The 144,179-nt window shown below is 42.7% G+C and overlaps 1 protein-coding gene across 1 annotated transcript; it reads left to right on the forward strand.

The window, feature by feature from the left end:
* The first annotated feature begins 58,303 nt into the window (after window positions 1-58,303).
* Window positions 58,304-116,541, forward strand: LOC139380129 (uro-adherence factor A-like). The gene is made up of 5 exons (XM_071122575.1): window positions 58,304-58,478; window positions 114,264-115,058; window positions 115,150-115,555; window positions 115,664-115,914; window positions 115,997-116,541. Exons 1-5 carry the CDS (start codon window positions 58,304-58,306, stop codon window positions 116,539-116,541), a joined length of 2,172 nt encoding a protein of 723 aa, XP_070978676.1.
* Window positions 116,542-144,179: the final 27,638 nt, after the last annotated feature.

Raw genomic sequence — 144,179 nt, forward strand, 5'->3', positions numbered from 1 at the left:
TCAGGTTGACGGGTACTCTACCTATCCCCGTCTCCCATAAACAGTTTGGGTTCAATCGGTGATATATTTCTATCTAAAAGGTTTGTGGTCATACTGAGTGATCCCATCCCCAAATACTGTACAGAAAATTATTTTAATCCTTAATGCCAACATGTACCTCTCCGATTATTGAAAATGCGTAAAAGTTATTTTTGAATACCCATGTTCTGTATTGTATCTACACCCACAATGCATCTTGCACCTACTGAACATGTTGGTGGAAATGTACAGTTGAAGTCGGAAGTTTACATACACCTTAGCGAAATATATTTAAACTCAGTTTTTCACAACTCCTGACATTCAATCTGAGTACAAATTCCCTGTCTTAGGTCAGTTAGGATAACCACTTTATTTTAAGAATGTGAAATGTCAGAATAATAGTAAAGAGAATTATTTATTTCAGCTTTTACAGTTGAAGTCGGATGTTTACATATACCTGAGCCAAATACAGTGGGGCAAAAAAGTATTTAGTCAGCCACCAATTGTGCAAGTTCTCCCACTTAAAAAGATGAGAGAGGCCTGTAATTTTCATCATAGGTACACTTCAACTATGACAGACAAAATGAGAAAAAAAGAATCCAGAAAATCACATTGTAGGATTTTTAATGAATTTATTTGCAAATAATGGTGGAAAATAAGTATTTGGTCACCTACAAACACCCCTTGGCCACCCCCCAGTCCTCTTCTGGCACAGCCAGAAGAGGACTGGCCACCCCTCAGAGCCTGGTTCCTCACTAGGTTTCTTCCTCGGTTCTGGCCTTTCTAGGGAGTTTTTCCTAGCCACTGTGCTTCTACATCTGCATTGCTTGCTGTTTGGGGTTTAGGCTTGGTTTCTGTACAGCACTTTGTGACATCTGTGATGTAAAAAGGACTTTATAAATACATTTGATTGATTGATTGATTGACTCTGTGTGTAATAGTAGTGTTTAACATTATTTTTTTATGACTACCTCACCTCTAAGGTCCCTCAGACACAGATTCAACCACAAAGACCAGGGAGGTCTTCCAATGCCTCCCAAAAAAGGGCACCTATTGATAGATGGGTAAACAAATGTAAAAGCAGACATTGATTATCCCTTTGAGCAGTTTTTAATCTTTTTTTTACTTGAAAATCCATGGCAAGACTTGAAAATGGCTGTCTAGCAATGATCAACAACCAATTTGACAGAGCTTGGAGATTTTTAAAAATAATTATCTGCAAATATTGTACAATCTAGTTGTGCAAAGCTCTTAGAGACTTACCCAGAAATTCTTACAGATGCACTGCCAAACGTGATGCTAACATGTGTTGACTCAGGTGTGTGAATAGTTATGTAAATTAGATATTTCTGGATATGAATTTTGAATTCAGCCTGTAATAATGCAAGGGGTATGAATACTTTCTGAAGGCACTGTATACACTCAGTGGCCAGTTTATTAGGTACATTCATCTAGTACTGGGTTGGACCCCCTTTTGACTCCAGAACATGGAAACTTTGCTCAATTGATATCAAGGGACCTAATGTGTGCCAGGAAAACATTCCCCACACCATCATACCACCGCATTGACTCATGCTGCTTATGCCAAATCCTGAATCTGCCATCAGCATGACGCAACAGGATTGGGATTCGTTGGACCAGTCAATGTTTTTCCACTCCTCGATTGTCCAGTGATGGTGATCGCGTGCCCACTGGAGACTCTTCTTGTTTTTAAATGACAGGAACCTGTTGCGGATGTCTACTGCAATAGCCCATCCGTGACGAGGACCGATGAGTTTTGTGTTCCGAGATGCCGTTCTGCACACCACTGTTGTACAGCGACATTATTTGCCTGTTAGCTTGGACAATTCTTGCCATTCTCCTTTGACCTCTCATCAATGAGCTGTTTTCGTCCACAGGACTGCCGATGGCTGGATGTTTTTGGTTTCTCGCAGCATTCTCGGTAAACCTTAGTCACTGTCGTGTGTGAAAAGCCCAGGAGGCCGGACGTTTTTGAGGGACTGGAACCGGCACGCCTGAGGTCACTCGTTTTGCACATTCAAACATTCAATCGAACAGTAACCAAATACATCGATGCCCATCTGCCTGTCTTATATAGTAAGCCACGGCCACGTTTTCACGAACGAGGTTGTGTAACTAATAAACTGTCCGCTGAGTGTATATTTGGGGATGGGATCACTCAGTTTGCTTGACCTGACGAAGATCTGTGTTGGATGGAAACGTTGTCAATAAAGGTGGCAATTGGGAGCAAATTCTGTCTGGATATTTCTGTCTGAAGTAATGGCTCCTGAGCTGTAAAAGCCTGCATAGATAAAGCATGTTATAAACCAGCATGGATAAAGCATGTTATAAACCAGCATGGATAAAGCATGTTATAAACCAGCATGGATAAAGCATGTTATAAACCAACATGGGTAAAGCATGTTATAAATCAACATGGGTAAAGCATGTTATAAACCAACATGGGTAAAGCATGTTATAAACCAGCATGGATAAAGCATGTTATAAACCAGCATGGATAAAGCATGTTATAAACCAGCATGGATAAAGCATGTTATAAACCAACATGGGTAAAGCATGTTATAAACCAACATGGGTAAAGCATGTAATAAACCAGCATGGGTAAAGCATGTTATAAACCAGCATGGATAAAGCATGTTATAAACCAGCATAGATAAAGCATGTTATAAACCAGCATGGATAAAGCATGTTATAAACCAGCATGGATAAAGCATGTTATAAACCAGCATGGATAAAGCATGTAATAAACCAGCATGGATAAAGCAGCATGTTATAAACCAGCATGGATAAAGCATGTTATAAACCAACATGGGTAAAGCATGTAATAAACCAGCATGGGTAAAGCATGTAATAAACCAGCATGGATAAAGCATGTTATAAACCAACATGGGTAAAGCATGTAATAAACCAGCATGGGTAAAGCATGTTATAAACCAGCATGGATAAAGCATGTTATAAACCAGCATGGATAAAGCATGTTATAAACCAGCATGGATAAAGCATGTTATAAACCAGCATGGATAAAGCATGTAATAAACCAGCATGGATAAAGCAGCATGTTATAAACCAGCATGGATAAAGCATGTTATAAACCAGCATGGATAAAGCATGTTATAAACCAGCATGGATAAAGCATGTTATAAACCAGCATGGATAAAGCATGTTATAAACCAGCATGGGTAAAGCATGTTATAAACCAGCATGGATAAAGCATGTTATAAACCAGCATGGGTAAAGCATGTTATAAACCAGCATGTATAAAGCATGTTATAAACCAGCATGGATAAAGCATGTTATAAACCAGCATAGATAAAGCATGTTATAAACCAGCATGGATAAAGCATGTTATAAACCAGCATGGGTAAAGCATGTTATAAACCAGCATGGATAAAGCATGTTATAAACCAGCATGGATAAAGCATGTTATAAACCAGCATGGATAAAGCATGTTATAAACCAGCATGGATAAAGCATGTTATAAACCAGCATGGATAAAGCATGTTATAAACCAGCATGGATAAAGCATGTTATAAACCAGCATGGATAAAGCATGTTATAAACCAGCATGGATAAAGCATGTTATAAACCAGCATGGATAAAGCATGTTATAAACCAGCATGATAAAACAGCATGTTATAAAGCATGTTATAAACCAGCATACATAAAGCATGTTATAAACCAGCATAAACCAGGATAAAGCATGTTATAAACCAGCATGGATAAAGCATGTTATAAACCAGCATGGATAAAGCATGTTATAAACCAGCATGGATAAAGCATGTTATAAACCAGCATGTTATAAACCAGCATGGATAAAGCAGCATGGATAAAGCATGTTATAAACCAGTTATAAACCAGCATGGATAAAGCAGCATGGATGGATAAAGCATGTTATAAACCAGCATGTTATAAACCAGCATGGATAAAGCAGCATGGATAAAGCAGCATGTTATAAAGCATGTTATAAACCAGCATGGGTAAAGCATGTGATAAACCAGCATGGATAAAGCAGCATGTTATAAACCAGCATGTTATAAACCAGCATGGATAAAGCATGTTATAAACCAGCATGGATAAAGCAGCATGTTATAAACCAGCATGTTATAAACCAGCATGGATAAAGCAGCATGGATAAACCAGCATAGATAAAGCAGCATGTTATAAACCAGCATGGATAAACCAGCATAGATAAAGCATGTTATAAACCAGCATGGATAAACCAGCATAGATAAAGCATGTTATAAACCAGCATGGATAAAGCAGCATGTTATAAACCAGCATGGATAAACCAGCATGGATGAAGCAGCATGTTATAAACCAGCATGGATAAAGCAGCATGTTATAAACCAGCATGGATAAACCAGCATGGATAAAGCAGCATGTTATAAACCAGCATAGATAAAGCAGCATGTTATAAACCAGCATGGATAAACCAGCATAGATAAAGCAGCATGTTATAAACCAGCATGGATAAAGCAGCATGGGTAAAGCAGCATGTTATAAACCAGCATGGATAAAGCAGCATGTTATAAACCAGCATGGATAAACCAGCATAGATAAAGCAGCATGTTATAAACCAGCATGGATAAAGCAGCATGTTATAAACCAGCATGGATAAAGCAGCATGTTATAAACCAGCATGGATAAAGCAGCATGTTATAAACCAGCATGGATAAACCAGCATAGATAAAGCAGCATGTTATAAACCAGCATGGATAAACCAGCATGTTATAAACCAGCATGGATAAAGCAGCATGGGTAAAGCAGCATGTTATAAACCAGCATGGATAAAGCAGCATGTTATAAACCAGCATGGATAAACCAGCATGTTATAAACCAGCATGGATAAACCAGCATAGATAAAACAGCATGTTATAAACCAGCATGGATAAACCAGCATAGATAAAGCAGCATGTTATAAACCAGCATGGATAAAGCAGCATGGGTAAAGCAGCATGTTATAAACCAGCATGGATAAAGCAGCATGGGTAAAGCAGCATGTTATAAACCAGCATGGATAAACCAGCATAGATAAAGCAGCATGTTATAAACCAGCATGGATAAAGCAGTATGTTATAAACCAGCATGGATAAACCAGCATGGATAAAGCAGCATGGATAAAGCAGCATGGATAAAGCAGCATGTTATAAACCAGCATGGATAAACCAGCATGTTATAAACCAGCATGGATAAAGCAGCATGTTATAAACCAGCATGTTATAAACCAGCATGGATAAAGCAGCATGGATAAAGCAGCATGTTATAAACCAGCATGGATAAAGCAGCATGTTATAAACCAGCATGTTATAAACCAGCATGGATAAAGCAGCATGGATAAAGCAGCATGTTATAAACCAGCATGTTATAAACCAGCATGGATAAAGCAGCATGTTATAAACCAGCATGGATAAAGCAGCATGGATAAAGCAGCATGTTATAAACCAGCATAGATAAAGCAGCATGTTATAAACCAGCATGGATAAAGCAGCATGGATAAAGCAGCATGGATAAAGCAGCATGGATAAAGCAGCATGTTATAAACCAGCATAGATAAAACAGCATGTTATAAACCAGCATGGATAAACCAGCATGGATAAAGCAGCATGTTATAAACCAGCATGGATAAACCAGCATGTTATAAACCAGCATGGATAAAGCAGCATGTTATAAACCAGCATGGATAAAGCAGCATGGATAAAGCAGCATGTTATAAACCAGCATGGATAAACCAGCATGTTATAAACCAGCATGGATAAAGCAGCATGGATAAAGCAGCATGTTATAAACCAGCATAGATAAAGCAGCATGTTATAAACCAGCATGTTATAAACCAGCATGGATAAAGCAGCATGGATAAACCAGCATGTTATAAACCAGCATAGATAAAGCAGCATGTTATAAAGCAGCATGGATAAACCAGCATGGATAAACCAGCATGGATAAAGCAGCATGTTATAAACCAGCATGGATAAAGCAGCATGTTATAAACCAGCATGGATAAAGCAGCATGTTATAAACCAGCATGGATAAACCAGCATGGATAAAGCAGCATGTTATAAACCAGCATGGATAAAGCAGCATGGATAAAGCAGCATGTTATAAACCAGCATGGATAAAGCAGCATGGATGAAGCAGCATGTTATAAACCAGCATGGATAAAGCATGTTATAAACCAGCATGGATAAAGCAGCATGTTATAAACCAGCATGGATAAAGCATGTTATAAACCAGCATGGATAAAGCAGCATGTTATAAACCAGCATGGATAAAGCATGTTATAAACCAGCATGGATAAAGCATCATGTTATAAACCAGCAAGGTATAAACCAGCATGGATAAAGCAGCATGTTATAAACCAGCATGTTATAAACCAGCATGGATAAACCACCATGTTATAAACCAGCATGGATAAACCAGCATGTTATAAACCAGCATGGATAAAGCAGCATGTTATAAACCAGCATGGATAAAGCAGCATGTTATAAACCAGCATGGATAAAGCAGCATGTTATAAACCAGCATGGATAAACCAGCATGTTATAAACCAGCATGGATAAAGCAGCATGTTATAAACCAGCATGTTATAAACCAGCATGGATAAAGCAGCATGTTATAAACCAGCATGGATAAACCAGCATGGATAAAGCAGCATGTTATAAACCAGCATAGATAAAGCAGCATGTTATAAACCAGCATGGATAAAGCAGCATGTTATAAACCAGCATGGATAAAGCAGCATGTTATAAACCAGCATAGATAAAGCAGCATGTTATAAACCAGCATGGATAAAGCAGCATGGATAAAGCAGCATGTTATAAACCAGCATAGATAAAGCAGCATGTTATAAACCAGCATGGATAAACCAGCATAGATAAAGCAGCATGTTATAAACCAGCATGTTATAAACCAGCATGGATAAAGCAGCATGTTATAAACCAGCAGGGATAAACCAGCATGTTATAAACCAGCATGGATAAACCAGCATGGATAAAGCAGCATGTTATAAACCAGCATAGATAAAGCAGCATGTTATAAACCAGCATAGATAAAGCAGCATGTTATAAACCAGCATGGATAAACCAGCATAGATAAAGCAGCATGTTATAAACCAGCATGTTATAAACCAGCATGGATAAAGCAGCATGTTATAAACCAGCATGGATAAACCAGCATGGATAAACCAGCATGGATAAAGCAGCATGTTATAAAGCAGCATGTTATAAACCAGCATGGATAAACCAGCATAGATAAAGCAGCATGTTATAAACCAGCATGTTATAAACCAGCATGGATAAAGCAGCATGTTATAAAGCAGCATGGATGAAGCAGCATGTTATAAACCAGCATGGATGAAGCAGCATGTTATAAACCAGCATGTTATAAACCAGCATGGATAAAGCAGCATGTTATAAACCAGCATAGATAATGCAGCATGTTATAAACCAGCATGGATAAAGCATGTTATAAACCAGCATGGATAAACCAGCATAGATAAAGCAGCATGTTATAAACCAGCATGTTATAAACCAGCATGGATAAAGCAGCATGTTATAAACCAGCATGGATAAACCAGCATGGATAAAGCAGCATGTTATAAACCAGCATAGATAAAGCAGCATGTTATAAACCAGCATAGATAAAGCAGCATGTTATAAACCAGCATAGATAAAGCAGCATGTTATAAACCAGCATAGATAAAGCAGCATGTTATAAACCAGCATTATAAACCAGCATAGATAAAGCAGCATGTTATAAACCAGCATGGATAAACCAGCATAGATAAAGCAGCATGGATAAAGCAGCATGGATAAAGCAGCATGGATAAAGCAGCATGTTATAAACCAGCATGGATAAAGCAGCATGTTATAAACCAGCATGGATAAAGCAGCATGTTATAAACCAGCATGGATAAACCAGCATAGATAAAGCAGCATGGATAAAGCAGCATGTTATAAACCAGCATGGATAAAGCAGCATGGATAAAGCAGCATGGATAAAGCAGCATGTTATAAACCAGCATGGATAAAGCAGCATGTTATAAACCAGCATAGATAAAGCAGCATAGATAAAGCAGCATGGATAAAGCAGCATGTTATAAACCAGCATGTTATAAACCAGCATAGATAAAGCAGCATGTTATAAACCAGCATGGATAAACCAGCATAGATAAAGCAGCATGTTATAAACCAGCATGTTATAAACCAGCATGGATAAAGCAGCATGTTATAAAGCAGCATGGATGAAGCAGCATGTTATAAACCAGCATGGATGAAGCAGCATGTTATAAACCAGCATGTTATAAACCAGCATGGATAAAGCAGCATGTTATAAACCAGCATAGATAAAGCAGCATGTTATAAACCAGCATGGATAAAGCATGTTATAAACCAGCATGGATAAACCAGCATAGATAAAGCAGCATGTTATAAACCAGCATGGATAAAGCAGCATGGATAAAGCAGCATGTTATAAACCAGCATAGATAAAGCAGCATGTTATAAACCAGCATGGATAAACCAGCATAGATAAAGCAGCATGGATAAAGCAGCATGTTATAAACCAGCATGTTATAAACCAGCATAGATAAAGCAGCATGTTATAAACCAGCATAGATAAACCAGCATGTTATAAACCAGCATAGATAAACCAGCATGTTATAAACCAGCATAGATAAACCAGCATGTTATAAACCAGCATAGATAAAGCAGCATGTTATAAACCAGCATAGATAAACCAGCATGTTATAAACCAGCATAGATAAAGCAGCATGTTATAAACCAGCATGGATAAAGCAGCATGGATAAAGCAGCATGTTATAAACCAGCATAGATAAAGCAGCATGTTATAAACCAGCATGTTATAAACCAGCATAGATAAACCAGCATAGATAAACCAGCATGTTATAAACCAGCATAGATAAAGCAGCATGTTATAAACCAGCATGGATAAAGCAGCATAGATAAAGCAGCATGTTATAAACCAGCATGGATAAACCAGCATGGATAAAGCAGCATGTTATAAACCAGCATGTTATAAACCAGCATGGATAAAGCAGCATGTTATAAACCAGCATGTTATAAACCAGCATGGATAAACCAGCATGTTATAAACCAGCATAGATAAAGCAGCATGGATAAAGCAGCATGTTATAAACCAGCATAGATAAAGCAGCATGTTATAAACCAGCATGGATAAAGCAGCATGTTATAAACCAGCATGGATAAAGCAGCATGTTATAAACCAGCATGGATAAACCAGCATAGATAAAGCAGCATGTTATAAACCAGCATAGATAAAGCAGCATGTTATAAACCAGCATGTTATAAACCAGCATGGATAAAGCAGCATGTTATAAACCAGCATAGATAAAGCAGCATGTTATAAACCAGCATGGATAAACCAGCATGGATGAAGCAGCATGTTATAAACCAGCATGGATAAAGCAGCATGTTATAAACCAGCATGGATAAAGCAGCATGTTATAAACCAGCATGGATAAAGCAGCATGTTATAAACCAGCATGGATAAACCAGCATGGATAAACCAGCATGGATAAAGCAGCATGTTATAAACCAGCATGGATAAACCAGCATGGATAAACCAGCATGGATAAAGCAGCATGGATAAAGCAGCATGTTATAAACCAGCATGGATAAAGCAGCATGTTATAAACCAGCATGGATAAACCAGCATAGATAAAGCAGCATGTTATAAACCAGCATGGATAAAGCAGCATGTTATAAACCAGCATGGATAAAGCAGCATGGATAAAGCAGCATGGATAAAGCAGCATGTTATAAACCAGCATGGATAAAGCAGCATGTTATAAACCAGCATGGATAAAGCAGCATGTTATAAACCAGCATGGATAAACCAGCATGTTATAAACCAGCATGGATAAAGCAGCATGTTATAAACCAGCATGGATAAACCAGCATGGATAAACCAGCATGGATAAACCAGCATGGATAAACCAGCATGGATAAACCAGCATGGATAAAGCAGCATGTTATAAACCAGCATGGATAAACCAGCATGGATAAACCAGCATAGATAAAGCAGCATGTTATAAACCAGCATAGATAAAGCAGCATGTTATAAACCAGCATGGATAAAGCAGCATGTTATAAACCAGCATAGATAAAGCAGCATGTTATAAACCAGCATAGATAAAGCAGCATGTTATAAACCAGCATGGATAAAGCAGCATGTTATAAACCAGCATAGATAAAGCAGCATGTTATAAACCAGCATAGATAAAGCAGCATGTTATAAACCAGCATGGATAAAGCAGCATGTTATAAACCAGCATGGATAAAGCAGCATGGATAAAGCAGCATGGATAAAGCAGCATGTTATAAACCAGCATGGATAAAGCAGCATGTTATAAACCAGCATGGATAAAGCAGCATGTTATAAACCAGCATGGATAAACCAGCATAGATAAAGCAGCATGTTATAAACCAGCATGGATAAAGCAGCATGTTATAAACCAGCATGGATAAAGCAGCATGGATAAACCAGCATGGATAAAGCAGCATGTTATAAACCAGCATGGATAAACCAGCATAGATAAAGCAGCATGTTATAAACCAGCATGGATAAAGCAGCATGGATAAACCAGCATGGATAAAGCAGCATGTTATAAACCAGCATGTTATAAACCAGCATGGATAAAGCAGCATGTTATAAACCAGCATGGATAAAGCAGCATGTTATAAACCAGCATGGATAAAGCAGCATGTTATAAACCAGCATGGATAAACCAGCATGGATAAAGCATGTTATAAACCAGCATGTATCTGTAATACCAAGGCCGATGGCTCCAATTACATTCCAGAGGAGAAAAAGGTGTCAAAATGGATGGCCTTGTCACTCACCTAGAATATGTGTTATTTTCGGAAAGCTTTGATATATAGACGGAGAAAGAGAAAATCCCTTTCAATGTCGGCCAGGTGTGTACAATGTCTTCACATTATGTTAACTGCTTGTTGTTAGCTACTTGCAGTGCACGGAAAAAGAGTTGTGTGTAGCTGTCTAACTTGAAAGTCACACAATGAGAAAGGAGAGGTCTTCTATCCTAATTCTTTGAGACACATTGACATTTCGGGTAATTGAGTAAATGGACGCTAGCTGGGATCTTAGCCGTCTAACCATGTTGACCAATTTAATGATAAACTCGGGACCTTCCTCCCTAATTCGTCCAAAGTGGCGCGTCCCACCACGAGGTCAACCCCTGAACCATGTTGCCCTGTGCCATGTGACAGTAAGAGCACTCATCAGCGATCAGCCATTAGGCTTACTGACAATGTCACTTGGAATGGCCAGCGAGAGAGTCGGCGTGGGAGGGTGGGGAGAGGAGAGGAGGGGAGATGGGGGGGCGTAGAGAGAGAAAGAGATTATGGAAGAAGGGAGAAGATAAGGAAGAGACACAGAGAGGATGAGTTAGGGGGAGATGGAGGGGGAGAGAGAACGTGAGGGAGTAAAAGGAGGACTTAGAGAGGCAGTATATTCAGAGATAAAGACAGGGAGGTATAGAAACTGAACATGGGATACATTAAGATACATTAAGAGGCCCAGAAAGCTGTTTCTCTGTCTCCACCACAGGAGGTTGGTGGCACATAAATTGGGGAGGAACAAGTGGAAGGCTATCAAATACATCAAACACATGGTTTCAAACTACATGGCATAACATGAAGCACATTTTTTTTTAATCCATAGACTTCTTGATAACATAACTACTATAGGTTTGGTCACTGCAGTGCCGTCCATCAGGTTCTAGTGGGGTCTATGGAGGTGTTGCGGTTGATTGTCATTGATCCAGTTTACCGACTAGACTTGACGATGCCTTGACACCAGTTCAACTCCCTGACAGTTTATCAATCTGGAGCACACTATTGTGCCAAACGTGTCATCATGTGTAACTGTCAACACACTCGCATTCAAATGAGACCAACTGTCTGTGAGTGATAACAAGGTGTTAACATTGCTCATTTGTTTAAGTGCTTGTTTAATGTTTACACGTGTGCTCTGAAGTACAAAACCTGCATTGTACTTAAGATGGTACAATATATGAAGAAAGGAAAATGAATCAAACAGAAACATCTACTAGTTGTTTTAACGGGAAGAGATATCCTGGAGATTATTTACATTCAATATACGTGAACAGTACAGTTTCATTACAGTTCTAGCTGTGCTGTGTTGACAGACCCAACCACAGGACCAGTGATCTCTACTGTATGTGGTGTGGTGCGGAGCATCCTCGCGTGTGGTTCTGCAGCTGTGCACTCACTCACATCTCACTCCCCTGCACATTATTGCATCACGTTTCTCCAACAGCCTTACATGCAGTTTTAACCATGTGCCTAAAAGCTCTTTAGTTTTCCTTGAAACATTGCCATTATTTCGGCCCATTCATTCAGACCTGACTGACTACAACACTGCTTCCTCTTTGGCACGATTTCCAGGCTCCGAGCTTCTCAATCCTGACTGCCACTTATCTTTACCCTGGTGTAATTAACCATCCACGTGACGTCTTTTCCTCTCCTCCACAGAGCCTGCCCCAGCTCTTGTCCAATGGTAGCCCTTCTACCCATGTAGTGTGCTCCTGTTCAATCCGCTTGTAGTTCCATTCGCCACACATTTCTGTGTCCCAGTGATCTGATTGGGGCCCGGGCGCAGGATCTTCTCTCTGTGCTACCGGGAGGATTAACTGTGCTGTTTCCATGTGGGAGCGTGCTGATGCGTGTCCCCAGACTCCCCTGCCATGTTAACCAGCGCGTGCCTGGGGGAGAGATGCAGCCCAGGCCCAGCTGATTCTGTGCTGTGCGTGAGCAAACACCCCCGCATTCTCCCTCTCTCACTCTCCTAAAGCTGGTCACGCTACTCCATTGAGACCAACCAGCCTCCTCGCCCTTTAAATCCTACCATATGACCTCCCATCCCCCACAGAAGCTGCAGCACACACAGTCCCGCTGCATGTCAATGTTCTCAGGGTTCAAAATACAAAAGGCACTCGCACATCTGAGCTATCTTTTTTTGCAGGTGCATGGTAACAGTTGAATAAAATATGAAAAAAGAAGAAACCCGCACACTGCTCTTGATAGTATCACTGTTCTTGACAGTATCGCTGCTCTTGATAGTATCACTGCTCTTGATAGTATCACTGCTCTTGACAGTATCGCTGTTCTTGATAGTATCACTGCTCTTGACAGTATCGCTGCTCTTGATAGTATCACTGCTCTTGATAGTGTCACTGCTCTTGACAGTATCACTGCTCTTGATAGTATCACTGCTCTTGATAGTGTCACTGCTCTTGACAGTATTGCTGCTCTTGATAGTGTCACTGCTCTTGATAGTATCACTGCTCTTGATAGTGTCACTGCTCTTGATAGTATCACTGCTCTTGATAGTATCACTGCTCTTGATAGTGTCACTGCTCTTGATAGTATCACTGCTCTTGATAGTGTCACTGCTCTACACTGCTCTACACTGCTCTATCACTGCTCTTGATAATATCACTGCTCTTGACAGTATCGCTGCTCTTGATAGTATCACTGCTCTTGATAGTATCACTGCTCTTAACAGTATCACTGCTCTTGATAATATCACTGCTCTTGACAGTATCGCTGCTCTTGATAGTATCACTGCTCTTGACAGTATCGCTGCTCTTGATAGTATCACTGCTCTTGACAGTATCGCTGCTCTTGATAGTGTCTCTGCCCTTTAATAAGCTTTACGTATCGGCCTCAAGGCCTTCTGGATATAGCTGCATGTCACACCAGGGCCGAGGTGGAGGACCAACCTGGCTTTTAGCCCTGTGTTGCCTTGCCATCTGATTAAACAGGCCGAGAGGAGATTAACAGGAAACAGATTAAATGGGACAGGTCATGGATAGTGTGTAGAGTGAGAGGGGAAAAAGATACACAAAAGCACAGTGGACTTCCTTTGAGTGGTGTAGTCACACCTACAACTGATGTTGGATCTGTGGGTAATATTTCTGGTATCATAAAGTCCTGGATAATGGCTTTTTGTCTTGTGTTCTAGAATAACAATACTGCCAGTTCAGCAAGCAAAGGGGCTGATGCGCACAAACAGTGAGTGACTGGGTGTGAGAGGCTGTCCTCTGTGCCAGCAGAGGGTAGCATTAATGTCAGGGCAGATGGTGCAATCCTCCACAGCTGAAACAGCAGTCCCCACACGGCCCCACGGTGGCCTAACCCCCGGACCACATACCCATGGTCGATGTGTGTGACCTAGAAGCGCCACAACTGTCCCTCACACATGTCCTCCGTAAAATGAGTGTGCACACTCATTTACAAAAATAGCACCAACGAACACATGCTCTCAAACTTGGGGCACTCTAATCCCTTGACCCGGCATTCACCAAAAAGTATGTGCAAACAAGCCCTATTTCCAATTTAGAATCATTACATTTTCACAGTTTAGAAATAGATACAATGCTGAGACCAATTTAAATAGTCGGCAGCTGATACTGTAAACAGCTCACATCCTCTCTATATTCACAAGTTTAAATACAAGTACAAGCCCTCAATGTCTATTGAGATAACATTTAGGTAGCAAATAAAGTTTGTCAGACGATCCTAGATGAATGAGTAAAACACTATTTGAATTGTACAGCGGAACACTGTAAATGTGGATTGAGTTGGTTTGCAGGTATAGAGGAGTGAAGTATTTAATGTTGGGATGAGAGGTTATTTGTGCCCCCCAGCTGAATGTCAGATACCTTTAAGAGAGTGAAAGGGGATACTAGAAAGGTAACGTCCAGCAGGGAGATGTGATGTACAGTACTGCCCCCAGTACATCTAGATCTAAAAGACATGAAAGGTAGGTTTAAAACGGGAAGGGATGCAAATGTTTCTTCCACCCACCAATCCCCAGAAAGGAACACTATATCAATAGAGACACGAGTTACCTCCCAACCCCTGAACGTTCCTGGGAAACAGGGAAACAATCTGCTGCTATAACGGAATCAGTAAGGGACAGTTTTCCGGACACAGATAAAGCCAATGATCCTGCACTACAAAGCAGAGAATCTTCTTTGAAATACTTTTTTTAGTCCAAGACTAGGCTCAATCATTGTCCAGGAAACGGTCCCTAACTTAATAAAGAGGGGACTGAAAATTTGACGCTGATATGAAAATAATGATGTCATGTAACCAACCATATGAAACAGTTTTACAGTAATAAACTCCTGATATAGATTTTGTATGAATCGCGAGAATAAACTAGAACCCAATTACAGAACACAAATTCTCTTGAAAAGGACTCTTGTTCTCCAAATATTTCCCAGCCCGTCTACTAATAGATTGTAGGTCTTGCATATGGTTGCATCATGCATTACACCAAGGTTTGGGCTGCAGCAATAGAGAACTACTTTCGCAAAAACGTGTGTTTTTGTGTGAAGCAGAGACCACTGAGACCTCCCTACTTTTAGTTCTGCTGGTATGTTATTAACTGCTGCCCTCTATTGGTCAGTTGGAAACACATGTACACTCTTAGAAAAAAAGGTGCTATCTAGAACCTTAAAGGGTTCTTTGGCTGTCCCCATAGGAGAACCTTTTGAAAAACCCTTTTTGGTTCCATGAAGAACCCTTTCTACAGTCGAAAGTCGATGAACACTTTTGGAACCCTTTTTTCTAAGAGTGTACTGTAAGAACAAGCTACATACTCGTCCCCAAACCCAGTGGCTCCAGGTCATCTATAAGTCTCTGCTAGGTAAAGCTCCACCTTATCTCAGCTCACTGGTCACCATAACAACACCCACCCATAGCACGCGCTCCAGCAGGTATATCTCACTGGCCATCGCCAAAGCTAACACGCACTTTGGACGCCTTTCCTTACAGTTCTCTGCTGCCAATGACTGGAACGAATTGCAAAAATCGCTGAAGTTGGGGACTTATATCTCCCTCACTAACTTTAAGCTTCAGCTATTTGAGCAGCTTTACCGATCGCTGCAGCTGTACATAGCCCATCTATAAATAGCCCACCCAACTACCTACCTCATCCCCATATTATTTGTATTATCTTTTTTGCTCTTTTGCACACCAGTATTTCTACTTGCACATCATCATCTGCACATCTATCACTTCAGTGTTAATTTGCTAAATTGTAATTACCTCGCTACTATGACCAATTTATTGCCTTACCTCCTTACTACATTTGCACACACGGTATATATATTTTTCTAATGTGACTAATGACTGTACTTTTGTTTATCCTATGGGTAACTCTGTGTTGTTTTTTGTTGCACTGCTTTGCTTTATCTTGGCCAGGTCGCAGTTGTAAATGAGAAGTTGTTCTCAACTGGCCAACCTGGTTAAATAAAGGTTAAATAAATAAATAATTAAAAATAAAAAAAAACGCATGGAAAAACCATACCTCTGTAAGTAATGACTGCAATATCATCTTGAAGGAATTGGGGAGACGCCTCTACAATTTAGTTTATTTTCTAATGTAACAACCTTAACAACCTGAACTATTAGCAGGATAGATAGAACACTAATAATTAGTATTGGCAGATTGATTGCTGCTTCACATTGATAATACATATTATAAAGTGACAATTGTCTATCATCAGGGGGATCCTTTGTTCAGCAAGTTGGACAAAGTAAGACAAAATCATAGTTTATAATGGTGTAAAATCTGTGAATTACTTGCTTAGATTAAGATGAATTCTCCCCCAGTAAGTGCTTCTTAACTTGATTTTCCTCTTGCAGGCCCATACATTTCTGGAGAATGGAGTGTTTACACACTTTAATTGTATAAGACGCAGCAGTAGCAAGACATTTACAAAGCATTATGTGCTGTTGAATGGTGACATTGACCGCCATTATCTGCTAATGGTTCCATTTATTATGTTTGACCTCTCTTTATTATATTTGACCTCCGGTTGAATAACAACAAGTGACATCAGTCAAGGATGAAGTCAAAGGATGAGATTTTGGGATTTAAATAGCCTACAGATTGGTGTTGTACATCGGTGTTTGACAGTTGCGTTTAGTGTGACATAAAAAGGAATTGACTTACAGTCTTAGTAAAAAAAAGTTTAAAAAAAAGTTTAGGTGATTACCACAGTATCAGCGAAGGCTATTTAGCTATGTAGAACCTGTACCCTATCAAGACAAAACAACAGTACACATCTACAGTACATTATTTAAGTATCACACTAGAGGGAGCTATACCATTGTAGCACATTTTTCTAGAGTTATATTTCCAAACAAATATAACTCCAGACTTTCATAACACTTATGAAAGTCACATTAACAAACACCTGTTGCCTGATGACAATACTGCAGAAAACCTTATAACCTGTAGTAGAAAGACATAACCTGTAGTAGAACGCCTTATAACCTGTAGTAGAAAGACATAACCTGTAGTAGAAAGACATAACCTGTAGTAGAATGCCTTATAACCTGTAGTAGAACGCCTTATAACCTGTAGTAGAACGCCTTATAACCTGTAGTAGAAAGACATAACCTGTAGTAGAAAGACACAACCTGAGGTAGAAAGACATAATCTGTAGTAGAACGCCATATAACCATTTAGTAGAATGCCTTATAACCTGTAGTAGAAAGCCTTATAACCGCCAACATCAGTCCTCAGTCTGAATGAAAGAATGTTTGTGATTTTAGCTAAAATGCCTCCTCTCAGTAAGACTATATGCCTACGAAGACATGTGTTTAGGAAAATGTTAACTGTGTTGTAAGTATAGTCTCAAAAACCCGACCCTAAGCAACAGTGTAGAACCACTGCAAAGTTTTTGCCTGCAAACTTTGATTTTGAATCATGACGTTCTGGCATGACTGCCTGATGATTTGTTGGGAAAGTTGTCCGTCTGATGAGGAACCGCCCCGTAAATGTTTTTTTCTCCCCTTATCGATGTTGCCAAAAGAGTCCATAATTGAAACCATACCCTAATCACTGTTGCCTAGTCACTGTTGCCTAGTTACTGTTGCCTAGACACTGTTGCCTAGTCACTATTGCCTAGTCACTGTTGCCTAGTCACTGTTGCCTAGTCACTGTTGCCTAGGGTTGGGTTTTTGAGACTATACTAAGTAAGTGTAGGCTAAAGAAGAGGATGGGTCTCAAAAAATGATCTATTGTGCTCAAGTGAGTAAGAGTTCCAATTTATTAAAGGCCCAGTGCAGTCCAAATTATGTTTTCCTGTTTTGTATCATATTGTACAACAACTGATTAAACTAACACTGTAAAAGTGTGAACATTTGATCAGTACTATTACCTGATAGTTGCTGGTTGAAACAGGACTTTCAAATCAGCAAGTTTTAAATTAGTTAATAGACCAATAACAGAGTTCCAAACCTCTCTGCCAATAACGGTAGTCTTCAGTTTTCCTCTCCCTGCTCAGGACACTACCACAAAGTCCTGGCAAAATTCTTTGCTTGAGAAATAGTTTTTGCTTATTTTTGACAATTAGTATTAGAGTAAGGTACTTCATGTTATATTAAGGTATTATAGTATTATAGTAAGGTACTTAATTTTTACCCAGAAATGATTTAATATTGATACAAAAATGACTACATTGGGCCTTTAATTACACATGCCAAATAAACTTGGAAACTGGTGAGAAGTAAAGGTAGAGAATGGTTAATGGCCTCCTTTCCTCTTTCTTTATGGTATGAAAAAGAGTCAGATATTCTTGTCTCCATTTGCGCTTGCCAGTCTTACAATGTGTGAGTAGTGTCAGGGGATTTACACACCCACTTCCACACACCCACACCTATACACACTGAGAAAAAGGCTGTAGGTGTCTGGCCATATTGTAGTTCCACATGACTTCTTGACATGTGAAGTAACGTATGATCAGCGCTCAGGATGCCAGCTTATCATTACACCATCTCTTGTCTATATAAAGACAGCAATTCTCAGGAAACAAAGAATAATAGAAACGAGAACACTTCTCAGGAAATTATTATGAACGACATCACTTCTCAGGAAATTATTATGAACGACATCACTTCTCAGGAAATGATGAATAATATGAGCATCCAATTTGAATCCAATTGAGATTGACTAAGTCTGGAGGAATTCATAAACGTACTGTGAACCAAAACATGTAAGTTGACCAATACATCTCCTCTAATGGCTAAAAGCTGATAATTAGGCTATTACTTTATTCTGATTGTTGCGGGTGTGGTTCAAGACAAATGACCAGAGGGTTTGGCAAGTTGTATAATTTGAAGGCTAAGTGGTCTGTAATTGAGGCAGATGTTCTGCATTCCAAAATGGCTTCAATAGCTTGTTTATTCTCCAAATGTATTTCTGTCAGAGAGGGTCAGTTCCCTTCTAATAGAGATCAGCACATCATCAGTGTGTTGTTATGTAAAATATTATGTCCAGTGAAAACTGTACTTCTTGCTTTTAGCTCCTAAATGAGCAAAGGGCCTTAATAAGGATCCACCCTTTAAAGAAAATGTTTTGCCTAAAATTACATACTCAAATCTGTAGCTCAGGACCTGAAGCAAGGATATGAATATTCTTGATACCATTTGAAAGGAAACACTTTGAAGTTTGTGGAAATGTTAAATTAATGTAGGAGAATATAACACATTAGATCTAGTAAACGATAATACAAAGAAAAAAACAGTTTTTTTTGTATTTTTTTGTACCATCATCTTTGAAATACAAGAGAAAGGCCATAATGTATTATTCCAGCCCAGGCACAATTTAGATTTGGGCCACTAGATGGCAGCATTGAATGTGCAACGTTTTAGACTGATCCAATGAACCACTGCATTTCTGTTCAAAATTTTGTATCAAGACTGCCCAAATGTGCCTATTTGGTTTATTAATACATTTTCAAGTTCATACGTAACTGTGCACTCTCCTCAAACAATAGCATGGTATTCTTTCACTGCAATAGCTATTGTAAATTGGATAGTGCAGTTAGATTAACAAGAATTTAAGCTTTCTGCCAGTATCAGATATGTCTATGTCCTGGGAAATGTTCTTGTTACTTACAACTTCATGTTAATCACATTAGTCTGCGTTAGCGCAACCGACCTGCGGGGGACCCACCAATCCTGTAGAGGGTATTACAGTCCTTTTCCATCTGACACTGTTCTGAGCAGTTTTATGGACATCATTACAGGCGGTCAGGGGGTCCCATCGGATGTGTTGGGGTCTGAAACTCTGTGATCTAGAATGTCTGTCAGTTCTGGGACACCACAAGGTGCCACACGGTCAGAGCGCATTGTTCCCTTCTCGCCAACTCTTATCCAGTCCCAGGAATAGGGCATGCTCTAGTCTGTGACAGACGATAATCAATTTTCAATTTTCAGCGAATTTTCAGTTAGCTAATGCCTGATCTCCAGTGCATAGTGGCTTTTTAGACAAGCATAACAAGATACGATTTAAACGTAAGGCTAATTTTAGTTGCAATAACTAGATAAAGTTGGTCAAAATCATTGTTTTGCTTTGAAAAATAAACATGTTGGAATTGGGGATCAGTGTATTATACAAAAATAATACATATTTGAAAAGATACAGTATATGATATGCATTCACGTCACACATTTTCCAACACAGCTAACAGATATTGAGAGGCTATACTTATCAAAAATCCTTATTAAAATCAACCTGAACTCAGGGGTAGACATAACATAGTAAATAAAATCGGACACTCCAATTAGTATGATATTTTAGTATGGTGTGAATTAATTTGTGGATGTCTATAATAAATAATGTATGATATGTTACGAATTACAATACGTACAATATGTTACGAATTAAAATATGTATAATTTTACGAATTACAATACATATGATATGTTACGAATTACAATATGTATGATATGTTACGAATTACAACAAGTATGATGTTGTATGAAGTACAATACGTATGATATGTTACGAATTACAATACGCAGAACATGTTACGAATTACAATAGGTATAATATGTTACGAATTACAATACATACAATATGTTACGAATTACAATACGCATAACATGTTACGAATTACAATACGTATGATATGTTACAAATTACAATACATATTGTATGTTACGAATTACAATACATACAATATGTTACGAATTACAATACGCATAACATGTTACGAATTACAATACGTATGATATGTTACAAATTACAATACATATTGTATGTTACGAATTACAACAAGTACAATATGTTACGAAATACAATACGTATGATATGTTCAGAATTACAATACGTATGATATGTTCAGAATTACAATACGTATGATATGTTACGAAATACAATACGTATATGTTCAGAATTACAATACGTATGATATGTTACGAATTACAATACGTATGATATGTTCAGAATTACAATACGTATGATATGTTACGAATTACAATACGTATGATATGTTCAGAATTACAATACGTATGATATGTTACGAATTACAATATGTATGATATTTTACGAATTACAATACGTATGATGTTACAAATTACAATACATATGATATGTTACGAATTACAATACGTATAATATGTTACGAATTACAACAAGTATGACATGTTATAAATTACAATATGTATGATACGTTACGATTTACAATACGTATGATGTGTTATGAATTACAATACTTATGACGTGTTTCGAATTGCATTTTGTACAATACAGTGCACTCGGAAAGTATTCAGACCCCTTGACTTTTTCCACATTTTGTTATGTTACTGCCTTATTCTAAAATGTATTCAATTGTTTTTTCCCCATTGTCAATCAACACACAATACCACCTAAATAACAAAGAAAGGTTTTTATTGTTTATGCTAATTTACATTTAAAAAAGTGGTGACATTTACGTAAGTATTCAGACCCTTTAATCAGCACTTTGTTGGAGCACCAATGGCAGTGATTACAGCCTAGAGTCTTCTTTGGTATGACGTTACAAGCTTGGTACACCTGTATTTGGGGAGTTTCTCTCATTCTTCTCTGCAGATCCTCTCAAGCTCTGTCAGGTTGGATGGGGAGCATTGCTGTACAGCTATTTTCAGGTCTCTCCAGAGATGTTCGTCCGCGTTCAAGTCTGGGCTCTGGCTGGGCCACTCAAGGACATTCAGAGACCTGTTCCGAAGCCACTCCTGCATTGTCTTGGCTGTGCTCTTAGGGTCATTGTCCTATTGGAAGGTGAACCTTTGCCCCAGTCTAAGGTCCTGAGCGCTCTGGAGCTGTTTTTCATAGAGGATCTCCCTGTACCTTTGCTCCATTCATGTTTTCCTAGATCCTGACTAGTCTCCCAGTCCCTGCCACTGAAAAACATCCCCACAGCATGATGCTACCACCACCATGCTTCACCGTAGGGATGGTCCCAGGTTTCCTCCAGAAGTGACGCTTGGCATTCAGGCCAAAGAGTTCAATCTTGGTTTCATCACATAAAAGAATCTTGTTTCTCATGGTCTCAGAGTCTTTAGGTGCCTTTTGGCAAACTCCAAGCAGGCTGTCATGTGCCTTTTTCTGATGAGTGGCTTCTGTCTGGCCCCTCTACCATAAAGACCTAATTGGTGTAGTGCTATAGAGATGCTTCTCCCATCTCCACAGAGGAACTCTTGAGCTCTGTCAGAGTGAACATCGGGTTCTTGGTCACCTCCCTTACCAAGGCCATTCTCCCCCAATTGCTCAGTTTGGCCGGGGAGCCAGCTCTAGGAAGAATCTTGGTGGTTCCAAACTTCTTCCATTTAAGAATGATGTAGGCCACTGTGTTCTTGGATACATTCAATGCTGCAGAATTTGTTGGTACCCTTCCCCAGCTCTGTGCCTTGACACAATTCTAGAAAAAGAAAAGGGGAGCCTGTCACGGATTCCCCCCGGTGCTGCGGCTCATTCCGTGCACCAGTTCCGGAGGTCTACATCACCGGCCTCTAGGTGTCACTGAACTGTCTCATTACGCACACCTGATTACAAATCCCCTGATTAGTAATTGTATATACCTGTATGTGCCCTCTGTTCACCATTGTCTTGACATGTTCCCATGTCCGTTGGTCTGTGAGTACCTGTGCCTTGTTATTTCGGCATTCGTGCTGCGTGTATTGTGCATTTGTTATTTTGGGTCTTGCCCCGTGTAGTGCATTGCGGGTCTCGTCCCGTTTAAAAAAAATATATATTTATTTTTTTATTTTTGGAATTTTTACCCCTTTTTCTCCCCAATTTCGTGATATCCAATTGTTGTAGTAGCTACTATCTTGTCTCATCGCTACAACTCCCGTACGGGCTCGGGAGAGACGAAGGTTGAATGTCATGCGTCCTCCGATACACAACCCAAACCAGCCGCACTGCTTCTTAACACAGCGTGCATCCAACCCGGAAGCCAGCCGCACCAATGTGTCGGAGGCTACACCGTGCACCCGGCAACCTTGGTTAGCGCGCACTGCGCCCGGCCCGCCACAGGAGTGACAAGGACATCCCTACCGACCAAGCCCTCCCTAACCCGGACGACGCTAGGCCAATTGTGCTTCGCCCCACGGACCTCCCGGTCGCGGCCGGTTACGACAGAGCCTGGGCGCGAACCCAGGGACTCTGATGGCACAGCTGGCGCTGCAGTACAGCGCCCTGTAACCACTGCGCCACCCGGGAGGCCCTCGTCCCGTTTATTTATTAGAGGTTTTACCTCGCTCTTTTGTTTGGGTTACATCCCTGTGTTTTTTATATGTGTTTGTTTAGGGCTTTGTGCCTGTGCCTTTTCATGGCATGTTCTATATTTTGGGTGGAGCATTAAAACCCCCTATTACGTATTCCTACGCCTGTCTCCAATCATTTATACAACGTTACAGAGCCGCACACTCTTGGAGCTCAGATGCAATAATTGAATAACCTAATATCCAACGTTTCGACAGACAAGCTGTCTTCAATCCTGTCTTGGAGCTCTACGGATTATTCAAATCATGTCCAATCAATTTCATTTACCACATGTGGACTCCAATAAAGTTGTAGAAACATCTCAAGGATGATCAATGGAAACAGGATGCACCTTAGCTCAATTTCTAGTCTCATATCAAAGTGTCTTAATACTTATGTAAATAAGGTGTTCATGTTATTTCTTCTTAATAACTTTTTTTTTTCAACTTTTTTTTCGCTTTGTCATTATGGATTATTGTGTGCATGATTTTTTTTATTTAATCCATTTCAGAATAAGGCTGTAACGTAACAAAATGTGGAAAAAGTAAAAGGGTCTGAATGTGAAAATATGATATGTTACGAATTCCAATTTGTCGCGGCTAATGTTAGCTAGGTGGCTAATGCTAACATTAGCTAGGTGGCTAATGTTGGGTAGGCTAAGGGTTAGGGTTAAGGTTAGGAGTTAGGTTCAAGGTTCAAGTTTAAAGGGAAGGGTTAGCTAACATGCTAAGTAGTTTCAAAGTATCTAAAAAGTAATAAGTAGTTGCTAAAATGCTAAAGTTGCCAATCATGAGATTTGAACACTCATTTGAACACCTTTGGGTTTCTAGACGTTTGTTTTATATGCCTACCCATCCACCCGCCCTACTTAAGTACCCGTACCAAATGTAACTTATCATACTAGTTTGAGTGTCCTGGATTTTGTTTACTATGTTACGTCTACTCTATGAGACCAGGCTGTTAAAACTGACATGTAAAGATACTAAAGTGTCTGAAATATTGGTGCACTTAGAAAACACAACCCAGATTTGTATTCCAACAATGTTCCATAGACCAATACACCTTTCCTTTCAATTACCACCAACTGAATGGGACTGAGAGCTGTCAAAGTAAAGAGGTGAGCTGAAAACATAAGAGGGCAGAGAGAGTACATTAGAGTCCATTTGTCTTTTCACAGGAGACTGCAGTTGATAGCAGATCAGGGCCCTGTAATGAAAGGTTGTCACAGCATGCTACGGAGGAGCCCTGCTGGCTAAAAACACTCGGTCCCACCCACATTGAGGACAGGCTGGCAACTGGTAATTCCTTCACATGGTTCCTGCCCGCCCAAGCCTGGGTTAAACAGCTCTTGGCAGGGAGGGACTGAGGAAATTGGCAAATGATAGAGTTCCCTTTACATGCAATAGACTTAAGTCAAAGCATTTGGCTTGTTCATTTTAACTCAAGGAAGGCGCCCACACGATTTTCAATTTGTGTAGCTGATTGCAGAATTGGGTATACATAAAATTGTATGTTAGGCAATCATGAGATTGTACTTTCGTGTCTGGTTTTTCAGTTTTGTCAAGAGCTGTCAAAGTTTTGTAGTGCCATGAAGTCCATTTCAGAGCATACAATTTATTAAATGATATTTTGGTATTTGGTATTTTATTATGATCCCCATTAGCTGTTGCAAAAGCAGCAGCTACTCTTCCTGGGTTCCACACAAAACATGAAACATAATACAGAATGAAATAATACAGAACATCATTAGACAAGAACAGCTCAAGGACAGAACTACATATATTGATTAGAATACATTTTGATTCTGTATGATGTAACAGCAAACGTGTAGATGGAAAACATATTTTAAAACGTTCTCTCTCTCCTCTCATACTTGTATTTGCAAGCGATCACTTTATCACCACAGCCTCTGAAAATCAGATTGTAAACAGAGGTGTTCTCTAACTTCTCTGAGATATTGTAAATTGAGATGAAGCCATTGTATCAGCAAATTAATTTAGAACCCTTGGGGAAATTTCAGAAAAACCTGCACAGCTGCAGAAAACTCCTGAAGACATATATTAAACGTCACCTTCTCTACATAATCTAACAGAGCGCCAGCGAGAGGCTTGGCAGTGAGGCAGTGATAGTCATTGTAGCACACTGAGGACACCACAGGGGAGAAACTATGGGATATTTGTCAAGCAGCAGGAGAATTGGATTTTAGACATGGAAACATATGGGGAGATATGAGTGCATCCCATGGCACATATTACAGGGAAAATCCCACTCTTACCACAGTTGAAGGGGTCATCTTCATTTCAGCTATAGAACGAGACATCAAATGGAAAACCATGTAGCTATGTTACTGTAGCAAATTGTGTAAGCATTTCCTCTGGCAAAAAAAAGAGCTCAATATTGAACAATTGAGTCCATTAGAGTGGGAAAGAACTGCAATTATTTTTTACACGTAGAAAGTTAGTAAAAACAGTATGAGCAGGGACAGTGGAGTTAGTCACAGGACTGGAGAGAGGAGTTGTGATCCTGGTACATTTGGACAGGAATCCCCCTGAAGTAGGCTTTTGTTTTGAAGGCTCCTGTAATTCACCAAGACGATTAGTGGAGGAAGAGATGCTTGAGTGGTGGCAGAGCAGAGGAGGAATCACAAGTCCACCGAGAGAGAACTCTGATCTGTTCTGAGGTTCTCTTGAAAGCAGCTATAAGCTTTAATGCCTCCTCAGCCTCAGTAAAAGGAGAGTTGTCATTTGTCTTGGAACACACCACAGTTTACCCAACACTCTTTAAACAAACCTCAGTGAGGAGGACTTAGTAAAATGTCTGGCTATTTGTTGGGTAATTTGTTCAACTGTTTGTTTCTTGGTCTTCAGCAAGGGAAACAAAAAACAGACTATTGCGGGATAATTCTGAACTGATTTTTAATTTGATGTTCAGCCCCCCCCTTTTGTACTGTGTTTAATATCACCTATATATATATATATATATTACAATACTATATCTGGTTTCAATCTATCTAGCTATATTCAGATGTCACAGGCCTGAACTAGGTCTATAATGTCAACATCTCAATATCATACCGTAAGAAGGGGGTTTAAATCCGGTGGAATTTACCACTTCCATTCTGAAACCCATAAATAGGACATGTGGTCTATATAAAGCTTTCTGAATATCCCACCAGTGCAGCAATGACCTCACTTTCAAATAAAACATGAGGTAGGAATGAGGTTTACAGGGAACAATGCATTGTTATTGCTAAGGCTAAACAGTAGTCCAAACCCGCAGAAATATAGGGTCATTGCCAAGAAAAACTCATGTGAGTTTCTCGGACGGTACAATGCAATCGCTACCAAACACAAGGGTGCACGACTCCTTTCGGAATAAACAGTAGCCAGACATCCAGGCATCTGTTACTGTTAATTTGCTCACTTCGCGCTATATAGTTGAACTTTGAACTTCAAACAGTACTCCTTGACCTCCCTTTGTTCAAGTGCCCTCTCCTCACGATCCCTGCAACAAATACAATAGACATTTACTGTTTAAAGGGGCAATCTGCAGTTGCCACATCCATTTTTAAAAACTTTTATTGATATATATACCCATTGGTTCTTGAAGAATATAACGTATAGATAATGTGTGTAAGCATCGACACCCCACACCCCCATGTGTGTAAGCATCGACACCCCATCAGAACCCCAAATATAAGCTTGTTACTCCTTAGTTTGTAAACAATGTAAACAAACACTGTATAGCCTCAAAACATTGTTAAAATTCAAATTTTTTACGTAATGGACAGTCCTTGTATCCATAGATCTGCTATACTTTTTACATCATGAACGGTCCTTGTATCCATAGATCTGCTATACTTTTTACATCATGAACGGTCCTTGTATCCATAGATCTGCTATACTTTTTACATCATGCGACGGTCAGTCCTTGTATCCATAGATCTGTCCATTAGTTTGAGAATCGTTCCATTTTTCCACCCCTCAGCTGTTTAATCAGTGGCCACTTTATTGTTTGAACTGCAGATTTCCCGTTGAAGTATATTAAAACTACATCAAATTGTTTACACCTAACTCATGCTGAAAGGCTACTTTATCAGCTATTTGTAGCCAAACGCTAATTGACCAGAGAATGCCTTGATGTGGACAGGAGTCACAGGATGTGCTCCTTGGTTAGTGGGTCACTGATTCCCCTGTATCAGATGAAAGCAGGTCTGTCTTGTAATCTTGTAATGTGGTTAGTCTACATCTAACCAAAACATTTGTGTATCGACTTCAAGCACAATGAGACCGGAAAGGAATCACCATATCTGGACCAAAATCAGTCTAGTTACTCATGTTTTTATTGTTTGATTTCCTCATGATCCGTATTTTCTGAGCTGAAATCCACTATTCCAACCCCATTGATACCGTATAATAAACATAGTTCATTTATTCATTACAGTTGAACATCAATAGAAGCTTCCCTCCTTTACAATAGCCAGATGTCTCAGTAAGCTTCATGAAGACCAGAAGACCTCGGGAGAGAGGAAGAAACTCTGAAACGACATAAAACAGCTCCTCTGTTTCAGGCCGATGTCTGTTAAATCAAGTCTGAATAATTGGTAGTCCATTAAACACAGCGAGAGAGGAGGGTAGGAGGGAAGAGATGCTGCTGATTAAGGATGTTTCTTCATCTGGACATTCAACCTTCTCTCTCTCTCTCTCTCTCTCTCTCTCTCTCTCTTCTTTCTCTCTCTCTCTCTCTCTCTCTCTCTCTCTCTCTCTCTCTCTCCAAAAAAAAACATTTTGATTAATTTTCTGTCCTTTATTTTTAGCATACCACAGTTCTTCTCACTCCTCAAGGAGTTGCTCGTCAATATTTGCCTAACGCCCCAGCAGGAAAAAAAAACCTTGACGCCAACTTTGCAAGAAATGTGCCATCCAGCTCTAAGATTCCTAGTAGTCAGTCATAAGTAAGTGAGGGTCAGGCCAAGAGCAGCTGGGTAGGGTATGGGAGAAAAACATTTAGTGCTGCGCCAATTATATCATTTCCTGTTCTGTTCCCTGTCAAAGTAAAACAAAAACAACAAAGTAAATCACCAGAAATCCAGGAGAGACTAAAGGAATTTGTGGCAGAATAGAACATGAAAAGGACTTGATAGCCAACACTGCTATCAACAAGTTTTGTTCCAAATATGTTCAGAAGTTTTCCCTCGGTTAAAGTTTTTTTTCTCTCAGTGTTGCGTTCAGATTAGAACGACATGGACAGACCATTATCCACTAAGAGCCAGCCTGTCATATTAAAAACAGAGCTATTCAATTTCAGTTCTGAAAATACTCACATTTGATGAATTATTTTGACTCCCGTCATGCCTCTAATTGATTACCTGTGTAATGAATCGGCACTTTGGCATTGTGTGAATGATAGGGTTTTCTGTTTCACATGAAAGGAAGTTACACAGATAACAAAATGTGTAACTTTGAAGCGGAAAAACTTTGAGGAGAAAAATACACATTCAAGTAATTGAATTCAAGTAATTGAATGAATAAATGACAGGCTAATCTTAACGGTTAAAATGCCCTATTCATACATTTAATTGTCTATATTTACGTGCAGTGTAGGGATGTATGCCCAAGTGTGTATATCTGAATAAATATTTCATTAAAGCCATAGCCTCCCACTACAACAGCAGGTTAGTAACTCTGTGTAGCATGCCTTACCTGTTCCTCCAGCCATTTTACATAATCGTTTGTCAAAATCCATAATTACTAAACAGATATTTTCTACAGAGAGATTCTACTACCTGACTGAGGCTTCACGAAGCCTCCATTCAATAACCTGACGCGAGATCAGATATTAAACGAGCAGGTATATACTCCTCCAAGTGTTTGGTCGAATCAACCAATCACTCTAATCTTAACTGCAACCCTCAGATGTCCACAAACTAAACCCATCTTTCCCAGTACACTACCATTTCACCATTTCCTTTTTCAATAGTGGTTGTCCGTTACCTAATTCTAAACATGTGTATAACGAACAATGATTCAACGTAGCCATGACAACATTTTGACACAGTTTATTTAGCTAACACCATCGTCCACAATATCAAATATTTTGCTTGATTACTTTTTGGCTTGACCATATAGATCCTTTTCCTTTAATCAAACGCGGAGTGACATGTTTGCTTTGAGTTTCTGCTCAAGTCAAGGTTTTGTTCAACATCTGAGGTGTTTCCTCTGTCCTTTCATGTTTCCACCACACCAGAGAGAAACAAGTGCAGTCATCTGGCCACCCAGATATGGGAGCTGAAAAATAAACAGAGTGCAAATCAAGCTTGGCTCATCACAAGATTAATAATATGAAACACCTTGAGCACAATGATCACACATTTGTGTTGGTTGGTCCACTGCCATATTGACGTGTGCAGTCTTTCATCTTCCGGAATATTCTGGGAATATATTTATTACATAAGCATTCTGTGCTGGCAGTTTGAACGTCCAGGTATATGGCAGGACACAGTGCAAGGCCATTAGCTTGTAACTAAGATGCCTTTTAAATTAAAACTCACATTTGGGAAAATTTGGCACAACTCTGATTGAAAGACATTTCCCTCCTTTCATTCTAGTTTCCTGCGCTCCTTATCCTACAGAGAATCTCTGAAATTAATTATCTATGAGGAGTATGATATCCATTTCAGTGGAGCAAATGCAAGATTCTGATTCTCTGTTTCGATTAGAGAGGACTTAAGAGGGTTCCGCCAGGAGATTCCAAGAATTCCTGTAACATCTCTGCCAGAGAGTGTCCCCTAACATCTCTGCCAGCGAGTGTCCCCTAACATCTCTGCCAGAGAGTGTCCCCTAACATCTCTGCCAGAGAGTGTCCCCTAACATCTCTACCAGAGAGTGTCCCCTAACATCTCTGCCAGAGTGTCCCCTAACATCTCTGCCAGAGAGTGTCCCCTAACATCTCTGCCAGTGAGTGTCCCACTAACATCTCTGCCAGAGAGTGTTCCCCTAACATCTCTGCCAGAGAGTGTCCACTAACATCTCTGCCAGTGAGTGTTCCCCTAACATCTTTGCCAGAGAGTGTCCACTAACATCTCTACCAGTGAGTGTTCCCCTAACATCTCTGCCAGAGAGTGTCCACTAACATCTCTGCCAGTGAGTGTCCCACTAACATCTCTGCCAGAGAGTGTTCCCCTAACATCTCTGCCAGAGAGTGTCCACTAACATGTCTACCAGAGAGTGTTCCCCTAACATCTCTGCCAGAGAGTGGTCCACTAACATCTCTGCCAGAGAGTGTTCCCCTAACATCTCTGCCAGAGAGTGTTCCCCTAACATCTCTGCCAGAGAGTGTCCACTAATATCTCTGCCAGTGAGTGTTCCCCTAACATCTCTGCCAGCGAGTGGTCCACTAACATCTCTGCCAGAGAGTGCTCCCCTAACATCTCTGCCAGAGAGTGTCCACTAACATCTCTGCCTGTGAGTGTTCCCCTAACATCTCTGCCAGCGAGTGTCCCCTAACATCTCTGCCAGCGAGTGTCCCCTAACATCTCTGTCAGTGTCCAGAGTGTCCTCTAACATGCCAGTGAAGGGAATTCTTAACGATACAGCAGACAATGACGTTCTAGAGATTCTGTGCTTCTAACTTTGTAGCAACAGTTTGGAGAAGGCCCTTTCCTGTTTCAGCATGACAATGCCCCTGTGCACAAAGCGAGGTCGATATAGAAATGGTCTAGATCGGTGTGGAAGAACTTGACTGGCCTGCAAAGAGCCCTGACCTCAACCCCATCGAACACCTTTGAGATGAATTGGAACGCCGACTGCGAGCCAGGCCTAATCGCCCAACATCAGTGTACGACCTCACTAATGCTCTTGTGGCTGATTTGAAGCAAGTCCCTGCAGCAATGTTCCAACAAATAGTGGAAAGCCTTCCCAGACGAGAGGAGGCTGTTAGGGCAGCAAAGGGGGGGACTAACTCTATATTAATGCCCATGATTTTAGAATGAGTCGTTCGACGAGCAGGTGTCCACATACTTTTGGTCATGTAATGTATATATACTGTGAGGTATATAACACATAGCCAGACATCTGGGACGTTTAGTGCATCATTCACATAGAGATTAGAGAACCATGAGGCAGGTTCTATTCTGTAGCAGCACGGTTTAGGAGCTCCAGTTCTACCTGCCTCTGCTGGGAACTCAGCATCTATTTAATATGAAGATAGCTGGAAAAACTGGCCTTCACGTGAGGTCATCTGGCCTTAGTGGAAATGATTGGACTCCCACAAACACACACACTTCCTACGTGGAGTCCAGGATGTAGCCCCAATGCATTCCCACTGAACGACATGGGAGGAGGAACTACAGAGCCCTCCTGTGCACACACACACACACACACACACACACACACACACACACACACACACACACACACACACACTCTCGGATGCAAGAGTGCACGATCATTAAACTTTATAGTAGAGCATTTAGTCAATCACTGTCCAAGCTCAGAATAAATATTGGCGATACGGACTGCTTTACAGTTGTGACGGACTCTTGTGTGAAGTGCTTGGTGATTAAACAAGCCCCTGACCCAGAAATGATAACGTTCATACCACACACACACACACGCGCGCGCACGCACGCACACGCACACACACACACACACACACACACACACACACACACACACACACACACACACACACACACACACACACACACACACACACACACACACACACACACACACACACACACACACACACACACACACACAGACAATCTGTTATTTTACCATCAGGAAGATGAGACCCACAGCTCTGGGTTTTCACCCTTCTCTGGAGCAACTTCATTATAGACTAGCAAGCCTCTCTTTTCACCTCTTTTGTTCTGTGTAGAAGTGAGGGATCTTTTAGACTTGAGAACATATTGACAGAGAGAGAGGGGAGAGGGTTGTAGTTCCATAATCCTGGGTAGGAAAGGGACTAGATATAATAAGCTTGTACTCTTTTCTGTGTAGATATTTCTCTCTGTCTTGGCTCCAACAGACTAGCCTTCTGATGTTAGCGCAATGGTCACAAATAATAATGCACCACGGGACTGTTATCAACCCTGCCAACGAGATGGCTACAGGGAGTTTGTGGAAAAGCTCTCTTCTCTCCCCTACTCATGTTGGAGCTATTGGTGAATCTGTTGTCCACTGGGTCGGTCTGTAACAGTCTGAAGTGCTCTGTAACCGGCATCGTATTAGACGCCAATGATATGTCTCCCTCAAACGGATCGTATTAGACCCAATGATATGTCTCCCTGAAACAGATCATTATAGACCCAATGATATGTCTCCCTGAAACAGATCATCATAGACCCAATTATATGTCACCCCCAAACGTATCATATTAGACCCGATGATATGTCTCCCTGAAACAGATCATCATAGACCCAATGATATGTCACCCTCAAACGTATCATATTAGACCCGATGATATGTCTCCCTGAAACAGATCATTATAGACCCAATGATATGTCACCCTCAAATGTATCATATTAGACCCAATGACATGTCACCCTGAAACAGATCATTATAGACCCAATGATATGTCACCCTCAAATGGATCGTATTAGACCCAAAGATATGTCTCCCTGAAACAGATCATTATAGACCCAATGATATGTCATTTTGAGTGGACTCACTTTAGCCATGCCTGTACTTTCATTGTCAAACGAAAGATCCCCTGTTCTTCAGTGCTAGGGGGTTTGGATTGGAGTTAATATGACTCCAGCCCCGTGTCTTTGATGCAATTGAACCCTACAGGGATGACATACTTTCTCTCAGTAAGAACTGAGGTCTACTCCTCTATCAGAGAGCTTGCTTTATCATGTCAGATGCTGCTTTGAGCTTCATTGCGGGCTCTCATTGAGAACACATTGATATGATGGACCTTCTTCTGGTTTATCATGACCCACTTCCACCTGCGAAGCTTCATAGTTCAAGACAATGCATACCTTTCGAGAAGAAAACGGGCTAGTTGTGTGTTCAAACACCAGGCACGACACAGCCTTGACACTTTGACAATTGAAGTCTTTATCCAAATGATTTTGCTAAGGCAATAGAGAGCGTAAGCAACATGTGCAGTCTGTCATAAATATTCAGACAGTGTTACACATTGTTCTGGTACATTGCGTGGACGTGTTTGTTTACCTTGCTAATAAATGGAATGGAACAACACTCTCTTGAAGATATCAACAAACAAAAAGAAAGACTACACAGCGCAGAAATAAATGAGGTGCATGAACCAAAAGCATCTGTTTCACAGCCTGTTAGTCTGCCATGGTACCAAGGTTTTACACAACACTGGATCTTTTATAATTTTGTTAGGCTACCGTAGAATACCATTAGTATGCCACTGTAGAAGGATAGTATAGACATGATGTTGAATTGATAATGTTGCCATTAAAACACTATACACAAAAAATATCAGAATAATCTGAGTTTGTTCATATTGAGACAAATCATATTCAAATGTTCTTACATTTGGCCAAATAACTGATGGTTCACTGGCAGGTTGGGAGCCAATTCTGTTTGGCTGAGGGGGGGGGGGGGGAATTTCAATGCTAGCCTATGGGAGATACAAATAGATAGGACCCATATTGCAGTTCCTATGGCTTCCACTAGATGTCAACAGTCTTTAGAAAGGGTTTCACGGTTGTTGTTGTTGTTTTTTTTGGCGCTTGAATGAGGTGCGCTCTTTGTTATTTATCTTCCCTATTGAACATACTATATTTCGTCTTAAATATGAGCATTTATTTAGATATTAGAATACCTGAGGATTAATTAGAAACATTGTTTGACTTGTTTGGACGAACTTTACCGGTAACTGTTTGGATTCGTTTGTATGCAAGTTGAATGAGTGGATTACTGAATCAAGTGCGCCAACTAAACTGACATTTTTGGGATATAAAGAAGGACTTTATCGAACAAAACGACCATACATTGTGTAGCTGGGACCCTTGGGATTGCAAACAGAGGAAGACCTTCAAAGGTAAGTGATGTCTTTAATCGCTATTTGTGATTTTGTGACGCCTGTGCTGGTTGAAAAAATTATTTTTATGGAGGTACTGTCCTCAGATAATTGCATGGTATGCTTTTGCCGTAAATCCCCAAACAATCCCCAAACATCCTCTCCAGTTGTAACGTGTTAAGTAAATGAGAGACTTCGTATTGCAGAACATCTATTTACTCATTTTTTACTTTTACAGGAACTGGTAATCAGGCTAAATGGTATGAGAGGATTATCCCTAAAACAAAGCTGAGAGAGAGAGATTGTCATGAGTAAGAGGGAGAGAGCGAGAGAGTTACATTGAGAGGTTGCAGGAGAACTACAACTATGTTAGAGGTATACAAAATGCTCCTGAAGTTTGCGACAGGAAAAATGCTTCCTGTTGCGACAGGAATATTTTCGTGCTGTAGCAGACTGTCTCAAATTAAGATCCTACATCTGTAGCATATCAATAGAGTTCCACTGTGGAAGATATTTTTTTCTCCAATTTTCTCTTTGATCCTCTGTGTGGATGAAACACTGTGGAAGAGAAGCCTTACAGATGGAGAGTGATTCTGTGAGGAAACGTTTTCAGTTCTTACATCTGGTCTCTGACAGCTCACTGCGTTTCTTCGCTCTGATGAAACAGTGTGTATACCATTGTGCATAGTCTTGCCTGCTTTAATAAAAATTCCTGCAGTTTTATTTGACAAAAGCCTTTCTGGCTGATTCCTGAACATGTCATGCTCGCTCGTAGAGTCAAAAGCTGTCTCCCTTCTAGAGGCGTGCTCAGAACCACAATGGAACCATGCCAAGTGTGTGCTGTGAATAAAACAGATCAAGGAAGTCCCATGAGAATGGTCAAGTTAAATATTAATAAACATACTGGTAGAAATAATTTGCATACGTAAAATTGCATTTTATTTGCAATTAGCGACTCTCTGAACTGACTGAGTCTCGGTTCATTGCAGGGATAGTCATGCAATTAGGAGCCAGTCTTTCAAGTTATTATACAATTAATATAATTAAAGCTACAGTTTATATAAGATACACAGTCCTGATAGTATCATAAACTACTGAAAATAAATTTTCCAGTATACAAGGGAACCAACTCACTACTTATTGATACCAGGGCCAGATTGTATCAAGACATAAACTGACAGTTGAAATTTGAAAATGCCCCTTAATGTTTGTCAACATTTCCAATAGAAGACAATATTACAACGTCTCGAGTGTCCTTGAAGTTGTGAAGTGAACATAACCCATAGCTCTTGGTTCAACAGCCTTCAACAGCCTATTATTCCCCATATTAACCCTCTAAAGACACAATACAACACACACCATGCAGACCATGAAACAGATTTCCATATCAGGCCCAATTCAATGCACCTCTGAAAACATCCCACAATGTGATAACCCATCATGACAATATCATTCCCTGTATCTGGGCCTACAAAGCAGAGAGTACCAGACCCCCACTCTGAATGTCCTCAATAACGAGGAGAGATTGAATTCACTGGATCAGTCCACTCTACTGATAAACCATTTCCTCTACTTCTTGGAAAATAAAGTGTAATGGTCATGAGCGGTAGTGGCAAATTGTGTCCACCCCAGTACAGTAGTGTTTCAGATGGAGGCGATGACATGGTCAATAGAGGCCAATAGCCCTGTCAGAAGGTCAGTGATAAACTCCACATTAATGCATGAGATAGTCTTTCCTCTGCTTTAATCAAGGCTGAAGAGAGGTTATGAGTCAGATATTTTTTAAGCAAACGGTGACCATCAAGGAACTAATATTCCGACCAGGAAGCTGGAGTTGAAGTCCAGGAAGTTAATTGTTTCAGATCAGTTTAGGCATTCATCCCTGTGCAACAGCGTTAATACATTTAACAAATCACCCCCAGCTTATAAAAAACATTTGGTGAGTTCTCAAACGCTGTCCTCAGTCTGCAGCACTATGACTTGGAAGGTTCCTGATGCTTTTGCTTCCTAGTTCTGTGTTTGTTTAGAGCACACTCCATATGGTTTTTCTCAGAAGGGGGTCTAATGTCTATAGGCACCGACATGTTGTTTGGTACTGTAAGAGCTGCCTGAAGACCAACATCCACCAGCTATCAGGGTAAAACATAGAACATCCTAGCTGTTATTTTCATGAACTAAGTGTTTATTCCCAGTTGTAATGCCATTGGATCTTATTTACAGTATTTCTAACCATCATTATGAACTGGACACTGGGACAGTCTCATGTGCCAAGGGGAGGAAAATGACATAGCATGATGTCCAAATGTCAAGCCAACAGCTTTCTGATGTGTCAAATGTGTCAAATGGACACCAGGTCAGTTTTGTCACAGCCTCTTTTCTCCTTAGTTTTCTGTTAGTATCCATTGATTAGAATCGAGCGGAACGTTTTAAATGGAGCCCAAAGCAATGGGCTCATTGAGCAGCTACTCTATCAAAGCAGGTTTACATGAAGATGTACTGTTCTCTAAAGACCTAGAGGAGAAAGCAAACTAAAGCCTCCCTCCTGTGTTTGGATGGTTCAACAGGAAGTGTTGTTGATAAAAGTGAATAATTAAATCTTTAACTTGTTTGGAAGCCCTTGTCTGTTCTGATTTCAGCTTGGCTGTGTTAGTTGAGAGGCCAGTAGGAAGGAGAGTGGTTCTGCTGTTGAATGCCAGTCACTTAGCAACGTCACCTTCCTTCCGCTTCTTCTCTCTTCTGTTCTCTTCCTCTCTCCTCTCCGGCTTCTGAATCATTGGGAAGTGATCCTTGTGTTCCCCATTGACTGAGCCAAGTGAACGTTTGCAGAGCAAATAAAAATGTATTATTAGTAAAGTTTGATTTTACTAAATGTAAACACATGTAGAACCGCAAAGCTGAAGTGTATATGCAAGTATTGTAGTAGTATAGATGACAAGCTCTATCAATAATGAGCACAGTGGTGGATTAACTGTAATCAAATCTGCAATGGTAACATTTATGTCTATCTTCAACTACTGCCTGTGTAGCTAGCTACTCTCGTCTTATTCTGAATGCTAACTGTATCTACCTGTAAGAGGGTTTGTTCGCTTATTTTTACAGTATGGACACAAAAAGGATATGTTATTGAGTAGATACTGCAATAAGAGTTTGAATTGAGCCCTACAGTCCTGTAATATATAAAATATTGACATCGCTGGTGTCATGACGTTGCCCTCTTTGGGTACAGCGAGAACCGCCCCCCTCTGCACAATCTACCTCTCTCTCTCTCTCCTACACCCAGGCTGCAGTTAGGCAGGTCATAAATTCCTGGAGGAGATTCTTCCTCATGGCCAGACAGTGTAGAGAGAGAGTGAGTTTTCATGGAGAGAACAAAGGAACTTCTTCCACATCACAGAACCTGAGAACTGAACAATATTCATGTTCTGGAGAATCTATAAATGGTTGGTGAAGTAGCCAGCTACGAACTGGTCCGTTTGGTACAATTTTGTGAAACTCATGAGAGACAATACATCCACATTACCATAACCCTGTTTATACAAGAGTCTCAGTTGTGAGGCTTGCATCTAATTGTGGTATAAAATGAATGAGTAAAGATGAAACTATTTGTGAAATTATGTAATGTGATTTTAGACTGTTTAATGAAGGAAACTCCAATTCCTTTTGTAGTTTAACTAAATCATAGGCCCGCCCCATGAGCACAGACATTGATCTGGCGTCGTGGGACAGCCCCTTTCTGCTCTTCCGAATATAACCCCCACCTTGGGAATTTATCTGGAGACCATTGTTTCTCTCAATTATGAGAGGGCTAAGGTTTGAGTAGAGACCAAGCTTACCTCAATTACGAGAGGGCTAAGGTTTGAGCCCATTGCTGAATTCTTAACCATATCACGTGGATAAACTATGAGACTATCGAACCGACAGAATAAGAACAAATCTTTGATACTAATTACTAGTCTGTAGCTAGGAATTCGGTATCATTGAACGCGAAGACCGACAACCGCCGAAACATCTATCTATAACAACATTGCTGAATGTTACTCTGAACTATCCCTTCTAACCACGGCAGAGAGAGAGAGGGCGGGCAAACTCTCGAACGGAAACAAACTTTCCAACAGAGACCCCGATGACACACTGAGTGTAAATATATATAGATTGAAATTATTCCCGAATGAGTGAAAGTTCCTGTGCAAAGGATTGGCATTTCAAAATCACTACAAAGTTATAATTATCAACTTTGTAGTGTCTTTTATCTTTCGCGACCTCCTCAGTCCCTTTGTCTAACAAGCCACCATGCCGGTTTAGCCCACTAGGCACATTCCCCTATCATTTCCTTGTAATCATATCTACTTGTTTGTTTGTGCATTTCTGTGATTATTTAGTTAGTTAATAAATAAATATTTAAGACAATTGATGTATGGATGACTCATAGTGAAGACTGGGTTCGTGCAGATAACCAACAATTTATGACATTTGGAATGAGACTAACGTGAGGTAAAGAATAATTCATTAATTAGAATACTAATTGATCAGATATTAAAATATCTGAAAGTTATATTAGGAAATGTATAACTTTGTAATCTGAATATTTTCCTTGGTGCCCCGACTTCCTAGTTAATTACATCTGCCTGATTAGTTAATCACATAATTGATTTGATAAACTACAAATAAGTCTTCAGTTTAATGATGCCAAAGACACGACACTGGCAAGGAGAACATCTTATTCTTCCAGAAAGAGTTTACAATAAAGAAGAAATCCAACCTTTCAATGAAAGAGGGCCTCATGTTCTTTCCCTCCATTTTGAAAAGTATTTGAAATGTCTTATTCAGTACTGTAACTGTCTCTGTTGCTCACCGAGTATAATTTAGTCCCCCAATGATCCGCTCAGTGGGTCAGAGAACTGTTTTACAATTACTTATCCCCAGTTCCAGTTCCCATATCGAGCCCCTGTAAGAGAGAACGGAAAACTGTCACCGCAGTTTTGACACCAAACATTATGCAAATCAACTCCTGAAAGACTGGCCTTCATAATCTCTTCCCTCAGGCCTAAATGGTGTAACAAAGACCAAAGTAAAAATATCCTATCCACAAGTCCAGGTTCTGTCTTAAATGATTTAGAACAAAAAGTGGCTGTGTTTTAGATCATATTCTTCATTGTACCTCGAGGCTTGCTTTGCCTATTACCCCAGAATTAGGGTGTTTTAACATTTTGTGAAAAATTGCTTTCAAACCATGAAATTTACAAAATGAGTTGTGTCTGCAGCATTCAATAAGCCAGCAGAGAGATGTGAATTCAGGAGGTATTTTCAGAGGCTTATTCATTTTCAAAAAACTGTGTTGAAGCGTTCCTTTATTCCCAAACACCCTAAAGACACATTTTCAAGTGCCACCGTGCCCAGAATTAGATATATACGTGATCTCTTCAGCATGCCATTTAGCAAGAAGTCAATTTCTATTTGGAAAGAGGCTATTGTTCTTCCCTGACAATTATTTGCTGACTCAAATGCAGCATGAGATCGATCTGGCAAGTAAAGATGTTGCATTTCTCTCTCTCCAAAACCCCTGAAACACAGAAGTTAACCTCTACGGAATCGGTGTCTCCCCCGCGGGACCGCTGAGCTAACGTAGGCTAATGTGATTAGCATGAGGTTGTAAGTAACAAAAAAGACATTCCGGTACATAGACATATCTGATATGTCTGGAAAGCTTAAATTATTGTTAATCTAACTGCACTGTTCAATTTACAGTAGCTATTACAGTGATATAATACCATGCTTTTGTTTGAGGAGAGTGCACAATTATGCACTTGAAAATGTATTAATCAACCAAGAAGGCACATTTGGGCGGTCTTGATACTGAACAGATTTTGAACAGATATGCAATGGTTATTGGATCAGTCTGAAACTTTGACTTTGGTCACTGCTGCCATCTAAATTGCGCCTGGGCTGGAATAATGCATTATGGCCTTTCTCTTGCATTTCACAGATGATGGTACAAAAAAAACACACAAAAAAAATCATGTTTCTTCTTTGTATTATCCTTACCAGATCTAATGTGTTATATTCTCCTACATGAATTTCACATTTCCACAAACTTCAAAGTGTTTCCTTTCAAATGGTATCAAGAGTATGCGTATCCTTGCTTCAGGTCCTGAGCTACAGGCAGTTAGATTTGGGTATGTCATTTTAGGTCCTGAGCTACAGGCAGTTAGATTTGGGTATGTAATTTTAGGTCCTGAGCTACAGGCAGTTAGATTTGGGTATGTAATTTTAGGTCCTGAGCTACAGGAAGTTAGATTTGGGTATGTCATTTTAGGTCCTGAGCTACAGGCAGTTAGATTTGGATATGTCATTTCAGGCCCTGAGCTACAGGCAGTTAGATTTGGATATGTCATTTTAGGTCCTGAGCTACAGGCAGTTAGATTTTGATATGTAATTTTAGGTCCTGAGCTACAGGCAGTTAGATTTGGGTATGTCATTTTAGGCGAGATTTGAAAAAAGGGTCCGATCTTGTTCGCTGGAAAAATCTAAAAAGGGCCTAAATTTGGGTTTTGCGAGTGGTTTATTACATTCAAAGTGCAGTATGAAAAGGTAATCTGGATCACGTTGAAAGAAAATAATGTCAAATGAATTCAAAATAGAGAGTAAACATGCTTAAAATGGAAGAATTGATATACTCATTACAAAATATCCACTTTGGAAATATCCCTACTGGAAACATTGTGGATACCGAACACAAATCGAATACTCAGAGAATGGCCTCATATTCACATTAACTGTTGTGATGAGTTTTCTTTTCAAACCAAATCAACTTTTTAAAATACTTCTTGACATACAGAATGGTGGTGGTAATTGCCATCAATCAATTTGTAAATGATTTAAGATTCTTATCAACGGTGCAATTTTCCACTGCTCCAAGACTTGCCCCAAACATGCTCATTAATAATGTTACACCAAGTCACATGTGTTTGCCATTACTTCATTGTGTGTTTATGTGGGTAGTGTTCCTCCTGGATTCCCCCCCACCCATATAACAACGTCTTCATTTCCTGCCCATCTGAAATACATTGAAGGTCATGTAGCACCCACAAGAGATCAATCACTGATATTTCAGCCAGGCATTAAAGAGATGGTTCTTTGATGGGGGAGTCGATTATGTACTCTTTTACTAATGGTTGATGAACATTTATTATGCGTCTGTCTGCAAAGACGTGCGTTTTAGGGGTGATGCTTTGTTGTGGCACTGCAGTTCTTGTGCCTGCAGGCTGACTCCTGCATTCAGTTTCAGGGAAAAAGGGAACCACTTGAAAAAAAGATTGAAAGACAAAACCCCCGAAATGGGTTACTTTTTAATAATAACTCCTAACAGAAATCTGTTCAGTTTTCACTGTACGGCTATGCAGTCTCCCATCCCAATGTGTTTAGCCCTCCACACAAATATCTCTGAGATCCTCTGCCAATATTCTGGAGGTCTGGCATGTGCACTGCATTTGAGACCATATCTAAATAGCTGCAGACACGTTGAACATTTGAAGGACACAGTTTTTGACTTGCTGCAAACCCCCCAGAGCTGCGGGTGTTCTGTTTTTACCACATAGCATTGATAAGGCTGTTATAATAGCGTTTCAGAGACTATTTCTGACAGACTACTGTGCCCAGTTGGGGTACAGAAAAGGGGGTGCTGGTGCTGGGAAGAGTGAGGCGAGGAGGAGAGCTCGGGCCCCTGGCACTGGAATAAGGGCTGACAGGCCTTATTGGATAATCAGACTGGGACCAGTCAGAGATCAGAGGTTGAGAGAAGACTGGCTTTGTGATTTGGTCCTGGCAGTGGTACCACAGCAGAACAGAGCAGCACAAGGGTTTGTGACTAGTGCAGCCTAATGCCTAATCTGTGTCTGTGTGCATTTCTTTGTGTGATAATGTTATATTCCACCAGGATTGTTGTACTGCATTACATATTACTCCTCCTCCTCCTCCTCCTCCTCCTCCTCCTCCTCCTCAACTTAAATTAACTTATGGAAGGACAGCCAGTTCATCTTTCTTAGTAAACAGATATAAAACATAGGCTAAACAGGGTCAATCGACACATGGAAAGCACCGATTTCATTGGTTGATGCATTCCTTCAGTACAGCAGCCAAATGCTAAGTAAACTGGAAACCTACTGTAGCCACAATCCTTGATTACCACTTCTCCAAGGACAGTTACTGACTGGGCACCAGAATGAAATATTACCACAAGATTAACATAGCACCAAATAATCATCCAGAGTAGGTATCAAGTGGCCTGAGTATGAGGGGAAAGCATTTTGAAGGAGTCAAGTTAGATCACTGAGGGGTTGGTAATGGGTCATTTTCTGTGTTTTTTTTTTTGTTGCCTAGTCATTCATGTCAGACTGTGGTCCAGTGTGGTTATCTCTGGGAAACTCAAGATGAGACTTGCTTGCAGAGCCATTTAGACAACATGGCACTCGCTAAAGAAACCTCACTTAGCCCAGAGCTCTGTCCTCTAATGATAATTTGATAATTTTAAGTGAATTAAACTTGAATTATATGTATTACGAGGATCAAGAGGTTAAAAAAACAACAAACTGTTTGCCAGAGTGTGCCTCTCTTTGGTATCTATGTACCCTATTTGAAGGCTCTGATTGAGAAAATATAACTATAGCAAACTGACCAAAGCCAAGCAAACAAGTACTATGTCAAACACCATACTTGACAGTTGTTAGGGGTGTGTGATGTGTTTTTCCCTGTTGCCTGACTCTAGCCTGGGCCTATAAAAACACATTACAAAATTGTGTGGAAAGCAGGCCAAACAATGTGTTCCATACACATCCATATCATTGTTTTGAAAGCATCAGAATGTTTTACGATAAAAGGATTGAGCAGTTTGAGTCCGGATTAGATTAACAGAGTGCCAAAGCCCTTTTTCACACTTAACACAAACCCTTGCTGAGGTTTTGGATGGCTAAACAACAATAGATCACTTACATTGCAAAATAACATTGTGCTCAAAATGCACATGGTCTCTCTACTGTAAATGTTATATCATGTTCATATGCCACTATTCCCTTCCGATGAAAGAGGCAGATGTTTGCGCTGGTTAGATTCCCCTTCACTGAGGCCATATTGATGTACCTAGTTAGACAAAGGTTAAATAAAATTAAATAAAAACATTGACAGAGATATCTCCCACCAGAGAGGAACAATGACATACAGTCATGTACATCTCAGATCCCTTTGGGATGGAACATCCAGATATGTTAGAACTGAGGTTCTGTTCCGTCTCCAGATACCAGCCTTTGGTCTCTCTCTGCCATTTATGTTTTACCCCTTGCATATCGTTCTCATTGACACAACAGCACACCGCGGCAAATACCAGGATTTGTATTTGTCTCTCGTTTTGACGAATGCCTCGATAGTTGTCGTCCCTTCTGTTGTCTAAGTTGTACAAAGTGTGAAAATGAAAAATGGTCTCAGACTTTCTTTATTGCACGTAATGATTAATGTACCTGATTTTAATTACAATCTGATGATCTTTTGCCATCTGTTATTCAATATCCCCCCTATACTGTCATAAGAACGTCTGCTAAATGACTCAAATGTAAATGTAATAAAAATTATCATTCCAAAGGAGCACTAGGCTTATAATTTCAGTTACATACAGCATTATACTCATGAGAAGAACTGAAGAGAATCTGAAACCCCAGCCTGACCTCCAGTGACCCTTAGTGACACTCCAAAGGGCAGTTGTTACAGAAGCAGGCAACAACAATATGTCCAAGTCAGACTTGAGAGTTGAATTAATGCTATAATGGGAAATGATTCAGAATTCAGGAAAGTGGGGACTTTACAACTGTGTTTTTCTGAGTAATACCGTGAAATTCTCCTCGACAAGCGAGCTTGAGATTCAATGAGAAGAAATGTGCATGTGATGGTGATGCATGTTTCTGGGTATCCCTCAGGAGTCCGTGAATAGAGTTATTCAGTAGGTTTAGGGATGTCAGGAGGGGCTTAAATCCCGGGGGGGGGGGGGACCCTACAGGAGTCACATGACTATGCTTAAAGGGACTGAAGTCCATGACCCAGAGTCGGCAGAATAAACAGCTACTGGCGATGTGGAGACTCTGACTAACACCACCACCCAACTACAGTAGTGATACTGGCTATATGTATAGACTCTGACTAACACCACCACCCAACTACAGTAGTGATACTGGCTATATGTATAGACTCTGACTAACACCACCAACCAACTACAGTAGTGATACTGGCTATATGTATAGACTCTGACTAACACCATCACCCAACTACAGTAGTGATACTGGCTATATGTATAGACTCTGACTAACACCACCACCCAACTACAGTAGTGATACTGGCTATATGTATAGACTCTGACTAACATCACCACCCAACTACAGTAGTGATACTGGCTATATGTATAGACTCTGACTAACACCACCACCCAACTACAGTAGTGATACTGGCTATATGTATAGACTCTGACTAACACCACCACCCCCAACTACAGTAGTGATACTGGCTATATGTATAGACTCTGACTAACACCACCACCCAACTACAGTAGTGATACTGGCTATATGTATAGACTCTGACTAACACCACCACCCCCAACTACAGTAGTGATACTGGCTATATGTATAGACTCTGACTAACACCACCACCCAACTACAGACTAAGACTTTTAGAAAATAATTAGCTATCTAGAACCTAAAAGTGTTATTCGGCTGTCCCCATAGGAGAACCCTTTGAAGAACCCTTTTGGTTCCAGGTATAACCCTTTTGGTTCCAGGTAGAACACTTTTGGTTCCAAGTATACTTATTTTCCACCATAATTTGCAAATAAATTCATTAGAAATCCTACAATGTGATTTTCTGGATTTTTTTTCTCCATTTTGTCTGTCATAGTTGAAGTTTACCTATGATGAAAATTACAGGCCTCTCTCATCTTTTTAAGTGGGAGAACTTGCACAATTGGTGGCTGACTAAATACTTTTTTGCCCCACTGTATGTCTGCTGCAGAGAGAAAAGAGAGAGCCAGGAGAAAATGAGTTTTGATCAGTCATGGAAGTAAAAGTGCCGAAAACAAATTCTCCCTATTAAAACTTTTAAATAATGTAGTTTTGAAGCAGGTACAGCCAACTAGCGTATAAATAGTATTGTGACATTGTCAAAATGATACGATATGTTATACTGTCAAAAATAATATCCCGACATGTAACGGTATCAATATTTTCCCCCATCACTAGCATGCAGACGTTTTGCAGTAGCAAGGTGTTATACAGTAGAAAAGCTGCACAGAGGACTAGCTCTTCTGACCAAACATTTAGGATGAACACACCTTACTGGACCATAGGCTTTCCAGATGCTGTGGTAGGAAGTAGTAAAATTCATTTCCACTTCTAAAACTTCGGAGCAAGAAGGAGAACTCCAATCAAAGAGAGGACACTTGAGCCAGGTACCAGTTACGCCGAGCTGAGGATACGTTCTGGCTCCATAATATTTACAGTGAAGTCATTCCTCGGCGTGTGCTGGTTTCATATCATTAACTCCTGTGAGAAAACTATTTTGAAGAGATCTGCCATTTTTCAAAACATGCCAGTTCAACCTACAAACACACGTTTCTCACCTTTACACAATCACATAGCCACATGTGCAAATAGATAGTGAACAGATGAATTCAACTAAGGCACACACTACATCTTTGTTTTGACAGTTCACAATGTTTTCAACAGGCAGCCACCCTGAGTGGTTTGTGTTAGTTAGAGTATACTAGAGACCTCCAGGGTTGGGTTGAGTAAGGGGATCCAGTCAACAGCCTCCCCAGAACTCCAGCACTGTCAGTACGGAGAAGACTCTCATATGTTCACCTGGCTGCTTCTCAAAGCTGTTCTTGTGTGGGATTTTGGATGAGGAATAGGACTTCATTGAATTGATACTGTATACAAATTATAGGGAGGACACTTTACAGTGTTTATATTGTACACATTGAAGCTACTGTAGACCTATTTGGTATTGCATGTGGCTCAATATTGAACTTCATCAAACTCTGAGAGGGAGGGAAGCTGATGAAGACCTTCAACTGGATGTCAGCTAGATAATTCCTCTACTGGTATCAAGGGTAGAGAGGATACACACAAAAAAGGACACTAAAGAGGCCTTTCAACTGACTGAAAAACACCAAAAGAAAGATGCCCAGGGTCCCTGCTCACCTGCGTGAACGTGCCTTAGGCATGCTGCAAGGAGGCATGAGGACTGTAGATGTGGCCAGGTAAATAAATTGCAATGTCCGTACTGTGAGATGCCTAAGACAGCGCGACAGGGAGACAGGACGGACAGCTGATCGTCCTAGCAGTGGCAGACCACGTGTAACAACAGCTGCACAGGATCGGTACATCCGAAAATCACACCTGTGGACCAGGTACAGGATGGCAACATCAACTGCCTGAGTTACACCAGGAAAGCACAATCCCTCTATCAGTGCTCAGACTGTCCGCAATAGGCAGAGAGAGGCTGGACTGAGGGCTTGTAGGCCTGTTGTAAGGCAGGTCCTCACCAGACATCACCGGCAACAACATCGCCAATGGGCACAAACCCACCGTTGCTGGACCAGACAGGACTAGCAAAAAGTGTTCTTCACTGACGAGTTGCGGTTTTGTCTCACCGGAGGTGATGGTCGGATTCGCGTTTATTGTCGAAGGAATGAGCATTACACTGAGGCCTGTACTCTGGAGTGGGATCGATTTGGAGGTGGAGGGTCCGTCATGGTCTGGGGCGGTGTGTTACAGCATCATCGGACTGAGCTTGTTGTCATTGCAGGAAATCTCAACGCTGTGCGTTACAGGGAAGACATCCCCCTCCCTCATGTGGTACCTTTCCTGCAGGCTCATCCTGACATGACCCTCCAGCATGACAATGCCACCAGCCATACTACTTGTTCTGTGCGTAATTTCCTGCAAGACAGGAATGTCAGTGTTCTGGCCAGCGAAGAGCCCGGATCTCAATCCCATTGAGCACGTCTGGGACCTGTTGGATCGGAGGGTGAGGGCTAGGTCCATTCCTCTCAGAAATGTCCAGGAACTTGCAGGTGCCTTGGTGGAAGAGTGGGGTAACATCTCACAGCAAGAACTGGCAAATCTGGTGCAGTCCATGAGGAGGAGATGCACTGCAGTACTTAATGCAGCTGGTGGCCACACCAGATACTGACTGTTGCTTTTGTTTTTGACCCCCCTTTGTTCAGGGACACATTATTCCAGTCTATACATATAGCCATTATAATTTCTGTTAGTCACATGTCTGTGGAACTTGTTCAGTTTATGTCTCAGTTGTTGAACCTTGTTATGTTCCGACAAATATTTACACATGTTAAGTTCGCTGAAAATAAAAGCAGTTGACAGTGAGAGACGTTTCTTTTTTTGCTGAGTTTTTCATAACAATTGTGATTGTTGAAAATTATATAATTAAAGCAATACGGCCCAAAGAGGCTTGGCATATGGCCAAAATACCACGACTAAGGGCTGTTATTTTTTATTTATTTTTTATCTAACCTTTATTTAACTAAGCAAGTCAGTTAAGAAATGTTTTTATTTACAATGACGGCCTACCCCAGCCAAACCCTAACGACGCTGTGTCAATTGTGAGCCGCCCTATGGGACTACTAATCATGGCCGGTTGTGATACAGCCTGGAATCAAACTAGGGTGTGTAGTGACACCTCTAGCACTGAGATACAGTGTCTTAGACTGCTCTGCCACGTGGGAGCCCCATGCCTGACACAATGTGGAGTGCTTGGATATAGCTCTTAGCCGTGGTTTAGTATATTGGCTATATATATAAAAAAAACTAGGTACCTTCCTGCAATTATAAACACGTTACCAACATAATTAGATCAGTAAAAATAAATGTTTGTCATATCTGTGGTGTACAATCTGATATCCCACGGTTATCAGCCAATCAGCCTTCAGGGCTCGAACCACCCAGTTTATAAACATAAATAATGTGATGTGAAAGTGATACACAGTGCATCGGAAAGGATTCAGACCCTTTGACTTTTTCCATATTTTGTTACATTACAGCCTTATTCTAAAATGGATTAAATATATTTTTTCCCTACACACAATGGCCATTAATGACAAAGCGAAAACAGATGCAAATGCATAATGTAAAAATAAAATAAAAACCTTATTTACATGATTATTCATACCATGCTATGGGATATGGGATTTGGACTTGAGCTCAGGTGAATCCTGTTTCCATTGATCATACTTGAGATGTTTCTACACACCTGTGGTAAATTCAATTGATTAGACATGATTTGGAAAGGCCCACACCTGTCTATATGAGGTCCCACAGTTGACAGTGCAAATTCTGCACCATTGAAGGTCTCCTAGAACACAGTGGCCTACATCATTCTTAAATGGAAGAAGTTTGGAACCACCAAGATTCTTCCTAGAGCTGGTTCCCCGGCCAAACTGAGCAATCGGGGGAGAAGGGCCTTGGTCAGGGAGGTGACCAAGAACCCAATGGTCACTCTGACAGAGTGGTAGGTCCTCTTGGGAGATGGGAGAACCTTCCAGAAGGACAACCATCTCTGCAGCACTCCACCAATCAGGACATTTATGGTAGAGTAGCCAGACGCAAGCCACTCATCAGTAAAATGCACGTGACAGCCTGCTTGAAGTTTGCCAAAAGGCACCTAAAGACTCTCAGATTATGAGAAGTAAGATTAGCTGGTCTGATAAAACCAAGATTGAACTCTTTGGCTTGAATGCCATGTCATGTCTGGAGGAACGCAGCGACGCTCCCCATACAACTTGACAGAGCTTGGTAGGATCTGCAGAGAAGAATGGGAGAAACTCCCCAAATACAGGTGTGCCAAGGTTGTAGCGTAATCCTGAAGAAGTCTCGAGGTTGTAATCACTGCCAAAGGTGCTTCAACAAAGTACTGATTTAAAGGGTCTGAATACATATGTAAATGCGATATTTAAATTTGTAATTTTAAAGAAATTTGCATACATTTCCAAAAACCTGTTTTTTCTTAGTCATTATGGGGTATTGTGGGTAGATTGATGAGGGGGGGGGGGGGGGGGGCGACGATGTTTTAAACCATTTAGAATAAGGCTGTATACTTTCTGATTGCACTGTATATTGAACAAAATTTGTGGTTGTTTTGTTTAGGTTGAGTATGACCCATATCTTTTGGCGACTAAACAGAAAAAATCTAATTGTGTCCTCTGTGAATATGCGTTTTTCATCATCTGAAGGCTTAATGATCGTTATGCATGATTATTATGTTTGCTATTATTAAGTGGATACTTTTAGCAATTAATCAAATGATAGCAGATGTTTTGGAGATCTGGCCTGTAGATGGTGCTATCTTCTCTGCAGAGCTCTCTCTCTCTCTCTCTCTCTCTCTCTCTCTCTCTCTGTCTCTCTCTCTCTGTCTCTCTCTCTCTCTCTCTCTCTCTCTCTCTCTCTATCTCTCTCTCTCTCTCTCTCTCTCTCTCTCTCTCTCTGTCTGTCTCTGTCTCTGTCTCTGTCTCTGTCTCTGTCTCTGTCTCTGTCTCTGTCTCTGTCTCTCTCTCTCTCTCGCTCTGTCTCTGTCTCTCTCTGACTCTTTCTATCTCTGTCTTTGTCTCTCTCTGGTCCTGTCTTTCTCTGTCTCTGTCGCTCTCTCTCATTTGGTCTTTCCCTCGCTCTCTCACTTGGTCTCTCTCTCTCTCATTTGGTCTCTCTCTCTCTCTGTTGGCATGTTCTGTTGATTACAGTGTTTCTGTGAACACTGTCTAGGGCTGCATACCAACTTTGCCTGTAACTATTCTGCAGCAAGGGTAAGAAGCAAAAGAGAGACTGAAGATTGAGAAACAGAGAAAGAGGGCAGGGTATGGGAGGAAAGGGTATGGGGGTGGGGGGCACACTATCGCCATTCCCAAGGCACTCTGGGGGATTGCGGGAGCCAATAAAGCCCAAGGACCACAATCTCCATGCACAACTGACACTGGCCACCGGGGACATTTTAGGGTTTAGGCGTGTCCTGTTCCCTTTCAGTTCGACCACAGCCAAAGCATGAGAGAAAGGAAGCTAGAAGGAAAATAAGATACATTGACATTGTTTTTATGCAACTCTAAGGTGTACTATTTTGAGGCCTGCTTGAGGGGGTAAATTGGCCAAACTGCATGTTTCACATTGCTATGCAATATATCCAATGAAGGTATGTGAAATGTTTAGCGAAGCAGACTAAAAATGTGTTGGCCATGTTATTGTGTAACAGTATAACACTGGCAATGCTGATAAACTAGGATGGAGAAAAATGCAACGGAATGTAATGTACTCAATCTCCTTAGTTAATGACCACAAGGGGCAGCAAAGCACAAAGTAATCACCACATTCCCGTCGTTAATATCTCCCCAGGGACTGCTCACAGTTAACATAAAGGAGAGGGGGTAGGGACAGATGGAGCGATGGAGAGATGGGAGGGCCAAAGAAAGACACACAACCACACCAGACTAGGGATAAATAATTAGTGAGCAACAGCCAAACATGTCAGAGAGAGAACAGCCTTTTCTGTCACGTGGTAGGCAGCCGCACTGTTGACAGCACGTGAGATGCAGTTTATGTCCAGCAGGTTGTACCTTCAAAAGCTGCGGCATCCTGGGTTTACACCCCGCTTCCCTGCTCCGTTTAAGTCGTTGTAAACCAAGGATATGGCCGGTTTACAGCGAGCAAAAAGGCAAGGAATGTCAGGTGCTTAACTCTGGACCTCCAGGGGTCAGTGTAGATTGCTGTCTCACGTATAAAAGTGTCCCGACTCACTCCTGTGTTTAGAACCAGAGGTCAAAGGAGCTTAATCAATCCGTCTAGTAGTTGAAGAGGAATGAATGGGGGAAAACGTACAGAATAAATCAAACCAACGAAACAGCTGGAGAGAAAAATCCTATTGTTTGTGTGTGCTAGAGAAGTCACACACTCTATATGAATGGCTGAATCTAATAACCAATGTTTCGGAAATGCAGTGCCACCTTTAATTTTTAAACAGGGTAACATGTTTAAGAGTTTCATTGCAGTTTGAGATTGACACGATATTCAACAGAATTGAGTTAGAGTTGACCTAAAGGCTACTGAAGAAGTTCAGGAGCAATTATTTTCATGGGTTAATGGAATATTGTAGAGTGGAGTGGCTCCTGGCTTAAACACAGGGGTTCAAGTTCTCTGTCACTGCAACAGATTTGTTTCATATGGATGACGCGTGAGGTTTGAGTAACAAAAAAACAAGTATTTTTATAATTATTTTTTTACTCCAGGCCACACTTGAACATCTAAAGCGTGATAGAAATTGTGTAGAAAAGATAACGGACCTATATATTTTCAAATAACTGCCATTTTTCAGTTTTTTGAACATTTAACAATGTATGTGTGCGGCTCTTCCGAGCCAAGAAGTTTCAGTCATGGGATTTGTGTTTACTTTAATTGCTGCTGAAATGTTATTGAAATAAATTTCAATTTCCTAAACTAGGATGGAGAGGAAGATGTGTTAAAGTGAGTGCAGAGAGGGTTTTTTTTTGTGGGGGGAGAGACGACTGGAGTGGCTCCTAGTCACTTCATGTGTGACCTGAGAGAACCCTGAAAGGGTGAGGTGCTTGTAAACAAGCAGGCAGGTGGACAATGGACAGGAACTGGACTTACCCCCTAACTACACTGACCCTGTTCATCCCCTTGGCCTGAACAACCAGCAGTCTAACATGTGGCTCATTCAGTAGTGATGTGTGCCTCTTTGACAGATTCAACACTGTTGTTTGGCAGCAAATCTATTTCTCTTTCAAGTCTGACTTCTCAACATCTCAGCGGTGAGGTGATCATTTTGTTGCCTGAGGTGAACATGCAATTAATATTTCAGTTCCCAGAAACAAAGTTTCCAAACCAAATGAGCAATTTAATTCCCAATCTGACTGGCCTGAATCCTGTTTTATTGTATGCCAAGCCAGACAACATTAAAGAAAGTTTTTGATTGTTTCATAAAGTTGCAGATTCTTTCATTAGATATAAGGACTATGTTGACATCTGTCAAATACTGCATAACACTGCCCATCTCACTCAAGGACAGTGGAGGCATTCACTTGACTGTGTCTCATTTCCTGTTTGGGGTGCGAGGGGAGGTTCTGACCTTGACCTTTGCAGCCTGGGGTCACAAATATTATTCTGCAAACATTAACAGTAAAACAGACTTGACTTCACTATTTACCCTGCGTTTGTCCATATGACATATGACAGTACTCGTTGGTGGTACATGTTGGTTTACTATTCTGTAGTCAGATATATGATGCAGTGTACATTTACACACCCTGTGACATATACAACACATATAGTGTATGGTATCAAGTGCTTCTGGGAGCCATTCATGTTCACTCTAGCCTTGTTCTACAGTTGTGGAAAATTAGAGACGAATACAGAATTCTTACAGATACGCCCTCTCCACTGGGAATGACTCAGGTATGCACTGTCAGACTTGGTCTCCACTCCCAGTATTTCCCACAGAATGTCACCTCTCCTTCCGTGGGTGTACCCAGTCCTGGACATGCTCTGTATAGCTGCCAGAGCTTGTTAGACAGAAAACAGTGTTCTTTGTGCACACACACACACACATACACACACACACACACACACACACACACACACACACACACACACACACACACACACACACACACACACAGTGTTGGGAGACATCAGGTGGTGTTAGTTCAGCACTGGTCCCACAGGGACAGCTCGTGGGTAAGGTAATCTGCCACAGACCTGATTGCTCACTTCAGCTGTAAGTGCTAACCAGACGCTTCCTATTACAGAGCCAAATACCTCTGCCTCAGGCCCAGTGGGAGAGACTAGTCTGGATAGGCGCTGCTTTCCCACCCAGTAGAGTAGAACAAATGTGGGTAACCCACTGGAACAACGTCATCCTGAAATACTTGAACATCAGTAGTCATTTCACTGAAGTCAAGGGTTATGAAAACGTCAATGGCCATTTTGAAAGCGTCATCGGGTGCCTAGTATTCAAAACAATTGAATTCCACTTCACACAGAATTATGTGCAATGGAAACAAGAACAGAAATTCTGTGTATTTTGATTATGGGCCTGAAGACAAGGAAATGGGACATTTCAGTTATGTAAATAAATATATTCAAATTGCTGTCAGAACTAGGAAATCACATTGGGTTATTTTGGGCCAAATCACTGTTGTCCCCATGGACATGCCCCTGGGTGGTTGTAATTTGACAGTTGATTAAAAACCATGAGCTGGCACACATGCAGAAAAATGTGTTTGTGTAGAGGTGCTGACTAACGGCGAAAAAACGCTAAACTATCAAAGTAAAGAAAGTTGCACACTCCATAAACTATGCTATTGTTATCATATAGACACATCATTGAATATTGTACATCATATTAGCATCAGCATACATGATTGGTTAAACCTTAATGTATAATAAGCATCATCAACAGGGGGAACATATTAGGTATACGCTAATAAGCTGTAGAAAGAATATATCAATTTCTCAGACTTGTTCATTAAAGAAAGATTTGTTTTAAGAAGGGTCTGAGATCATGAACAAGTCTTATAAATGTTATTGTTATATTATTTCTACAGCCTCCATTTCGAAATGGACCTGGGCTTTTCAAACTCGGACCAGTTATGCATAAATAAAATGTTTAATATAGAGACCCGTTCTGAACGGACCCGAGGACAACTAAACCAGTTCAGTATAGACCTGGTTGGATCCAGACCTGGTCCGAGTGAGGAAAGCTGTAGAAATGACTACAGACCCGTATCACTCACTTCCGTAGCCATGAAGTGCTTTGAAAGGTTGGTAATGGCTCACATCAACACCATTGTCCCAGAAACCCTAGGCCCACTCAAATTTGCATACCGCCCAAACAGATCCACAGATGATGCAATCTCTATTGCACTCCACATTGCCCTTTCCCACCTGGACAAAAGGAACACTTGTGTGAGAATGCTATTCATTGACTACAGCTCAGCGTTCAACACCATAGTACCCTCAAAGCTCATCACTAAGCAAAGGATCCTGGGACTAAACACCTCCCTATGTAACTGGATCCTGGACTTCCTGACGGGCCGTCCCCAGGTGGTGAGGGTAGGTAGCAACACATCTGCCACGCTGATCCTCAACACTGGAGCTCCCCAGGGGTGCGTTCTCAGTCCCCTCCTGTACTCCCTGTTCACCCACTACTGCATGGCCAGGCACGACTCCAACACCATCATTAAGTTTGCAGACAACACAACAATGGTAGGCCTGACAACGACGAGACAGCATACAGGGAGGAGGTCAGAGACCTGGCCGTGTGCTGCCAGGACAACAACCTATCCCTCAACATAACCAAGACTAAGGAGATGATTGTGGACCACAGGAAAAGGAGGACCGAGCACGCCCTCATTCTCATCGACGGGGCTGTAGTCGATCAGGTTGAGAGCTTCAAGTTCCTTGGTGTCCACATCACCAACAAACTAAGTATACCAATACAGTCGTGAAGAGGGCACGACAAAACCTATTCCCCCTCAGGAGACTGAAAATATTTGGCATAGGTCCTCAGATCCTCAAAAGGTTCTACAGCTCCACCATCGAGAGCCTCCTGACTAGTTGCATCACTGCCTGGTATGGCAACTGCTTGGCCTCCGACCGCAAGGCACTACAGAGGGTAGTGTTCCAGTACATCACTAGGGCCAAGCTTCCTGCCATCCAGGACCTCTATGCTATGCGGTGTCAGAGGAAGGCCCTAAAGACTCCAGCCTCCCTGGTCATAGACTGTTTACTCTGCTACCGCACGGCAAGCGGTACCTGGAGCACCAAGTCTAGGTCCAAGAGGCTTCAAAACAGCTTCTACCCCCAAGCCATAAGAGTACTAAACATCTAATCAAATGGCTACCCAGACTATTTGCATTGCCCCCCCCCACACTATTTTACGCTGCTGCTACTCTCTGTTATTATCTATGCAGAAGTCACTTTAATAACTCTACCTACATGTTTATATTACCTCAATTACTACTGCTCTTTAATTATTTGTTACTTTAATTTCTTATTTTTCTTAGGTATTTTTCTTATTTTTCTTAATACTGCATTGTTGGTTAAGGGCTTGTAAGTAAGCATTTCACTGTAAGGTGAAATACCTGTTGTATTCGGAGTATGTGACAAATACAATTAGATTTGATTTAATTTGATTTGAATGTGCCAGTTCGTTTTGCATGGCACAGTGCATTTAGATAGCTAGCTATCTTCATTTAAAATCTACTAGTAATAATAAAATATATATGCTACTAGCAGCAGTGACAGTAAATCCAGGTATACTGGTTCACTCAAACATTGGCTACCATGATATCCTGCAAGTTATATCGGCCAATGACACTTTAGTATCTACTTACCCCGATTTGCCTCCAGCAGGCTGTTAATCTCTTAACTTAATAGCCACAACTGCCACACCCTGACCTGTTTCAGCTGTCTTTGTGCTTGTCTCCACCCCACTCGGGGTGTCGCCCATCTCCCCATTATCCCCAATGCATTTATACTTGTGTTCTCTGTTTGTCTGTTGCCAGTTTGTCTTGTCAAGCCTACCAGTGTGTTTTTATCGTGCTCCTGTTTTTCCTTCTCTCTGTTTTCTAGCCTTGCCGGTTCCCACGTGTTCTGCCTGCCCTGACACTGAGCCCGCCTGCCTGACCATTCAGCCTGCCCTGACCTCGTGCCTGCCTGCCGCCATGTACCTTTCGGACTCTGACCTAGTTAATGAACTTTTGCCTGACCCTTGTATTTTTATAATTTTATAGTATATTTTTTTGAACCTTTATTTAAATAGGCAAGTCAGTTAAGAACAAATTCTTATTTTCAATGATGGCCTAGGAACAGTGGGTTAACTGCCTTGTTCAGGGGCAGAACAACAGATTTTTACCTTGTCAGCTTGGAGATTCGATCTTGCAACGTTTCAGTTACAAGTCCAACGCTCTAAACACTAGGCTACCTGCCACCCCAGAGACCCGAGCCATCAGAGACCATCAGAGAAATATCAGAGACTTGAACCATCTGCCTCCTGTGTCTGCATCTGGGTCTCGCCCTGTGTCGTTATAGCAACTTATTGTTGGTATAGGAGTTATTGGTAAATGTAATTCAAATTGCCAAAAGAGAAATACATATAGAAAATAAATTATACACTCTTGCATAAAGATCATTTAGATCAGTGGTTCTTAACCTGGGTTCGATCGAACCCCAGGGGTTCGGTGAGTCAGTCTCAGGGGTTCGGCGGAGGTCAAGACACACATTCGATTAATATGATTCGTGATGACACGCTCCGCTTGGCCATCATTGGCTGCAGGTGATCACGCTACATCGCTTGGCCTATCTGTGCTGCAGGGAATTTGGTGCGCTCAGTAGTCGACTTGTGATTTCTTTCTTAATATTTTAATCCCTTCATACTTACTATGTCGAGCAAAAAAAGAAAGTGGTCGGACGAATATGTACAATATGGATTTACGTGTATAACCGAACGTGATGGGAGTCAGTGTCCTAACTGCATGATTTGCAATGCCAAGTTGAGCAATTCTAGTCTAGCACCGGCAAAACTAAGAGAACACTTCCTTAAGCTGCATGGAGATGGAAAATACAAGAACACAACGCTCGCTGAATTCAAGGTGTAGAGAGACAGATTCGATGAAAAGGCTACTCTGCCTGTTCTCGGCTTTGTACCCATCAACAAACCGATCCTCACTGCATCGTACGAAGTTGCTTACCTGATCGCAAAGCAGGGCAAACCACACACCATTGGTGAAACACTCATAAAAGCAGCTGCGTTGAAGATGGCGAATATCATGCTGGGAAAAGAGGCTGAAGTTAAGTTATCCCAAATTCCTCTTTCAAATGACACCATCAGCGACAGAATAGAGGACATGAGCAAAGACATCTTGGCTCAAGTAGTTGCAGATCTGATTTCAAGCCCGGCAAAATTCAGCCTTCAACTCGACGAGACCACAGACGTTTCCAATCTAAGCCAGCTTGCTGTATTCGTGCGCTATGTGAAAGACGACGTGATAAAGGAAGAATTTTTATTTTGTAAGCCTCTTACAACAACAACTAAGGCAGCCGATGTGAAGAAACTTGTGGATGACTTCTTCAAAGACAACAATCTTTCATGGGATATGGTTTCTGCAGTTTGTTCGGACGGAGCTCCAGTCATGCTGGGAAGAAAGTCTGGTTTTGGTGCGCTAGTGAAAGCTGATGCACCACACATCATTGTTACGCATTGTATTCTGCACAGGCATGCGTTGGCAACAAAAACCTTGCCTCCAAAACTGGCAGAAGTATTAAAAATTGTAGTGGAATGCGTGAACTATGTGCGAACTAGTGCTCTGCGGCATCGCATCTTCAGTGAGCTGTGTAAAGAAATGGGCTCTGAATTCGAGGTACTTCTGTACCATTCTAACGTTAGGTGGTTATCCCGGGGACAGGTGCTGAATCGTGTTTTTGCCGTGCGTGTGGAATTAGCCCTGTTTTTGCAAGAGCACCAACATTGTCATGCAGATTGCTTCAAAAATTCTGAGTTCATTCTCATTTTAGCGTACATGGCCGATATCTTCGCAGCTCTCAATCATCTCAATCAAAAGATGCAGGGCGGTGGAGTCAACATCATCGAAGCGGAGGAAAACCTGAAGGCTTTTCAAAAAAAGCTACCGTTATGGAAACGACGAACAGAGAACGATAACTTCGCAAACTTTCCCCTGCTGGACGACTGTGCAAGTAAGATCGAAGATGTATCTGTACCCGCTGAACTGAAGCAAGCAATTGCCACGCACTTAGATGAGCTTGCAAATTCTCTCGACGGATACTTCCCTACAAGAGAGTCATATCCAGCATGGGTGAGACAGCCGTTCACGTTTAGTGTTGAGACAACAGATGTCAATGATGAATACCTCGATGAAATCATTGAAATTCAGCAGAGCCAGGTTCAACAGCAACTCTTCAGAACAACAACGCTTTCAACGTTTTGGTGTCAACAAATGGTAACGTACCCTGTTATTGCTAAGAAAGCTCTGGAGATTTTCATACCGTTTGTTACAACATATCTTTGCGAGCAATCCTTTTCGAGAATGCTGGACATAAAAACGAAGAAAAGGAACAGACTTTGTTGCGAAAATGACATGAGAGTGGCACTTGCCAAGGTGAAGCCGCGCATTTCTGAACTGGTCTCTGAAAGGCAACAGCAGAAGTCACACTGATTTGCAGTAAATATTCATTATTATGTTTTTGTTTTTGTGTGAAAATGATCATCTGTGTGAAAATGTTTTGATGATTTTGTTCTTTGAACACAGTGATGTTGATGCACGGTTCATTTTGTGCACCAGTCAAATATATACCTATGTTTTGAATTTGATTTTTTTTTTCAATTAAGAAGGGTTCGGTGAATGCGCATATGAAACTGGTGGGGTTCAGTACCTCCAACAAGGTTAAGTACCACTGATTTAGATGGAATATAATCAATCAATGTTTTTAGAGTTGTGGAATATACAGTGCCTTGCGAAAGTATTCGGCCCCCTTGAACTTTGCGACCATTTGCCACATTTCAGGCTTCAAACATAAAGATATAAAACTGTATTTTTTTGTGAAGAATCAACAACAAGTGGGACACAATCATGAAGTGGAACAACATTTTTCAAACTTTTTTAACAAATAAAATAAAAAACTGAAAAATTGGGCGTGCAAAATTATTCAGCCCCCTTAAGTTAATACTTTGTAGCGCCACCTTTTGCTGCGATTACAGCTGTAAGTCGCTTGGGGTATGTCTCTATCAGTTTTGCACATCGAGAGACTGACATTTTTTCCCATTCCTCCTTGCAAAACAGCTCGAGCTCAGTGAGGTTGGATGGAGAGCATTTGTGAACAGCAGTTTTCAGTTCTTTCCACAGATTCTCGATTGGATTCAGGTCTGGACTTTGACTTGGCCATTCTAACACCTGGATATGTTTATTTTTGAACCATTCCATTGTATATTTTGCTTTATGTTTTGGATCATTGTCTTGTTGGAAGACAAATCTCCGTCCCAGTCTCAGGTCTTTTGCAGACTCCATCAGGTTTTCTTCCAGAATGGTCCTGTATTTGGCTCCATCCATCTTCCCATCAATTTTAACCATCTTCCCTGTCCCTGCTGAAGAAAAGCAGGCCCAAACCATGATGCTGCCACCACCATGTTTGACAGTGGGGATGGTGTGTTCAGGGTGATGAGCTGTGTTGCTTTTACGCCAAACATAACGTTTTGCATTGTTGCCAAAAAGTTCAATTTTGGTTTCATCTGACCAGAGCACCTTCTTCCACATGTTTGGTGTGTCTCCCAGGTGGCTTGTGGCAAACTTTAAACGACACTTTTTATGGATATCTTTAAGAAATGGCTTTCTTCTTGCCACTCTTCCATAAAGGCTAGATTTGTGCAATATACGACTGATTGTTGTCCTATGGACAGAGTCTCCCACCTCAGCTGTAGATCTCTGCAGTTCATCCAGAGTGATCATGGGCCTCTTGGCTGCATCTCTGATCTTCTCCTTGTATGAGCTGAAAGTTTAGAGGGACGGCCAGGTCTTGGTAGATTTGCAGTGGTCTGATACTCCTTCCATTTCAATATTATCGCTTGCACAGTGCTCCTTGGGATGTTTAAAGCTTGGGAAATCTTTTTGTATCCAAATCCGGCTTTAAACTTCTTCACAACAGTATCTCGGACCTGCCTGGTGTGTTCCTTGTTCTTCATGATGCTCTCTGCGCTTTTGACGGACCTCTGAGACTATCACAGTGTAGGTGCATTTATACGGAGACTTGATTACACACAGGTGGATTGTATTTATCATCATTAGTCATTTAGGTCAACATTGGATCATTCAGCGATCCTCACTGAACTTCTGGAGAGAGTTTGCTGCACTGAAAGTAAAGGGGCTGAATAATTTTGCACGCCCAATTTTTCAGTTTTTGATTTGTTAAAAAAATTTGAAATATCCAATAAATGTCGTTCCACTTCATGATTGTGTCCCACTTGTTGATTCTTCACAAAAAAAGACAGTTTTATATCTTTATGTTTGAAGCCTGAAATATGGCAAAAGGTCGCAAAGTTCAAGGGGGGCGAATACTTTCGCAAGGCACTGTATATCATGCAAGCTTTCTTTTAAGTAGCAGCCTACCTGTTGGCGCGTGGTCATTGTAGCCTATCCTTTTCATTTAACTTTAAATCCCATCATTTTAATTCCATCTTCCATTGATTAGATATCCTAATTTGCTTTGCCACACATTGAGGCTCTATGACTTTTGTGCCACTTTGATGAATTGTGATTGGCTGACAACAACAACAAGCTACACGCGCCACTCTGCACATGCTATTCTCATTGAGCAGTGGCAACATATTGTTAATGTTTTATCCACGACTCTCTGTCCATCGCTGTTGTAATCTACTGTGAAGCCAAAATGTTCCCAAACTGGAGATTTAAACGATGATGGAGGATCTTCCTGGTTTAGCAGCATGGGCATAGCCTGAACCGAACTGAGAACATGTGTACTTTACACCCCTAGAACTGAGATGTTCCAACAATAATCTAGATAGCTATTGTTGATATGAATTGATTGACACGTCCATTATAGAAGACCAACGTATGGGAATAACTCTGAACTGTATGCCAGGATATACCCCAGTACACATGTTACTGTGCATCTGCAACACATTAGAGCCACTGATGCCAGGATATACCCCAGTACTCATGTTACTGTGCATCTGCAACACATTAGAGCCACTGATGCCAGGATATACCCCAGTACTCATGTTACTGTGCATCTGCAACACGTTAGAGCCACTGATGCCAGGATATACCCCAGTACTCATGTTACTGTGCATCTGCAACACATTAGAGCCACTGATGCCAGGATATACCCCAGTACTCATGTTACTGTGCATCTGCAACACGTTAGAGCCACTGATGCCAGGATATACCCCAGTACTCATGTTACTGTGCATCTGCAACACATTAGAGCAACTGATGCCAGGATATACCCCAGTACTCATGTTACTGTGCATCTGCAACACATTAGAGCTCAAGTATGACAATTGGGTACTTTTTCCACTACTGATGCCAGATTATGCCCCAGTACTCATGTTACTGTGCATCTGCAACACATTAGAGCCACTGATGCCAGATTATGCCCCAGTACTCATGTTACTGTGCAGCTGCAACACATTAGAGCCACTAATGCCAGATTATGCCCCAGTACACATGTTACTGTGCATCTGCAACACACTAGAGCTCAAGTATGACAATTGGGTACTTTTTCCACTACTGATGCCAGGATATACCCCAGTACTCATGTTACTGTGCATCTGCAACACACTAGAGCTCAAGTATGACAATTGGGTACTTTTTTCACTACGGATGCCAGAATATGCCCCAGTACACATGTTACTGTGCATCTGCAACACATTAGAGATGCTTGATTCTCACTTTGAATACATTACCATGTTTTAATAACTCATCAAGCAAATTGTACATTTCTGCCATGCACACTTTGAATTCTGTCAGTGTTATAAACAAAGGAGTAGTTCCAGCCCTCATCCCAGCGTACACACAGACATCAAAGCTGAGCTGCCATGAGAGATTCCCACAATGCCTTTTGTGTCAGTGTGAGTGACGGGAGACCCATGCCTCTGTCAGATCCCATCCTCAACTCTTGCTTTCGCGTGCAGAATATCAGAATATCTGCTTCTCACAATGTGGCTGAGTCTCAGAGAGTCATGTCCTTGTTAGTGGTAAAAGTTCCCATGAAAATGCTGCCTTAAACAATTTAGTCCCACTCCCACTGGCTCCATCAAACAGTCTCCTCTCCTTGATGACTTGGAGCGATTAACAATAATAAATACTAGCCAAGCTTTTGGTTTATCAGAGAGAAGTAGCCCTTGGCACTACCTTAATCAGTCCTAATAGAAAATAAAGTGTTTCAAGTACCTCATCTGTTTCTAATCAGAGGACGAGGGGTTACCTTAAAGGCACCAAATTGTAGTCTGTAATTCACTTTAATGAGCTAGGTAAGTTACAGTGATAATTTTCTCAGATTCGGTTCGAGGAGTGAATATGTGAGCAAAGGATGTTACTCTTAATGGCTCCCGAGTGGCACAGCGGTCTAAGGCACTGGATATCAGTGATAGAGGCATCACTACATACCCTGGTTCGATTCCAGGCTTTATCACAACCGGGCTGTGATTGAGAGTCCCATAGGGCGGCACACAATTGACCCAGGTTTGGCCGGGGTAGGCCGTCATTGTAAATAAGAATTTGTTCTTAACTGACTTACCTAGTTAAATAAATGTAAAATAAAATATTGCATCACTCTCTCATTGTGTTAGGGGGACTATGTCTCTATCTTCATAAATCATGACCAGAACATTAGGAAACATAATGCTTCTCTATTGTGTTGTTGTTGGTGTTAAAATTATAAGCTGTGCAGTACACAGCCTGTCCATAACAGGACAAATTCTCATATCAATCAAAATTGTCCTGTTTGCATTTCACACAAAATGAATTCAAATGTTATTTGTCTCAGGCGCCTAATACAACCTTACAGTGAAATGCTTACTTACAAGCCCATAACCCACAACGCAGTTTTAAGAAAAGAAAAAAGAAAACGGAAAAAGAAGTATAACAAATAATTAAGGAGCAACAATATAATAACAGTAGAAAGGCATACAGGCGGTTTCGGTACAGAGTCAATATGCTGGGGAACCGGTTAGTCGAGGTAATTGAGGTAATATGTATATGTAGGTAGAGGTAAAGTAACTATGCATGGATAATAAACAGAGAGTAGAAGCAGTGTAAAAATGGGGGGTGGGGACAATGCAAATAGTCTAAGTCTTATAGCTTAGGGGTGAAGCTGTTAAGAAGCCTTTTTGACCTAGACTTGGCGCTCCGGTACTGTTTGCTGTGCGCTAGCTGAGAGAACAGTCTATGACTAGGGTGGCTGGAAGCCTTGGAAATGTTTTGGCCATTCCTCTGACACCGCCTGGTATAGAGGTCCTGGATGGCAGGAAGCTTGGCCCCAGTGATGCCTCTGTAGTGCCTTGCGGTCGGGGTCCGAGCAGTTGCCATACCAGGCGTATCCAGTTGAAGAGGGAGGTGTAAAGTCCCAGGGTCCTTAGCTTAGTGACGAGCTTTAAGGGCACTATAGTGTTGAACCCTGAGCTGTAGTCAATTAATAGCATTCTCACATAGGTGTTCCTTTTGTCCAGTTGGGAAAGGGCAGTGTGGAGTGCAATGGAGATTTGGTCATCTGTGGATCTGATGGTGCAGTATGCAAATTGGAGTGGGTCTAGGGTCTAATGGTGTTAATGTGCGCCACGACCAGCCTTTTAAAGCACTTCATGGCTACAGACGTGAGTGTTACAGGTCGGTAGTCATTTAGGCAGGTTACCTTGGAGCTGCAGCTCTACCCTTTACCTCAGTGCGGATGTTGCCTGTAATCCATGGCTTCTGATTGGGGTATGTATGTATTATCACTGTGGGGATGACAACATTGATGCACTTATTGATGAAGCCAGTGACTGATGTGGTGTACTCCTCAATGCCATCGGAAGAATCATGGAACATATTCCAGTCTGTGCTAGCAAAACAGTCCTGTAGCTTAGTCCTCTGACCACCTCCTCATTGAGCGAGTCACTGGGACTTCCTGCTTTGGTTTTATTTGTAATCAGGAATCAGGAGGATAGAGTTATGGTCAGATTTGCCAAATGGAGGACGAGGGAGAGCTTTGTACGCATCTCTGTGTGTGGAGTAAAGGTGATCAAGAGTTTTTTTTCCTCTGGCTGCACATTTAACATGCTGGTAGAAATGAGTTAAAATGGTTTTAAGTTTCCCTGATTAAAGTCCCCGGCCACTAGGGGCGCTGCCTCTGGATGATAATTTTCCTGTTCGCTTATGGCCCTATACTGTTCATTGAGTGCCGTCTTAGTGCCATTTATATATCAATTCCTGTCTGCCACAGCTCCTTACACAATAACCAAGGTGAAAGTTAACAGAAACTTATTTCGACAATCCCTCCTTCCCCCTTTCCACTCCTGGTGAAACTGTGTGAGAGGGGAACTTTAGTTCTGTTAGTTCAGGTCAGGTCTTTTTCGCAACACTGTTGGCTACCTGGAAGAGTCCTGTCAGACCATAGGATGGTGAAATCCACTGAGTATGCTCTTTATATTCACCCGAGTGGAGACTTAATGCAACTTTCTTTGCATGTTTCCCAACACATTAATCACAAGGGAAAGCAGTTCCACCTCCTCTTTTACCCAGTTATTTTTCCCCAAATGCACTCAGAGGTGGAGGAATGTTTGATATGTCTCAATATCATTAGACTTGGGTGTGCAATTTGAAGTCCAGAGTTTGAACACTAGAGGACGTGTTTCAATAGTATTAGACTTCTGTGTGTAATTTGAAGTTCAGAGTTTAGTGGAGAAGTTTCTGAACTGTATCTTTAAGAAAGAGATAAACAAACATGATTAGACAATACCAGCATCCTAGAGCAGGGAGAAAACAAGGTTTTTTAATATGAGGGATTTTGCTCAGCTGTTAGACAATATTAAATATTAATATTGAAATACTTCAATGTGATGTATTGGGAGGGGAATCTGGGCCATCCATTCAGTAAAGTGAATCTATGCGGTTTCATCTTATCAATGTAAAAAAAAACGTGTAATCAAATTTTAAATGAAATGTAATATGCACATATTCAATTGAGCATAGTCCATCTCTTTGACACTGACATATTTCAGTCAGACACGGCATCCCATGAAGTCGACTTGGTTGGACTTCAAACAATGAGATTTTTTTTTGCTGTGGGTTTTGATTGACAGGTAAAAGCATGGCAGTGATCACAGAGGACAGAGCTGGCTGCTGTAAGGATATGTTAGCATCATCTGCCTATAAAGAGTTTGTTTCCAGTTGTTTCCAGCTGTGTTTTGTGCCCAATGGGAGTGTCATCATTTTAGTGTGTGTGAAATGGCGGGGGGGGGGGAATTATATTCAGGAATTATATGCTTTATTTGTTTGGTTTGATTTGCTTCCTTGCCTACTGTACCTTGTCTGTCAGACCCCAAACTGGAAAGACTGTTTTGGATAGTTATAGAATTATCAACATTTCTACATTTGTAACAGACCAATTTTTTCCTTGAACACTTGTTGGCCTCTTTGATGAACAACTATGGTATAGTTTCAGGGTGGCAAACATCTAGGGTTTCCATACATACTACCAGCAAAATGACCTAATACAAATTGCTGTAGTTGAATATCATGTTTCACAGCATATGGAAATGCTAGTCAAGTTGATCATGACTAACATGACAAGTGTAGATGTAGCCGATTACAATTACACCTGTGTAGCCGGATGTGGGTCAGGGGTCAGAGAATGGGGGCGGTAGGGAGGGATGGATGTGGGTCATTCTGGCAGTACTCTGACCCCAGTCAGCAGTCACATTGGCCCAGCCATTTCCTCCCATATGCTCCTAGTTATCGTTTTTATTCTGCTCCCTCCACTTCCCAAGTCATACCAGCTGTCAAAGAACTAAGGCCAGGAGCCCCATCTTTATGTGGGATGAGAGGGGGTCTATGGGATTAGAGGGGGTCTAGGTCTACTCTACTGTTTGAAAGACAAACCGCACACTGCCAGACTTTGGCTCTGAATTCTCAGGTGACCCCTGCACCTGCCCTGGGGCAGCGGTTGCATTTAAACCAGGCAGGGAAATCAAGAATCAAGATGGTCTCATCATGCCTTCTTCCTCCTGTTCTGCTGTGTGCGAGTGCTCCGTGCACTACCATACCCTGGGACTCCTACTGTCATCATACAGATATGATGTATATTATACAGATCTGATGTAGATTATACAGATCTGATGTAGATTACACAGATCTGATGTAGATTACACAGGTCTGATGTAGATTACACAGATCTGATGTAGATTACACAGATCTGATGTAGATTACACAGGTTTGATGTAGATTACACAGATCTGATGTAGATCACACAGATCTGATGTAGATTACACAGATCTGATGTAGATTACACAGATCTGATGTAGATTACACAGATCTGATGTAGATTACACAGATCTGATGTAGATCATGCCTTTGACCTCGCGACAGAAATGTTTACAGTACAGGTTCCCTCATGGAGGGAGGAGCACGTTTCAGACAAATGGAAACTACTGTAACACGTATTAAATCATTCAATTTGAAAAGGACAAGGTTCAGCCACTGTTAACCTGCAATAACAATTGCCCAAAAGGACCATACAAATTCGACTTTCACTTGTTAAATGAAACAGTTTTATAAAATGTCAGGATATGTTTACGTTTTATAGAGGTAAAATGATAGTAGAGCAGTGTAGTGCAGTGCAATTTAATGACAACTTCAACTGGGCAAATTTTGTAATGGGGCTCACAAAGGTATCTTCTCATCTTTCATTACAACCTCATCAATCTTTGTATAATCTCAGGATTAATTTATTTGTACAGTGTGAGGACAACCAGCCTTGAGAATGGTGATCCATCATTGGGGGAGGGTCAAGATCTGTGTAACTTAATAGAATTGTGTAAAATCACAAAGTGGATGAACAGACAAAATGAGCAAGTACACATCGTCTTTATCTAAGCAAGACTACCCCTCGCTCTTGATAATGCAATAACAATAATTGATCCGTCCCTGAGCATAATGGAGATGAAAGGCCCACCGTGGTAACAACCTTTTGGAAAGTATCAGTTTTTGTTAACATAATCTCATGTATGATGCTTAACTTTTCCATGTGAGCGTATCACTTCCCCCTCATTCCATGTGACGTTATCCGGAGAGGGCTTTTAAAGGTTTATTAAGGATATGAAGAAGCAGGTAGGACATTGAAAGTGAGAACAGGAGACAGGTAGAGTGTCAACTCAGTTCCCATCCACAGGGTAGAGTCTCCAATTACCCTGACCAAAAAAAACAGTTGTGGCAAATCTTAGGCCAATTTGCTACACATTTGTGGCAACTAATTCTGAGAAGCTTGTGCCGAAAATTCTACTGTTTGCTGCAAATGTATTGGAAACTCATTATGAATGTGCAAATTAGATCAGGTTTTTGATTGCATTGTGTATAACAACATTGAAATGTGTTATCTACTTAAAACAAAATCACATATACAGTTGAAGTCGGAAGTTAACATACACTTAGGTTGGAGCCATTAAAACTTGTTTTTCAACCAGTCCACAAATTTCTTGTTAACAAACTATTGTTTTGGCAAGTCAGTTAGGACATCTACTTTGTGCATGACACAAGTACATTTTCCAACAATTATTTACAGACAGATTATTTCACTTATAATTCATTATATCACAATTCCAGTGGGTCAGAAGTTAACATACACTAAATTGACTGTGCCTTTAAACAGTGTGGGAAATTCCAGAAAATGATGTCATGGATTTAGAAGCTTCTGATAGGCTAATTGACATAATATGAGTCAATTGGAAGTATACCTGTGAATGTTTTTTAAGGCCTACCTTCAAACTCTTCAAACTGTGCCTCTTTGCTTGACATCATGGGAAAATCAAAAGAAATCAACCTCAGAAAAAACTTTGTAGACCTCCACAAGTCTGGTTCATCCTTGGGAGCAATTTCCAAACGCCTGAAGGTACCACGTTCATCTATACAAACAATAATATGCAAGTATGAACACCATGGGACCACGCAGCCGTCATACCGCTCAGGAAGGAGACGCGTTCTGTCTCCTAGAGATGAACGTACTTTGGTGTGTTAAGTGCAAATCAATCCCAGAACAACAGCAAAGGACCTTGTGAAGATGCCGGAGGAAACAGGTACAAAAGTATCTATATCCACAGTAAAACGAGTCCTATATCGACATAACCTGAAAGGCCACTAAGCAAGGAAGAAGACACTGCTCCAAAACCACCATAAAAAAGCCAGACTACGGTTTGCAACTGCACATGGGGACAAAGATCATACTTTTTGGAGAAATGTCCTCTGTTCTGATGAAACAAAAATAGAACTGTTTGTTGACTTTAATCATTATGTTTGGAGGAAAAATAGGGAGGCTTACAAGTTGAAAGAACACCATCCCAACCGTGAAGCATGGGGGTGGCAGCATCATGTTGTAGGGGTGCTTTACTGCAGGAGGGACTGGTGTACTTCACAAAATAGATGGCTTCACGAGGAGGGAAAATCATGTGGATACATTGAAGCAACATCTCAAGACATCAGTCAGGAAGTCAAAGCTTGGTCGCAACTGGGTCTTCCAAATGGACAATGACCCCAAGCATACTTCCAAAGTCGTGGCAAAATGGCTTAAGGACAACAAAGTCAAGGTATTGGAGTGGCCATCAGAAAACCCTGACCTCAATCCTATAGAAAATGTGTGGGCAGAAATGAAAAAGCGGTGTGCGAGCAAGGAGGCCTACAAACCTGACTCAGTTACACCAGCTCTGTCAGGAGGAATGAGACAAAATTCATCCAATTTATTGTGGGAAGGTTACCGGAAACATTTGACCCAAGTTAAACAATTTAAAGGCAATGCTTCCAAATACTAATTGAGTGTATGTAAACTTCTGACACACTGGGAATGTGATGAAAGAAATAAAAGCTGAAATGAATCATTCTCTCTACTATTATTCTGACATTTCACATTCTTAAAATAAAGTGGTGATCCTAACTGACCTACGACAGGGAATTGTGAAAAACTGAGTTTAAATGTAAGGCTAAGGTGTACTGTATGTAAACTTACGACTTCAACAGTAACTTCATATGAAATTGCAGAGAACACTAAACTAAAACATACTAAATGTGCTAACTATACTAAAGAACTATTCATTGTCTTAACAGATGATCAAAATAAATACAATACAACTTTCTTATTTGTCTCACAATGAAAACATTTCAGTGCACAGTGCCACAATATTAACCTTCAAATCATCACCATACTCAAACAAAGACATAACAAAATAACTAAGGTCAGAACGTGACACATGCGAATGAAGACAAGAACAAAGATGGAATATTTCCCAGATAAATTGTTCATAAATCTTTTTATGTACTGTAGTTACAACATTTACATGAGAGAGATGTGAACACTATCTGGGGATGTTGACCTTGGTATGTTTAAAGGGGCAACTACAGAATTTACATGAGCCATGTGATAACTGAGCGGTGAGCTTTCAACTATTGGTTGTTTAAAAGAGAACGAACAACATTTAAATAAATGTAAAAATTTAAAAATCAAACCCGGTTCAGAGCTATTGCCATTTTGAGTGAACTCTGTGGACTGTGGAAGTTCTTTGTCCAAATCTGGTAGAATGCATGCACTGAAACAAATCAGAAAACGTAAGAAAACAGCATTAAGATACTGAAAACATGCCCTATTTTGAAATCTTAAAAGGTAGACTAAGCGGCTAATGGGAAGGTTTGTCTTTGGAAAAACGGGGTCATCTGTTACAAGTTACCTTGATGTTGCTATGCTTCTCACTGAAACTGGCATTCAATGTTTTTTTCAGCACGGGAACAATGTTTCTGCCTTGTATAACTGCTATATAAGCAAACGATTTAGCTAGCATAAACTGGGATTTAGGCCTACTAAATCTACCGTTAAATGTGTGGCCAACAGTTCTTAGAGAGCAACCATATACAAGGCTTTTTTCCAGCCAAGCCTCAACACAATTGATTCAAACTAATCAACTAATAAAGATCTTCAATCTACACTGGGGACGTCATCATCAAGAGCCAGTTGTCCACTAGTTGTCTATTCTTCCTGACTCGAGTGTATACAGTAAGGCTTAGGTGGAAGAAAAGCAACTTAAAATGTAGTGGCAAATACTAATTTTCCAAAATTATTGTTAACTGAGATCTCAAGGCCATGCAGGCAAGAAGCACATACAGTGAGCTCCAAAAGTATTGGGACAGTGACACGTTTTGTTGTTTTGGCTCTGTTCTAAAGAGGACTCTCAAGTGCGGACTCTCAGCTTTAATTTGAGAGTATTCTTTTATCCATATTGGGGGAGCCGTTTAGAAGTTACTGCACTATTTGTGCATGGGCTCCCCATTTTAGGGGACCAAAAGTATTGGGACAAATTCACTTATAGTGGCATCAGAAAGTATTCACACCCCTTGACTATTACAGCCTGAATTTAAAATAGATTAAATTGAGATTTGTTGTCACTGGCCTACACACAATACCCCATAATGTCAAAGTGGAATTATGTTTATTGACATTTTTGAGAAAAAATTAAAAATTAAAAGTTGAAATGTCTTGAGTCAAAAACTATTCAGCCCCTTTGTTATGGCAAGCCTAAATAGTTTCAGGAGTAAATATCTGCTTAACAAGTCACGTAATAAGTTGCATGGACTCACTCTGTGTGCAATAATGGTATTTAACATGGTTTTTGTACCCCACACATACAATTATCTGTAAGGTCCCCAGTAGTGGTGTGTGTGTAAAATCACTGGGGAAGCCTGACAAAAAAGCCATGTTACAACCTATGTGTTGTGATAATTGCGTTGTTTGCTCTATAAACTGTTAGTTCATATGCCTATTGACCATGATATATAGGCCTAAAGGCCGAAACATTAAGAAGACACAGTGGCAGAATAAATTCAACCACACCTTTGATTCATCACAAAACCGTAGAGCAACCTCTGTCCTGTGAAGTCCACAAAGCACATTGCATGTAACAAACAGTTACATGACTGACAGCATGGTCAATCAAGTTAATGTTTCCAACATTTTCAGACCACTAAACAACTATTGAGCAGGCCTCCACTATTCCAGCAACTATTCAACATCATCAAATCACCTATGCTTAGTGACAACAGTGAAAACTGGGGGGGATCTCCTAAAATCTTATGACTCCTAAAATCCCATTCATAGCTTAACAAAAATACATTCATCATTTCAATAACATATGCACAATACTTTGTGCATACGATATTGAAATTATTAACATATTTTTGTTAATATATTAATGTGATTTTAGGAGTCATAAGAGAGAACTTATAATCATGTATTTTGCACATTAAGTAGCCACAGTCCTAGTGAGGTCAGAAGAGCGTGTCAGTTTTTGACCTGAGTGCTTAAAAGGACTGGCTAAGGATTAACATACCAGACAAGGGTGGAGTGGTAGCTACATGTTTGAAATTGTTGAAAGTTTGAACCTCAACACGAGGTGAAGAAACAAACTCACCTTTCTTTAGACCAGATAGACGAAGAGCTGCAGCTCATGTCCATATTGGTCTTAATCCTGAACCCTGAATAATCAACACGAGGAGGAAGAGGCGACAAACTCCCCTCAGACTATCACTGGTACAGCTGATCAGCTGTCTTGAGTCAAATATCTCGAACTCTTCAAACCATCCCATCCTACTATGAGACTCAAATTACTGTAGTACCCTTCTCTCATCACCCCCACTGGAACCATCCACTGGCTGGCTTATCTTCAAATAAGATGACTGTTTATCGATGTAATAGATATATACCTTAACTCTTTAACCTCTTCTGTGGTACCGCTAAATCCTAATGAGTTAATTGTTATATGATTAATATAATTGGGTAAAAATTAAACATAGTGGATTAAATAAATAACAGTCATCAGATTAATGAAAGTAAATTCACGACACACCCCACTTGTAGAGAAACGCCAATTAGATGCAACAATTCAAGTTTTTTCTGTCAATGACGTATGCTCTCGATGCGATTTGATAGGAGAGACAGAAAATCCAAACTGTCTTCCCTTGACACTTTTCTTTGGTGTTCCAGGACCATTCACAGTTGAGCTCACTCAGTTTAGCTCAACGCTGATTGGCAAAGTAAAAAAAAAATATGTACCATTGGAGGCCAAATGCTCGCTGTCTGTCTTTGCATTCAATGCTACGGGCAGCATTGAAAATCCCTTTGAACATATTAATTACACTACAAAGATACCGGCGTCATTCAGTTGCCAGACGGCAAGGGAACCGCTCAGAGATTTCACCATGAGGCTAATGGTGACTTTAAGACAGTTACAGAGTTTAATGGCTGTGATAGGAGAGAACTGAGGATAGATCAACAACATTATAGTTACTCCACAATACTAACCTAATTGACAGAGTGAAAAGAAGGAGGACTGTACAGAATAAAAATATTACAAAACATACATCCTGTTTGCAACAAGGCACTAAAGTAATACTTCAAACAATGTGGCAAAGCATTTCACTTTTTGTTCTGAATAATAAAAGTGTTATTTTGAGGGCAAATCCAATACAACACAGTACCACTTTTAATATTTTCAAGCATAATGGTGGCTGCATATTGTTCTGGGTATGCTTGTAATCATTAAGGACTGGGGAGTTTTCAGGATAAAAAATACATGAAATGGGGCTAAGCACAGCAAGATCTTATAGGAAAACCTGGTTCTGTGTGATTTCCACCAGACACTGGGAGATTAATTCACCTTTCAGCATGTCAATAATCTTAAACACAAGGTCAAATCTACACTGGAGTTGCTTACCAGAAGACAGTGAATGCTCCTGAGTGGACCAGTTACAGTTTTGCAATGATCAACAACCAATTTGATGCAGCTTGAAGAATTTAAAAAAAGAAGAATGGGCAAATCAGGTATGTAAAGCTCTCAGAGACTTGCCCACAAAGACTCACAGCTGTAATCACTGCCAAAGGTGCTTCTACAAAGTATTGATTTAGGGGTGTGAATACTTTTGTAAATGTGATTTTTCTGTATTTCCTTTTCAGTAAATTTGCAAACATTTCAAAAAACTTTATTAATATGGGGTTTCATGTGTAGATGGGTGAGAAAAAAAAACTGTATTTGTGTTAAAGTAGTAAACAGTTTAGTATTTGGTCCCATATTTATAGCACGCAATGATTACATCAAGCTTGTGACTAAAAATGTGTTGGATGCATTTGCTGTTTGTTTGTATTGTGTTTCAGATTATTTTGTGACCAATAGAAATGAATAGTAAAGAACATATTGTGTCATTTTGGAGACACTTTTATTGTAAAAAGAATAGATTATGTTTCTAAACACTTCTACATTAATGTGGATGATTTATGGATAACCCTGAATTTTTCATTTTTTTTATTTCACCTTTATTTAATAACCAGGTAGGCAAGTTGAGAACAAGTTCTCATTTACAATTGCAACCTGGCCAAGATAAAGCAAAGCAGTTTGACACATACAATAACACAGAGTTACACATGGAGTAAAACAAACATACAGTTAATAATACAGTAGAAAAATAAGTCTATATACAATGTGAGCAAATGAGGTGAGATAAGGGAGGTAAAGGCAAAAAAAAGGCCATGGTGGCGAAGTAAATACAATATAGCAAGTAAAACACTGGAATGGTAGATTTGCAGTGGAAGAATGTGCAAGGTAGAGATAGAAATAATGGGGTGCAAAGGAGCAAAATAAATAAATACAGTAGGGGGAGAGGTAGTTGTTTGGGCTAAATTATAGATGGGCTATGTACAGGTGCAGTAATCTGTGAGCTGCTCTGACAGCTGGTGCTTAAAGCTAGTGAGGGAGATGAGTGTTTCCAGTTTCAGAGATTTTTGTAGTTCGTTCCAGTCATTGGCAGCAGAGAACTGGAAGGAGAGGAGGCCAAAGGAAGAATTGGTTTTGGGGGTGACCCGAGAGATATACCTGCTGGAGCGCGTGCTACAGGTGGGTGCTGCTATTGTGACCAGCGAGCTGAGATTAGGGGGGACTTTACCTAGCAGGGTCTTGTAGATGACCTGGCGCCAGTGGATTTGGCGACGAGTATGAAGCGAGGGCCAGCCAACGAGAGCCTACAGGTCGCAGTGGTGGATAGTATATGGGGCTTTGGTGACAAAACGGATGGCACTGTGATAGACTGCATCCAATTTATTGAGTAGGGTGTTAGAAACTATTTTGTAAATGACATCGCCGAAGTCGAGGATCGGTAGGATGGTCAGTTTTACAAGGGTATGTTAGGCAGCATGAGTGAAGGATGCTTTGTTGCAAAATAGGAAGCCAATTCTAGATTTAACTTTGGATTGGAGATGTTTGATGTGATTCTGGAAGGAGAGTTTACAGTCTAACCAGACACCTAGGTATTTGTAGTTGTCCACATATTCTAAGTCAGAACCGTCCAGAGTAGTGATGTTGGACAGGCGTGCAGGTGCAGGCAGCGATGGGTTGAAGAGCATGCATTTAGTTTTACTTGTATTTAACCTCTAGCACTTAGCCATCCCGGATCCGGGATCGTGAATACAGCCTCAAGCTCATTACCATAACGCAACGTTAACTATTCATGAAAATCGCAAATGAAATGAAATAAATATGCTAGCTCTCAAGCTTAGCCTTTTGTTAACAACACTGTCATCTCAGATTTTAGAAATATGCTTCTCAACCATAGGAAAACAATCATTTGTGTAACAGTAGCTAGCTAGCGTAGCATTTAGCGTTAGCGTTAGCGTTAGCATTCAGCAGGCAACATTTTCACAAAAAACAGAAAAGCATTCAAATAAAATCATTTACCTTTGAAGAACTTCAGATGTTTTCAATGAGGAGACTCTGTTAGATAGCAAATGTTCAGTTTTTCCTGAAAGATTAGCTCCGTTTGGTGCGTCACGTTTGGCTACCAAAAAAACCTGAAAATCCAGTCATCAAAACGCCAAACTTTTTTCCAAATTAACTCCATAATATCGACTGAAACGTGGCAAACGTTGTTTAGAACCAATCCTCAAGGTGTTTTTCACATATCTCTTCGATAATATATTGTTCGTGGAAGTGTGCTTTCTCTCCTGAATCCCAGGAGAAAATGCCCGCACCTGAAGATTACGCACCAATTTAGACAAAGGACCCCTGGAAAATGTAGTCTCTTATGGCCAATCTTCCAATGATCTGCCTACAAATACGTCACAATGCTGCAGACATCTTGAAGAAACGACAGAAAGGGCAGGCTCGTTCGTGGTGCATTCACAGCCATATAAGGAGACAATGGAAAACAGAGCTTCAGAAATTCTGCTCATTTCCTGTTTGAAGTTTCATCTTGGTTTCGCCTGGAGCATGAGTTCTGTGGCACTCACAGATAATATCTTTGCAGTTTTGGAAACGTAAGACTGTTTTCTTTCCAAAGCTGTCAATTATATGCATAGTTGAGCATCTTTTCGTGACAAAATATTGCGCTTAAAACGGGCACGTTTTTTTTTATCCAATAATGAAATAGCGCCCCCATAGACTCAACTGGTTTTAAGAGCAATTGGAGGACACGGAAGGAGAGTTGTATGGCATTGAAGCTCGTCTGGAGGGTTGTTAACACAGTGTCCAAAGAAGGGCCAGAAGAATACAGAGTGGTATCGTCTGCGTAGAGGTGGATCAGAGACTCACCAGCAGCAAGAGCGACATCATTGATGTATACAGAGAAGAGAGTCGGTCCAAGAATTGAACCCTGTGGCACCCCCATAGAGACAACAGGCCCTCCGATTTGACACACTGAACTCTATCAGAGAAGTAGTTGGTGAACCAGGAGAGGCAATCATTTGAGAAACCAAGGCTATCGAGTCTGCCGATGAGGATGTGGTGATTGACAGAGTCAAAAGCCTTGGCCAGGTCAATGAATACGGCTGCACAGTATTGTTTCTTATCAATGGCAGTTAAGATATTGTTTAGGAGCTTGAGCGTGGCTGAGGTGCACCCATGACCAGCTCTGAAACCAGATTGCATAGTGGAGAAGGTATGGTGGGATTTGAAATGGTCGGTAATCTGTTTGTTGACTTGGCTTTCAAAGACCTTAGAAAGGCAGGGTAGGATAGATATAGGGCTGTAGCAGTTTGGGTCTAGAGTATCCCCCCCTTTGAAAAGGGGATGACCGCAGCTGCTTTCCAATCTTTGGGAATCTCAGATGACACGAAAGAGAGGTTGAATAGGCTAGTAATAGGGGTGGCAACAATTTCGGCAGATCATTTTAGAAAGAAAGGGTCCAGATTGTCTAGCCCGGCTGATTTGTCTGGGTCCAGATTTTGCAGCTCTTTCAGAACATCAGCTGACTGGATTTGGGAGAAGGAAAAATGGGGAAGGCTTGGGCGAGTTGCTGTGGGGGGTGCAGTGCTGTTGACCGGGGTAGGTGTAGCCAGGTGGAAAGCATGGCCAGCCGTAGAAAAATGCTTATTGAAATTCTCAATTATAGTGGATTTATCGGTGGTGACAGTGTTTCCTATCCTCAGTGCAGTGGGCAGCTGGGAGGAGGTGTTCTTATTCTCCATGGACTTTACAGTGTCCCAGAACTTTTTTGATTTTGCATTGCAGGAAGTAAATTTCTACTTGAAAAAGCTAGCCTTGGCTTTTCTAACTGCCTGTGTATGTTGGTTTCTAGCTTCCCTGAAAAGTTGCATATCACGGGGGCTGTTCGATGCTAATGCAGAACGCCACAGGATGTTTTTGTGTTAGTTAAGGGCAGTCAGGTCTGGAGAGAACCAAGGGCTATATCTGTTCCTGGTTCTAAATTTCTAATTTCAGATGGTGAGGAAGGCATTTAACAAAAAAAATAACCGGGCATCCTCTACTGACAGGATGAGATCAATATCCTTCCAGGATACCCCAGCACCCAGCGATTAGAAAGGCCTGCTTGCTGAAGTGTTTCAGGGAGCGTTTGACAGTGATGAGTGGAGGTTGTTTGACCACTGACCCATTACAGATGCAGGCAATGAGGCAGTGATCGCTGAGATCTTGGTTGAAAACAGCAGATGTGTATTTAAAGGGAAAGTTGGTTAGGATGATATCTATGAGGGTGCCCATGTTTACGGCTTTGGGGTGGTACCTGGTAGGTTCATTGATAATTTCTGTGAGATTGAGGGCATCAAGCTTAGATTCTAGGATGGCTGGGGTGTTAAGCATGTTCCAGTTTAGGTCGCCTAGCAGCACGAGCTCTGAAGATTGATGGGGGGCAATCAGTTCACATATGGTGTCCAGAGCACAGCTGGGGGCAGAGGGTGGTCTATATCAGGCGGCAACGGTAGGAGACTTGTTTTTAGAGAGGTGGATTTTTAAAAGTAGAAGTTCAAATTGTTTGGGTACAGACCTGGAGAGTAGGACAGAACTCTGCAGGCTATCTTTGCAGTAGATTGCAACACCGCCCCCTTTGGCCGTTCTATCTTGTCTGAAAATGTTGTAGTTAGGGATGAAGATTTCAGAATATTTGGTGGTCTTCCTAAGCCAGCATTCAGACACAGCTAGAACATCCGGGTTGGCAGAGTGTGCTAAAGCAGTGAATAAAACAAACTTAGGGAGGAGGATTCTAATGTTAACATGCAAGCTGGCAGAGGATGGAGGTCTGTTTTTAGCCACCTCGTGCGTTTCCATCGATAGATTAGTGGGGTTCCCTGTGGTAGAGGGGATCAATCCAATTGATATAGATATAGTTATAGTGACCCAAGAAAAATTGTCCGATAGACCTATTCAGATATCAGCCGATAAGACAGCTAACGATTAGCGGGCCGCAGATGGGCGTTCAGGTAACGTCGGTTAACTCCCTCGGGCAGATAACTCCCTCGGGCAGATAACTTCGGTAGTCCAGTCGTGAAGGCCCGGTGGGGTGAATCATGAATTCAACCGAATGAATCATGAATCATGAATGAATCATGAATACAACCGATATGGATGAAAATACCCTCAAATGAACTGCACTATCTCATAAGAAGCTGGAGTCCAATGTCTCAGTACACGGTTCATGCTTAGGTACTGTATGATGAGGGCAGTGGAAGGTTTAGGCATAAAGTATTGCGGCCTCTCTAGAAGGTCTACATGTAAATTAACTCCTGTGTGTAAAGGAGACTTGGCAGTTCCTGCATAGCTAAACTATGCCCTGCATTTCACATTCCAGGGACTGTCTTCTTGTGGGTCCTATTGGAGGAGACGGAGGCAGAGGGCCAATACAATTTTTACAGAGCCCAGAGAGAGTTTAATACATTACATTTTCGTCACCAGGTGGTTTCCGCAGAAATGCCAAGCATTGTGAATTCATCCAGGCCTTAGTCTGCTATGAATTTATTCTCTCAGATTTTCAACTGGAAGCCATTAACTTCCTTAATGAAATAAGTTGTACAAATGTAAATACCTTACTGTAGTTCAATAGTTGTGAAATATGGTGAAAAAAGCATTTCCTTTACGTATCTGAGGTAGAATTTTGTACATTCAATGATGATTCATTTCCAAAGAGTATTTACTCACCCACAGTGATCTTGCTTTTGCATTCTCTGGAACAGGGGATACTTTGATTTGGCTCTCTCAAAATATCATCCTGTCTTTGTCAGAGGGTTAGTTGTCTATAAAAGGCTAACCTTGTGCTATTCTACACATACCTCCCCCATAGTGTTACCATGATGTCACCGCAGGCACAAACACACCACACAGTAGCTTCCATTTTGTCCTTTAACAAAGCTGTGGGCTTTTAATTTGACTTTGTTTTGTAGGTATTGCTATTGTAAACAGTGGTATTGCCATGACTAGAAAGTTAAAAGCAATGGTGGAGATTGGGGACTCTATTTTTGACTGGTGGTAAGGAGGCGCAACTGTCAAAAGCACGTTCGTTTGCAATTTCTTCATGTAAGAACTGGCACACTTACATTTTTCAGCACTGACGCCAGGTTCTGCAATTTACCTGTCTAACATCAGCTCGCTTGCGCCGAGGTAGGCAATATTTTAGGTGTGTCCTTAAAAACAAGCACAAAAGTTACAATTTCATGCAGTGCTAATGACCAACCGAAAACAGGTCTTAACGGTAATGCAGGTGATAATGGCATGGATAGAGGGGGGAAGTGCCGCCTATCCAGCCATGGAGGGAGATGTGCTTTTTGATCCAGTGAATCTCATATTTAGAAACATAAAATAAACAACTGGTCCCCCCATTTCGTTTGATTTAAAAACCAAACACAGCCTACCCTCTGCTTAATCAAGGCAGGTTTAGCAGTATGCGTATTTAACAAAAAATCCTGGCCATTGACCAAGTAGCCTATGAATAAAGGGGTTTTAAATGGTCTACTGAGAGTGCGTTTATGTAACGTAGACCCAGGGGTTCAGGAAGCAGGTGCAGATGGTGAGTTTAATAATAATGAACATGGAGTGTTACAAAAACAAGAGAAAAGTCTGGCCCTGAAAACTGAACCAATACTGCCTGAAGAGTGATGCTGGAGAGTGCTAGATAAAGGAGAAGTAATCAAAGTAGTGATGAAGTCAGGGAAAGTCGGGCAAAGTCGGGCATCTCTGACATGGGTGGCCGGCTGGGTAGGCTGAGGGACTGGCTCACTGTGACAACCTGTGGTAGGAGGCCCTCCGTCAGAGGTATGGAGACTCGATGGTGTTCTCTGTTTTGTTCCATGACTCCCATAAATGTCACGGGACTTGTCTAAAATCGATAATGCTGATGTGCCAACTTCTGTCTGTAGTAGGGTTGAACTGCCAGTAACCGGTTACAGAGATTTACCAGGATTTACAGCCCAAAACCACTCAGTTTTCCTGGGATAAATAACTATGAGAAACTGGTAAATTATAATACATGATTTATATGAACAGCATGACATGAAATGGAACTGTTAAATTATATGCGATGTCTAAATCTGGCTTCTCTTTGGCCTCTGCATTATAAATCATCAACGCTCAGGGTGGGAACAGACCACCTATCTCAGTATGGAGTGCAGTTCACTATGCATGCGTAGACCTATCATTTCACCATGGTAAATTTCTTTCTTGTGACAGGTAGACCTACATTTTCTGCAGCATAGTCTATGCTACAGTAATTAAAGACAGAATGTGTGTGTAGTTTACCCATCTCCATCTGGCTTTCGGGGTGACCTTAATTTTTTAATTGTAAGATGAGTTTTATTTTAAATTGCAGCTGGAGAGTTTTAAAACAGCATATCACTTGAATATTGTTACTTTCAACCAATCCACGCACGAGCGCTCTCTCACAGTCTTTCTCTCTCTCCATCCACATTCAAATTGCATCCAAATAGATAATACTGTTCTAGATTGATACAGTATATACCCCTATATATACATAGATGTACTAACCTACTTCTTTCAGGTAATACATTCAATGCAGTTTTAGCCTTCTATGTATCTAATTAATGATGGGTTATGCATAATAAGCTTCTAACTTACAGTGCCTTGCAAAAGTAGTCATTCCCCTTAGCGTTTTTCCTATTTTGTTGCATTACAAACTGTAATATAATTAGATTTTTATTTGGGTTTCATGTAATGGACATACACAAAATAGTCCAAATTGGTGAAGTGAAATGAAAAAAATTACTTGTTTAATAAAAAATAAAAAAGTTTAATGGAAAAGTGGTGCGTGCATATGTATTCACCCCCTTTGGTATGAGGCCCCTAAATAAGATCTGATGCAGCCGATTACCTTCAGAAGTCACATAATTAACTAAATAAAATCCACCTGTGTGCAATCTAAGTGTCACATGATCTCAATATATCTACACCTGTTCTGAAAGGCCCCAGAGTCTACGACACCACCAGTCAAGGGGCACCACCAAGCAAGCGGCACCATGAAGATCAAGGAGCTCTCTCAGGTCAGGGACAATGTTGTGGATAAGTACATTTCAGAGTTGGGTTCTAAAAAAATATCTGAAACTTTGAACATCCCACGGAGCACCACTAAATCCATTATAATTTTTTTTAAAGAATATGGCACCACAACAAACCTGCCAAGAGAGGGCCACCAAAACTCACAGACCAGACAAGGAGGGCATTAATCAGAGGCAACAAAGAGACCCCGAAGGAGGATAACCCCGAAGGAGCTGCAAAGCTCCACAGCGGAGATTGGAGTATCTGTCCATAGGACCACCGCACACTCCAAGGAGCTGGGCTTTATGGAATAGTGGGAAGAAAAAAATGGTGTTCGCCAAAAGGCATGTGGGAGACTCCCCAAACATATGGAAGAAGATACTCTGGTCAGATGAGACTAAAATATAGCTTTTTGGCCATCAAGGAAAATGCTATGTGTGGCGCAAACCCAACACCTCTCATCACCCTGGGAACACCATCCCCACAGTGAAGCATGGTGGTGGCAGCATCATGCTGTGGAGATTTTTTTCATCGCAGGCAGTTAGGAAAGCAAAGTCTAGCTTTTCAAACAGAAATTTGCATCCTGCTGCACAAACTCCAAAAAGTTCTGGGGCACTGTAAAGTCCATGGAGAATAAGAGCACCTCCTCCCAGCTGTCCACTGCACTGAGGCTAGGAAACACTACCAACACCGATTAATCCACTAAATTTGAGAATTTCAAAAAGCATTTTTCTACAGCTGGCCATGCTTTCCTTCTTCTTTCACAATAAAACATATTTTGCATCTTCAAAGTGGTAGGCATGTTGTGTAAATGAAATGACACAAACCCCTCCAAAAATCCATTTTAATTCCAGGTTGTAAGGCAACAAAATAGGAAAAATACTTTTGCAAACCAATGTATAGTCTCTGTCTCTTGCACAACACATGTGCTCCACTGGCCTATCTCCTTAGCTCTTGGAGTCCCATGCAGAAAAAGCTAGATTAGAATAGCTTGCTGGACATTATTTTCTTAGCATTTCTCATACCAATAGACTATGTGAAGAGGGACGCAAGCTCTTGTTTTCTGAATGTTAAATACAGCAGCCAATACATTTCACGGGTAGTTTGATTAAATTGATTAGATGGTGGTAGGCTATAGCAGTTATTTAGACCATAACCATTCAATCTTCGCCTTCTACATCTAATTATAGTCCTATGTTATTCAAGTATGTCAATAGAATGATGAAGATTAGGACAACAAAATGTATTTCATTTAACTGTTGAAATTGAGGAAGGAAAGAAGCAAAAGAGAGAGAGAGAGAGGAAAGGTGTTACGCCTATCCTCTCCGGTCTACTAACCACCGGTCCTGTCAATCATCATGATGCATACCTGCTCCCCATCGTTACGAACACCTGGACCTCATCAACACCTTGATTACTCTACATTTATTTGGCCCTCAGTAGCCTCAGTAATCAGGCAGTACTGTTTTTGTTCACATTCGGTATGCTTCTCCTGTTTCGTTTATCTGCCTTTCCTTATCATTAAATTTACCTTCTGCACCTGCTTCCTGACTCCCAGTGTATACGTCACAGATTACTGCCTCGCATATTATGGAAGCAGCAGAAGAGGAAGACATCTCCCAGATGATCGAAGAACAGAGACACCAACTCCGCCAACACTACGATCAGCTAGCGCAACTGGGTGCGGCTGTGGAAGGGGTCCTACTCGTCCTCCACCGCCTGGACACCACCTGAGAGGATTCACAGGTCAGTAGTCATTTAATGATAGTAAATGACTCCTGACCTGTAGCACTCACATCTGTAGCCATGAAATGCTTTGAAAGTCTGGTCATGGCTCACATCAACACCATTATCCCAGAAACCCTAGACCCACTCCAATGTGCATACTGCACCAACCGATCCACAGATGATGCAATCTCTACTGCACTCCACACTGCCATTCTTACCTGGACAAAAGGAATACCTATGTGAGAATGCTATTCATTGACTACAGCTCACGGCCAGGCACGACTCCAACATCATCATTAAGTTTGCCGATGACACAACAGTGGTAGGCCTGATCACCAACAATGATGAGACAGCCTGTAGGGATGAGGTCAGAGACCTGACCCTGTGGTGCAAGGACAGCAACCTCTCCCTCAACGTGATCAAGACAAAGGAGATGATTGTGGATTACTGGAAAAAGAGGACTGATCATGCCCCCATTCTCATCAACAGGGCTTTAGTGGAGCAGGTTGAGAGCTTCAAGTTCCTTGGTGTCCACATTACCAACAAACTAACATGGTCCAAGCACACCAAGACAGTAGTGAAGAGGGCACAACAAAACCTATTCCCCCTCAGGATACTGAAAAGATTTGGTATGGGTCATCAGATCCACAAAGGTTTTTACAGCTGCACCATTGAGAGCATCCTGACGGGTTGCATCACTGTCTGGTATGGTAACTGCTCGGCGTCCGACTGCAAGGCACTACAGAGGGTAGTATGTACGGTCCAGTACATCACCGGTGCCAGGCTTCCTGCCATCCAGGACCTCTATACCAGGTGGTGTCAGAGGAAGGCCCTAAAAATTGTCAAAGACTACAGCCACCCACTGTTCTCTCTACTACCACACAGCAAGCGGTACTGGAACGCCAAGTCTAGGTACAAGAGTCCCCTAAACAGATTCTACCCCCAAGCCATAAGACTCTTGAACAGCTAATCAAATGGTGACCCACACTATTTGCATTGCCTCCCCCCTTCTAAGCTGCTGCTACTCTATGTTATTATCTATGCATAGTCACTTTAATAACTCTACCTACATGTACATATTACCTCAATTACCTCGACACCTGTGCCCCCACACATTGACTCTGTACCGGTACCCGTGTATATAGCCCCTATATTGTTATTTACTGCTGCTCTTTAATTATTTGTAAATCTTATCTTTATTTTTTATTTTTATTTTCTTAAAACGGCATTGTTGGTTAAGGGCTTGTAAGTAAGCATTTCACTGTAAGGTCTACTACACCAGTTGTATTCAGCATTTCACTGTAAGGTCTACTATACCAGTTGTATTCAGCATTTCACTGTAAGGTCTACTACACCAGTTGTATTCAGCATTTCACTGTAAGGTCTACTACACCAGTTGTATTCAGCATTTCACTGTAAGGTCTACTACACCAGTTGTATTCAGCATTTCACTTTAAGGTCTACTACACCTGTTGTATTCTGCGCATGTGACAAATTAATTGTTTTATTTTATTTGATTACAGACTCAAGTCTTCTTGGGTATGACGCCACAAGCTTGGCACACCTGTATTTGGAAAGTTTCTCAGCAGATCCTGTCAAGTCCTGTCAGGTTGGATGGGGAGCGTCTCTGCACAGCTATTTTCAGGTCTCTTCATAGATGTTCAATCGGGTTCAAGTCCGGGCTCTGGCTGGGCCACTCAAGGACATTCAGAGACTGGTCCAGAAGCAACTCTTGCATTGTCTTGGCTGTGTGCTTAGGGTCGTTGTCCTGCACCATCCCTTTGGTGAAGCATGGTGGTGGCAGCATCATGCTGTGGGGATGTATTTCAGCGCCAGCGACTGGGAGACAACTTAAAATAGAAGGTGAATTGGAAGGTGAATCTTCGCCCCGTCCTGAGGTCATGAGCACTCTAGAGCAGGTTTTCATCACTGATCACTCTGTTCTATGCTTTGTTCATCTTTCACTCGATTTTAAGTTGTCTCCCAGTCGCTGGCGCTGAAAAACATCCCCACAGCATGATGCTGCCACCACCATGCTTCACCAAAGGGATGTGCCAGGGTACTTCCAGATGTGACACTTGGCATTCAGGCCAAAGAGTTCAATCTTTGTTCCATCAGACGCGAGAATCTTGTTTCTCACGGTCTGAAAGTCCTTTTGGGGCCTTTTGGCAAACTCATGTGTCTTTTACTGAGGGGTGGCTTCCATCTGGCCACTCTACCATAAAGTTCTGATTGGTGGAGTGCTGCAGAGATGGTTGTCCTTCTTGAAGGTTATCCTATCTTCACAGAGGAACTCTGGAGCTCTGTCAGAGTGACCATCAGGTTCTGGGTCACCTCTCTGACCATTGCTCTTTGCACCCGATTGCTCAGTTTGGCCAGACGGCCAGCTCTAGGAAGCATCTAGGTGGTTCCAAACTTCTTCCATTTAAGAATGATGGAGGACCTTCAATGCTGCAGACGTGTTTTGGTACCCTTCCCCAGATCTGTGCCTTGACATAACCCTGTCTTAGAGCTCTACGTACAATTCCTTCGATTTCATGGATTAGTTTTTTCTCTGATGTGCACTGTCAACTGTGGGACCTTACACACACACAGTTGTGTGCCTTTCAAAATCAACTGAACTCCAATCTACTTGTAGAAATTTCTCAAGGATGATCAATGGAAACAGGATGCACCTGAGCTCAATTCTGAGTCTAATAGCAAAGGGTCTGAACACTTATGTAAATACGTTTTTATTTGATTTTTAATACATTTGCAACAATTTCTACAAACCTTTCTTCACTTTTTCATTATGGAGTATTCTGTGTAGATTGATGAGGATTTAAAACAAAATGTAATCGATTTTAGAATAAAGCTGTAATGTAACAAAAATATGGAAAACGTCAAATCGTCTGAATAACTTTCCGAATGCACTGTATGCCTACTTACATAGGCTACTGCATTTCGCTTGTTCAAGTATCCATCCCATCTCCAAAAGAACGCCTCTCATCTGGTTACCAAATGTATTTCAATAATTCAGTTCTATAATGCAGTATCAACAGTAGGCCTAGGCTCTGTTCTGCTCATTGAGAACATGCCTCACATATACAATACAATTTACATCAGCCAAGTATTTCTTAGTTGAGGAGAAGTGCGATGTGTAAAAACATATGAAGGCTCATTGAAGCCAATTACAACAATGTGGACTGCCATCACTCCAAACATACGCTATTGAGCAAACACTAGATGTTTATTTTTACTGTTGCTGTTACTCATTACTCTAAGTTATACTATTTAATAAACTGTAGTTTCAATCCACAATGGACTAGGAGGAGAATATTCTGTGCCTCTGGCCAAATTGGAGTTGATGACAATTCAAAGATGTCAATCATCTACAGAGTTTGAGACAAACATGTGAGTGGGTAAGCCCTCATCACACCTACAACTTGTTTATTCATCAAAAACCCACCCCTTTCACACAACCGCCAGCTATTGCGCTCAATAATTCTGTTTGTGAAAAATAGCCAAAATATTTCTGAAACACCCACGGACCTATAGCGTTAACCTCCATGCTTAGATTTACCATCGCGTTTGTTAAAATGTAGCCCTTGATCTATACAATATAATCTTCGTTGTTCACTGATCAACTACAGCGTTGTATACTGTGCTTGTACGTTTCCATGCCATTTGTGTGTAACTAGCAATTTGAATCTAAATAACATGGAAAATAGTAACATAATTAAATCAGAATGTGGTTTTCAAAGTTTTCTCAGACGCATATTTGGTCATATGGAGTTACATTTATCACTGTATTTCAGTTCACCATATGAATGTGAGAGGTTATCTTGGTGTAAACAGAGGTTTAGGGTTTAAAGTCGTATCAACAAACAACTTTTAACGTGTTTAACTATGACTGTTTTTCATGCAATATTTAACAATACTGCCATATTTAACTTACTACTTACTATAAGTAGTTTGATTCCTTATGATAGAATATTGATAAGGTATCGTTTGCATGCTGAAGTTGGAGCATCAATATTTATGTCTTTAGATACTTGGTACAGAGACGTTCAACTTTAAGGTCTAATGAACGGGACCATACAGTAGGCAGCTCAACGATACTCTTCCATTTTAAGAGATTAAATGGTCAGTGTAATGGCACGCAAATCAAGACGCGTCGCACATGATGTCATCAAACATGATGTCATTAGTCTATATAATGCTGATGGAAGCCATATTAACTCTTGTGATAGTTCATAGGAGGATTAGATGGAGAATTTTAGATTCTGTGCCTTTGACATGTATTGAAAAAAGACCATCAGATATATAAACTGTAAATATTCTAATAAAAATTACACTGATTTGCCATATTTGATTTGATAACACTGCTAATCTAATTAAAACAGATGTTAGCATACTGTATATTCACTGAAGACATTCTGGTTCTGTTGCTATCAACAAACTCGTACAGTATTTCATATTTCCTACAATTCTGCTATATTTTTTTGATCCCATTGTCAACACAACAACACTCACAGTCATCTCAGATGTGCAGTCAACACAACAACACTCACAGTCATCTCAGATGTGCAGTCAACACAACAACACTCACAGTCATCTCAGATGTGCAGTCAACACAACAACACTCACAGTCATCTCAGATGTGCAGTCAACACAACAACACTCATTCATCTCAGATGCGCAGTCAACACAACAACACTCATTCATCTCAGATGTGCAGTCAACACAACAACACTCACAGTCATCTCAGATGTGCAGTCAACACAACAACACTCACAGTCATCTCAGATGTGCAGTCAACACAACAACACTCACAGTCATCTCAGATGTGCAGTCAACACAACAACACTCACAGTCATCTCAGATGTGCAGTCAACACAACAACACTCACAGTCATCTCAGATGTGCAGTCAACACAACAACACTCACAGTCATCTCAGATGTGCAGTCAACACAACAACACTCACAGTCATCTCAGATGTGCAGTCAACACAACAACACTCACAGTCATCTCAGATGTGCAGTCAACACAACAACACTCACAGTCATCTCAGATGTGCAGTCAACACAACAACACACACAGTCATCTCAGATGTGCAGTCAACACAACAACACTCACCGTCATCTCAGATGTGCAGTCAACACAACAACACTCACAGTCATCTCAGATGTGCAGTCAACACAACAACACTCACAGTCATCTCAGATGTGCAGTCAACACAACAACACTCACAGTCATCTCAGATGTGCAGTCAACACAACAACACTCACAGTCATCTCTGATGTGCAGTCAACACAACAACACTCACAGTCATCACAGATGTGCAGTCAACACAACAACACTCACAGTCATCTCAGATGTGCAGTCAACACAACAACACTCACAGTCATCTCAGAAGTGCAGTCAACACAACAACACACTCAGTCATCTCAGATGTGCAGTCAACACAACAACACTCACAGTCATCTCAGATACGCAGTCAACACAACAACACTCACAGTCATCTCAGATGTGCAGTCAACACAACAACACTCACAGTCATCTCAGATGTGCAGTCAACACAACAACACTCACAGTCATCTCAGATGTGCAGTCAACACAACAACACTCACAGTCATCTCAGATGTGCAGTCAACACAACAGCACTCACAGTCATCTCAGATGTGCAGTCAACACAACAACACTCAGTCATCTCAGATGTGCAGTCAACACAACAACACTCAGTCATCTCAGATGTGCAGTCAACACAACAACACACAGTCATCTCAGATGTGCAGTCAACACAACAACACTCAGTCATCTCAGATGTGCAGTCAACACAACAACACTCAGTCATCTCAGATGTGCAGTCAACACAACAACACTCAGTCATCTCAGATGTGCAGTCAACACAACAACACACAGTCATCTCAGATGTGCAGTCAACACAACAACACTCACAGTCATCTCAGATGTGCAGTCAACACAACAACACTCACAGTCATCTCAGATGTGCAGTTAACACAACAACACTCTCAGTCATCTCAGATGTGCAGTCAACACAACAACACTCACAGTCATCTCAGATGTGCAGTCAACACAACAACACTCAGTCATCTCAGATGTGCAGTCAACACAACAACACTCAGTCATCTCAGATGTGCAGTCAACACAACAACACTCAGTCATCTCAGATGTGCAGTCAACACAACAACACACAGTCATCTCAGATGTGCAGTCAACACAACAACACTCACAGTCATCTCAGATGTGCAGTCAACACAACAACACTCACAGTCATCTCAGATGTGCAGTTAACACAACAACACTCTCAGTCATCTCAGATGTGCAGTCAACACAACAACACTCACAGTCATCTCAGATGTGCAGTCAACACAACAACACTCAGTCATCTCAGATGTGCAGTCAACACAACAACACTCAGTCATCTCAGATGTGCAGTCAACACAACAACACTCAGTCATCTCAGATGTGCAGTCAACACAACAACACACAGTCATCTCAGATGTGCAGTCAACACAACAACACTCAGTCATCTCAGATGTGCAGTCAACACAACAACACTCAGTCATCTCAGATGTGCAGTCAACACAACAACACTCAGTCATCTCAGATGTGCAGTCAACACAACAACACACAGTCATCTCAGATGTGCAGTCAACACAACAACACTCAGTCATCTCAGATGTGCAGTCAACACAACAACACTCACAGTCATCTCAGATGTGCAGTCAACACAACAACACTCACAGTCATCTCAGATGTGCAGTCAACACAACAACACTCACAGTCATCTCAGATGTGCAGTCAACACAACAACACTCACAGTCATCTCAGATGTGCAGTCAACACAACAACACTCACAGTCATCTCAGATGTGCAGTCAACACAACAGCACTCACAGTCATCTCAGATGTGCAGTCAACACAACAACACTCACAGTCATCTCAGATGTGCAGTCAACACAACACACATTATTTACTATTATTTATTGATTTTTACCTTACATTTTTTTTAATTCTTTATGCGATGCAGAGAACACCGGAAGAAGAATGAGCATTTAATTACTATAGTGAATTATTGTAATGTTTGTTTATGTATCAATTAATCCCATAATGGAGGGGTTGCCAATTGACGATTCGACGCAACATTTATTTTTCATGAATTCACACACAGTCACCTCAGACGTACAGCAGAGAATCCCCATCCCAACATAGCACAACAACACAAGCCTGTTTCCCTCATGCCATGCAGCAGCACAAAGTGTGATGTCATTGTTCCTCGATTACGTTTCACCTGCCCCATTGACTCACTGTGCCTGCCAGTCAAAGCAGGTAATTCCTGCCTACTGGAATATGGGTCAACGATGCTACGTAATGCTTTCTATTCTCTCTCTCTCTCTCTCTCTCTCTCTCTCTCTCTCTCTCTCTCTCTCTCTCTCCACCCTCTCTCTCTCCACCCTCTCTCTCTTCACCCTCTCTATCTCTCCTCCCCCCTCCTCTCTCTGTCATGGATCAGTGAGTTGCAGTCATCCCAGTGGACACTGAGCACCTGGCACACGCCTGCACCTGGCTGAGGGCCAGACGGCTCACTGAGCACTGAGCCTGCTCCTGAGGCTGTCACTGTGCTTCCAGCCAGCCTGACTTAGCCTTCCCTTCCCTCTACCTCCACATACTGTACATCTCCTGCCTCCTGATCTCATGTGGCCTCCCCTTAGCCTTCCTTTCCCTCTACCTCCACATACTGTACAGCTCCTGCCTCCTGATCTCATGTGACTTCCCCTGAGAGGCGCTTGGTGTGCCCAATTCCCTGTGGCAGGTCTGTTTGCTCAACAACAGGTTTACATCACCTCTCATTAGCCTTTCTTTCTTTATCATTCTCTCATTCTCTCCTCTCTCTCTCTCTCTCTCTCTCTCTCTCTCTCTCTCTCTCTCTCTCTCTCTCTCTCTCGCTCTCTCTCTGTCTAATCAAATCAAATCAAATCAATTTATATAGCCCTTCGTACATCAGCTGATATCTCAAAGTGCTGTACAGAAACCCAGCCTAAAACCCCAAACAGCAAGCAATGCAGGTGTAGAAGCACGGTGGCTAGGAAAAACTCCCTAGAAAGGCCAAAACCTAGGAAGAAACCTAGAGAGGAACCAGGCTATGTGGGGTGGCCAGTCCTCTTCTGGCTGTGCCGGGTGGAGATTATAACAAAACATGGCCAACAGTTGGAACTGGAGCAGCAGCACGGCCAGGTGGACTGGGGACAGCAAGGAGTCATCATGTCAGGTAGAATTAGAGAGAGCATACCTAAATTCACACAGGACACCGAATAGGACAAGAGAAGTACTCCAGATATAACAAACTGACCCTAGCCCCCCGACACATAAACTACTGCAGCATAAATACTGGAGGCTGAGACAGGAGGGGTCAGGAGACACTGTGGCCCCATCCGAGGACACCCCCGGACAGGGCCAAACAGGAAGGATATAACCCCACCCACTTTGCCAAAGCACAGCCCCCACACCACTAGAGGGATATCTTCAACCACCAAGGCTGAGTATAGCCCACAAAGATCTCCGCCACGGCACAACCCACTCTCACTCACTCACTCACTCACTCACTCACTCACTCACTCACTCACTCACTCACTCACTCACTCACTCACTTACTCACTCACTCACTCACTCACTCACTCACTCACTCACTCACTCACTCACTCACTCACTCACTCACTCACTCACTCACATGTGTGGTCTGGTAGTCTTACACATGATAAAACACAAAGGGGGTAGAGGGCCAGCTTACCAGCCTGCACTACTCTGCTCTGTTCTGCTCCCCTCTGCCTGTGCCTCTGAACAGCTCTGGAGGAAAGAGGCCTAGGCAGTGAGTGTGTGTGTGTGTGTTGTGTGTGTTTCTGCGTGCTTATGTGCGCTGTGTGTTTCTGCGTGTGTGTGTGTATGTGTGTGTGTGTGTGCGCTGTTGAAGGGATGTCTGTGGTCATACGCATAATCTTTAAAAACATATGCTGGGCTAATGAAGAATACTAGTAAAGCACAGGACACTGTTTATGCTCTTTATTCACAGCTTTACTGACAACGTTTCAATCTGAACCGAATCTTCGTCAGGTCAAACACACTGAGTGCTCACATCCCCAAATATAATCATTTTACCTCACATGACCATTACGCACATGACACATGGTGGGGGTGCAAACAATTTACTTCACTTCACAGTTGTGCACAGTCAATCATAATTCATTAATGAATCATAAAAGATTATACACATTTAAATCGGGCGAGTTAAAACCTAGGCAACAGTAAAAAATATGAAGTTGAAAACTGTTGGAATACCATATTCAAAAACAACCTCTATTCATTTGAAATCAATGAGATGGGCACATGTAGCTGTCACAGAATCTAATATATACATATAGACAAAATGACCAAGTGGAGTCCTGGATGGCTGGACAAATCAACGTAACATATTCATGTAAGAAATGGTCTGACATCAAACTCTTGGTTCAGACCTTAAGGAGACATGGTCAACAATTATTTTCTCAGTAATAGATTATCAGTATCCCCCCCCTCTTCTAGGAGTTATATATAGGAGAATACATAAAACAAACACTATACCTGCAGTAAAGACGCTGTGTCATACAGACTCCCATCCAGAGCAACACACAGACTCCCATCCAGAGCAACACACAGACTCCCATCCAGAGCAACACACAGACTCCCATCCAGAGCAACACACAGACTCCCATCCAGAGCAACACACAGACTCCCATCCAGAGCAACACACAGACTCCCATCCAGAGCAACACACAGACTCCCATCCAGAGCAACACACAGACTCCCATCCAGAGCAACACACAGACTCCCATCCAGAACAACACACAGACTCCCATCCAGAGCAACACACAGACTCCCATCCAGAGCAACACACAGACTCCCATCCAGAGCAACACACAGACTCCCATCCAGAGCAACACACAGACTCCCATCCAGAGCAACACACAGACTCCCATCCAGAGCAACACACAGACTCCCATCCAGAACAACACACAGACTCCCATCCAGAGCAACACACAGACTCCCATCCAGAGCAACACACAGACTCCCATCCAGAGCAACACACAGACTCCCATCCAGAGCAACACACAGACTCCCATCCAGAGCAACACACAGACTCCCATCCAGAGCAACACACAGACTTCCATCCAGAGCAACACACAGACTCCCATCCAGAGCAACACACAGACTCCCATCCAGAGCAACACACAGACTCCCATCCAGAGCAACACACAGACTTCCATCCAGAGCAACACACAGACTCCCATCCAGAACAACACACAGACTCCCATCCAGAGCAACACACAGACTCCCATCCAGAGCAACACACAGACTCCCATCCAGAGCAACACACAGAGTCTAGGAGTCTTAACATGTTCCATACCAATGTATGTCAGAGAGCTGCCGTAATGATGGGCCTCCATGACATGCGCGGCCACTGGGTTTCTCTGGTCAAGGGTCCCGGTCATTACTCCTGTGTTCTGCTATTCTTGTTTTCAGAGCTCGTTTCGTTTTATTTTTCCTGCATCGTTTTTTTTTTCTTCCTACATAGCACAAACACACTTTGTCAGGAATGCCAATTATTTTTGTAGAATACGTGATGATACTCTTAATCTTAATGGTCTTGCCCGTGATGTGGTGATTGAACATTGTGCATTTGTTGGTAAAGTTACACTGGGGATATTGGCCATATCTGTAGTTACCACCCGGCACATTGTCCAGGAAGGTGCTACGTGGAAGATCAGTCCTCACCACCATTTGACTGATGTTTGGGGCGCGTCGAAAAAACTACCCGCGGGGGTCCTTTAAAGATCTTTTCCAGTTGTGGGTCAGTGCTCCAGATGTGCCAGTGTTTTTTAATGATGTGATCGAACTGTTTGCCAAGTCTTTGTGCCGTGAGACATCTTCTCCTTTCTGAACATACCATATCAATGACCTTGTGAAGGAAGCATTAATGAAATGATGAAGCAGCCAACAACTCACTCTGCAGAGTTTGTGTCTAAAACAGAACAGAAACACAAACTGCTCCCAGCATGAACAGTACGCCACTGTACTGAACTGTGGAAATAATCAATACTTAACCTCGCAATTGCACGTTATTACATTTTAGCTAGGGGATAGCAATGTTGCGCGTGGGTGGAGGAGATTTTACAGAAACAAAGACAATTTCCTCACCGAGTCCCACAGTTTATGTACAGTATGCTCGTACCCTGCATATATATAGAATTACACATATCACCACTGATTTTGAAAGCTTTTAGGAAGCAGGTGTTATAAAACTGAGGATTTTTAAAATATTTTTTACATAAATGGATAAGCAGTATATGAAGAATAGTTGGTAAAGGAATGTGCATCATGTGACATATAGGTCAACAGACAAGTGTCATCCATCCCTCTGCATCTTCCTTTGCATCAGCTAGGCCTAGAGACACCTGCCGGAGTGCTCACACAGGACAGATGGCCTAGAGACACCTGCCGGGGCGCTCACACAGGACAGATGGCCTAGAGACACCTGCCGGGGCGCTCACACATGACAGATGGCCTAGAGACACCTGCCGGGGCGCTCACACAGGACAGATGGCCTAGAGACACCTGCCGGGGCGCTCACACAGGACAGATGGCCTAGAGACACCTGCCGGAGCGCTCAAACAGAACAGATGGCCTAGAGACACCTGATGGAGCGCTCGCACAGGACTGATGGCCTAGAGACACCTGTCGGAGTGTGTACGTGTCCCCCCCCCGTACCTCTTGTTGTCTTTAGAGTCACACTTACCCCGAGCTAGGAGGTCAGTGGTGACCATGGCGACCCGATAGAGCAGGGAGGTCCCTGGGCATCACAGGCATGACATTGTGGGAAAAGAGAGACGGCCACTGTTCATGGCCGCTGGTCACAGCTGTGCACTGCGAGACCAGGGACAACTGACAACATACATCAATGTGGATGCTGTACGGATCTTCCTCAGGCCTAAGGCTTAAAGAGGCTCACTGTTTAAGTTTGTGCGTCTTGCTAAAAGTAACCATAAATCACAGAGATGTGCTGCGGCTTTAATTCGTTTGACTCTAACCCTAATCCATGAGGGAAGAGAGGATGCAAATGAAGGCAGCATCACTAGATTTTTTTGAGTTATTATATTAGTTCATGGAAGTCAGACATCCTGAGGATGAGCCAAGAAGATGAGGCAAATTACTGTATGATACGTTGTGTTGGTTGTATACAATATTACAGAAATCAACAGGAATTTGGGTCTCTCAGAGCGATGGTTTACAGCGGAGTTCCCAGCACGTCCTCGAGGTTAGGATTAAGACCATTCATTGACGCCGATGAACATCTGCCTCCACTGACCCACCGGATGAACGGCCTGTAAGAAGCCCGAAGCCATTAGAAGCTGCTGAATGTTCCGGGCACAGTATGCAGCTCCTCTCCTGTGAATCATTAAGTGACCATCTCGTGTTTACTTCCCATGCTATTATCCTCAACACTTGTCCCTAGCATGGTCCATGAGTGACCTTCTTGAACTCAACAACTAGGCCAAAGCAAAACTTGAAGAAAGAGAAGTTCTGGAGAGGGTGAGTGTCAGATCTTTACTTTTCTTTCTGATATTCTACATTGGACATGTTCTAAATGAGTATAATGATATTGATCCTTTAGAAAAACACATGTGAATAAGGATAATAATAAAAAGTATGTCATCGATAATTTGAGGACATTTGTACATTGTGATGATTCCAATGATTTTGAGGACACCCTTGGATACTAAAGCACTGCATTTTTGCTAAAGCAGCACAAGTGTCAAGTCTCGTCACAGGAAGCTGGATAGTCCCAAAGGCTTTCCTGTTGTTTCAACAGCCTGCTGTGATTTACTCTTATGTTCCCAAGAAAAAAAAACACGTCTCATGGAGACAAATCAACGTGTTTTTCAAAAGGGCAGAACAGATAATGATTTGATCCTCTCCTTGTCCCCAGAGGAGGCGATTTGGATGTGAAAGGACCGAGGAATGAGGACAGAGGAGAACCACAGGCAGTTGTGAATGTGCGTTTGATTTCATAAGCGAAGGGGATCTGTGGCGACACAGTAGGCTGCTTGTGGAGGTTTGGCCCAGATGTGACCCTTTCAGATATCACCGATCAATGACGCACTGTTCACTGGGTCTGGTCTAAGTGGGCTCTTCTTGTTCTGGGCCGGAGACACCGAGGGGCCCTGATCCCCACCTCACCCCAGGGGATAACACACAGCCTTAAGAGACCAGACTGGGCCCTGGGGCACCAGCAGCACAAGGCTAAAACAGATGAAAGATGAAACACCATAACAGATCGTTGTGAAGGGCCCTCTGCTCTCTCTGACTGGAAATGGACTATGGCAAATAACTCGTCTACACATGACCACAGGGGATTTTATTTTGAATTTTAAATTATGTTGCATGTTGATGGAACACATGCCTTGTATTTACTATATATATTTAATTCTTGGAGAGAGAAAAAAATGACGCATGATTTAAAACAAATATTCTGCACATTAATCATGGACAGGAATACAACAACATGGCCAACTACATTCCTATAACATCTTCAAGTTTCTAAATCTGTAACTTTCCAGGAATACCCTGGTAGTGAGGGAAGGAAAGAATACCCTGGTAGTGAGGGAAGGAAGGTATACCCTGCTAGTGAAGGAAGGAATACCCTGCTAGTGAGGGAAGGAATACCATGCCAGTGAAGAAAGGAATACCCTGCTAGTGTGGGAAAGAATACCCTGCCAGTGAGGGAAGATATACCCCGCTAGTGAAGGAAGGAAGGAATACCCTGCTAGTGAGGGAAGGAAGGAATACCCTGTTAGTGAGGGAAGGAATACCCTGCTAGTGAGGGAAGGAATACCCTGCTAGTGAGGAAAGGAATACCCCGCTAGTGAAGGAAGGAAGGAATACCCTGCTAGTGAGGGAAGGAATACCCTGCTAGTGAAGGAAGGAAGGAATACCCTGCTAGTGAGGGAAGGAATACCCTGCTAGTGAGGGAAGGAATACCCCGCTAGTGAAGGAAGGAAGGAATACCCTGCTAGTGAGGGAAGGAAGGAATACCCTGCTAGTGAGGGAAGGAATACCCTGCTAGTGAGGGAAGGAATACCCTGCTAGTGAGGGAAGGAATACCCCGCTAGTGAAGGAAGGAAGGAATACCCTGCTAGTGAAGGAATGATGGAATACCCTGCTAGTGAAGGAAGGAAGGAATACCCCGCTAGTGAAGGAAGGAAGGAATACCCTGCTAGTGAAGGAATGATGGAATACCCTGCTAGTGAAGGAAGGAAGGAATACCCCGCTAGTGAAGGAAGGAAGGAATACCCTGCTAGTGAAGGAATGATGGAATACCCTGCTAGTGAAGGAAGGAAGGAATACCCCGCTAGTGAAGGAAGGAAGGAATACCCTGCTAGTGAAGGAATGATGGAATACCCTGCTAGTGAAGGAAGGAATACCCTGCTAGTGAAGGAAGGAATACCCTGCTTGTGAGGGAAGGAATACCCTGCTAGTGAAGGAATGATGGAATACCCTGCTAGTGAGGGAAGGAATACCCTGTGAGTGAAGGAAGGGCATTTGAGAGTACTTCAAGTTCTATAAACATAATAATTTAAGCTGACACATTCAGCTTCCCACTAGATATGGGAATTTGCTGCCAAGATTTGGCAGAGAGGGTTAGTGTGGGCCTGTAATGCTGACAGATAGACACTATAATGGGGGAACCTCTGTTTCCCACCACTCATTTAAAATAGCAGAGGAAACAGTAAGCTAAAGTGATTGCTCAGTTAGTGTCTTAATTAGTGACACACAGATTACATAGAAACCACTTATCTAACCCTTTACACGGCATGGTCACTAACCTAGTGATGACCCTAGTAAATTCTACACAATGGCCTGAGCATGTGGGAATAGCATGGCTAGTGTCTGGTTAGCAATCAGGTCTGTGGCAGACTACCTTACCCACGAGCTGTCCCTGTGGGACCAGTGCTGAGTTAACACCACCTGACGTCTCCCAACACTGTGTGTGTGTGTGTGTGTGTGTGTGTGTGTGTGTGTGTGTGTGTGTGTGTGTGTGTGTGTGTGTGTGTGTGTGCGTCTGTGGACGTGTCCCATTGGACATTAAATGCTACCATTGTTGACTGAAATCAAATATCTACTTTATAACTGTGTGACAAATGCATTCTAAAGGTGTGTTAGGAGCTCCTGTAACATCACAAGCTGTAAACATACAAGATCCGGGCAGAATACCATTTTACTGAGTGTGTAAGCCTAAGTGTGCTTTATACTATATACCCTTTCCTGTTATCTTACGTTCCAACGTTGGAACCAGCTTCCCCCTGAAGCTAGGACACCAGAGTCCCTGCCCGTCTTCCAAAAGCACCTGAAACCCTACCTCTTCAAAAAGTACCTCCCTCCCTCCCTCCCTCCCTCCCTCCCTCCCTCCTATCGTTCTCTTCTCCTGACAGAAGCCTGAGGCCTTGTAATAAACATCAAAGATCCATCCCAGACAAGACTCAGTGTGAATTCACATGACTCTTGTCTGTAGACAGTACAACTCTTCATTCACAATTCTGACTTTGTTGATGAAATGTAGTTATACAAATAATATACCATATAGCCTGTACTGTAGTTCATCTGTCATATTGAGTATCGCTTGTTCCAAAGCACAAGTATCCGTTATAGTTCAGTAATTACAGAGTTATTACATAGGTGTAAGAGTAACTTAATGTACGTTTTGCAATTTTAATATGACAAGAAAAATATTGATTGATGCCATGAATCGTGTAGGCTTTTCATATTCAAATCATTTTCATCAATACTCATTTTGTACATTTAGTTGATTTCAACCACAGGTAAGACACAAGAAACCCCAGTGGAGTTTTTCGGCTCTCAGCATGTTGTCTTCATCATTTCAACAATCAGGAGGGAAGACAGATCAAGGAAACATAACTATGTCTAATAACTGGAGGAGATTTGATCAAATTGCCCTAATTAGAACATTACATTGAGCAACCTACCGACTGCGTACTCATTTGCATCCAGACTGTGTCTCTCTGGTTGGCTGCACCCTTTAATGTGAGGAAAACATTCAAATCGTTCAGGAGACTGCTTCACCTTGCTGCTCTACATCTGAGTCAGGTTAACAGCAACACAGAGGTTTATTCAATAACTGTTGATTCAACATGACAGTGCTTATGTAGTACGGCTCTAGTTGTTCGGCTGGAAAAGTTGAGGGAGCATGGGAATGGGAGTTGCGCAGAGCTGGAAGTGAACCTCAACATTAAACACAATAATTCATACGTCACCATGGCCACCTCCGCTAATACGTCACCTCCGCTACGTTCTACAGCTGTAACACGGAAAGTGTTGATCAATCAAATCAATCAACGGTATTTATAAAGCCCCTTTTTACATCAGCAGATGTCACAACGTGCTTAAACAGAAACGCAGCCTAAAAGCCCAAACAGCGAGCAATGCAGATGTAGAAGCAGTGAGGAACTTGGTCTGTTATGAATTATAAGTCAGATGCAGCTCACTGACAAGGATTCTAGACGATATTAAATGGATTCAGTACTATTGGTATTATTTCCCCTGGTTTGGGTTCATTTGGAGGTCATGGATGAGCAGCTATACCAGAGTGCTCATTCCAGGAGAGGACAGCACTATTGTCCTGGAAAGATCCTCGAAGCACCCATTCTTTCTGTCCTCTCATCCTGTAGTCTATTGTATTAGAGAAGACGAGGTAATGGCGTTATCCAAGCCAAGGTGTGTGTTTGTATTCATATTTTCTATTTCTCAATTTTCAGCTTTTGTAGCACACTCCTGATTTCCCTCAGCAGGCGAAACTCTCAATGTCATTGGGACACACACATTGTAACGGTGTTCGTCTATAGGAGGAGAAGAAGCGGACCAAAGCGCAGCGTGGTGGTTACTCATGTTCTTTAATTAATGGAAACTGAACGATACATGAAATAACTTAACTCTACAAAACAACAAACGGAACGTGAAAACCTATACAGCCTATCCTGTGACAACACACACAGTGACAGGAACAATCACCCACAAACAAACAGTGAAACCCAGGCTACCTAAGTATGATTCTCAATCAGAGACAACTAAAGACACCTGCCTCTGATTGAGAACCATACTAGGCCGAAAACATAGAACTGACCCAAAACATAGAAAAACGAACATAGACTGCCCACCCAACTCACGCCCTGACCATACTAAATAAATACACAAACAAAGGAAATAGAGGTCAGAACGTGACAGTACCCCCCCCCAAAGGTGCGGACTCCGGCCGCAAAACCTTGACCTATAGGGGAGGGTCTGGGTGGGCGTCTGTCCGCGGTGGCGGCTCTGGCGCGGGACGCGGACCCCACTTCGCCATTGTCTTAGTCCGCCGTATTGTCCGCCTCCGTGGCTTACTCCCCATGCCCACCCCTCTCAATGACCCCACTGGACAGAGGGGCTGCTTGGGACAGAGGGGCAGCTCGGGACAGAGGTGAAGCAGCAGCTCGGGACAGAGGGGCAGCTGCTCGGGACAGAGGGGCAGCTGCTCGGGACAGAGGGGCAGCTGCTCGGGACAGAGGGGCAGCTGCTCGGGACAGAGGGACAGCTGCTCGGGACAGAGGGACAGCTGCTCGGGACAGAGGGACAGCTGCTCGGGACAGAGGGACAGCTGCTCGGGACAGAGGGACAGCTGCTCGGGACAGAGGGGCAGCTGCTCCGGGCGGAGGGGCTCTGGCGGCCCCTGGCTGACTGGCGGCACTGGCGGCCCCTGGCTGACTGGCGGCACTGGCGGCCCCTGGTTGACTGGCGGCACTGGCGGCCCCTGGCTGACTGGCGGCACTGGCGGCCCCTGGCTGACTGGCGGCACTGGCGGCCCCTGGTTGACTGGCGGCACTGGCGGCCCCTGGCTGACGGGCGGCACTGGCGGCCCCTGGCTGACGGGCGGCACTGGCGGCCCCTGGCTGACGGGCGGCACTGGCGGCCCCTGGCTGACGGGCGGCACTGGCGGCCCCTGGCTGACGGGCGGCATTGGCGGCTCCTGGCAGACGGGCGGCAATGGCGGCGCTGGGCAGACGGGCGGCACTGGCGGCGCTGGGCAGACGGGCGGCACTGGCGGCGCTGGGCAGACGGGCGGCGCTGGCGGCGCTGGGCAGACGGGCGGCGCTGGCGGCGTTGGGCAGACGGGCGGCGCTGGCGGCGTTGGGCAGACGGGCGGCGCTGGCGGCGCTGGGCAGACGGGCGGCGCTGGCGGCGTTGGGCAGACGGGCGGCGCTGGGCAGACGGGAGGCTCCGGCAGAGGCGCCGGACAGGCGGGAGGCTCCGGCAGAGGCGCCGGACAGGCGGGAGGCTCCGGCAGAGGCGCCGGACAGGCGGGAGGCTCCGGCAGAGGCGCCGGACAGGCGGGAGGCTCCGGCAGAGGCGCCGGACAGACGGGAGGCTCCGGCAGAGGCGCCGGACAGACGGGAGGCTCCGGCAGAGGCGCCGGACAGACGGGAGGCTCCGGCAGAGGCGCCGGACAGACGGGAGACTCCGGCAGCGCTGGAGAGGAGGAAGGCTCTGGACGGATGGGCCGGAGAGACAGCCTGGTACGGGGAGCTGCCACCGGAGGGCTGGGGTGTGGAGGTGGTGACGGATAGACCGGGCCGTGCAGGCGCACTGGAGCTCTTGAGCACCGAGCCTGCCCAACCTTACCCGGTTGAATGGTCCCGGTCGCCCTGCCAGTGCGGCGAGGTGGAATAGCCCGCACTGGGCTATGCAGGCGAACCGGGGACACCGTGCGCAAGGCTGGTGCCATGTAAGCCGGCCCAAGGAGACGCACTGGAGACCAGATGCGTAGAGCCGGCTTCATGGCACTTGGCTCGATGCCCACTCTAGCCCGGGCCGATACGCGGAGCTGGAATGTACCGCACCGGGCTGTGCACCCGCACTGGGGACACCGTGCGCTCCACAGCATAACACGGTGCCTGCCCGGTCTCTCTAGCCCCCCGGTAACCACAGGAAGTTGGCTCAGGTCTCCTACCTGGCGTAGCCATACTCCCTGTTAGCCCCCCCCCCAAGAAATTTTTGGGGCTGACTCCCGGGCTTCCATCCACGACGCCGCGCTGCCTCCTCATACCAGCGCCTCTCCGCTTTCGCCGCCTCCCGTTCTTCCTTGGGGCGGCGATACTCTCCTGGCTGAGCCCAAGGTCCTTTACCGTCTAGTTCGTCCTCCCATGTCCATACCTCCTCGCGCTGCTCCTGCTGCTGCTTTCTCCGTTGCCCATTACCACACCGCTTGGTCCTGTTGTGGTGGGTGATTCTGTAACGGTGTTCGTCTATAGGAGGAGAAGAAGCGGACCAAAGCGCAGCGTGGTGGTTACTCATGTTCTTTAATTAATGGAAACTGAACGATACATGAAATAACTTAACTCTACAAAACAACAAACGGAACGTGAAAACCTATACAGCCTATCCTGTGACAACACACACAGTGACAGGAACAATCACCCACAAACAAACAGTGAAACCCAGGCTACCTAAGTATGATTCTCAATCAGAGACAACTAAAGACACCTGCCTCTGATTGAGAACCATACTAGGCCGAAAACATAGAACTGACCCAAAACATAGAAAAACGAACATAGACTGCCCACCCAACTCACGCCCTGACCATACTAAATAAATACACAAACAAAGGAAATAGAGGTCAGAACGTGACACACATCTTTGTTCAGGTATTTTCCATATTGCCATTTCAACGGTTCTTCTCTCTGGCTACGTGAGACTTTCAACATCTCCTTCTTTGTGTTATTTTATTTGTCTGTGTCCAATCATAACGTTTTCAACTTCCTTATATTTATTTTACAACTCAGATGATTGCATCCGTTTCTCAGCTGTCCATTTCATTGAATGAGTCCCTGCAGCAGAGCTCTCTGCATTACGGTTTCTGCCTTGCGTGATGGAAGGTGTCATATACTGTTATACTGAACCCTTTCCTCCCCTCTCCTCTCTTCTATTTTCCTCACTGCTGACCCAGCAGTCTAACTAACAGTATGAAGTGGAATGCCTGTATGGTACGTGTGGAACACCCTCCTGTCTCCACATGACAGGGTTCAGCCCATGTATTGACAGCCAGCTGTATAGTCTGCTGACAGGATCACAGCGGGGACAAATGGGCTGGGGGAAAAGCTGTGTCTAAATCAGTCATTCGGCCCAGTCATATAAGAGTGGCAGACTCAAGGGGTCCCTGGAAGCAGGGCCTAGGGGTATGTCCTATTGGAGCAGGGGATGAGGTGGAGGAGTAATAACATCAAAATCACTTTTGACGATATTCTATTTTTAGAGCATTGTTAATTTGTTAAATTACTGGTCACCTTAGAACTTTGTATTGAGTTGTTTGTGTGTGTGTGTGTGTGTGTGTGTGTGTGTGTGTGTGTGTGTGTGTGTGTGTGTGTGTGTGTGTGTGTGTGTGTGTGTGTGTGTGTGTGTGTGTGTGTGTGTGTGTGTGTGTCTGTGTGTCTGTGTGTCTGTGTGTGTCTGTGTGTATGTAGATGAACAGAGAGAGAGAGAGTTTACATGTGCTTTCCCAGGGGCCCAGATAAAGCAAGAGACATGTGAGTAGTTCATGCAGTTGGTAACAGGAAACTACGAGTGAAAGGGGGAAAAGAAAGCTCTGGTCTGATGACCCCAGAAGGGAGGCAGAGTGTGTGTCCTTTTTTACGAGGTAATTATCACTGATGATAGCGAGGGCATGTGGGGTGACATCGAACATAACTCACTGGAGAAAGTGACAGGGTAAGGGAGCCAATCGGAGCTCTTCAGATGCTCATCCAGCTCAGCGAACACTCGGCTGTTATGTAAACCTTGGTCTGTTTCTTCCCTGGGCTCAAATGATAAAGTAAAGGAATGAGCCATTAGGCTGTGTCAGGTCCCTGGTCTTTGTCTGAACAGTCCGGAGCAACACCTAAGGAGCTGTTAAACCATCAGAGTTGGAGCAGACATGGGATAACGTAATTTGGAATGAAACACTGTTGAGGGGGAGACATTTTGTTTCAGATAATGGGTCTGTAAATGCAGGGCAGTACTCCACATAAATATTTGTTGGATTCCTGTCCAACACCGGATGTAACGCTGTGCTCTGTGGTTGAGGGATTAAGGCCTTGAGTAAAAAAAACACCACAACCAGTTTATCTCTTTCAGAGAAAGATGACGGTTTGGAAGATCCAAGCCTCCCCTGTTGTCAGTCAAATTAGTAATTTCACTGTTGTTCATACTCTCAACAGCATGTTTTGTATGTGCAGCAGCTATGTAGGGTACACAAAAAGCATGGACTGTGGATTTCTGTGAAGTTGATACAATTTTTTTTTATTTTTATCTAATGGTAATGAAGTATAAGAATGACAAAGGAACGACATACACATTGTTAACTTTTAATGCTAAGCTTTAGTTAAGCCTTTACGTATTGACTGTGGCTCACTTTGTGAACATGTACAGTATGTGAGACAAAGAATTAGTGAGAAGTGGAGGTCTTCTTTGTACGAAATGCTGGGGTCAAACAGTCACACAGTAATTGCTACAAAGTGGCGGCCTGTCTACCATTAGCCACTTGAACCCTGTAGGCCGACTGTGAGGAGGGGTTGTTTGTGTGTGTGTGTGTGTGTGTGTGTGTGTGTGTGTGTGTGTGTGTGTGTGTGTGTGTTAGTGTGTGTGTGAGTGAAGAGGTTGCAGGTGGAAAGGATCTCCCTTGATCGTCTTTTCCCACCAGATACCGACGTACACCTGAGACCCTGTTGTTGTTTTTTTGCAGTAAAAAAGCACCACGGTTTTGTCCAAAATTGAAAATACAGTTGAATGAGGAAGTGTTCCATATGCCATTTCCTGAGTATTGGTAACAGGAAACTATGAGTGAAAAAAAACCAAAAAAACAAAGAAAGAAAGAAAGTGGAATAGACTTACCTTTGATTTATTCACAAACCAATTTGAGGAACATACATCTCTAATAAAGAACACAATTCATCCAAAGCATGTTCAGATGGCATTGGTGTGCACCGGTGTGCATGTCTAAAGAGCTCTATTTTCATGTCATCTGACCATAGCATCAGTTCCAATCCAAGTGCCAATGCCGTTTATCAAAGTCCTGGTGGTGCCATGGTCAGATGACACGAAAACAGAGCACTTTGGCCACGCCCACCAGTGGTGGGTTTGGCGTTAAAAAAATAGAAGCATATACAGAAAAGTACCTTGTGCCTACGGTAAAATACGGTCTTGAATTGTTGTGTGTTATGGGGCAATTTTGCTTCCCCTAGTCCTGGGGCCCTTGTTAAGGTCAATGGCATCATGAACTTTACCCAGTACCAGGACATTTTAGCCAAAAACCTGGTTGCCTCTGCCAGGAGTCTGACACTTGACCACAAGTGGATCTTACAGCAAGACAATAACCCCAGGCACTAACCAAAATCCACAAAGAAATGGTTCATTGGCCACAAAATCAACATTTTGCAATGGCCATCTCAGTCTCTGGACTTGAAATCCATTGAAAACCTGTGGTTTGAATTGAGAGGGGCAGTCAATAAGAGCAGGCGAAGGATATCAGGCATCTGGAAGGATTATGTAAGGAGGAATGGTCTAAGATCCCTCCCAATGTGTTCTCAAACTCATAAAACATTTGAGAAAAAGGCTCAGTGCTGTTATCCTCGCTGGGGGAGGGTGCTGGAGTATTGAAAACGGGTGACAATCATTTTGACCCACATCCTTTGTGGGATTTTTAACAAAATGAGCAATTGTATTATTTAAAATAATATTATTTCCCAATTTTTTTGAGCATGCAATAGAGCTCGGTATTTGTATTATATAATATTTGTATCATTCATATAGTTTTTGCACATGATTATCAAGGGTACCAATAATTATGGATCTAACTGTACAGCTGTTCTGAAGAACGTAATTCCTCTGAAGAATGTTCAAAAGCCAGTGAGCTAGATAACTTAGTGGAAAAGTAATGTGGACATACTGTAACTAATACCCTTAACAAATTCAATAAATATGTTAACAAAGAACGTTTCTCAGCGACAGAGAACAAAGTGGCGGCGTGACTTTCTGGGTGACAGACTCGCGGATGGTTTTATTGAAATGAGATATATTTCTCTCTAATCTCAGACACTATCATTGTGCGTTAATCAAATCTTGTGAGAGAGAGAATGGGGTTTGAACAGGGTTGTGACACAGCTCATGCTTTCATATCGCATGTGAAACCCTAATTCCAAAGTACTGTATGCCATAGAAGGGTTATCTGACTGGACTATCAAATGCCTTATCTGACTGGGCTATTAGACAGGACCTTATCTGACTGTACTATCAAAGGCAGGACCTTATCTGACTGGACTATTAGACAGGACCTTATCTGACTGGGCTATTAGACAGGACCTTATCTGACTGGACTATCAAATGCCTTATCTGACAGGACCTTATCTGACTGGACTATTAGACAGGACCTTATCTGACTGGGCTATTAGACAGGACCTTATCTGACTGGACTATTAGACAGGACCTTATCTGACTGGACTATTAGACAGGACCTTATCTGACTGGGCTATTAGACAGGACCTTATCTGACTGGACTATTAGATAGGACCTTATCTGACTGGACTATCAAAGACAGGACCTTATCTGACTGGGCTATTAGACAGGACCTTATCTGACTGGGCTATTAGACAGGACCTTATCTGACTGGACTATCAATGACAGGACCTTATCTGACTGGACTATCAAAGACAGGACCTTATCTGACTGGGCTATTAGACAGGACCTTATCTGACTGGGCTATTAGACAGGACCTTATCTGACTGGACTATTAGACAGGACCTTATCTGACTGGACTATCAATGACAGGACCTTATCTGACTGTACTATCAAAGACAGGACCTTATCTGACTGGACTATTAGACAGGACCTTATCTGACTGGACTATTAGACAGGACCTTATCTGACTGGACTATTAGACAGGACCTTATCTGACTGGACTACCAAAGACAGGACCTTCTCTGACTGGACTATTAGACAGGACCTTATCTGACTGGGCTATTAGACAGGACCTTATTTGACTGGACTTTTAGACAGGACCTTATCTGACTGGACTATTAGACAGGACCTTATCTGACTGGGCTATTAGACAGGACCTTATCTGACTTGACTTTTAGACAGGACCTTATCTGACTGGACTATTAGACAGGACCTTATCTGACTGGGCTATTAGACAGGACCTTATCTGACTTGACTTTTAGACAGGACCTTATCTGACTGGGCTTTTAGACATGACCGTATCTGACTGAACTATTAGACAGGACCTTATCTGACTTGACTTTTAGACAGGACCTTATCTGACTGGGCTTTTAGACATGACCGTATCTGACTGGACTATTAGACAGGACCTTATCTGACTTGACTTTTAGACAGGACCTTATCTGACTGGGCTTTTAGACATGACCGTATCTGACTGGACTATTAGACAGGACCTTATCTGACTTGACTTTTAGACAGGACCTTATCTGACTAGACTATCAAAGACAAGACTAATATGATGGTATTTGTGTCATGTTGATACTGTTGGGGCTATTGCTGGTTGGCATACTCCTCACATTATAAGATGTTGAATGCAGATTTAAAGCTACTATAGAAGTACCACTCAGAACCTTCAAAGGTACAGCTCAGAAGTGAATTATGTTTTTGTTGCCACATTCCCTAACCCGTAAATAGTTTGATTTGCCAGGACAATGTATACACAACTATAAGCCCATGCACAATAACAGGTCAATTGAGTGTGTTTAATACTGGGGGGCATATGGTCAATCCACAAGGAAACATTGAAGCCTGTCAAGAGAGAGTGAAACATTTGTATCTATCATATTGCAAATAGAGAACCCTATAGTAAACACCCACACATCTGCTGCAGGCTTATCTGAGGGTTCAGTAGAGATAGAGGCTTACAATGCCTAACGTAGTAAAAAGGTAATGTTGGTTGGACTTAACAAAGCCCCTTAATTCATAGGTCTCTTAACACATCATCTGTCAATTGTCATGTTTTAAAATAAGCCCTGCTTAGAGGAGTACTGTTTACCAAGGGCTTGTTGAGCTGTTGTGGAGTGTGCACAGAGTTTGTGTGTGTGAGTTCACTTCACTAAGGTTGGTGATTTTGTATAGCCATAGAGATAGGAGGCAGATGACGACAGGACAGTACCAGAAGATAAAAGAGCTCAGATGAGCTGAGGGGAATTAGTCTTTATCTCCATCTTCACTTCTACATTCCATTTATAAACCCCTGGAATGATCCATTTCTGACCCAAGCGTCCCATTCGCTAAGCTCGTATCACCACATTAAAAAAGGCCTGGTCTAATTAATCTCTTAAATTAATTACCACGCATGCCAGGGAGTGTTTGTCCAAACCAGGAGCGTTGTTAATGCTACAAGAGGGAGGTAGAGAGAGAAATAGAAGTGGGGAGAGAGAGAGAGAGAGAGAGAGAGAGAGAGAGAGAGAGAGAAGGGGGAGATGATGAGAGTTGCCGATGATGTTTCATCATAGTGATTGAGCCAGTACTCAGATACCTGAGTATATTTGGTTGGCTGCCTAAGCACTCAAACAGACCGAGGGGATTTTCATTTTGGTGTGTAAGAAGCTCTTTTCCTTGCCACCATCTAATGTAGGACATAAAAGGTAAGCACAATCTGCCAGCGTTCACCTATGTGGCGTGATGCTACGTGCCCATGATGAAAACAAGTGCCATGGGTAAACAAAGAGGATAATCATGGGAAGGTTGGGTAGCATACAGGAAGTAATACAGGAAACAGGAAACTGATGCAAGAATGGCATTTTTTTTAATTTAATTTGTTTTATTCTTCAGTTGGACAGTACAAGTATCTATTAATCTGCTCAAAATAAAATGATCAAATACTATGCAATAGTACAGTATGCATCATACAGTACATTGTACAGTAGGCTGGTCTACAATAGCACAAATAATTCCCAGGCTTTGTGACAATTGTAATTGTCAAATGCGTCGTAAAAAAACAGGTATAGAATAACAGTAAAATGCTTACTTATGGGCCCTTTCCAACAAAGCAGAATACAAAATAATAATAATAATAATAAAAGTAGTAATAAAATTATAGAAAAAGATGGTAACACAAGGAATAAATACACAATGAGCAATGATAGACTGACGATGTAAATACATGGCGTACCAGTACTGGGTCGACGTGCAGGGGTAGAAGGTCATTCAGGTTGATACAGCGCATTCGGAAAGTATTCGGACCCCTTGACTTTTTCCACATTTTGTTACGTTGCAGACTTATTCTAAAATGGATTGAATTGTTTTTCTCCACTAAACAATCTACACACAATAACCCATAAAGACAAAGCAAAAACAGTTTTTATTTGATTTAAATTTTTGCATTTAAAAATTAAATAAAAATGGAATATCACATTTACATAAGTATTCAGACCCTTTACTCAGTACTTTGTTGAAGCACCTTTGGCAGTGATTACAGCTTCAAGTCTTCTTGTGTATGATGCTACAAGCTTGGCACACCAGCTCTGTCAGGTTGGGTGGGGAGCGTCGCTGCACAGCTATTTTCAGGTCTCTCCAGAGATGTTCAAGTCTGGGCTTTGGCTGGGCCATTCAAAAACATTCAGAGACTTGTCACGAAGCCACTCCTGCATTGTCTTGGCTATGTGCTTGGGTTGTTGTCCTGTTGGAAGGTGAACCTTCACCCCAGTCTGAGGTTCTGAGCGCTCTGGAGCATCTCTTTGTACTTTGCTCCGTTCGTCTTTCCCTCGATCCTGATTAGTCTCCCAGTCCCTGCCGCTGAAAAACATCCCCACAGCATGATGCTACCACCACCATGCTTCACCGTAAGAATGGTGCCAGGTTTCCTCCAGATGTGACACTTGGTATTCAGGCCAAAGAGTTCAATCTCAGTTTCAACAGACCAGAGAAGCTTGTTTCTCATGCTCTGAGAGTCGTTTAGGTGCCTTTTGGCAAACTCGAAGCGGGCCGTCACGTGCCTTTTATTGAGGAGTGGCTTGCATATGGCCACTCTACCCTAAAGGCCTGATTGGTGGGGTGCTGCAGAAATGGTTGTCCTTCTGGAAGGTTCTCCCGTCTCCACAGAGGAACTTTCAAGCATATTCCCCCTCAGGAAACGAAAAAGATTTGGCCCTCAGATCCTCAAAAGGTTCTACAGCTGCAACAGCTGGTTGCATCACCTCCTGGTACGGCAATTGCTTGACCTCCGACCGCAAGGCACTACAGAGGGTAGTGCGTATGGCCCAGTACATCACTAAGGGGCTAAGCTTCCTGCCATCCAGGACCTCTATACCAGGCGGTGTCAGAGGAAGACCCTAAAAATTGTCAAAGACTCCAGCCACCCCAGTCATAGACTGTTCTCTCTACTACCGCATGGCAAACGGTACCGGAGTGCCAAGTCTAGGACAAAAAGGATTCTCAACAGTTTTTACCCCCAAGCCACAAGACTCCGCCTTATTATTATTGGACCATGCTGGTCATTTATGAACATTTGAACATCTTGGCCATGTTCTGTTATAATCTCCACCCGGCACAGCCAGAAGAGGACTGGCCACCCCACATAGCCTGGTTCCTCTCTAGGTTTCTTCCTAGGTTTTGGCCTTTCTAGGGAGTTTTTCCTAGCCACCGTGCTTCTACACCTGCCTTGCTTGCTGTTTGGGGTTTTAGGCTGGGTTTCTGTACAGCACTTTGAGATATCAGCTGATGTACGAAGTGAGTGTGTGGGTAGAGTCCAGTGTGTGTGTGAGTGTGTGGGTAGAGTCCAGTGTGTGTGTGAGTGTGTGGGTAGAGTCCAGTGTGTGTGTGAGTGTGTGGGTAGAGTCCAGTGTGTGTGTGAGTGTGTGGGTAGAGTCCAGTGTGTGTGTGAGTGTGGGGGTAGAGTCCAGTGTGTGTGTGAGTGTGTGGGTAGAGTCCAGTGTGTGTGTGAGTGTGTGGGTAGAGTCCAGTGTGTGTGTGAGTGTGTGGGTAGAGTCCAGTGTGTGTGTGAGTGTGTGGGTTGAGTTCAGTGTGTGTGTGTGGGTAGAGTCCAGTGTGTGTGTGAGTGTGCGGGTAGAGTCCAGTGTGTGTGTGAGTGTGGGGGTAGAGTCCAGTGTGTGTGTGAGTGTGTGGGTAGAGTCCAGTGTGTGTGTGAGTGTGTGGGTTGAGTTCAGTGTGTGTGTGTGGGTAGAATCCAGTGTGTGTGTGAGTGTGCGGGTAGAGTCCAGTGTGTGTGTGAGTGTGTGGGTAGAGTCCAGTGTGTGTGTGAGTGTGTGGGTAGAGTCCAGTGTGTGTGTGAATGTGTGGGTAGAGTCCAGTGTGTGTGGGTTGAGTTCAGTGTGTGTGTGTGGGTTGAGTTCAGTGTGTGTGTGAGTGTGTGGGTAGAGTCCAGTGTGTGTGTGAGTGTGTGGGTTGAGTTCAGTGTGTGTGTGTGGGTAGAGTCCAGTGTGTGTGTGAGTGTGCGGGTAGAGTCCAGTGTGTGTGTGAATGTGTGGGTAGAGTCCAGTGTGTGTGGGTTGAGTTCAGTGTGTGTGTGTGGGTTGAGTTCAGTGTGTGTGTGAGTGTGTGGGTAGAGTCCAGTGTGTGTGTGAGTGTGTGGGTAGAGTCCAGTGTGTGTGTGAGTGTGTGGGTGGAGTCCAGTGTGTGTGTGAGTGTGTGGGTAGAGTCCAGTGTGTGTGCATAGAGGTAAAAAGAGTTAGTGCAAAAAGTGTCAATGCATAAGACTGCTGAATAGTTAACCAAACAGCTGCAGCTTTCTGCATTGTCCGTTTTTGCACTAATATGGCTTGTTGGAGAACATATAGTTCACAGCCAGAGCTAAGTCACAGTGAGTATGTTACTGAGTGACATCTGACTAAATATTTAATAAAAGAGACAAGATGATACACACACAGGTCAGAAGGCAGCTCTTAGAGGAGAAAAAGGCTTAGAGGAATCGTTTATTTCCACGACAGAAAAGGTTCCCCACTTCTCTACTTGTTCACATGGAATGACCCGACTTTTTTCTTTCACGAGACTGCATCAGATAAAGTTAAATAGCTGTTTGAGGTGATCTCAGCAAATGGTCAAATGAAAGAGATCTGGAACAGAGTCAGACAGACAAGCTTTATCAGATTAGGAAATTGGGGCACAATTTCCCTTAAGAGGATACAATTCAGCTGTGGCTTAAAAACTCTTATACACTGAGGCCTGCTGTCCAAGACTATTCCAGTTCAGTGCTGTTGCCCTATAACCAGAACACACAAATAATAATGTACAGAGGGTTAGTTCCACACAACACTAGTCATGTACACAGGTTTAGTTCCACACACCACTAGTCATGTACACAGGGTTAGTTCTACACACTATTAGTCATGTACACAGGGTTAGTTCTACACACTATTAGTCATGTACACAGGGTTAGTTCTACACACCACTTGTCATGTACACAGGGTTAGTTCTACACACTATTAGTCATGTACACAGGGTTAGTTCCACACACTACTAGTCATGTACACAGGGTTAGTTCTATACACTACTAGTCATGTACACAGGGTTAGTTCCACACACTACTAGTCATGTACACAGGGTTAGTTATACACACAACTAGTCATGTTCACAGGGTTAGTTCCACACACTACTAGTCATGTACACAGGGTTAGTTCTACACACTACTAGTCATGTACACAGGGTTAGTTCTACACACTATTAGTCATGTACACAGGGTTAGGGTAAGCTTAAGTTCCACACAATACTAGTCTTGTACACAGGGTTAGTTCTACAAACTACTCGTCATGTACACAAGGTTAGTTCTACATGCTACTAGTCATGTACACAGGGTTAGTTCTACACACTACTAGTCATGTACACAGGGTTAGTTATACACACTACTAGTCATGTACACAGGGTTAGTTCTACACACTACTAGTCTTGTACACAGGGTTAGTGATACACACCACTAGTCATGTACACAGGGTTAGTTATACACACTACTAGTCATGTACACAGGGTTAGTACTACACACTACTAGTCATGTACACAGGGTTAGTTCTACACAATGCTAGTCATGTACACAGGGTTAGTTCTACACAATGCTAGTCATGTACACAGGTTTAGTTCTACACAATGCTAGTCATGTACACAGGGTTAGCTCTACAAACTACTAGTCATGTACACAGGTTTAGTTCTACACAATGCTAGTCATGTACACAGGGTTAGTTCTACACAATGCTAGTCATGTACACAGGGTTAGTTCTACACAATGCTAGTCATGTACACAGGGTTAGTTCTACACACTACTAGTCATGTACACCGGGTTAGTTCTACACAATGCTAGTCATGTACACAGGGTTAGTTCTACACAATGCTAGTCATGTACACAGGGTTAGTTCTACACAATGCTAGTCATGTACATAGAGTTTGGGTTAAGATTACTACCAGTTTAATTCCGTTGATCTAAATGCATGCTTACACGTGGGTGGAGTGGGACTTTTGGAGTAGCAGACAGCTTTTTGGTAACACGATATCCTCGCCGTTCCCACCCCATTCACAAAGGCAAAATTTTTTGTTTTTGTCTTTTCATTTTGTGAAAACAAGGAAGAGTCACCTTCCCTTGCTTATAGTAGCTAGCTAGTAGCCTGGTTAGCTGGCTTAAAAATGGATTATTGTTGTTTGGTTTACTGTTTGAACAGTCGCTGAGATATTATATTTGGTTATCAATGCAAATAGGCTACTTAGATGAATAGCCTATATAGCCTATAGATCAGATCAAGGAACCAAGTGATAACACTGCCTCCACGGCTGCTGAACTAATGATACGGCGTGTCTCAATTTTCAGATAACAAAAAAGTATGTTGAATGCTGGAGCGTATTACAAGAAGCCTCCCCTTTTGTGGCAAACACTTTCATTGCAGCACTCCGAACCTTGCATCTGCGTATAGTTTGTAGTAAGCTTCAGGGTTAGAACTACACACTACTAGTCATATACACAGAGTTTGGGTTAGGGTAAGGGTTAAGGTGTCAGCATGCTTCAGTTCGGCTGGCCTCTCTGGACTTTCTAGCCTCTCTGGCCTCTATGCTTCTCTGGACTCACTGGTCTCTCTGGACTCTCTGGACACTCTGGTCTCTGGACTCTCGGGACTCTAAAGCTTCTCTGGTCTCTCTGTTCTCTATGGCCTCTCTGGACTCTCTGGCATCGCTGGCCTCCGTGGGCTCTAAAGCATCTCTGGACTCTCTGGCCTCTAAAGTCTCTCTGGGCTCTCTGGCCTCTCTGGGCTCTCTGGTCTCTCTGGTCTCTAAAGCCTCTCTGGACTCTCTGGACTCTCTGGTCTCTCTGGCCTCCCTGGTCTCCCTGGCCTCTCTGGACTCTAAAGCCTCTCTGGCCTCTCTGGACTCCCTGGCCTCTCTGGTCTCTCTGGACTCTCTGGGCTCTAAAGTTTCTCTTGACTATCTGGACTCTCTGGACTCGCTGGACTCTCTGGCTCTCTTGGCTCTCTGGACTCTCTGGACTCACTGGTCTCTCTGGACTCTCTGGACACTCTGGTCTCTGGACTCTCGGGACTCTAAAGCTTCTCTGGTCTCTCTGTTCTCTATGGCCTCTCTGGACTCTCTGGCATCGCTGGCCTCCGTGGGCTCTAAAGCATCTCTGGACTCTCTGGCCTCTAAAGTCTCTCTGGGCTCTCTGGCCTCTCTGGGCTCTCTGGTCTCTCTGGTCTCTAAAGCCTCTCTGGACTCTCTGGACTCTCTGGTCTCTCTGGCCTCCCTGGTCTCCCTGGCCTCTCTGGACTCTAAAGCCTCTCTGGCCTCTCTGGACTCCCTGGCCTCTCTGGTCTCTCTGGACTCTCTGGGCTCTAAAGTTTCTCTTGACTATCTGGACTCTCTGGACTCGCTGGACTCTCTGGCCTCTTGGCTCTCTGGACTCTCTGGGATCTCTGGGATCTCTGGTCTCTCTGGACTCTAAAGCCTCTCTGGACTCTCTCGTCTCTCTGGCTTCTAAAGCCTCTCTGGATTCTCTGGTTTCTCTGGCCTCCAAAGCCTTTCTGCACTCGCTGGTCACTCTGGACTCTCCTGTCTCTAAAGTCTCTCTGGACTCTCAGGTCTCTCTGGCCTCTAAAGCCTCTCTGGACTCTCGGGTCTCTCTGACCTCTCTGGGCTCTCTGGCGTCTTTGGACTCTCTGGTCTCTCTGGACTCTAAAGCTTCTCTGGCCTCTCCGGACTCTCTGGTATTGCTGGTCTCCCTGGTGTCTAAAGCGTCTCTGGACTCTCTGGACTCTAAAGCCTCTCTGGTCTCTCTGGCCTCTCTGAACTCCCTGATCTCTCTGGTCTCTCTGGCCTCTCTTGGCTCTAAAGCCTCTCTGGACTCTCTGGACTCTCTGTCTTCTAAAGCTTCTCTGGACATTCTTGGCTCTCTGGACTCTCTGGCCTCTCTGGACTCTCTCGGGTCTCTCTGGCATCTCTGTTCTCTATGAACTGTAAAGCCTCTTTGGACTCTCTGGCCTCTCTGAACTCTCTGATCTCTCTGGACTCTCTGGTTTCGCTTGCTCTAAAGCCTCTCTGGCCTCTCTGGACTCCCTGGTCTCCCTGGTCTCGTTGACTCTAAAGCCTCTCTGGACTCTCTGGCTTCTAAAGCCTCTTTGGACTCTCTGGGCTCTCTGGCCTCTCTGGCCTCTCTGGACTCTCTGGACTCTCTGGACTCCCTGGACTCTAAAGCCTCTCTGGTTTCTCTGGCCTCTAAAGCCTCTCTGTACACTCTGGTCTCTCTGGTCTCTCTGGACTCCCTGGACTCTAAAAGCCTCTCTGGTCTCTCTGGTCTCTCTGGTCTCTCTGGTCTCTATGGTCTCTCTGGACTCTCTGGACTCTCTGGACTCTCTGGGCTCTATAGCCTCTCTGGACTTGCTCGTCTCTCTGGCCTCTAAAGCCTCTCTGGTCTCTCTGGGCTCTCTGGCGTCTTTGGACTCTCTGGTCTCTCTGGACTCTAAAGCTTCTCTGGCCTCTCTGGACTCTCTGGTATTGCTGGTCTCCCTGGTGTCTAAAGCGTCTCTGGACTCTCTGGACTCTAAAGCCTCTCTGGACTCTCTGGACTCTCTGAACTTTCTGATCTCTCTGGTCTCTCTGGCCTCTCTTGGCTCTAAAGCCTCTCTGGCCTCTCTGGACTCCCTGGTCTCTCTGGCTTCTAAAGCCTCTCTGGACTCTCTGGGCTCTCTGGACTCTCTGGCCTCTCTGGACTCTCTGGACTCTAAAGCCTCTCTGGTCTCTCTGGCCTCTAAAGCCTCTCTGGTCTCTCTGCACTCTCTGGTCTCTCTGTACTCTCTGGTCTCTCTGGACTCTCTGTTCTCTAAAGCCTCTCTGGTCTCTAAAGCCTCTCTGGTCTCTCTGGACTCTCTGGACTCTCTGGTCGCGCTGGTTTCTCATGTCTTGGCTAAATAGGAAACATCTTGGCAGCATGGGGGGGGGGGGGGTTGCTGGTGCGATACTTCAAGTTTTAATTAATGGGCAAATTCAAATCTAACAATAAAGAACAGATCTTACAACTATGCTCTTACAGTGCAGGCTAAGAGTCTACTTAGTTGAGGCTAAGAGGCTACTTAGTTGAGGCTGAGAGTCTACTTAGTTGAGGCTAAGAGTCTACTTAGTTGAGGCTGAGAGTCTACTTAGTTGAGGCTAAGAGTCTACTTAGTTGAGGCTAAGGGTCTACTTAGTTGAGGCTAAGAGTCTACTTAGTTGAGGCTAAGGGTCTACTTAGTTGAGGCTAAGGGTCTACTTAGTTGAGGCTAAGAGTCTACTTCATGTTCTAATCATCTGAGCATATATTTTCCCTTTCAATTTCTACTCTTACTTTCCCCTGAAACCACTTGAAATAACATTTCCATGTACCGTTAAACATATCGAGACACACCACATTTAATTACCTTCCATATCATTTGCATATCGTTCTGAATGAAAGAGGTGAAAAAAAAAACGTTGCATTTATTCCCAGCTAATGGCAATTAGACTGGATCAAAGTGGAGGTTAGACGAGGACCAGACCCTTATAAAGCAGAATGAAATTAACTCTTAGAGAAGAAGAATCGCTAATAGGAACAACTGATTGTACATTATTCATTTTGGGAGAAATTAAGTTTAAGTTGGTAACTTCTAAACTTCTAGTTTGCACCTAATCAGGGCAGGATTCATTCGTTGGGTTTTCCCCCTTTCTGACTGAAAGCTTTAATTTAGAGTATCATCCTGTTAAGACGTGTTTTGTTGTTTGTTTCTTTTAGATTAAATCACATCAAATCCTAATTACAGTTTGATTTCCATAATCAAATCATTACAAGAGTGCTGTCTTCATTCCAGGAATGATTTCTTGGGTGTTACAGTGGAATCTTGTCAGGAAGCTCCAGGTCAGAGTCAGTGACATGACATGAATGTAGTTAAGGTTCAGCTTGTCACTGTAGAGTTGTCTCCTCCCATGTCTAACGGTGGACCAGTCTGGTGGACCAGACAGTGTTTATGGTAGTCTCTCCATCCATCCCAACAGGGCCTGTCCTGTCAGCCTTATCAGAACTAATGAGTGGCCACTGCTTATTACTCCCCTTCTTCTCCATGCGGTCCCTGGGTCTGGATCTCTTGGAGCACTATCCTGGCTCATCATTCTAGCCAGTGTCTGCCCAGTCCAGTCAGAGTGTCTAACCTCTGTAGACCTTCCCGCCGTGGGAACGATGTGCTCTTCATATCGTGATGAACCAAAGGCCCTGTCATCCTCCGACTCTCAGCTACTCTCTCTCTCTCTCTCTCTCTCTCTCTCTCTCTCTCTCTCTCTCTCTCTCTCTCTCTCTCTCTCATAAATTGTCAGTAGTGCTGGGCAGCTGTCTAAGCCATGTTCGTAGGCCTTCCTGCTCTGAGTACATTAGACCATCCCTGGGGACAGAGGGAGGCAAGGGCAGGGACATGGGGTGAGTGTTTCGCAGAGTGTGTGTTTATGAAGGGAGTGGGGGCTGTAGTCAAGGCAAACCTGCACATATAAGCGAGGTCTCCTCCCACACACGTTCTCTCAAGCTCCTTGTGAGTGCTGCTGGGCAAGCCGATAGTGGCAGACAAGGATTTGTCGGAGTGGCGGGGGCAGGGTGAGAGGGGGGGGGGGATTCTCCCACCCCCAACTGTTAGCTGCAGTTTCAACCCCAGCCAAAGTGTCCTCTTGGGCGAGTGATATTCCCATGCCCTGACGCATTCCTGCTTGAGATCGCAGACGCGTTTTTGGGGGTTGTATTTATTTTTCCTTTCCCTACGTGGAGTCCAGGATGTAGCCCCAATGCATTCCCACTGACCTACGTGGGAGGAGGAACTACAGAGCCCTCCTGTACACACACACACACACACACACACACACACACACACACACACACACACACACACACACACACACACACACACACACACACACACACACACACACACACACACACACACACACACACACACACACACACACACACACACAGCGCCATTAGGCCGGCTCCCATGGGGCTGTGCTCTCTGTTAAAGACCGTAGTCACACTGAAAGCTCTGCTCTCTGAGTTATTCTAACTGGGGATAGAAGGCAGATTAAGAGCAGGTTGTCATCTCCCTCTTCACAAGACCGGGTCCCTTTGAAATGGAAAGTGACACAAATACTTGATGTTATGTTACGGTGAATGAGATCTTCGTGTAGGAAGATCCAGCTACATCCATCCTGTACATCCAGCTATTCATTTACATGTTCACTTCAAAGCACTCTGCAACCAATCAACTGAATCCTTATATCGCGTAAGCAGCTCTTTAAATCAGCTCTCGTGTTGGTTATTTACTCTCTGTGATTAGCAAATTGTATTTGAGTTTCTAAGGTTGTTTAATTTAAAAGATAATATTGAAACAATTTGCATGTCTTGCCCTGGCCTTACATTAGTTGTTAATAATTGATGCATGTGCATATAACTTCCGACCCAATGGATGTAGAACAAGTATTCATGGTTCTGTAAGGAAGGACCCTAAGGGTGTATGAAAGGTTTCTCATGAGCATTTCCTAACTCAGTGACAGACTTTATGATGCACCCAGTAGGTGACAGACTTTATGATGCACCCAGTAGGTGACAGACTTTATGGTGCACCCAGTAGGTGACAGACTTTATGATGCACCCAGTAGGTGACAGACTTTATGGTGCACCCAGTAGGTGACAGACTTTATGATGCACCCAGTAGGTGACAGACTTTTTGGTGCACCCAGTAGGTGACAGACTTTATGGTGCACCTAGTAGCACCCAGTAGGTGATAGAGTTTAGGGTGCACCCAGTAGGTGACAGACTTGATGGTGCACCCAGTAGCACCCAGTAGGTGATAGAGTTTAGGGTGCACCCAGTAGGTGACAGACTTTATGGTGCACCCAGTAGCACCCAGTAAGTGATAGAGTTTAGGGTGCACCCAGTAGGTGACAGACTTTATGGTGCATCCAGTAGGTGACAGACTTTATGGTGCACCCAGTAGCACCCAGTAGGTGATACAGTTTAGGGTGCACCCAGTAGGTGACAGACTTTATGGTGCACCCAGTAGGTGATAGACTTTATGGTGCACCCAGTAGCACCCAGTATGTGATAGAGTTTAGAGTGCACCCAGTAGGTGACAGACTTTATGGTGCACCCAGTAGGTGACAGACTTTATGGTGCACCCAGTAGGTGATAGAGTTTATGGTGCACCCAGTAGCACCCAGTAGGTGTATGAGTTTAGGGTGCACCCAGTAGCACCCAGTAGGTGATAGAGTTTAGGGTGCACCCAGTAGGTGACAGACTAGAATGGTGCACCCATTAGGTGACAGACTTTATGGTGCACCCAGTAGCACCCAGTAGGTGATAGAGTTTAGGGTGCACCCAGTAGGTGACAGACTTTATGGTGCACCCAGTAGGTGATAGACTTTATGGTGCACCCAGTAGCACCCAGTAGGTGATAGAGTTTAGGGTGCACCCAGTAGGTGACATACTTTATGGTGCACCCAGTAGGTGACAGACTTTATGGTGCACCCAGTAGGTGATAGAGTTTATGGTGCACCCAGTAGCACCCAGTAGGTGATAGAGTTTAGGGTGCACCCAGTAGCACCCAGTAGGTGATAGAGTTTAGGGTGCACCCAGTAGCACCCAGTAGGTGATAGAGTTTAGGGTGCACCCAGTAGCACCCAGTAGGTGATAGAGTTTAGGGTGCACCCAGTAGCACCCAGTAGGTGACACACTTTATGGTGCACCCAGTAGGTGATAGAGTTTAGGGTGCACCCAGTAGCACCCAGTAGGTGATAGAGTTTAGGGTGCACCCAGTAGGTGATAGAGTTTAGGGTGCACCCAGTAGCACCCAGTAGGTGCCAGACTTTATGGTGAACCCAGTAGGTGATAGAGTTTAGGGTGCACCCAGTAGCACCCAGTAGGTGACAGACTTTATGGTGCACCCAGTAGCACCCAGTAGGTGATAGAGTTTAGGGTGCACCCAGTAGGTGACAGACTTTATGGTGCATCCAGTAGGTGACAGACTTTATGGTGCACCCAGTAGCACCCAGTAGGTGATAGAGTTTAGGGTGCACCCAGTAGGTGACAGACTTTATGGTGCACCCAGTAGGTGATAGACTTTATGGTGCACCCAGTAGCACCCAGTATGTGATAGAGTTTAGAGTGCACCCAGTAGATGACAGACTTTATGGTGCACCCAGTAGGTGACAGACTTTATGGTGCACCCAGTAGGTGATAGAGTTTATGGTGCATCCAGTAGCACCCAGTAGGTGATAGAGTTTAGGGTGCACCCAGTAGCACCCAGTAGGTGATAGAGTTTAGGGTGCACCCAGTAGGTGACAGACTAGAATGGTGCACCCATTAGGTGACAGACTTTATGGTGCACCCAGTAGCACCCAGTAGGTGATAGAGTTTAGGGTGCACCCAGTAGGTGACAGACTTTATGGTGCACCCAGTAGGTGATAGACTTTATGGTGCACCCAGTAGCACCCAGTAGGTGATAGAGTTTAGGGTGCACCCAGTAGGTGACAGACTTTATGGTGCACCCAGTAGGTGACAGACTTTATGGTGCACCCAGTAGCACCCAGTAGGTGACAGACTTTATGGTGCACCCAGTAGCACCCAGTAGGTGATAGAGTTTAGGGTGCACCCAGTAGCACCCAGTAGGTGATAGAGTTTAGGGTGCACCCAGTAGCACCCAGTAGGTGATAGAGTTTAGGGTGCACCCAGTAGCACCCAGTAGGTGATAGAGTTTAGGGTGCACCCAGTAGCACCCAGTAGGTGATAGAGTTTAGGATGCACCCAGTAGGTGATAGAGTTTAGGGTGAACCCAGTAGGTGATAGGTAAAGGTCAAAGGCATACAATAACACAATTAAGTGACTAAATGTGTTGGATCCATAATGTCTTTTTTTTTGTATAGTAGTAAACTGTATTGTGGTGGGGGGAACACAGTAGTCAAACGTATGTTGAATTTCTCTTGACAGACATTGACCCTGAGCTGAAATAGTGATCCATTAATACCCAAGCGATGGTGTGAGGAGGACAAAGAGGAGGAATGACATCCCTTCTTCCTGGGGAAGAGAGAGTAAAGTCTAACATCCCTGTTTTCTCAGAGCAGTCAAAATCTCTGGACTGTTTCCTGTCTGGGTCCTTCCCATCCCTCCACGTGGAGGAACACAGGAAGTAACTACCCTCTAGGTGCTCTGAATGTCAGAATGTGGTGAGGACATTGCTCGGGGGCCTGATTCATGTTATCATCACACTCCAAAGCTTCACACGTTCCCCTCGTTCATCTCCCACGCTGGAGCTAGGAGCCTTAGGGGCCAGTGACATCACCAGGAAAATTAACCTCTCTTCCTGCTTTACTGTGACTAGAGTACAGCCACTGGCTAAGTAGAGAAAGAGAGAGGAGAGGGGTGTGGTAGGTTCTGAGAAGTGGAAATATAGGGGCTTAGAGAAACCAATCAACTCAATTTGATTGGTTGGAAATGCACATGCTTATGACGCACATGCTTGATGATTACTGTGTTGTCACTTCTCATGCTTGGTGATTACTGTGTTGTCACTTCTCATGCTTGGTGATTACTGTGTGTTGTTCCTTCTCATGCTTGATGATTACTGTGTTGTTCCTTCTCATGCCTGATGATTACTGTGTTGTCCCTTCTCATGCTTGATGATTACTGTGTTGTCCCTTCTCATGCTTGATGATTACTGTGTTGTCCCTTCTCATGCTTGATGATTACTGTGTTGTCACTTCTCATGCTTGATGATTACTGTGTTGTCAGCAAGACTTTTAAGGCTGACTGTTGTGATTTACAGTATAAAGTCAAATTAATTCCGAGATGGACTGTTCAAAATAAAGGCGTTTCTGCTGTCTTCTTGGAGTAATTGACGCAGAAGTACAAATGTTTGTTTTAAAAGACAACATCAGCATATGTTTACAAACGATGTGCAAACAAAGGGATTAAGTGACTCTGATAAATCAACTTGTTTTTGTATCTGGTGAGTCACAGGCCTGAGACTTGAAGTCATCTTTTGGATGGAACAACATTGTGCTTGAACACATCTTGGTTTGGTTACCCGCTCTGATGTAGGCATTAAAATCGGAAACACGCCAAATTTTTCCCTTATCGTACGCCTTGGTGACTCCAAACATGGCATAACATTTACGTTTCCGAGATATCCTGGGATGTTGAGTCGCATGCAGACCCTCATAAGGAAGAGTACCTGACAGGATGTTACAGAGGCTGTATGAGTGACATAAAAACCAGCTGTTACATTCACCACTCCTAGCTAGCACAGAGCAGAGACATGGAGCTCTGTGATGTCATCCGGAACACTCTCATTCTCACTGTGTAATGGAAAGAATTCTGGCATCACTCGGCTTTTTACAGAAATATACAGTCATTTGACAGTGTGACTTGGAGAATTCACACATGCTCCAATTGGGGCCATTTTCTCAGCCCCACAAAATACAATTACCCACAGCACTTGTCACGCTTGTTGGATGATTCTGAAGTCGTCCGTTGACTGCACCTTCATAATCTCGAAATGAGGTACTCTTGTGGGCCTAATAACTTACATCATTAGAGGGAATGTTCTGTTTGGGGGGGGGGGGGGGGGGGGGGGGGGGAGTTAAGCTATTGTAATGGGAAGAAAACGAGTGATGTAGAAATATGCCAAGTCATCCTCAATCAAAGGCATGTTGATAAACTGCAGATATTTACCCTTTGTCTATGGTGACATGATAATTAGGAATGACAGGCTACGCAGTTGTTCTACATTAAGAATGAAAGATCTCAGTGTTTCTTTGGGTATAAATATTAATAAAAATGTGTGCAATGGTAGATTGTCCTTATGTTACTTGGGGGGGGTTTACACCATGTGTGCAATGGTAGATTGTCCTTATGTTACATGGGGGGGGGGGGGGGTTTACATCATGTGTGCAATGGTAGATTGTCCTTATGTTACTTGGGGGGGGGGGGGGGGGTTACATCATGTGTGCAATGGTAGATTGTCCTTATGTTACTTGGGGGGGGGTTACATCATTTTGGACAGTTTGAACAGCCTTACCATCAGAAACATAGAGGAAAAACAATACATGAATCTCCGGTACGTATACCTATACCAAATCTATATGGATTATAGGGTTAAATAAATAAACATCTAGGATTTTGTATTCTAGCATAAATCAGATCAAATCAAATGTATTTCTATAGCCCTTCGTACATCAGCTGAAATCTCAAAGTGCTGTACAGAAACCCAGCCTAAAACCCCAAACAGCAAGCAATGCAGGTGTAGAAGCACGGTGGCTAGGAAAAACTCTGTAGAAAGGCCAAAACCTAGAAAGAAACCTAGAGAGGAACCAGGCTATGAGGGGTGGCCAGTCCTCTTCTGGCTGTGCAGGGTGGAGATTATAACAGAACATGGCCAAGATGTTCAAATGTTCATAAATGACCAGCATGGTCAAATAATAATAATCACAGTAGTTGTCGAGGGTGCAGCAAGTCAGCACCTCAGGAGTAAATGTCAGTTGGCTTTTCATAGCCGATCATTAATAATATCTCTACCGCTCCTGCTGTCTCTAGAGAGTTGAAAACAGCAGGTCTGGGACAGGTAGCACGTCCGGTGATCAGGTCAGGGTGCCATAGCCGCAGGCAGAACAGTTGAGACTGGAGCAGCAGCACGGCCAGGTGGACTGGGGACAGCAAGGAGACCTCATGCCAGGTAGTCCTGAGGCATGGTCCTAGGGCTCAGGTCCTCCGAGAGAGAGAAAAAAAGAGAGAAAGAGAGAATTAGAGAGAGCATACTTAAATTCACACAAGACAGGAAAAGTACTCCAGATATAACAAACTGACCCTAGCCCCTCAACACATAAACGACTGCAGCATAAATGCTGGAGGCTGAGACAGGAGGGGTCAGGAGACACTGTGGCCCCATCCGATGATACCCCCGGACAGGGCCAAACAGGAACCCCACCCACTTTGCCAAAGCACAGCCCCCACACCAATAGAGGGATATCTTCAACCACCAACTTATCATCCTGAGACAAGGCTGAGTATAGCCCACAAAGATCTCCGCCACGGCACAACCCAAGGGGGGGCACCAACCCAGACAGGAAGATCACGACAGTGACTCAACCCACTCAAGTGAAGCACCCCTCCTAGGGACGGCATGAAAGAGCACCAGTAAGCCAGTGACTCAGCCCCTGTAAAAGGGTTAGAGGCAGAGAATCCCAGTGGAGAGAGGGGAACCGGCCAGGCAGAGACAGCTAGGGTGGTTCGTTGCTCCAGGGCCTTTCCGTTCACCTTCACACTCCTGGGCCAGACTACACTCAATCATATGACCCACTGAAGAGATGAGTCTTCAGTACAGACTTAAAGGTTGAGACCGAGTCTGCGTCTCTCACATGGGTAGGTAGACCATTCCATAAAAATTGAGCTCTATAGGAGAAAGCCCTGCCTCCATCTGTTTGCTTAGAAATTCTAGGGACAATTAGGAGGCCTGAATCTAGTGACCGTAGCGTACGTGTAGGTATGTACGGCAGGACCAAATCAGAGAGATAGGTAGGAGCAAGCCCATGTAATGCTTTGTAGGTTAGCAGTAAAACCTTGAAATCAGCCCTTAACTTAACAGGAAGCCAGTGTAGGGAGGCTAGCACTGGAATAATATGATCACATTTTTGGGTTCTAGTCAGGATTCTAGCAGCCGTATTTAGCACTAACTGAAGTTTATTTAGTGCTTTATCCGGGTAGCCGGAAAGTAGAGCATTGCAGTAGTCTAACCTAGAAGTAAAAAAAAGCATGGATTAATTTTTCTGCATAATTTTTGGATAGAACATTTCAGATTTTTGCAATGTTACGTAGATGGAATCTTGATATGTTTGTCAAAAGAAAGATCAGGGTCCAGAGTAATGCCGAGGTCCTTCACAGTTTTATTTGAGACAACTGTACAACCATCAAGATTAATTGTCAGATTCAACAGAAGATCTCTTTGTTTCTTGGGACCTAGAACAAGCATCTCTGTTTTGTCCGAGTTTAAAAGCTGAACGTTTGCAGGCGTCCACTTCCTTATGTCTGAAACACAGGCTTCTAGCGAGGGCAATTTTGGGGCTTCACCATGTTTCATTGCAATGTACACGTGTGTGTCATCCGCAGTGAAAGTTAACATGATGTTTTCGAATGACATCCCCAAGAGGTAAATGAGATTTGCAATATGTAACAAAACCAGAATAGCATTACACAGAGATATATTACACAGTGATGGATGAGTAGATCAAGTAATGCAGAATACCTGTGGTTGCTTTGAATCAATAGCCGTGAATGATGGGGTTGTAGTCGGTTATCTATTAGCTAGAAAACAGGCCAATTCCAGTGCAGATGCAGCAGCCATAATCTGTTTACCTTTGTACCACCCTGAGGCTCTGCAGTGCGGAACAGATGTTAGCAGATGTTATGAGCCAGGTTCCATGTGACATAAAAGAGTGACATTTTAGCCGCTAAAACCCAATCCACACAGGAACACTATAATGACATTGTGGATATGCAGAGACCTAGAACACCCTCTAGTTTGAACTCTTTTAATGATTCAACACCTTTATCCAGTGGGAACGCATTCTAGTCATACTGTAACTAACCATCCTCTTAAATGAACTCCTGCTCTCTCTGATGCATTACCTGTCTAAGGAGCAGTTTTTTTTTGCGCTCAAGGCGACCTGGAGCATTACAGCAACTCTCTCTGGGTCAAATAATGAACAACCCTAAACTATGAAATAACCTGCTAGTCTCTTTACGAAGAGGACCTGAGAGAAAACAGCCGGCCTGTAAAGAGCAGCTATCGCCCCCTCCATTCCCCTTCCCGCCCTCTACTCTCATATCTTACTCTCTTCCTTTCTCTTCCTGCCTTCAAAACTCTCAACGTTCCCAAGAGCTGACACCTTTATTCCTGCGGTTTGTTTCCTTCTGCGGACTTACCTAACATGATCTTGGCAACGGACCACGGCCAATGATCCCTGGTGTGGGAGAGAGGTGGTGGGTGTACGCTACGTCTTCTCCACTCCTCTTCCACTTCTTCCACTTCTGCCCTGCTTAAACTTACACACAAAATGATTAACATTGACGTTTGGATGAGTTTACATATGTTATGTTTTTTCTCTTCTGTTTAGCAATTTCCGAACACATTCTTCAACATATAAAATGTAAATAATTGGGACTATTTGTTTTGATTGGGCTAGCTTTCAGAGTGTAAAATTTGGTACGGCAATACAGTGCTGCAATGTAAAAAGACAAACATCACATATTTGGGGGAAACCTTATTTGAGCTATTCTCTGGCAACAGAGAACAAATACATGTTTTTGCTATCTAGACTGGAGGTAAAGTGGTCTTTACAACGGAATTAAACATGTGCACCTCAGGAAACACCAATTTGTTGGCATATTGATGGAGAGTTTTATGAAAGGTCTCTTATTCCTAAATTATTTTCTATATCTTTCTGTGTAAATTCTGCCCTGCATTAGGCATCAGACTATGCTTGGAAACTACTTGGCCCGACAAGGTGGGGGATTGGCAACAGAGGCTTATGCTCGTTAATCAGTCTTACAAAAACGCAATCTCCGAACAGATGTTTCTCCTTCTTTTCTTTTTTTCCCTCGCTGGCAGCTGCAAAGCTGTTTTAGGATGAGTGAGGTTGGGAACAGAGGACACCACCTGTGCCTGCGATGTTTTCGCGCGCAGCCATACAGGACCCCGTGGCTGTGAGCATCTGAGCTAATCTGTTGGAGACAAGAGAAGCAGAGGCACAGTGTGTTATTTTCAGATTGCCCTCAGTCCAGGAGGTGCTTTGTGCTCTCCCTTAATTGAACAGCATGTCCAGGCAAGACAACATGAAGGGAGTTGGTTTCTGGTAATCCTTAGGAAATTCTGTAAGACCTACAATCTTAGAAAAAAGGTGCTATCTAGAACCTTAAAGGGTGCTTCGGCTGTCCCAATAGGAGAACACTTTGAGGAACCCTTTTTTGGTTTCAGGTAATGTAGAACCCTCTGTGGAAAGGGTTCTACCTGGAACTGAAAATAGTTATTCTATGGGAACAGCCGAAGAATGCTTTATGAACCCCCTTTCCAAGAGTGTCCAATAGGCCACATGGAGGGGCGGACACTGTTTAGCAGAAATATACAAGAGGACTTCTCTATCAGTAAAGTGGCAGTTTCTCTCACGACAGCCACCTTACTATAAACTCTTAGAAAAAAGGGTTCCAAAGGGTTCTTTGGCTGTTCCCATAGAATAAACCTCTTTGGTTCCAAGTAGAACCCTCTGTGGAAAGGGTTCTACATGGAACTCAAAAGAGTTATACCTGGAACCGAAAGGGTTCTACCTGAATCCAAAAAGGGTTCTTCAAAGTGTTCTCTTATGGGGACAGCCAAAGAACCCTTTTAGGTTCTAGACAGCACCTGTTTTTCTAAGAGGGTACCACTCCAGTGCCTCTTAGCTTCACCCTCAGCTTAACCATTCATCATATAAAGGCCTATCTGTTGTTTGGCTCCGATAGTCATCTGGATATCATGAGCAGCTATTTGATCATGCTTGGCTAATCATTTAGCTCAGGCCATGGGGATATGGGCCTAATGCATTCAGTTTACAACTGACCAGGTATCCCCTTTCCCTTTAAAGCCTCTCTGTCGGTCTTTGACAAAACAAACTCTAGCTGCTCTGCTCTCTCTGCAGTTTGGCATTTATTGTCTGTGCCTGTTATATTCCAGGGACTAGAACCGTTCAAACTGAACATCCAAACGTCTGGACTGATACTGTGTTGGTTGTTATATTCCAGGGACTAGAACCGTTCAATCTGAACATCCAAACCTCTGGACTGATACTGTGTTGGTTGTCATCTAACTTCACAGGCTTTGTTCAACATCCCAAATCCTTTATAGTTTTTTTTTCTCCTTAGCAACAGTTCATTGTTTAAGGGACTACTAACATCACCATACACAGTGGACCTGTAGAGTCCAACCCAACCTCAAAATGAAGGACGTTAAAATTGTGAATTTCCTATAAAAGCAGTATTTAACAGCAATATTTTTTTTAAGGCCCAGAGATACTCTTGGAGTCTCAATAAAGGAAAGGATTCCGTCATCAAGACCTTTGATATGTTTTGTTAAACTAGAGGTGAACAGCAAATATCGGTTTTAGAGGCATTACTGACATTTCCTTGAAATTGGATAATTGTACCCTGCCTATGCAAAGCATTCAAAGGAGGCCACACAATTTGGCATGAAAGATATATTTTTTGGTGAGGATTAAATTATATGTTGTCGATGGAAGCATTTGTGCTATAATTTTGTGTCTCCCTTTCTTGAGACGTATAATTTTATACTGGATGTACTCTGTGCCAGCAAATGCATCATTTTATCATTGTTGCTATGTGCTAGAGGATGGTGATTATCAACGTAGGATGATGGTTAGCTTAGCCTGAAGGTTGAACAAATATCACTTCTGTGAGAGTGCTCTTTTATAGGAAAATCCATTTCCCCCCCCTTTTTTAACTAATTCACTCTTTGCTGATCTCACCACTGGTTGCGCTAATCATTGTTTTTTACATTTGTAAATAAAGTGTAGGTTAGATTTTGAACCTGTCAATTGTGATAGTTAGATACAGATGTGAATTAGACGGATAAACACTCAAAGATTGTTCCTGAGGCCTCCTACTGTGACCCAGGCATTAATTCAAGTTCAAGTTCAAGTTAAATAATCTTGACATGTTTCAACTCCACAACCACTGTATAAGGTGTGACAAAACCGTGTTCTGTAGTCAGAAGTCAATACGGTGGGCATAACACAAATGAACACAACACATTGTTTAATTTCCCTTTTATATTTGACTTTTAACAACATCCGTTCAGTTCATGTGGCATTCCAGATTTGTGGTATTTGGTGGAGTTATATCGACATACACTAAGTCTTGTTTGAAGCTTTTTTGTGCTTCAGAAATTGCAACGACAAACAGTTACCTCACTGCATGGGGCCAGGGAAGGCATCTGCTCGCAGTGACACAATGTCATAATATGGGAGGGGGGAGGTGCCCTCTTTAGCTGCCAGGCTAACTCACCGGCTGTGACGTAACGAGCTACCAATGTCAATATGAAAAGATAGCAAAACCATTAAGGCACAGTACTAGAAATGTACACACCTGACGCAGGTACCTGATTACAGGGAGGAGAATACTGATAAACATGACAAGCAAGCATGTGTATACGCACACACACACACACACACACACAACCACACACAGCCATCACATCACAAATTGTTATGATTCTCTGTAATCAGATTACACTAAGCATCCTAAATACACAGCGTTATACATTTTTTTTGAAATATAAATATATCACATCTTTCAAAAAGCATTTATCCCTGGAATTACAAACTAATCTGAGGATGTGTGTGTGTGTGTGTGTGTGTGTGTGTGTGTGTGTGTGTGTGTGAGACGTGGGGGGGGATCTATACAGTGAGTATGTGGGGTATTAACCCCATTTCTGTAAAGGATCATACAGACATATTTTATTATGATTTTGACCAGTTTGAACTTACAAACCCTGTTCGTCTGGACAAAATTAGAAGCACCGTAATAACAGACGGATGCAAGATTTAGCTGTTGTCAGGCAAATTTAGAAGAGACTGTTTTTAAAATGTGTAGTATTACCAGTTGCATTTGCTCTATATTGGGTCCATTCAAGCTTAATTTCCTTTATAAAGAATTTGTAAAATTGTTCCTCTGCTGTTCTTTACTTAAATCATAGGGTAGCTGAATTTACTCTTTAATTATAGGTCTATTTTCCCCTCACCAGTCAATTGTTCCATTCGATCACAAATTCCTGTGGGATGCCTATGTCGACATAGGTAACATAAAAGATTAATAAAACATTATCAAACATCAACAACGTCATCCATATCCACCATGTTACACAACTTGTGTTGTCGACAAAACATATATCATTCGGTTAGCTCAGTGAAATATCCCTATATGGGGTACCGTTGAGGTATAACTAACGGCATAGCATGGTGCCAAGCCACAGGTTTGCTCCTGGGATGGAGGATCAAGGAGAGAGGGAGGCTGAGCTGAGCTGTGAGCCAGTCACACCCATGCTCTTAGGCCCTGTGGTCGGGTGGAGTGGGCTGAAGCCCTGCGTGACAAAGCAACAGCAGAAACCTTTTGGTTAGTTACAGAGGCAAGAAAAGAGACTCTGGGTAAATAAACACTGCACTATGGAGAGAGACCTCATCCAAGGAAATACATATTAAGGATCGTATTTCTGAAAGAGCTGTGTCGAAATGAAAATACCCTTGATATAGAATCCAGTAGTATATACTTTTATACTTTCATGGCTGAGGCCATTTTCTATTTTTACATTGTATCAGGTTTCAGGTATGACCCAGATGCAGACAGTGTCGAAGAAACCAAAGTTTATTTCTGGAACAGGAGACAAAGGGCTGTGAGTCATGGGTTTAACTCTAGACACATGAAAGGTGGGACGTATGCGGAGGGTACAGGGCAACAGAAGATGAACACCAGAGGGGCTAAAGACTTTGGAGATGGGAAAAAGGCCGATAAACCAGGGGGTGAGTTTGTGGGATGTCACCCGAAGGGGCAGATCCCAGGTGGACAGCCATACCTTCTGCCCAAGATGATACCGGGAGGTGGTGATCCGCTTGTCGTCGATACCTGGAGGTGGTCTTGAGGAGAGCCTGCCGGGGTGCTGTAGCCCCGGATAAAAAGGCGATAAAAGTTGGCGAATCCCAGGAAACGTTGCAGCTGTACTCTGGACGTAGGCTGAGGCCAATCCACCACTGCTTTCACCTTCCCGGGATCCATCTGTACACTCTCTGCAGCGATGATGTAACCTAGAAAGGGGATGGTGGAGCAATGGAATTCACACTTCTCTGCTTTTACAAAAAGCTGGTTCTCCAGGTGGCGTTGGAGAACCTGTCGGACATGGAGCACATGTTCTTGGGTGGAGTGGGAAAAGACGAGGATGTCAACGAGGTAGATTAAGACGAACCGGTTCAACATCCCACCAGCGTACCTTCTTCCATATGTTTGGGGAGTCTCCCACATGCCTTTTGGTGAACACCATTTTCTTTTCTTTAACAATGGCTTTTTCTTCCCACTATTCCATAAAGCCCAGCTCCTTGGAGTGTACGGTGGTCCTATGGACAGATACTCCAATCTCCGCTGTGGAGCTTTGCAGCTCCTTCAGGGTTATCTTTGGTCTCTTTGTTGTCTCTCTGATTAATGCCCTCCTTGCCTGGTCCATGGGTTTTGGTGGGCGGCCCTCTCTTTGCAGGTTTGTTGCGGTGCCATATTCTTTCCATTTTTTAAATAATGTATTTAATGGTAATCCGTGGGATGTTCAATGTTTCAGATATTGTTTTTATAACCCAACCCTGATCTGTGCTTCTCTACAACTTTGTCCCTGACCTGTTTGGAGTGCTCCTTGGTCTTCATGGTGCCGCTTGCTTGGTGATGCCCCTTGCTTAGTGGTGTTGCAGACTCTGGGGCCTTTCAGAACAGGTGTAGATATACTGAGATCATGTGACAATTAGATTGCACACAGGGGGACTTTATTGAACTAATTATTGACATCTGAAGGTAATTGGTTGCACCAGATCTTATTTAGGGGCTTTATAGGAAAGTGGGTGAATACATATGCACCCACCACTTTTCCCTTTTCAATTTTAATAATATATGTTTAAACAAGTATTTTTTTCATTTCACTTCACCAATTTGGACTATGTTGTGTATGTCCATTACATGAAATACAAATAAAAATCTATTTAAATTACAGGTTGTAAATCAACAAAATAGGAAACAAATGCCAAGGGGGTGAATACTTTTCCAAGGCACAGTAGGTTGATAGGGTTTGTATTGTGGCTGACCTGGCCAATATAATGCCCATCCAGTGCTCTAACGACCATGGGAATGCAGTGGGGCTGAGTGGGGATATCCAGCTTGGAAGCCAGGTTAGCGCCAATAAAGTTATCATCTGCCCCAGAATCGATGAGTATCCGGAGATTTCGATTGGTTCCCCCACAGCGACATGACATGAAAAGGGATGCGAGTAAGGGGAGAGGAAAAGTTATCCATATGGATGACCAGAGTACTCGCTCCTACCGGTGAGCCTGGTCTTTTAGTGGTCAGGTGGAGACGAAATGACCAGTAGTCCCGCAATACAGGCAGCTCTTAGTGTGAAGCCTGTATAGCCGTTCAGCTGGAGACAGCCTAGCTCTGCATCATTGCATAGGCTCAGGAAGAGGTGATTCGGCAGTCTTCGGAGGCTCTCGGCGGATCTCGGATAGCCTTGGGTTCCCTCGGCAATGGAGCCATCGGGGACTTCCAGGATACCTCAGAGGCAAGGTGGAATTGAATCTCCTCTCCTTCCTTTGTTCCCGTAGTCGCCTATCAATCCAAATGGTCAAGGCGATGAGCGAGTCGAAATTCATCGGTAGTTCCTGGGATGCAAGCTCGTCCTTTGCTTCCTCCAATACTGTCCAACAGCGCTCCTGGGTTCAAGCACTCTCAGCTGCCATCTTGCGGAAATCGACAGCGTAGTCTGCCACACTACAGGAGTCTTGTCATCGCTGGAGCAGCTTGCGAGCAGCCTCTCTCCCGGACAACGTAGAATCAAACACCGTCCGAACCTCCTACACAAACTCTTCCAGACTGAGGCAGATGGCGGATTGTTGCTCCCACACCCCCGTGGCCCAGGCGAGTGCCCTCCCGGATATCAGCGTCATGATGTATGCTATCCTCGAGTGGTCCAAGGGGAATGAAGAAGGCTGCAGTTCGAAAAATATGCGCACCGGGAGAGAAAAGCCCGGCAGGTTCCTGAATCTCCAGGGTAGCGTTCCGGAGGAGGAAAGCGGGGTTCTCGGGACATTGGGGCAGGCTGGGAGATCACCGTTGTGGTAAGCTGCCTAACAGGTAACCCACGGAATTGCTCCAGCAATGTGTTAAATGGTCGGTCATGGTGTTCGACCAAGGTCTGGAACCCACCCATGAGACCACGAAGCAACTCATAGTGCCTTCCAATGGTGGCTCCTTGGGAGGAAAGGGTTTTGCAGAGCTGGTCCGAGTCTGCTGCGTCAGTCATGGCCAGTTCGTACTATCAGGTTTCAGGTATGACTCAATTGCAGACAGTGTCTGAGAAACAAAAGTTTATTTCTAGTACAGGGTCAGGCAGACGACAGGTCAAAGGCAGGCAGAGGTCAATAATCCAGAAAGGGGGCAAAAGGTCCAGAACGGCAGACAGTCTCAGGGTCACGGCAGGCAGGGGTCAAAAATCCAGTGAGATGGGACAGGGTTTAGAATGGCAGGCAGGCTCAGGGTCAGGGCAGGCAGAAAGGTCAAAACAGGGAATGATTAGAAAACAGGAACAAGAACAGACAAGAGCAGGGAAACAAATGCTGGTAGGTTTAACAAAACAAAATGAACTGGCAACAGACGAACAGAGAACACAGGTGTAAATACACAGGGGATCATGGGGAAGATGGGCGACACATGGAGGCAGGTGGAAAAAAGCACAAAGACAGCTGAAGCAGATCAGGGTGTGACACATTGAGGGAATTACAATTTCATCTTCAAGAATGTTTAGTTTCATCATAGTTTGGGCTTGTAAGGATTTTGAAAAACCTTGTATATGAAATCAGAAGTAATAATGTGGCTTCATATCTTGTTGTGGTTTTGATAGATTTGATCATAAATAGTGAAAATAGACCATTTATCACACATTAACAACACATTTATAACATTGAGGGATTGTGAGCCTTTTCTCCACAAGAATGTTGGAGACCCTCACCAAACTTGATAGAATGGTTCATTTCAGCACTGACCAAATCTGAAGTTTTTTTTACCAATGTGTCTTTTGTTTTGAAAGGTTCTCATCTGACATATAATTTGGACTGTGGTCTGTTTGAATATTGCCCTGCGGCTTGGCTGACATTTAACAAACCTATGTGGAGTTGACATAACTTGTTTGTGGTTTACCTTACTCCAAAGGAGTGTATTCACACAGAGCATTTTTATGACTTAATGCTATGAGAGTTGGCTCCACGTTCACATATCACACAGCAGAACTTTCCAATCTGGACTCTGGACTCTGCCTTATTAAACGTTGGCACGTCTTTATTTCGTAATGGACAATGGAAATGGTCCCTCTACATTTGGACTCTAAGACAACTGTCAAATTTTTCTTGACTCACTAAGTTCCTATAGGGCTACATTAGACTTACTTGGTTGCCATTGTATTACTCGACTTGAGTCTTTGTCTGCTACTTACCCGACCCACCGGCTAAAAGGTTGAAACTATATACAGTATCTGAATAATTGGGCTTGAGTCAATTTATATGCCATACACATTAAGTACCATCAACTCTCTGTCATGGTTCTGGAGTCATTGATGTACACACATATGAGAGCAGAGTACATCTGAAATACTTCTTATTTCTGGTAATTATCTAAATGAAGTAGAGTTAGTTGTTCTTGTTTATTGATATAAAACCAGTGTTTTCTTGTTAATTGAAATTAAACCAGTGTTGTCTTGCTTATTGAAATAAAACCAGTGTTGTCTTGTTTATTGATATAAAACCAGTGTTTTCTTGTTAATTGAACTAAATCCAGTGTTGTCTTGTTTATTGATATTAACCACTGTTGCGTTATTTATGGCTATGTTTTTACCATCTGTTATTAATCAAAGGGAAGACTGGGAAATGTTTTTGGCACTGCTCCCTCCCCTCCCACCCTATGCAGCGCAACACAGACGCCGGAGTTCAGCGCTTGGGAAATACTGGATTCCCGAGGGGATATAACTTCAGTCCCACTCAACAATTAATTAACAATAATAAAGTACCTCTGCCTTAAGGTAACATTCTCAATTTAGCATTATTTGTGTCTATAAATTGTATTCCTTGCTTCCGAACTCGCCCGGACAGTCTTTGTGAAAGGGGAATACACTGACTACCATTGGACCAATATCCCCCTTTTAATTAAATTCATTAAACTACCTCAAGGACAGACTGCCAGGAAATCATGCTTTTCTGTTTCCATGCTCTGTGTGGCAGTAGAGTTTGTCATTTATCATCCTCAATCAATTGGGAGGATGGTAATAATTTCATACCTGTTGTCACCTTAGAGAGAAAAGTGACTATATCAACAACACATGGTTAAACACGATAAATGAGTGATGGATATTTTTTAACTTCTTGGTGACAGGGGGCAGTATTTTCACATCCGGATGAACTGCATGCCCAAATTCAACTGCCTGCTACTCATCCCCAGAAATAAGATATGGATATTATTAGTATATTTGGATAGAAAACACTCTGAAGTTTCAAAAACTGTTTGAATCATGTCTGTGAGTATAACAGAACTTATTTAGCAGGCAAAACCCAGAGGACAAAGCATTCAGAATAAAAAAATGTTGAGGTCACACTCTTTCCAATTAGTTTTCATTGGGAATCCAGATTTCTAAGGGACCTTCCTGTAGTTCCTACCACTTCCACTGGATGTCAACAGTCTTTAGAAATTGGTTGAGGTTTTTCCTTTTTTCCTTTGTGTAATGAAGAAGTATCTTGAACGAGGGTAACTTGAAGTGTACTGTTAGATAGTGGCGCGTGACCAGAAAGCTTGTTACAGTTTGTTTTCCCGCTGTATTGAACACAGATCATCCCGTCTTCAATTGAATCGATTATTTACGTCAAAAAATACCTAAAGTTGTATTACAAAAGTAGTTTGAAATGTTTTGGCAAAGTTTACAGGTAACTTTTGAGATATTTTGTAGTCACGTTGCGCAAGTTAGAACCGGCGGATCAAACGCACCAAATAAATGGACATTTTGGATATATATCGACCGAATAAATCGAACAAAAGGACCATTTGTTTATGGGACACATTGGAGTGCCAACAAAAGAAGCTCGTCAAAGGTAAGGCATGAATTATATTTTTATTTCTGCGTTTTGTGTCGTGCCTGCAGGTTTGAAAAATGCTACTCTCTCTTTGTTTACTGGGGTGCTGTCCTCAGATAATAGCATCGTTTGCTTTTGCCGAAAAGCCTTTTTGAAATCTGACATGTTGGCTGGATTCACAACAAGTGTAGCTTTAATTTGCTATCTTGCATGTGTGATTTAATGAAACTTAGATTTTTATAGTAATTTATTTTAATTTGGTGCTCTGCATTCTCCCGGGCTTTTGGCCAGGTGGGACGCTAGCGAACGGATCAGTACACCAAGCTCCCCCCAACCCCCCTCTTTGTGCACTGTTTCTACTCACTGTTTTTTTGTTACCTATGCATAGTCAGTTCGCCCCCACCTACATGTACAGATTACCTCGACTAGCCTGTACCCCCTCACACTGACTCGGTACCAGTGCCACCTGAATATAGCCTCTTTATTGTTATTCTTATTGTGTTACTTTTTATTATTACTTTTTATTTTAGCATACTTGGTAAATATTTTCTTCTTCTTGAACTGCACTGTTGGTTAAGGGCTTGTAAGTCAGCATTTCACAGTAAAGTCTACACTTGAATTTAACTCTGTAAAATCTTAAAAACTGTTGCATGTTGTCTTTATATTTTTGTTCAGGGTACAAAGAAGGATTAGCTTATTAGCACTGCCAGGCCACTAACACTGACAAAACTGTCATTTTCATTTTACAATGTGTGAGAAAATCTGTTCAGCGTGTCCTTACAGTGTCTACAGTCAGCTGTGGCCCACAATCTCATATTAGGATCCCAGCAAGACACATCCTGCCTCGCCAACCAGGCTTTCTTTCTTTCTACAGAATCCAGATTGTTTCAACCATTCATGTTGAAGAGGGGAAAATAAAGGGGAAATGAAAAATTAAACATAAATTGAAATATAATGAATGGTTTGGGATTTTGGCCCTTATTGAAAGAGGTGATCAACAACAATGCACTACTGACAACTAGTTTGACTGCTGTGTCAACTTGAGATGCCATGGCAACACTCTTTGACAGGACGTTTATTTTCTCAGGCCTAGTGGAATATTAATAACCAAGTTGTGAGTATTTCCAAGTTTCATTGAACTATGTTCAACATTCAAACCCACGCTGCGAACCGGACACACACTCGGGATATAATGTAAGCAATAGATAAATTGCTTACGTTATTTGTGCAGCGTGTCATAACTAGCTGTCTTTTAAAACTCTTGATGTAAATTGCCATTGATGGGAGAGCAGATAATGCCAAGTATTTGCCATACTCTACAGAGGCTAACATAGGAAGATCTCTCACTGCCAACTGATGAATTCCACTACAGTGCTGATTGTAATGAAAGTCTTCACTCAGTTGGACTGATGATTAAAATATTTTGTCATATCCTGTTACGGCTATTGGTTCCGCTAGCGGAACATTTTGACAACATCCTGTGAAATTGCAGAGCGCACAATTCAAAATAAATTTTAGAAATATTTAACTTTCATGTTCCGGACAACTGTGTGATCACGCTCTCCCCAGCTGATGTTTTTTTTTACTTTTTTATTATTATTATTATTTTATTTTTTACATTAATCAACGTTTCAGTAAAAGTGCCGGTTTTAGCCAGCCAGCTAATTTTCAACCGCAGTCCCTGGGCAGGTTATTAAAAACAATTACAATTTAGTCAATAGCAACATAGGACAAGCAAGACGTAACATACAGCCATAGTAACATAGAACAAAAAGCAGCCAGACAAAATTCATAAAAGCAACAAAGTGTTTCCACACCTCACAAGCTACAGACAACATGGAAAGCGGCAACACACAGCTAGGGACCATGTTCACAAATCTGATTGACCTTTAGCCATGTCTTCAAGCATTTTTTGAAAGTGTGATATGTGGTGCAGTTATGTGTGTCTGATGGCAGTGTATTCCAGACATGGGAAGCTCTCACAGAGAAAACGGATTTACTAAAGGTGCTTTTCCTTTACAGTCACCTCTCATGGCGGACCTTGTGGATCTGCTGCCATATGTTTGGGTTTTCTGTTTCACAAAAATACAGAGTGGAGTGGGAGCCAGGCCATTTAGGATCTTGAATACAAGACATGCGTCGGTGTATTGCACAAGATTTTCCCAACTCAGGAGCTCATGCTTTCTGAGGATGTAACAGTGATGATGGCTATTGGGCTTCCGATCAAGCACTTTGAGAACCTGTTTGTAGACAGACTGAATAGGTCTTAATGTTGTACAGCAAGCTTGGGCCCAACTAGTTAAGCAGTATGTTAAGTGGGGTAGTATCATAGATTTGAAGTACAGTTTTGCTACCTCTGTAGTCAAACAATTTTGTATAACTCGGAAATTAGCTAGGTTGAATTTGGTTATTTGAATTACCCTTTTCACATGCTTTTTAAAAGAGAGGTTGGAATCATGATGCCAAGGTACTTAAAATCAGATACCACCTGGAGCTTCTCCCCTGACACATATACATCTGGCTCAGTAGCATCTGTTGCCCTCTTTGTGAAGAACATGCAAACAGTTTTTTTCACATTGAGATGCAAACACGAGACACTGAGCCACTTTGTAACCTGGACCATTACAGTAGTGAGTTCTTGTGCAGCTTGTTGTTTGCTCTTTGCATGCACATATATCACTGTATCATCTGCATACATTTGAACTTCAGACCCAGTACAGACAGAAGGCAGATAGTTAATGTACAGGCTGAACAGGAGGGGCCCCAGTATTGACCCTTGGGGCACGCCCACATCATAGCTAAGAGTGGGCGACAGCTCATTGCTCACTCTGACACACTGAGTTCTGCCTTCAAGGTATGATTTCATCCATCTCAAGGCATCAGGGGAAAGTTGAACTTAGACAATTTTGTGATGAGAATCTCATGGTTAACAGTATCAAAAGCCTTCCTTAGGTCCAGAAACACAGCCCCAACAACGCCCCCTTTGTCCATTTTGAACTTCACATTTTCCAGAAGAAAGCAGTTGGCCGTTTCTGTGGAGTGTTTCGCTCTGAAGCCAAACTGCATGGAGTGTAATGTGAAGGGGCTGTTGTTGAGGTGGGCAATCAGTTGTTCTGCTACACACTTTTCAACAACCTTTGACACCACAGGTAGTATACTAATGTGCCTGTAGTTACTCACTTCAGCAGGGTCGCCTGATTTAAAGATGACCGTTATTATTTCCGACTTCCATACCCTTGGAAACACCCCGAGACCAATAGATGTGTTGGTGACCTTAGTAATGGGGCCAATGAGTGACTCTTTGTAGTTTTTAAGAAAGGTAGAGTTTAGCCCAAACACATCTTTGGCTCTAGAGTTCTTTAGTGAGCTAATCACCTTGTTCACCTTTGACTCAGATACCTCCCTTATGATGAAGACAGGTTGAGCATCATTTACTAGCACTGAGCCCAAGAAACCAGTGGAGGGGTTCTGTGTCAGTGCCCTGACAGAGTCAATAAAGTAGGAATTGAAGGCTATTGCTATTTTGAATGCATATGTGTTAGATTGTTATTCACCATGATTTCTAGTCTTTTTGCAATGTTACTATGGTCTTTCCCTGTTAACTTTTTTAGATTCTCCCAGATCAGTTTAGAATTTCCCTTTGTGTTAATTATGTTAATAAAAAAGTTTGCCTTGGCCTGTCTGATTTCTTTCATCACCTTATTTCTCAACATGGTAAACCTACTTCTGTCATGCTCTAATTTGGATATTAGGGCTTTTTTTAATCTCGTTCTTTCATGAATTTCCAGATTTCTCCATTTAGCCAAGGAAGAGTGCTCTTTTGGCCAGGTTTGGATTTGATTTTCTTTAGGAAGCCATTTATTGTAGTCTGGATTGTGGATAGAAAAACTTGACTATCAGCTTCCACGTCTGTATAGGACAAAGTATCATTCCAGTTAATTCCCTTAATTGCGTTTTCAAAATAGCTTAATTCACTCTTAGGTATTCTTAGTTGATCTGACTTTCTAACTGTAGAGAGGTTAAACCTTCTCTTAGACAGATTTCTGGCTATAAGTGTCAGATTATGATCAGATAGCCCAGTAACCATATTGAATGATTTAGTCACTCTCTGGTTTATTACTGAACACCAAATCAATCTGTGTTTTAGAGCAACAAGTCACCCTGGTTGGCCCTTTAACTAGCTGTGTAAGGTCAAAGGTATTAGTGATCCGTTTGAGGGTTTTCCTACAAGACTTGTCTTCATAATTCATGTTAAAATCTCCCATTAAGATGACCTCTTTCCCAAAGTCACATTCCCTAAGCATGTTATTAAACTGATCAAAAAACACACTTTTGGTGGAAGGTGGCCTATACATTCCAATAAGGGTAAAATACATTTGGGGAGACAGTGTAACGTTCAGGCCAATACATTCTAGTTCATTATCACATGACCACTCAATTTGTTTACATCGGATATGTTATTTAATGTAGATCATCACACCCCCTCCTCTTCCTTCAATCCTGTCTCTCCTGAAAACATTGTAGCCAGGCACATTCAAAGCAGCATATGGAGAGTTTTTATGGAGCCATGTCTCTGAGAGGCAGAGGAAGTCAAGGTTGGAGTCTGTGAGTAGATGTTGAATTTGATCACTTTTTGGAATGACACTACGAATGTTCAAGTGCCTTGGGCTTAGTTCGTGGGTCCCAGATGACTCGAGAGTGATTGACACATTGAAAAAAGTTACATTTTCTGTGTTTTCTGACGGCTGGGTTTAGGCCGTTTTGTTTCGTTTTGATTAGGGGCAGTTCGGTAGCGTAATTAACAATCCCTCCCGCCTGCACTGGATGCGGAGAACTAATTAAAACAGCTTGCGTACCAGAAGCAGAGTCAGGGATCGCATATAGCGACTTGGGTATGTTTGAAGAGTCAAAATCTATCCTGGGAAAGACCTTCAAACAGGTCAACATTCACAAGGCCGCAGGGCCAGATGGATTACCAGGACCTGTACTCCGAGCATGCACTGACCAACTGGCAAGTGTCTTCACTGACATTTTCAACCTCTCCCTGTCTGAATCTGTAATACCATCATGTTTCAAGCAGACCACCATAGTCCCTGTGCCCAAGAACACTAAGGTAACCTGCCTAAATGACTACTGATCCATAGCACTCACGTCTGTAGCAATGAAATTCTTTGAAAGGCTGGTCATGGCTCACATCAACACAATCATCACAGAAACCCTAGACCCACTCCAAGTTGAATACTGTACCAACAGATCCACAGATGATGCAATCTCTACCGCACTCCACACTTTCCTTTCACACCTGGACAAAAGAAACACCTACAGTATGTAAAAATGTTATTCATTGACTACAGCTCAGCGTTCAACACCATAGTGCCCTCAAAGCTCATCACTAAGCTAAGGACCCTGGGACTAAAGACCTCCCTCAGCAACTGGATCCTTGACTACCTGACAGGCCGACCCCAGGTGGTAAGGGTAGATAACAACACATCCTTTTTTTTGGGGGGGGGGGGATATTTTCTTAAAACCGCATTGTTGGTTAAAGGCTTGTAAGTAAACTGTAAGGTCTAAACCTGTTGTATTCGGCACATACAATTTGATTTGACTTAATCTGGAATACCCTGGAGTAGTTTATGGTAGTCTGGGGTATTCTGGGGTTGTATGTGGTAGTCTGGAGTTGTCTGGGGTAGTCTAGGGTAGTCAGGGGTAGTCTGGAGTATTCTGTGGTACTCTGGAGTAGTCTGGGGTAGTCCAGTATAGTCTGGGGTAGTATATGGTATTCTGGGGTGTTCTGGGGTACTCGGGGGTAGTCTGGAGTATTTTGGGGTATTCTGGGGTAGTCAGGGTAGTCTGGGGTATTCTGGGGTAGTCTAGGGTTCTCTGGGGTATTCTGGGGTATTCCGGGGTAGTCTAGGGTTCTCTGGGGTATGCTGGGGTTCTCTGGGGTAGTCTGGGGTATTCTGGGGTACTCTGGGGTAGTAAAATCAAATCAAATCTAATTTTATCAGTGACATTTGCCAAATACAACAGGTGTAGACCTTACAGTGAGATGCTTACTTACGAGCCCCTAACCAACAATGCAGTTTAAAAAAATACAGATAAGAACAAGAGGTAAAAGTAACAAGTAAAGAACAGTAGTGAAATAACAATACCGAGACTATATACAGGTGGGTACCGATACAGAGTCAATGTGCAGGGGCATCGGTTATTTGAGGTAGTATGTACATGTAGGTATGAGTTATTATTAAAGTGACCATGCATAGGTGACAACAGAGAGTAGCAGTAGTGGAAAATGGCGCGGATAGAGATGGTCGCCTCGCTTCAGGTCCTTAGAAACTATGCAGTTATTTGTTTTTTTAATGTATTATTTCTTACATTATTAGACCATAAAATATCAAGTGTTATTACATACAGCCGGGAAGAACTATTGGATATAAAAGTGATGTCAACTTACCATCATTATGACCAGGAATATGTATTTTCCGAAACAGATCCTTTGTTCGGACCTCCACCCTGGACATGCAATCTTATCACAGAGGCCGACCCAAAACGTGGTCGCCGCAGGAGAGGCAGACGGAGTGGCCTACTGGTCAGACTCAGAAGGCGAGCACACCATCCATCACTCCTGAGCATATTACTCGCCAATGTCCAATCTCTAGATAACAAGGTGGACGAAATTAGAGCATGAGTTGCCTTCCAGAGAGACGTCAGAGATTGTAACATTCTCTGTTTCACAGAAACATGGCTCACTCAGGATATGTTGTCAGAGTCGGTACAGCCACCCGGTTTCTTCACGCATCGCGCCGACAGAAACAAACAATGCCTTATGATTAACGACTCATGGTGTAATCACAACAATACACAGGAACTTTATTCTCCTGACCTAAAATTCCTTACAATCAAATGCCGAACGTCCTGCACGGTGTTGGGCTGTAAGCACAACCCCCACCTGTGAACGTCAGGCCCTCATACCACCCTCATGGAGTCTGTTTCTGACATGCACATTTATGCAGACACATGCACATTTGTGGCCTGCTGGAGGTCATTTTGCAGGGCTCTGGCAGTGCTCCTCCTGATCCTCCTTGCACAAAGGCGGAGGTAGCGGTCCTGCTGCTGGGTTGTTGCCCTCCTACGGCCTCCTTCATGCCTCCTGATGTACTGGCCTGTCTCCTGGTAGCACCTCCATGCTCTGGACACTACGCTGACAGACACAGCAAACCTTCTTGCCACAGCTTGCATTGACGTTCCATCCTGGATGAGCTGCACTACCTGAGCCACTTGTGTGGGTTGTAGACTCCGTCTCATGCTACTACAAGAGTGAAAGCACCACCAGCATTCAAAAGTGACCAAAACATCAGCCAGGATGCACAGGAACTGAGAAGTGGTCTGTGGTCACCACCTGCAGAACCACTCCTTTATTGGGGGTGTCTTGCTAATTGCCTATAATTTCCACCTGCTGTCTATTCCATTTGCACAACAGCATGTGCAATTTATGGTCAGTCAGTGTTGCTTCCTAAGTGGACAGTTTGATTTCACAGAAGTGTGATTGACTTGGAGTTACATTGTGTTGTTTAAGTGTTCCCTTTATTTTCTTGAGCAGTATATTTGTG

The sequence above is a fragment of the Oncorhynchus clarkii genome, chromosome 22, assembly GCF_045791955.1.
Source record: "Oncorhynchus clarkii lewisi isolate Uvic-CL-2024 chromosome 22, UVic_Ocla_1.0, whole genome shotgun sequence".
Lineage (NCBI taxonomy): Eukaryota > Metazoa > Chordata > Actinopteri > Salmoniformes > Salmonidae > Oncorhynchus > Oncorhynchus clarkii.

Bases quoted from the DNA above. Each gene is read 5' to 3' on its own strand.
- LOC139380129 (XM_071122575.1), top strand. From the start codon at position 58,304: ATGGCCGATATCTTCGCAGCTCTCAATCATCTCAATCAAAAGATGCAG. The intron at 115,059-115,149 runs GTCTCTCTGGAC...TGGCCTCCAAAG, and splicing joins TGGGATCTCTGGGATCTCTG to CCTTTCTGCACTCGCTGGTC. The intron at 115,556-115,663 runs GTCTCTCTGGCA...CTTGCTCTAAAG, and splicing joins GCCTCTCTGGACTCTCTCGG to CCTCTCTGGCCTCTCTGGAC.